At 41.1% G+C, this 125,319-nt stretch overlaps 1 protein-coding gene, 1 long non-coding RNA gene and 1 pseudogene across 2 annotated transcripts; 2 read left to right on the top strand and 1 right to left on the bottom strand.

Moving 5' to 3' along the window:
* The first annotated feature begins 10,702 nt into the window (after positions 1-10,702).
* GXYLT2 (glucoside xylosyltransferase 2) lies at positions 10,703-109,532 on the top strand. The gene is made up of 7 exons (XM_058726215.1): positions 10,703-11,111; positions 33,092-33,284; positions 41,974-42,105; positions 86,964-87,215; positions 88,326-88,449; positions 99,516-99,688; positions 104,965-109,532. The coding sequence occupies exons 1-7, from the start codon at positions 10,837-10,839 to the stop codon at positions 105,145-105,147; spliced, it is 1,332 nt and encodes a 443-aa protein (XP_058582198.1). The 5' UTR covers positions 10,703-10,836; the 3' UTR covers positions 105,148-109,532.
* LOC131509901 (ferritin light chain-like) lies at positions 42,801-51,360 on the top strand (annotated as a pseudogene).
* LOC131509905 (uncharacterized) lies at positions 103,687-111,182 on the bottom strand. Its single transcript, XR_009260770.1, has 2 exons — positions 110,958-111,182; positions 103,687-103,886 (listed from the first exon to the last, which is right to left on the bottom strand). It is a non-coding gene; the product is annotated as an uncharacterized LOC131509905 (long non-coding RNA).
* Positions 111,183-125,319: the final 14,137 nt, after the last annotated feature.

Below are 125,319 nucleotides of genomic sequence, written 5' to 3'. Positions count from 1 at the left end.
TGGATAACAGTCCATGATCTATTTTGTCTATTGCGATTATTTTCTTCCAGTCTGTAGTTTGTCTTCCAGTTCTCTTGAGATTGTCTTTCGCAGAGCAGAAGTTTTTTATTATAATGAAGTCTAGTTTATCAATTATTTCTTTCATGGATTGTGCCTTTGGTGTTCTCACATACAAGGTCATCTAGGTTTTCTCCTATGTTATGTTCTAGGAGTTTGATAGTTTGACATTTTACATTTAGGTCTAAGATCCATTTTGAGTTAACTTTTGTGAAGACTGTTAGGTTTAGGTATAGATTTTTTTTTTTTTTTTTTTTTTTTTTTTTTTTTTTTTGCATGTGGATGTCCTATTGTTCCAGCACATTTGTTGAAGGGACTATCCTTGCTTCATTGTATTGTCTTTGCTCCTTTGTCGAAGATCAGTTGACTATACTTATGGGGGTCTATTTCTGGGCTCTCTAGTCTGTTCCACTGGTCTATTGTCTATTCTTTTACCAATACCACAATGTCTTGATTACTGTAGCTTTATAGTAAGTCTTGAAGTCAGGTAGCACCAGTCTTCCAATTCGGTTCTTCTCCTTCAATGTTATACAAGTTATTTTAAGTCTTTTGCCTCTCCATATAAACTTTTGAATCAGTTTGTCAGTATCCACAAAATAACTTGCTGGTATTCTGATTGGAATTGCATTTAATCTATAGATCAAATTGGGAAGATCTGATATCTTGACAACATTGAGCCTTCCTACACATGAACATGGTATCTTTCCATTTATTTAGTTCTCTGAATTTTTTCATCAAATTCTGTAGCTTTCCTTATACAGATCTGACACATATTTTGTTAGATTTATACTTACGTATTTCACTTTGGAGGGTGCTATTTATTATACATGGTATTGTGTTTACAGATTTCAAATTCCACTTGTTCAACGCTAGTATGTAGGAAAGTGACTGACTTCTGTATGTTAACCTTGTATCTCACATTCCTGCTATAACTGCTTATTAATTTCAGGAGTTTTTGTCTATTCGTTTGAATTTCTTGCATAGACAATTATGTAATCTTTAAACAAAGTAGTTTCATTTCTTCTTTCCAAATCCGCATACCTGTATTTTCTTTTCTTGTTTTATTGAAATAGCTAGGACTTCCAGTATGATGTTGAAAAGAATGGTAAGAGGGAAAAACTTTGCCTTGTTCCTGATCTTAGTGGGAAAAGTTCTCATCATTAAGTACAATGTAACCTGTAGTTTACTGTTAATGTTCTTTATCAAGTTGAGGAAAGTCTCTTTATTTCTAGTTTTCTGAGAGTTTTTCTCAAGAATGGGTGTTGAATTTTTTCTGCACCCATTGACATTTGATGTGATTTTTTTCTTTAAATCCTGTTGACATGATGAATTAAATTAGTTGATTTTTTAATGTTGAACCCACCCTTTTATACCTGGAATAAATCTCACTTGTTCATAGTGTATAAATCTTCCTATACACTGTTGGATTCGATTTGCTAATTTTTTTGAGGATTTTTGTATCTATGTTCATGAGAGATACTGGACTATAGTTTTCTTGCATGTCTTTTTCTGATTCTGGTATTAGGTTAATGCTAGCCTGATAGAATAAGGAAGCATTCTCTCTGCTTCTATTTTCTGAAAGAATTTTAGAGACAACTGGCATACTTTCTTCCTTCAGTGTTTGTTAGAATTCATCCATGAATCCACCTGGGCCTTGTGTTTTCAATTTTGGAAGTTTACTAATTATCATTATTTTTTAATTTATATTTTACTTAGTTTATAGTGCAATATCGGGTTTAGGAGTGGGGAAGTTTATTAATTATTGATTCGATTTCTTTAGTAGCTATAGGCCTTTTCAGTTCATGTATTTCTTCTGGTGGTTGTTGTGTTAAATTGTTATTTACAAGGAATTGGTTTATCAAATTGCAGGCATAAAGTTGTTCACAGTATTCTTTCATTATCTTTTAAACCATCCATGGAAATTGTAGTGATACCTTATCTTTCATTTTTGATATGAGTCATCTATGTCTTTTCTTTTTCTTTTTTTTTTTCTTTTTTTTTTTTTAAATTTTTTTTTTCAACGTTTTTTATTTATTTTGGGGACAGAGAGAGACAGAGCATGAATGGGGGAGGGGCAGAGAGAGGGAGACACAGAATCGGAAACAGGCTCCAGGCTCCGAGCCATCGGCCCAGAGCCTGACGCGGGGCTCGAACTCACAGACCGCGAGATCGTGACCTGGCTGAAGTCGGACGCTTAACCGACTGCGCCACCCAGGCGCCCCTGTCTTTTCTTTTTCTTAGTCTGGTTAGCAGTTTATCTATTTTGTTGGTCTTTTCAAAGATACAGCTTTTGGTTTTATTTTCTCTGTTGATTTGCACCTTTTAATTTCATTGATTTTTGGTCCAATTTTTATTATTTCTTTTATCTTACTTTAGATATAATTTGTTCTTCTTTTTTTAGATTCCTAAGGTGGAATCTTAGGTTATTGGTTTTCCACCTTTCTCTTTTCTAATATATGCATCAAATGCTATAAATTTCCCTCGAAGCCCTGCTTTCCCTGAATCCCACAAATTTTGATAAGTTGTATTTCCATTTTCACTTAGTTCAAATATATATATGTATATATATACATATATATATTTGAACTATATATATTTATATATGTAAATATATATAGTTAGTTTTAATTTTAGAGAGTATTGTGAGCAGGGGAGATGGGCAGATGGGGAGAGAGAGACAGAATCTCAAGTAGGCTCCATGTTCAGTGCAGAACTGAATGTGGGGCTCAATCCCATGACACTGAGATCATGACTAAGCCAAACTCAAGAGTCAGATGTTCAAGTGACTGAGCCACCTACGTGCCCCTAGTTCAAAATATTTTAAAGTTTCTCTTGAGATTTCTACTTTCATCCGTGTGTTTTGGAAAAGTGTGGTTTAATTTCCATGTATTTTAGAGTTTTTCAGTTATCTCTTGTATTGATTTTTAGCTTAATTCCATTGTGTTCTGAGAACAGGCATTGAATAATTTATATTCTTTTAATTTTGTTAAGGTGCATTTGATAGTTCAGACTGTGGTCTATCTTGGTGAATCTTCCATGTGAGCTTGAAAACAGTGTGTATTCTGTTTTTGTTGGAGGAAGTAGTTTATAGATGTCAATTATAGATGGATCAAAAGTGCTATGTCTTTAATGATTTCTTGCCTGATGAATGTGTCCATATCTGACAGACTGCTGGTAAAGTCAAGTCTCTAACTATAGCAGCGGATTCACCTACTTGTGGCATTGCTATCAGTTTTTGCCTCAAGTATTTTGATGCTCTTTTCTTAGATGAATACACATTAAGGATTGTTATGTCTTCTTAAAAAATTGACCCGTATATCAATATGTAATTTCCTTCTTTACCCCTGATAATTTTCTTCCTCTGAAATCTGCTTCTTTTGAAATTAATGTAGCTACTCCAGCTTTCTTTTGATGAGTGTTAGCATGGTATAACTTTCTCCACCCCTTTGCTTTTCCATCCTTTAACTTTTAATCTTTATATGTCTTTGTATTTAAAGTGGGTTTCTTACATATAATATACAGTTGGGTCTTGTTTTTTGATTCACACTGAAAATCTCTTTTATTTAGTGTATTTAGACAATTGATATTTAGAGCAGTTATTGATATAGTTTGATTAAAATGTATTATATTTGTTACTGTTTTTGATTCATTGCACTTTTCATTTATTCCTGTTTTTTTCTCTTCCCTTTCTGCTTTTTGTGGTTTTAGTCAAGTGTATTACATAATTAAATTTTCCCTCCTCCCTTAGCATATCAATTATACTTCTTTCTAAAAATAGGATTTGCGATATACATTTACAACTAATCCAAGTCTGCTCTTAAACAGCACTATACTGCCTCACAAGTAGTGTAAGTACCTTACAGTAAAAAAATATTTCTAATGCCCTCCTTCCATTCCTTTTATTATCGCTGCCATTCATGTCACTTATACATACCTCTAAGCATCAGACACATTATTGCTATTATTATTTTAAACAAACTGGCCTTTTTAAGATCAATAAAGAATAAGAAAAAAAAAGTTTTTATTTTACCTTATTCCCTCTTTAAGCATCAAAGATGCTCTTCCTTTCTTTATGTAGATCTGATTTTTTTTCTTACCTACATCATTTTCCTTCTTTCTTTCTTTCTTCTTTATTTTTTAAAAAAATTTTTTTAACGTTTATTTATATTGAGAGACAGAGTGTGAACGGGGGAGGGGCAAAGAGAGAGGAAGACACAGAATCCCAAGCAGGCTCCAGGCTCTGAGCTGTCAGCACAGATCCAAACACGGAGCTGGAACTCACAAACCACAAGGTCATGACTTGAGTCAAAGTGAGAAGCTTAACTGACTGAGCTACCCAGGGACCCACATTTTCCTTCTTTCTGAAGAAACTCTTTTAACATTTCTTGTATGGCAGATCTGGCAACAAATTCTACCAATTATTGTTTTTCTGAGAAAGTCTGTTTCTCCTTCACCTTTGAAAGATAATTTATGAGGATACAGAATTCTAGGTTGGTAAATTTTTCTTATAAATCTTTATGTATTACACTTACTCTTTTCTTGCCTGCAAGGTTTTGGAGAAGCTGGACATAATTCTTATCTTTGCTCTTCTATAGTTAGAACATTTCTTTATATCTGGCCTCTTTCAAAATTTTTTCTTTATCTTTGATTTTACGCAGCTTGAATATGATATTCCTAGGTGTAGTCTTTCGGACCTTTATTTTGCTTGGTGTTCTCTGAGCTTCCTTGACCTGTGGTTTGCTTTATGACATGAATTTGGAGAAAATTCTCAGTCATTTTTGCTTATAAAATTTCTTCTGCTTCTTTCTTTCTTTTGTTCTCTTTCTGGTATTCCCACTACATGTGTGTTACACCTTTTATAGATATCCCACATGTCTTGGTTGTCTGTTCCTTCAGTCTTATTTTCAGTTTTAAGAGTCTCTATTGACATGTTTGTAAGCTCAGAGATGCTTTCCTCAGCTGCGTCTAGTCTGCTGATGGGCTCATCAAAGGCATTCTTCATTTCTGTTACAGTCTGTTCACCTGATTTATGAAAAGTTATTGGGAATGCACTGGGAGAGAAGGTGGGTTTTTCAACAAGCGGGCCAATTAAGTATCCATATAGAAAAATATAATCCTGATCTTTACCTTATACTTTACACAAACACACATACACAAAAATAACCCACAATGAGTTGTATACCTACTTGTGGAAACTAGAACAATAAAATGTCTAGAACTGTAGTATGCAATATAGCAGCCACTAGCCCAATATGACTATTTATATAAAATTATAAAAATTTCAGTTCCCCAATCATAGTAGCTACATTTTAAGTGTTCAATAGCCACATGAGGCCAATGGCTACCATATTAATATAGTGTAGATATACAACATTTAGTGTAGACATAAAACATTTCCATCATCAGAGAAAGTACTATCATACAACTATATACTAGAATGAAATAAAATAATTTCTTTGTGACTAAGGCAAACATTTGTTAGACAAAACACCAAGTATACCAAACATAAAAGAAAAGATTGAAAAATTGGACTTCACTAAATTGAGAACTTCTCTTTATCAAAAGATACCATTAAAAGAGGGAAAAGCCACATAGAGAGAAGTTATTTGCAAAATGTATATCTGACAAAAGTAATATAGTAATATAGTAATAATATGTAAAGGACTCCCACAAATTAATAAGAAAGAGACAAATGCCCTAACCCCCACCCCCAAATAAGCAAAAGACCCAAAGAGGCACTTCACAAAAGAAGATACCCAAATAGTCAATAAATATGTAAAAGGTGTTCAAGGGAAATGAGAATTCAAACTGTAACACAAGATTTTACACACTCACCAGCATGGCTAAAACTGGATTAGCACACAAGATCAAGTATAGGTGGGTATGTGGAGTAAATTGGAGTGCTATTGGGAGGGCAGATTGGTACAACCATTTTCAGAAACCATTTGGCGCATCTAAAACTAAATAAATGCCCACCGTATGACCCAGAAATTCCACTTTAGGACACATAATCAAAAGAGATGTGTGTTTATGTCCAGCAGTAGATTTGTACAAAATGTTCATAATAGCTGGAAATAATTTCTCAATAGTAAAAATGAATAAAATAAAAATAATAAAATGAATAAAAAATAATAAGTTATGGTATATTCATATAATGGAATATTACCCATCAAACAAACCAACATATATACAAGCAAACCAACTGATACATGGAAAAAATGAATTGACCTCACAGACAATATGTTGAATGAGCATACATATCATATAGTTCTATTTATATAATGTTTCAAAGAGAAGACAAAATTAATCTAGGATTATAGAAGCTAGAGTAATTATTATCCTTGAATGTAGCCCCTTGGGAGAGGGCATAAAGAGTCTTCCGAGATGTTAGAAAAGTTCTATATCTTGGTTTTTGTGGTATATCCAGTTATACAATTAAGAACTATATATGCTAGGGGTGCCTGGGTGGCTCAGTCAGTTGAGTGTTCAACTTTTGATTTCAGCTCAAGTCATGATGTGAGGGTAGTAGGATTGAGCCTTATGTTGGTCTCTGCATTGAGTGTGGAGCCTGCTTAAGATTCTCTCTCTCTCTCCCTCTCTCTCTCTCTCTCTCTCTCTCTCTCTCTCTCTTTCTCCCTCTGCCCCCTCCCCTGCTCAATCTCTCTCTCTCCTTCTCTTAAAATATATGCATGTATATATATACATATATATATATATATGTATATATATATACACATATATATTACTGTCCATAAATAATCACTTGAAAACATATAAACATATATATATGTATGTGTAATGTGTATCTGTGTGTGTTCATATATGTGTATGTGTGTGCGTCTATGTATGTATACACACACATACAATTGGTAGTAAGTGTTGTATAGGAAACAAAATGGGCAAATAGTAATAGGAGGAACACTATCTCCTTAAAAAAGGAAGTCCGCAATAGTCTTGCTAAGGAGGTGGCTTTGGGCCAAGATCTAAATATTGAAGTGCCTTCCAGAGTCTGGATTCAGCAAAAGGAACTGCAAGCACAAAGACACTGAAGCAAGGAAAAGCCAGGAATGGTAGAGGCCCTGATGGAAAGCCACTGGAGCTGAAAGGGGCCCCAGGATGGATGTAGTTGGAGCTGCAGTCAGGGGCCAGATCATGCTGGATTTAGATGCTATGGTAAGGAGTTCAGACTTATTCAAAGAACCATGAAGAATCACTGCAGAGTTTTAAACAGGGGACAAATAAGATTCAATTTATGTTTCTTAAAAAAAGTCGTCCTGTCTTAAAACTTGGAAGAAGGCATGGGAAGAAACAAGGAGAATAATTAGAAGGTAATTGCTATTGCATGTAGGCTGTAAAATAGCCACATCATGTAACAGGGGTGGAGACTGGGGGGGTGGGGAGTAGAGTTGTCACAATTTATATGGAATATGGTAGGAATGAGGCTATTAAGAATTTATCAACATTTGGTCTTGTCAGGCAATCATGATTGGCAATTCAGAAGGAGAGAGCTGGACAGATGGCAATCATATTTTAGAAGTAGCTTTGACAGAATTTGCTCGTTCTCTGGATATGGGAGGTGAGAAAGGCAGCCTTCTAAAATGACTCCCAATAATCCTGGCCTCCTGATATTCCAGCCCTTGTGTAATCTTCTCCTATTGAGTATGAATGAGATTTAATGACTTGCTTCTAGCAAGAAGAACAAGACAGAGTGACAGAATGTCACTTCTGAAATTAGGTTATAAAAGACTGTGACTTTTGTATTGCTGCATCCTTCCTCTGACTCTTCTTACAGGCTTAGGCTTTTGCTGATAGAGAGGGTCACCCAACAAGGAACAGAGAGCATCTTCTGGCCAAAAGATAGCAAGGAACAGAGACTCTCAGTTCATTGGCCAGAAAGAAACTGGATTCTTCCAGCAACCATGTACGGGAGCTTAGAAGTGGATCCTTCCCCAGTTGAACCTTCAGATGAGACCACAGTTCTGAGCCAACACTTTATTGCAGCCCTGTGAGAGCTTGTGAAGCAGAGGACCTACCTAAGGTGTTCTGGATTCTTCACACACAGAAATTATGAGATAGTATGTGCATTATCTTATGCTACCAAATGTGGGAGTAGTTTGTTATGAACAACAGATAATAATAACTAATAATAGATTATAGGTAACTAATGCAGGAGGTGAGGGAAACAGAGAAATCAAGGATGACTGCCACCTAATTTCTGGCTTGAGCAACTAAGTGTCTAGAGATATCAAAACTCCAGGAGGAGAAACAGATTTCAGGAGTGAGGGTGGGGGTCAAATAAACAAGCATTTTGTGCATTAAACATCCAAGCGAGAAGTTGTGTGAGCCATAGATAGATATGGAGTCTGGAACCCCTTTTTCATGATGTCAGAAGTTGTACTTCTCCGCCAATCAGAGCAGTGAAATCCAAAAGTTGAGTATGGATTTAGAAGAAGGAGGTAAGTCAGTAGAGTTTAAGAAAATTAAGTCCTCTGTTTGGTCAAGCCTAATTATCCCAAGTTCCATTTTGGTGTTTGAGGCTAAAACCCCAGGTGCTACTTCATTGTCCCTATGCCTAATTTTATCCTTGTTGTATGTGTCCTCCTTGAGGAAGAAGAGAGGCGGTAAGACAGAGTATGGGAGTTTTTGCTTCACTGGGCCACATAGCAACATGACGGTGGCCATTTCTAAATCTGAAAGGCCTATACACCAAGCTTTAGCATAGCTCAGCATTTCTCTGCAAGGCGTCCATGTCGGCACTTGGCCCAGGACAATTCTTGTTGTGCTATTGTGTCCTGAGCATTGTAAGAGGGTTAGCATATGACAGTAGAACCAGCCAATCATTGTGACAACCCAAAACATCCTTTTCACATTTCCAGATGCCTCCTATTGGAATGGTACCTCACCCTCATAGAGAACCAATGGTAGCCTACGCTTGACCTTGCACTCTGCCATTTCCGTGGTGCCTGCTTTGAAGAGTTTCCAGGTTAGTAAACATTCTCATTCCTAAAATTTTAAATACAGTGGGATCCCAAATAATTAAAATATAATGTTAATATAAGAATGATTCAGAATATAATTGAATTTAAGAAAAAAATGTTAATGTTTATTTTTGAGAGAGACAGAGAGTGAGTGGGGGAGGGGCAGAGAGTGAGAAGGAGACACAGAATCTGAAGCAGGCTCCAGGCTCTGAGTTGCCAGCAGAGTCCGATGCAGGGCTTGAACCCACAAACCGTGAGATCATGACCTGAGCTGAAGTGGGGAGTTAAACTAACTGAGCAACCCAGGCTACCCAGGAATATAATTGACTTTGAAATGATTTATGGGGTGCCTGAGTGGCTCAGTTGGTTGGGCGGCCGACTTCGGCTCGGGTCATGATCTCACAGCTCGTGAGCTCGAGCCTCATATAAGGCTCTGTGCTGACAGTTCGAAGCCTGGATCCTGATTCAGATTCTGTCTCTCCCCCTCTCTGTCCCTCCCCGACTCAGGCTCTGTCTCTGTCTCTCTCTCTCAAAAATAAATAAACGTTAAAATTTTTTTTTAAAAAATTAATGATCTATAAGTCAACATGGAATCTGGTAGAAACTCAGAGACATTGTTATAACTGATCTTCTTTGGCCATGCTGAAAAGAGAGTTAATAGAACATTGGCTGGCAGTTCATAGTGAATAACACTTTGTGTCCTAATGCTTCAGATTTGTGACTGGAGATGCCCTGAAAGAATAGTTGGAAAGTTCTAAAACTTAATCTGGTGACTATAGCTGTGAAGGTGTCACAAGACTCTATTTGTACGTTGGGGGTAAAGTTATTACTCTATCTCAAATCTGTGTCAGAGAGAAAAAATATTTGCATTTACATATTTATGATAAGCTACGTTTTATTGTAGTGATTATCACAGAGCTTTTATTGGGCACCTATTGTGAGCCAGGTACTGTGCTAGTTTCTTTGAATGTGTTTTTAAATTTAATGATAATACTGCCGCTGTGGAGAGCAGTATTATCATTCCCAGTTTGCATGCAAGGACATGAAGGTTCTAATTGTGCCACTTGCTCAGGATCACTAAGCCAGTAGGAGACTGAGTCAGATTTTAAACCCAGACTTTGAAATTTTTTCTATGACTTCTTTAGACTACGTGGACCTGGAGTGATTTGGTTCAACAGATATCCACCAAGTGCCAGGCCCTGCATTGGGCAAACAGAACAGAGATGCCCCTGCCTGAATGGAAGTGTATAAATAGGTGCACGGGTGTGTGGAAAGACGGATAAAAATAAATGATGGGGAGAATGCATACAATAATGAGATGCAACCGGAGGGTAAGTGAGTGAGTGACCAAATAAGGGAGGAAATGGAATGGTTAGGGAGGGAATGAATGGATGGATGGATGGACGAGTAGATGGAAGGATGAATTAAAGAATGAATGAATGAATGAATGAATGAATGAATGAATGAAGAGGTATTGAGGCTGCCCTACCTGAATCCGAAGCGCCAGTCTCCCGGCTGCTGCCGGGTGGGTGGACGGGCGGCTACTCCACACAGTACGGTAGACGCGGGCCGCTCCTCCTCGAGCCCCGCTCGCGCCTCCTCCTTCCCTCCCGCCCCCTCCTCGTCCTCCTCCTCCTTCGTCGCCCGCCCGCCGGCCGGCCGCCCGGACCCCAGTCCCCGGCGGGCGGGCAGAGGAGGCGGCCGCCCCGCTCTACTGCGCTGGCCCCGCCGCAGCCGCCCGGCGCGCAGCGATGCGCAGAGGGGCCGCGCCGCCCGGGGGCCGCCGCCACCGCGCCGCACCATGAAGCTCCGCAGCAAGGCGGCGGCGCTGCTCCTGCTCGCGCTGGCCGCGCTGCTGCTCGCGCTGCTGTCTCTGCGCGCCAGCCGCGCCGAGCCCCCCGCGCCGCCCGCGCGCCCCGCGTCCGCCCCGCAGCGCCACCCCGCGTCGGCCCCCGCGCGCCTCCCGGGCCCGGGCGCCTTCCCGGGGGCCGGTCCGCGCGCTCGGCGGCGCCGGCCCCCGCGTCCGCGCCCCCGAGCCGGCCGCCGGGGCGCCGCGAGCCTGGAGAAGTTGGCGAGGTGAGTCGTGTCAGCCCCAGAATCCCCTCTGGGACCCGTGTCTCACTCCCTCAGCCGGTGCCGAGTCCAGGGGAGGCTTTGGGCTGGAGGGACGGACTCCCAAGTTCACCCGCGGGCTGCCCACTTCTGTTTCTTGCTCCGCTGGAAAGTAAGAGCCACCTTCGTGGAGTCCTGTTGACAGCCCAGTGCTGTTGATCACGTACATTTTTGAAAGAGAAGTGTCAGGGAGGGTGGCTTATATATTACATTTCTTAACAGTCAGGGCAAGGCGTGTGTTTGCATTCTTGCAAACGTGCGCCCTTTGTTTAATCTTTCAACAGCCATCACGATGCAAGAATGCTTTATCTAATTCTCATGTTTCACTGGAGGATTTTTTTTTTTATATATATACCAAAAACTTAGATGTAACTGAGTTGGAAAAGTTAGATGTTTACCAAAGACTAGCTGCCTCTCATTGAACCTTGAATCGCCCTGTGCTTAGAACAGAAGAGGCACTCGACCTAAGTTTATTAAAAAGTTTTCTTCTTGGAAGGAGCGTGGCGTGGCACGGGCAAAATAGAGTGACGGTTTCCCTGTTCCTCGTTGTGTTTCAGACTTAAGTACGGTCCAAGTGTCTTACAAGCAAAACATCTTAACCTTTGACATTATGTTTGATATTCTCTTTCTCTGCGTGGAGTTTAACCCGCCACAGCTTTTCATCGGAGCGTTTTATCTTTGTCCTCAGGGTTGCTGGACCGCCCCCAGGTTAGGGATTTGCGTTCATTTCCTTTGTTGTGGAGAGCTTTTTAACAATCCCCTTGCAGCGAGTCTGTTTCCTCTGCCCTTTGGAAGCTGGTGATGTTTGTAACTGCTGTTGCTGCGTCTGCGTGTGCTGGGCTCCTTAATTACTTGAAATGAGTTGAAGAATTCTTTTTGGCTGTAATGACTAAATCTGTTTTGCCGCTTTTACTGTAAGAGAAAAGACACAAAACCTCAAGAAGTAGCTGTGTCAGCTTTTGTTTCTCTTCTGCCTCATAATAAATGTACAGATGGGTAGTGACAAGTTTTAGAGGGGGAAAAAAACCCCAATGATCTACAGAGTCGCTTTTAAGCCGTTAGAGCCATTTACGGCATTTTATGAATGTATGCATACTTTAAGGCTATATCTGTTAGGAACTGAGGTTTCTTAGAATGTATTATGTTAAGGTTCAACTGCAAGTTTACTATGATTTGTAGTGGATGGTACAACTTTTACATCAATAATAATTGACACCATTTAACATAGCTAATAACCTTTTGCCAGGTACAGTGCTCACAGGGGTATGTAAAGATAGTCATTGTTGACATATACCGTGCATATATTAACCATGTCAACTACACGGCAACCCTATGACAGTGGTTCTCAAAGTGCAGTCTGAACCAGCAGCAGCCGTGTCACCTGGAGCCTTGTTAGAAATGCAGATTCTCAGGCCCTACCCTAGCCCCATGAAATCAGAACCCCTTGGGATGAGGTCAGTAATCCGTGTTCTAACAAGCCCTCCTATTGTTTCTAATACACACTAGCGTTTGAGAGCCTGCTCTATGAAGTAGGCACTAATATCATCCCCATTTTACAGTTAAGGAAGGTAATGCACACAGTTTAGCTGCCTGTTCAAGGTTCATAGATCACGTGTGATAGATAAGGATGAAGATTCAGGCAGCCTGGGCCCCGTACATTCTTACCTGCTATGCTAATGTCCTATGCTAACTAGTCTTGCCTGTGTTTCGTAAGTTTTTCTGAGATTTTTCTAAAGAAACATCATAGATTTTTACAGCGGTCTCATTCTTCAAGGTATTGGGAACATGGGACAGCATCTTCTTGTCTCTATCTTGAACAAATTGGCTCTGACTAGGAAGAGATCATGAACAGAATCCAGATGGATGTTTTAGGAAAGGACTATTTCCATGAGCAGCAGTAGCTCCTGAAGCCATTTTTCTTTTTGAACATATCTCTTATATCATCATGGAAGTCATGGCCAACACCATAGGAATATAGAACAAAATTTAAAAACTCAGGGCAGAGTGGAAAACAAAAAAGCCACCAGAAGTCTCAAGCTCAAATGCATAAAGATGAAAGTCTCGTGTCCTCTGGAGAAGTTGACATTTTCTGGGACGTAATAACTTTTTTTTTTTTTTTTTTTTACTACCTGGACAGAAATGGCGACAGAAGATTCTGAGACACTGAGGGAGCAAAAGGAAAGATCTCTGCATGGGCTCCTTTATTGCTTTCCTAATCCTGCTTGGGTTAAATTTTTGTGGTTTAGAAGGAATTTCATTTTAGGGAGGGAAAAGAAAGCCTCGTGTTTTTAGAAATTGGGTGCTTTAATCTCGTTATGTGGCTAGAATCCAGAAGAGATGAAGGTTACGTGATCTCATTTCTCGGGCCTGGGGAGTAGTGAGAGCAAGCTTGCAGTTGGATGTGATACAGTCCACCACCTGCTGACCATCCGTGGACCCGGCTGCCTTGCCTCCCCCAGGGTACTGTTGGAAGTGAAGTTCTGCCACGTCAGCGCAGGAAACATAGCCCTCTCCTTCCACATCTTGTTTTCATTTCAGAGAAGTTTCCAGGGACTTGCCTAGTTAGCAGACAGACCCTACAATTTTATAACTAGTCATTTGTATGCAATCTGTCCTGCGGTGGCCTCTCCTCTCTATAAATATAAAGCCCGGAGGTAAGGTCTAAGCTTTTAGGTCAGGGGTGGGATCTGAAAATGGATACCACGATCTAAGTAGCAGTTCCAAGCACACAAACGAAATGAAATCTTCCTTTTGTTTTGGTTTATTCGTGATTTATACCTGGCTGACTTCCATAGAGAATTTGAGATGACTTTCAGTAAAAAAAAAACATATATAATAAGGCCATTGAAATCATCATAAAAAATGAAAAGTCATAAAAAGGAGGAGGAAATAAGCACTGTTTGTCAAAAACTGAGCCACCATTGTTATGAGGATTAAGTATTAAATTTAGCTTTAAGCTTCCTGGCAGCCATGTCAAAAAGAGAATCATGATGGGCTACCTTATTTTCACTGAATGATAAGAGGAAGAGTTGCTCATGAGGTATGATTTGGTTTTCATGGAAATGAATTCCAAAAAGAATTTTACTGGAGAGTAAACTTTAGCCGACTGTCTCTCCAGTTTGCTTCTGAAAACCTCCTCTGTGGGCCTACGTATGCTAAATGCAGTTGAATAGCACTGCTAATCAGTGCAATGAAGAAAAGAATTTGGCATCTCGAGGCCAGAAAATTGAGTTCTAGTCCCCAAGCCATTTCACCTTAATTTCCTCATCTATGAACTGAGCACATCAATCCAAAAGTTTTCCAAGATCTCTTCCAGCTCTGACATTTGATGATCCCGTGATGAGATCATCCAGTTTAGCTGTGAAATCCCAACAATGGCTATTGCTAGGCCCTGTGTGCCATCTCTTGCAAAATCAGTTTCTCATTTATTGGCTGTAGCCTAGAACCCTTACTGATTACTCAATCTCAAGCCTCTCCTGAACTTTATTCTTTTTATTCTTGCACTAGCCTGGATATTGCTGTTTTCTCTCTTAAAATATGGTTTCTACACTACTCTAAACTCTGCAGAGGTCCCCTGCCATTTTATTCTGCATTCAGCAAATGTTTATTGCACGTATATTCTGGACCAGGCACTCATTGTACAGTGGTGAAAGGAGTTGGTGCCCTCCCAGAATTTGGGAGGGATGGGGGCGGGGAGACAATAGAGAAACACGTTACACTTGGCAGCCGCCCCGGCTGCCCCAGTGAGAGGAAGCATGTTTACTCGCTCGTCAAGAGACACCATTTCCTGCGGTTCCCTTTGGTGTCTGAGATAAGTCTTCTCAGAGGGTTCAAGCCTGAATAAAGGTCTCACTTAAGCAGCATGGTGTTACAGAGCAAAATGCCAACACTGCGGCGATTCTATAATTGTCTGGTAGCCCCACGACACATTGAAGGTACTGTCTGTGATATTCTGTACTGCTGAGTCTTGATTCTGTTCACATTCATTTTTGTGGATTGGTCCATGATTCCACCTTGTATCGATCAGCAAGCCATTCTGGTTCAATCTCAAAATATATGCCCCCTCTTGGGGCACCTGGGTGGGCTCAGTCGTTAAGTGTCCAACTCTTGATTTGGGCTCAGGTCATGATCTCATGATTCGTGAGGTGGAACCCCATGTTGGGTTCTGTGCTGAAAGTGCAGAGCCTGCTTGGGATTCTCTCCCTCTCCTCCTCCCCTACTTGTGCACATGCATTCTTTCTCTCAAACTAAATAAACCCCCCCCTAAAAAAAAAGTAAAAAAAAAAAAATACCCCCACTCTCACCTTTTCTACTGCTGCCATGCTTACCACTGGCTTCTAACCACCATCTTTTACACGTGGACCTCCACAGCAGCCCAGGATCGGGTTGGCATCCCTCCACTCTAGCACCCTCTACAGTTTGTTTTCTGTACAGCTGCTGGGATAATGTTAAAGATGGCAGACCACATCAGGTCTTTTGCTGGTGAAAGCCCTTCGGTGACAGACTTCTTGTCACCGTGAGAAAATTCAGTTTCTTAGTCCGGCCTGCAAGCCCTTGTCTGATTTCAGCCCCATTTAGGTCTCTGACATCATTTTCTACCACTCTGCTTCAGCTACACTAGCCTTCAGACACCCTCAACTCATTCCTGCCTCAGCACTTTTTACTTGTTCTCTGTGCTGGAATATTCTTTGCTCACATCCTTGGGTTGCTAGCTCCCTTCTTTCAAACTATGCTTTCGTGTTTTCTTCTCAGACGGGTCTTCCCAGCTGCTCTAGAAAAAAGGACCCTTCCCACCATTCTCCACACCCTTACCCTGGTTCGTGTTGTTGTTGTTTTATAGCATGAGTTATTATATGAACATTCTATTTTATTTGCTCCTTTCCTACAATGTACACTTCATGTCTTATTAATCACTGCACCTTGTCACCTAGAACAGAGTGATCTCCTAGCAGGTACTCAATCTATATTTGTCAAATGACCTAATGAATGAATTCAGCACCCACCTTGTGCCAGCACTGTGCTAAGATTTTACTTATGAGTAAATTACATATTTAATAATGTTCAAAATAATCTCATAGTGAAGAACAATGAGAAGCATAGTGAGGATCTTTAATTATAAAGATCTTTAATTATAAAATCCTTAAAAGAGAGGGATTCTTTTTTCTTAAAAAAATTTTTGTTAAGTTTATTTATTTCTTTTTAATGTTTTTACTTATTTTTGAGACAGAGAGAGACAGAGCATGAGCAGGGGAGGGGCAGAGAGGGAGAGAGAAATCCCAAGCAGGCTCCATGCTGTCAGTGCAGAGCCCTATGCAGGGCTCAAACCCATGAACCCTGAGATCATGACCTGAGCAGAAATCAAGAGTTGGACATTTAACCAACTGAGCCACATGGGCTCTCCAATAGATGTTAATTGTTAGAGCAGTTTGGGATTTTTAGAAAAACTAAGAAAGTAGTACAGGGTTTCCCAATACCCTGCGCCCAGTTTCCTCCATCATTAAAACCTTACAGTAGTATATTTGTTATAATTAATGAATTAATAGTATACATTATTACTAGTATTTCGGTTTTTTTTACATTTCCTTAGTTTTTATAGAATGTCCCTTTTCTGTTCCAGGATCCCAGCCAGGATAGCACATGACATGTAGTTGTCATATGTCCTTAGGCTCCTCTTTATTGTGGCAGTTTCTCAGACTTTCCTTGTTTTTGGTGACCTTGAGAGTTTTGACGAGGTCAGATATTTTGTAGGATGCCCCACTATTGGAATGTGTCTAATGCTTTACTCATTATAGTACTAAGTTATGGGTTATTGGGAGGATAGCCGAGAGGTAAAGTACCATTTCCATCACATCATATCAAGTGTATACGCTATCGACATGATTTATGACTGCTATTATCGGCCTTCATCACCTGGGACAGGTCGTGTTTGTTTGTTCAGGTTTTTCTACTGGCAGCTTGCCCTTCCCCCCACTCCCTTTCCATACTGTGAAATTTAGAAGGAAGTTTCTGCACAGCCCACACACCTGAAGAGTGGGAAGTGATGCTCTCTCTCCCTCCTTGAAGGTAGAGTATCTATATAAATTATTTGAAATTGTCCTGCAGGGGAGATTTGATTCTTCTCCTCCATTTATTAATGTATTTAGTCATTATATCACTATGAGCCTGTGGATATTTATTTTATACTTTGAGTTACAAGCCAGTAGGACTATTTTGTTGCTGGAATTGTTTCTTTATTGGCCATCAGGAGCTCTTACAGTTGGCCTCTGTTCTTCTTTGACATAATGCCATCGGTGTGTTTTTGGTTTTTGTTTTCATTTCTAGTTTTTTGAGCATTTCCTTACTCTCTGGCCCTACAGGATGCCCCAGGCTCGTCTTGTATATTTTTCTGCTTCATTTTTTGAATCAGCCATTTCTTCAAAGGGCCCTGATTCCTCTTATTGGAGCCTGGTATTAGAAACCAAGATCTGGGTATGAGGCATGCTAGTTGCTACTGGGATACCATTTCTTTTAGACACTCACAGCTGACAGATCAAAACATGTATGTGTTAATACTAGCCTACTTATTTACACATATATATATTTCCATATGTAACCGTCTCTGTGTTAAGCTAAACATTACTACCTGGACCATTATAGCTTCCTTCCCTTACCTGTTGGGGAGAGAGAATTTTTTTGGTTCCCCAAGCCCAGTTTTTTCGCATCTCATTGACTTTGATTGGCTTAAATGCCTGTGGTATGGAGGAGGGACTGGAAAGGAGTGGAGGGGTAGGATAGGATTGACTACTTGACTGAAACCGAGCAAAACCCAACACCTGAGTTAGAGATGAGGCCATGACCACCCAAACCACCTGGGGAAGGTGATATGGTAGATCTTATGATTGGCTCCAACCTACATTCCTCCCACCCCTTGCAGTTTGTGGGTGGACCATACATACCTCCAGGAGATGGTCTACGCCAGGCCCCACCACTTTCATGGTATGAACTGCATGTATCTAGGACTGAAACATTCAATAAATTCATTTCTTGGCAATGGTTATTGGTCCACAGGTGTTACCTGACCCAAGTTGACCGAATCGACGGACATATTTTATATTATTAGATGAAAGACTCCATGTGCTAGATATGGACAAGGAAATGAATAGTCCTAGTTACTACCATAATTCTTGTAGCAGCACCTTTAGGATGAAGCCATCACTGTGAGCAGTAGAATAGAAAGGAGAATATGGATCCTTGAGGACATCGCTGAGTCCAAGAATCAGCGAATCCTGACTCCTGCCCTGTCTTGGGCCCTCTAGTTACATACTTTGGAGTTGAGGTTTCTGGCATTTTTATCCAAAGTCATCTTGCCCAAACCAGATGGTTCTTTAGATCAAAATCTGCTGCTGTTGATGGAGAGAAAGGGGAATGGTTGCACGGAGCACATAGGAAATGAATGTCCACCACACCATAGAGCAACCATTTTGTGCCTTCAACCTTGTCCCAGTTGGCAGGTGATTCAGAGATAGGTTCTTGGGCCAAATTAGACCCTTTCTTAGGGATTTAAAAAATTGGAGCAGAGACAGTATAATGGCAAACTGTTTCTAGTGGCTAAGACTAAGGTATGAAATTCAGGATTGACAGCCATGTTTCTGCCATGTGGAGAAAGCTAGTGTGCCCTGAGAGTACATGAACCCGAAGTGAGAAACTACACAGAGCAATGGGGGTGGGGGGGCGAGGCCTAATGTTGTTCCCAAGGCCAGCTTCTGCCCCTTGCTGGCCATGTTGTTTCATCCCTTTCCTAGAATCCATGGATTGAGTTTCTGTCACTTACCACCAAGGAGTTCTGACTAATTTCGATACGTAGCTACTGCTTTTAACACCTTCACTAAGTTCAGTAAATAGTAGCTATAGTGACTCTTATCCCCATACACATTCACAGATGAGATTCTTTGGAAGAAAATTTGACAACAGATTTTGTTTTTCCCTTTGGAGATAACTCCCTTCACATTATCTCACTGCAAGAAAATAAAAGAATTATATATGTTATATATTTTACTACCATTTAAAATATTTCTTAGAAAAGAGAAAATAAGAGATTTCTGTTGAAGAGGAAATTCCTTTTGTGTTCCTTTCCAAATCTTCCCCAGCACTTGATTTATTCCAGATCATGAAATTCTAAAAATTGCCCCTGGAAAGAGGAATTTCTTGATTTGATGCCTTTATTGGGACTCCTTGATTTTGTGCCAGCAAAGAGTGACTTTGATATATATGAAGGTGATGTTTTGATGTTTGCCCATGCCCCCCCCCCCCAACCTCTTTTGGCAACAGACAGACTGAAATGGTCTAGTAGAAATTCATCACGGTACAATTTAGAATCCAAGATTTACATTAAGTAAGAGACAATGGAGAACACGACCCCTTTTCACGGGGAAGGAAACTGAAGTCCAAAGAGGTAAAATGATAATAATAATGTACATAAAGTACCTAGCACAGGGCTAGCTCATGGTGGCTGCTCAACAAATGACTCATTGTTCCAAGTACTGTTATTATCCACTGTTGTTTATTAGTTAGGAACTGAATCTTAACTAGACCCAGCTAACTGGCAGTCTAACGTTGAATTATTCCTCCTTGGCAAATCATGGCTTTCTCCTAAGTTCAATAATGAAATGAACTATCACAGGTAGAATGCTGGCACAGTATGTAGCACGCAAGAAACTCTCAGCAAACGGGAGCTGGGGCTCAGATGCAGATTAGGGCAGGCTTTTCTTGGATTATGAATTGAGGAAATCAAGACTCAGCTTTCATATGTGATAAATAATACAGGGGCACCTGGGTGGCTCAATTGGTTAAGCATCTGCCTTCGGCTCAGGTCACGATCTTGTGGTTCGTGAGTTCGAGTCCCGGATCCTCTGTCCCCTTGTCTCTGCCTCTCCTCTGCTCATGTTCATTCATTCTCTCTCTCTCTCTCTCTCTCTCTCTCTCTCTCTCTCTCTCTATCATAAATAAACATTAAAAAAAAATAATACACCAACCCCAGTCTTCTGATCCTCAGTAGAAGCTGAAGGAGTAGATTAGGGAGGATCGTTTTGACTGCCTCTCGGGCAGTTGGACTGTTGATCTGGAGAGTGTCAAGCCTGGAATAGTGGCTCTCTGTAGCTTTGATGTCTCCTCAAGGGCAGGGAGCTATTGTTTGCCAGCTCAGAAAAGTGGAGGGTGAGTGAAGCGTTCACGTTCATGTGCATGGAAATTAGGAGGTTGTTCTCAGGGCACCCAAATGCAGAATTTTGTCCACTGTCGCTGCTATTCAAGGGGCCTGCCTCTCCAGTTGAGCTTGAAAAGGCTCTGCATTTTCCTCCCTCCAGTTTGGTGAGACTCACAAGGACCTCAGCTGTCTGGCTGCCAGCCTTAAAGTAACAAGCTCTGATGTTCGAGCATCAGATTTTACCCCTCAGGGAGAATGGGTTGTTAGGAATTCCTGCCTTATTTTATTTGATTTTATTTTTCCTTTTTAGAGAGAGAGGGACTCTCAAGCAGGCTCCATGCTTAGCTTGGAGCTTGACACAGGGCTCAATCCCACGACCTTGGGATCATGACCTGAGTGGAAATCAAGAGTCTGACTGAACTACCCACGGGCCCCCAAATTGCTGGCTTAGAAGAAACACAAGAGAAGTTGGAAATACATTGGAAATTGGCATTTTAGAAGAAACATTTAGAGTTTAAAAAGTGTACAAAAACTTCAAATCTGATCTGCAGTAAGAAAGAGTACTGATACTTGAAGTAATATGCTTTTTACTGCTCTGCCTAGCCTGTTTTTATCATGGATTTGAAATAGAGAAAAATAAAGGCTTCCTATACATTTCAAGTTATTTAATAATAACGATGATGGTAATAACTAATATTTAATGAAGACTTAAAATATGCCATGCTGCTGTATGAAGCACTTCCACGCATTATTTCATTTCACCTTCCTAAAAGCCTACGAGGTACTATTACTGGATAGGTCAGAACACTTTCTGTTGCAAGAGTTAGAGTCTCAGCTCATCAGCTTATACCACTTAGTCATAAAAGGGGGTTTACTGGATCAGTGCATGGGCACCTTGGATGGCTCAGTCACTTGAGCATCTGACTGTTGATTTCTGATCAGGTCATGGTCTTGGGGTCATGGGTTTGAGCCCCAAGTCATGCTCTGCACGGAGCTTGGAGCCTGCTTGAGATTCATTCATTCTCTCTCTCTCTCTCTCTCTCTCTCTCTCCCCCCCTCCCTCCCTCCGGCCAACCCTCCCCCACTCACATTCTTTCTCTCTCTGTCAAAAAAAATAAATAAACTCTCTTAAACTTAAAAAAAAAAAACAGCTGTAAAGTGCAAAGGTTACAGGTATATCCCAGATTTCTAGCCATCTTGCCTCTGTCTTCAATCTCTGCTGCCTTCTGTGTGGCCACACCCTCACGTGGGTTTCTCCATTGGAGAATTCCAGCAGGTCTGGGCTTACCTTTTCCTCCTTCAGTCACTGCCAAAGGAAAAACTTTGTCCAACGAGAGTCCCAGAGTTGCCTCTATTGACCTGATATGGATCCCATGCATATCTGATTGATGTCATTGCCTAGGGAGTGGATGAATCAGCCCCTCCAAACCTCATGGACTGAGAGCAGAAAAGGAATGGTTTCCCCAAAAGACAATTAAGGTTCTCTTATCAGAAAGAAACTCTTGGAAATGGATGCTAGTAAGAAACACCAAAACCAGAAGCAGATGTCCACTATAATCAGTATGCCCATTTTACAGATGTGGAAATTGAGGGTTAGAGGTGGTTAAAGCATTTGCCCGAGATGGAGCAGCCAAGAATTTGAAGCCAGGCCCATGTGCTTTTGAAGTCAAACTGCTTATCACCATGCTGTCCTTGGGAACAGATCTTGCAATTTGAACTACTCGATTGCTTTCTAGAATCCCTTTGAAGAAGATCCTTTGATAAAGTCTCTCTTTATTTTCAAAGATTTTTTGTATTTGTAAGGGAAAAATAGGCTATAAAAATTATCCCTTAAAAATGTCTTAATGTATTTACATAGTTATATATACACATTCACATATATTGAATGTAACTCTGGAAGGTTATTCCATTGTATGTTAACAGTGGTTATGGAATTGGAATTATGGTGCCCCCCCCCTTTGGCTTGTCTGTATTTAAAATTTTTTCTGTGATGAATGTTTGCATTCCTTTTATAACTTACAAAATAAGTTAAAATATATAAATTATAAAAATTAAAAATCCCTTATTGGCCTGAGGCCTAGGAGGATGGAAATTAAATGGAGAGACCATTTCTCCTCCCCTTAAGTTGGTGTTTCATGTTCTTTTTTCAGAAATGGGCTAGAAGTGTCCATTTGCAGAATATGTAATCCTCATTCTTTTCCCTCGTATGTCACCAGCCATTTATTTATCTCAAACTAGCACTGCTAGTTCATATTTTACCATCTCAATAACAGCTTAATTTGAAAAGAAGAGGGAGATGGAGAAATAGAATCTCTTGTGTGTCAGAAACAATCATAAGGGGAACAAATGAAATGAGAATTAGTCCAGGCAGTATCACAGATTTAGAGGGAGAGGAATATGTATAAATACGTTTGTGCATGATGTCAGGTAATGGCGGATGCATGGGTTACGAAGGCAGAGTTGGTAAAGGTGTGCATTGAGCATCCTGCCCGGGGGGGCTGTGCATGGATGGGGTCTAAAACCCTATCCAAGCTCAGATCACTGAGTGTCGAGCCCTGAGTACAGATAAAGTGTTTATTTGCCCGAAGCAGGCTCCTTTTCTAGATCACTGGTGTATAGCTCCAAATAGAGCATAATGATGAAATAATTTTTTGAGAGAATCTCAAAAAAAAAAAAAAAAAAAAAGCTCCAGCTTTTCAAAGTCCAGCTTCCTGAGTCTGAATCCTTGCACTGCCACTTACTCACCATAAAGGAGGTATATGTGTCTAAGAGTTTCTAAAAGCAGACACGCACACATATAGACATATAGATAAGATTGACAACTTCAGGCTTTGAACATCTCCTATGTATTGGACCTAGACTTTGTTTAGGAGCACAGCCATATTTTAGATATTGTGATCCAAACTAAAAATATGCTATTCGTAATCGAGCATACTTATCAAATAATTGTATTATGCACTGCCCCCCCCCAGCAGTTTTTTGGCACTGTGTACACACTATTCGTATAATAGCATGGCTTCAAGGCAAACGTCAGCTTCTCTGCCTATCGTGGAAGATTAATGATACTTGATTTAACTCCAAACCATGGGTCATTAAAAGTGATTTAACTGTTAGCACGGTCCTCAGCGTCATGTCTGGGTTTCTAAGTGAAGGCTGTACTCACAGCTCTAGCAGGGAAATTTTTTGTCAGGGGACGAACGTGTTCCCAGACCTGTGGTTTGCAGGGAACTTTATTAGTGCCTCTCACTGCCAACATGTAACGTGGATATAATTACCCATTACCAGACTCCTTCCAGGGGCTGAATCGAGGTGTTTCCACTTCTAAACTGCCACTCTGGCCTCATCTGCAGACCTTCTGCAGGTTCCAAATAGCTATGGTTTCATCTGGAAGGATTCCGCTTGGGAGGGAATCTATTCTTCCCCTACATGTGCTTTTCTTCAAATTCATCTTCTGCCCTTTTTCCCCCCAAAATATTTCTATATTTCCTTCCCTCTTAAAACAAGTTACCAACAGCACGGTTTTAGACTGTATTTAAAAATTTTTTTTCTTTCTAATGTTTATTTATTTACTTATTTTTGAGAGACACAGAGAGACAGAATGTCAGTGAGGGAGAGGCAGAGAGAGAGGGAGACACGGAATCCAAAGCAGGCTCCAGGTTCTGAGCTGTCAGCACCAAGCCCGACAAGAGACTCGAACCCACAAACCACGAGATCATGATGTGAGCAGAAGTTGGATGCCCAATCGATGAGGCACCCCTGTGCCCCAGACTGTATTTTGAAGAACTGGGATTTTCTGCGAAGCTTCCACTGCTTGTCTGTATCACAGCATCAGGTTTATCTGAGTTAATTTAGCTTGTCAGTTCAGGAGAAGCCCTGGTAAGAGAGGTAGCAAGAGACAGCAGGAAAGAGGGTCTGAGTGCAACCAATTACTTGCTTTAATAATTCAGTGTGTTTTGCAGTAATAGGCTACAAAGTAAATAGTGCTACACATAAGTGCCGTATTTCATTATTTATACACTCCAGAAATTGAAGTTTAATTAAGTCACACTCCTGAGACTTTTAACGATTAAGGAGACGCCTCGTGTCGGACAGTGTGGGGCTGGTGAGGCAGCTCTCCCTCTGAGCCTTCTCTGAATATCATTTTTCGTTTGTACAGGGAGGGGTTGAGCCAGGACAGTTGAGGCAGTGTTTTCCAAACTGCAGGCAATCCCGCATCAGAGCCATCATTCTTATAATATGGCTCTACTACCGTTGCTAACCTGAAACATTAAAAAAAAAAATTGTCATTAAACATCAGTGATTTATTTACTTAATTAATAGCTTGATAGCGATACAATCCAAATACCCTTTCGAGGTGTACAAGACAGTGGTTTTTTAGTTTTTTTGCAGAGTCGTGCAACCATGACCACATCTAATTTCAGAATATGTTCTTCACCCAAAGAAGAAACCCTGCACCCAGTAAGCAATCAGTCCACATTTGCCTCTTCCCCTAGTCCCTGGTAACCACTAATCTGCTTTATGTCTCTATGGATTTTCCTCTCGTGGACTTTTCCTGTGTATGGAATCATCAATATGCGGTCTGCTGTATTTCCGCAAGGTTCACACTTGTTTAAGGTTCATCCATGCTATAGTTACATCACCACTTCATTCCTTTAATTGGCAAATCATTTTCCATTTTATGGATATGCCACCTTCTGTTTGTCCATTCATCAGTTGGTGGACTTTTGGGTTAGACTCTTTGGCTATTATGAATAATGCTGCTGTGAACCCTTGTATACAAGTTTGCGTGTGGATGTATGTTCTCATTTCTCTAGGGTAGGTAACGTAGGACTGGAATTGTCAGGTCACATGGTGGCTCTGCGTATAGCCTTCTGCAGCACTGGGGAACTGTTTTCCAAAGTGGCTGCACCATTTTACAGCCCCACTAGCAGTGCGTGAGGGTTCTAATTTCTGCACATTCTAAATTTATTCATTTATTTTTGAGAGAGAGGTGGGGGAGAGGCAGAGAGAGAATCTTAAGCAGGCCCCGCCCTCAGGGCAGAAGCCAGTGTGAGGCTCACCATCGGTGAGATCATGACCTAAGCCAAAATCAAGAGTTGAGCGCTTAACTGACTGAACCGCCCAGGCACCCTCTTAGTGTATTTATTTTAGGGGAAACTTTTCTATCGCGGCCATGGATTGTTGGCAGTAATGTAAATAAGAAATAATCATCAAAGGAGACACTGAGAAGATGAAACAACGTTGCGCATTTCTAACTTGGCCGTTGAAGGTTCTGTATCTGAGTTCTGCTGTCTTTTTAGTTGAAAGGGAGGATTAGGCAACATTAGAAAGCTGTTCAAGACATGTTAGCACCAAGTTGAGACTCTCTCATTGACATTGTTGAAAAAGAGCCGGAAGTGGAATAGCTTTCTCACTCAGAGACTCAGAGTGATTTGATGCGGTGTCTTAATGATAATTGTAACTGACGCATCACCCTCTAGAACATGCGGAATTTGGAGGCACAGATGCCGTATGCAAACCCATCTCATCGTGTTTCCACAGTCGGCTCCATGATTATGTCATACAAATACTCAGAGGTGTAGGGGATCGTGTTTGTTACATTTGGGGGGGTTGTTTTTTCTCATGGTATGGTGTTTTCTAATAACTCTTGGGTAAATTTGAGAAACTGTCAAGGTTACTACATTCTTGATAGGATGATGACCCACTAATGTCATTTCTGGGAATGTGGTCAAAGGACATAATGAAAAGAAGAAAACAGTCTGTTGGCACACACATGTTTAGTGTCAGACTTTTTTTTTTTTTTTAATGTTTATTTATTTTTGAGACAGAGAGAGACAGAGCATGAATGAGGGAGGGTCAGAGAGAGAGGGAGACACAGAATCTGAAACAGGCTCCAGGCTCTGAGCTGTCAGCACAGAGCCCGACGCGGGGCTTGAACTCACAGACCGTGAGATCATGACCTGAGCTGAAGTCAGACGCTTAACCGACTGAGCCACCCAGGCGCCCCCAGACTTTTTTTTTTTTAAATACGACAGAACAGTTGGAAACACCCAACAAAAGGGAAATGCTGATAAGCTATGGTGTTTTAGTTGGAGGGAATAGTAGAGAGGCAGTGAAAATGATGGTTCTAAAGACTTAGAAAGTGACAAGAAGAATAAAAATCAGAAGAGAAACATAGAATATAAAATTGAAAACAAAAAAAGTTGAATCCATACTATTAATATAGCTGTGAAAATATGTATTCAGTGGAATAAAGACCAGGATATAACATGTAAAAAGTAGTCATATAGGGCAAGATCCTTTTTCATTTACCAACTTTAATATTTCAACACATCTGTTTTATATTTTTTAGTTGGAAGTGTACATTGTGTATTTTTTCTGATCTTTTTTATTTTTTTTATTATCAGTTTTTTTTTAATGTTTATTTTTGAGACAGAGGGAGACAGAGCATGAACGGGGGAGGGGCAGAGAGAGAGGGAGACACAGAATCGGAAGCAGGCTCCAGGCTCTGAGCCATCAGCCCAGAGCCCGACGTGGGGCTCGAACTCACGGACCGTGAGATCGTGACCTGAGCTGAAGTCGGACGCTTAACCGACTGAACCACCCAGGCGCCCCTGATCTTTTTTATTTTTTAAATTTTTATTTATTTTTGAGAGACACAGAGCACGAACAGGGGAGGGGCAGAGAGAGAGGGAGACACAGAGCTGGAAGCAAGCTCTAGGCTCTGAGCTGTCAGCACAGTGCCCGACGTGGGTCTCAAACCCATGAACTGCGAGATCATGACCTGAGCTGAATTCGGAGACTTAACAACTGACTGAGCCACTCAGGCATCCCTATTCTGATCATTTTTTTAAAGATAGAGATTTTTTGTTTACTTACATGGCCTTATTTTGATGGTATATAATGTGCCCTTGATATAAATTAAAAGGAAAGAATTTGTAACCACCAGCTGAAATAAGATTTTGGAAGAAAATAAGCAAAAACCGTGACAGAGAATAAAAGGGAGGGTGTTCCTTTGATGAGGTAGTCAGGGAAGCTCATCCTGCTGTTTAAAAGAAAAGGAGGATCTGAGCAAAGGGAAGAATATTCCAGGCGGAGGACACAGTTTGTTGTAAAGGTCCAGGATGTGAGCATAGCACTGGGTGTCTCAGGTAGAAAGAAGGAAAGGTGGTGGGTGCAGAGGTCACGAAACACAAGGGTCAGGAGGCTCAAGCATCTTCTGAACAGTGGGTGAAGTCCTTAAGAATGCTAGCAGGGATTGGTGGGGGGAGGAATTCTGTGAGTGAGGAGCTAAGTCTCAGGAAGCTGGGAGATGCCAGCAAGAAAGAGAAGGTAGAAGAGTTTTTATCCACAGACTTCACTCTGAAGACACGTGCCATGTCTGGGTGTAGCAGTGAGAAATAAGGAGGCCACCAGTCCTCTTATTGCCCCGGGGGCTCCCGGGGCAGGGGAGGAAGAGCAGCCTCCACTTGGAGGTTCTGCTGGGGGGGTGGCATCCTCACAAAGCAGCCATGTTTTCATTAAGTCAAGATGCGAAGAGAATTCCCTAAGGAAAAGCTGAGCATAGAGTGGGTTTTCCTGAGGGCCTGGAGGGAGAGTTTGGGAGAGAAAGGGGAGGTGACAGGTCAGCTCAGATTTTTAGTTCTTGGCTATAGCTGAACTATGGGTCGTTGTGGTACAACTGTGTTAATAAGCAAGCTCCAGGATCTCTCCCAAGCCCCACTGATTCGGAATCTCTGTGGTGTGAAGGTTTGCATATTAACAGGCACCTAGCATGACTATAATGTGCAGCTGGGTAGGGAATCCCCTGCGCTAGATGCTAATTGGTATCTCTTCCAGCTATAAAGCTGTAAGAAGGATGAGCCTTTGGATCAGGGCCCTAGCACTGAGCAACAAGGAAGAAATGGATTCAGTGAGCATTTCAAAAGCTGACTCAAGGTGAGAATATGAAAGAGGTGGCGCTAGTCAAAGGGGGTTGGAAACATTTTTAAGCCCCACATTAGGATTCTTCTGTGGTTGCTACACCGTAAGTTTGTTTCCATGTGGCTTAAGTAAAAGGAAATGTATTGGCTTAAGAATCGAACTGTATCCAGTTATGGTCAGGGGCACCTGGAGGCAAGTATTCAAGTAATGCCAGCAGACATGTGACCCCACCCCACCCCCATCACCTTTTGGCTCTGCTTTCTACTGTGTTGACTCCCATTCAGATTCTACCAGTGTGGTGGCCAAGATGGGTACCATCAGTTCCCACCTTAGCTGGAAGTTCCTCAAAATCCTGGACAGCAAGTGTCTACTCCAGTCTCCTTTTATAAAGTATAAATAAGAACATAGTTAGCCATCCGTCAGAACAGTGTTCCGTTCCCTATCACCCATTCCCTGCCCAAACTCTGTAATTCAAGGCGTTAAGGAGTTTTAGGTTCGTAGACTGGACTTGCTTGATCCTCAGAGGTCTCAAGTGACATCGGAGAGGTGCTGAGTGCGTCATTGGTAGGAGCTGGTGAAAGGCACACCATTTCAGTGCCCTTAAACTGGACTATTCATTGTGATCACATGACAGAAATGCTTACTACCTGAAGCCTGAGATTTTTAATGTAATGTGAGAAGTAAGAGAGTGGGGGCAGCAAAGGTCTCGTTAATCCCAACCACTGATACTTGACCTGCCACCAGGAGAGGCCTTTATTTTTCTTTTTTAATACCTGTCACCAGACACCAAGAAAGATTGCAGTCCCTAGCCCCTGCTTTTTGTACTGTGCAGTCCCAAATCATGGAAGTCTGCAGAGAGTAGCCTGTAGGCTGCAGAGGAGGGCAAGCTTTTTTTAATTAAAAAAAAAAATTGTCTGGACACCTGGTTCAGTTGGTTAAGTGTCTGACTTCGGCCTGGGTCATGATCTCACTGTTCGTGAGTTCGAGCCCTATGTCGGGCTCTGTGCTGACAGCTCAGAGCCTGGAGCCTGCTTTGGATTCTGTGTCTCCCTCTCTCTCTCTCTCTTTCTCTCTGTGCCCCTCCCCTGCTCGCGCTCTATCTCTCTCTGTCTCTCAAAAATAATAAACATTAAAAAAAATTGTCAAATAGTTTGGGCATACAAAATAATACAGATATTAACATAATGAATTTCTGTGTACCTAGCACTCATCTTAAGAAATAAAAATTTAGGGGCACCTGGGCAGCTCAGTCGGTAGAGCATCTGACTCTTGATATCTGCTGAAGTCATTGTATGATTGAGCCCCATGTTGGGCTCTGCACTGACAGCCTGGAGCCCGCTTGGCATTCTCACTCTCCCTCTCTCTGCTCCTGCCCTGCTCTTGCTTTCTCTCTCTCACTCTCAGAATGAAGAAATAAACTTAAAAAAATTTAAATCCCCAGAAATAACCACCATCCTGCATCTGATGTTTATCATCCTCCCGTATGTTTACTTTTACTACATGAGTCTGTGAACAACACAGAGTGCTACTTTGCTTGCTTTCAAGCTTCATCTAAGGTATTATTCTTTTGAAAGTTGCTTTTTTCCTCTTTGGATATGTGACATTCTGGTTTGTTCATTTTCACTGCTATGTAGTATTCCTCTTAAACACATTATAGGGGCGCCTGGGTGGCTCAGTTGGTTAAGCGTCCGACTTCAGCCAGGTCACGATCTCGCAGTCCGTGAGTTCGAGCGCCGCATCAGGCTCTGGGCTGATGGCTCAGAGCCTGGAGCCTGCTTCCGATTCTGTGTCTCCCTCTCTCTCTGCCCCTGCCCCGTTCATGCTCTGTCTCTCTCTGTCTCAAAAATAAATAAAAAAAAAACGTTAAAAAAAAAATTTTTTAAACCAAAAAACAAAAAACAAAAAAAACCCACATTACATATATTCATGTTCTCCTTTGCATGGACAGCAATGTTATTTTTAGTTCTTCACTATTACAAACCGGGCTGCTGTGAACATTGTTGCATGGGTCTTGTGTAAATGTAAAAGATTTCTTTAGGTTACATATGTAGGTGTAGGACTACAGGGCTGGAGGGTGTATGCGCAACTTCATTCCTCCTAGACATTCCCAAATGGTTGTCCAAAATGTTTGGGTCAATTTATACTGCCCCGGTTCTTTCTGAGCTGTCCCCCACACTCATATCCACTCTGAAGCTTGGATGATCCAACGTTTATTTTATTCCTTAATTTTTGCCAATCTGAAAATAAAATGGAATTGCTTTATTGTTTACATTTGTATTTCCCTGATTACTAATGTCAAAGCCTTTGTTCAAGCAGAAGCTCAATATGTAAAGCTAAACTGGACAGAGTTATTTGGAACGGGGCAGTATTTCATATTTAAGGTAGCTATGCTATTACATTGACTGTTTTCGAACCTTTGGATGATACCTGTGCTCCTAAATGGAGCATAATTTCAAGGAAACGAGTTTTCATTGAATCTTATCAGTAGCATATTTTGGCCAGTCTTTTGCATGATTTGTAACTGACTGTGATTTTAGCATTATCTGTGACACAGCCTTCTGATCCTTTTACATAAGTTATTGGGAGCTGCCTTCAATAGTAGGTATGAAAACCCACCCACAGGGCTCAGGAAGGGAAGACATCAGAGTCCTTATGGCAGGGGTCCTTGAATTTACCAGACATGCTCCTGATTGTGTACCTTTGCTCTCACTGTCTCCTCTGCCTGGAATGCTCCTCACCCAGAAATGCCCATGACTCATATCCTCACCTCCTTCAAGTTGTCGTCAGATCTCACCATCTTAGTGAGGACGTTCCCAACTTTGCACTGCATAAAAATATCTACCAGCCCATCGGCCACTCCTGTATCCCTCCCTGTTCAAGGGTATACCTCCTTCATAGTCCTTATCGCCGGATAACTTTCTATATAAGCTATTTAGTTACTATTTGCCTTGAGTGCTACTTCCTTCTTTGTCTTTCCCCTACCACCTTGACAGTGTAATTTCTTCAAGGGCAGGCATCTATGTCCGTTTTGTTCACTGCTGTCTTCCTGGTACCTAAAGCAGTGCCTGGCGCATGGTAGGTACTCAGTATAGATTTGTTGGTTAATAAATGGCCTGAAGTTAGCAAGAAAAAGAGCAGAGGGGAAAATTTCTGAGAGACACACACACAGAGAAAGAGAGAGAGAGAATACATGTGCCAAGACCTGGAGACAACTCAGCAGTCTGCTGACCAGAAGTGAAAATGGATGGAAAGTATGAATATGTGACTGTGGCCACAGTTATGAAGGGCTGTCCACCGAGGCTGGAGGTGCTGGAGGCAGTTGCTAGAGATGTAAATAGGAGCCATGATCATCACTTTGGACTCAATCTTGAGGGCAGTCAGGAGCCCTTACCTTATTGTAATCAAAAGAATAACACAATACTAATTGCATTTTAGAAGAACTTCACTCTGGTGCCAACAAGAAGAAATCAGAGGGTGGGAGTTAAGGATAAGACTGGAGGCAAGTGGACCATCTAGGGAGCTGACAGAGCAATCGAGGTGAGAGAAGATGGTGGCCTCATCAGGTAGCAGGAGGAGGACGAAGAGAAGAGGACAACATTGGAAGATGCTTAGGACATCTCGAGTGTCTTCCTGTGATCCCTGAAGTCAGTGGAATCTGAGTGTCTCTCGGCATCTGGACTTCGTTGAGCTTCCCCTGAGCATGCTCGTAAGTAACTGAATTGGAAAGCTGTCTGGAGTGCCCCACCCACATCTTCACCTCTCCTCTTGATGAAAGAAATCTGGAGCAAGACTTCCATTATTCAGCAGAGCAGTGGATAATGGAGCAGTGCACTGATTGGACTCGAAGCTTTTGGAAGGAAGGTAGCATTCCTCGTCCAAGTTTCCCTGGCCTCCAACTCTTTTGTGCAAGTAAATTAGTTTCATTTGTCTCAGGGCACCTTTTCCAGGCCAACTCCTTCCAACTTGCCTGCGAATGTCTCTCAGTGGTGTGTTTGAGGCTTGGCTGCGTCTCCTTGTCTGGAACAAACCTTTTATTACAAGGAAATAGCTGGATGATGATTCTGGACTCTTGGACCCTATTCCCCTCTCAGCTGTTGACTCAGTATCTGATACCTTGGTAATTTTCAGCTCAACCTGCCTCCTCTCCTGACTGTTTCTCATTAATACGACTTACATGCTGGAGGCTGAATTTCAAGTCTACCACCTCAGGAATCTTGAGCGAGACAGTTAGGATTAACACCTGTTTCTTCAAGACTTTCCGAGGATGTGATGGAGGCACATATGTTCTTTTCTTTGCTCACCTCCTGGACTCGCATGGTTTTCCTTTGGTGCGGTGGTCATGCATTCCACTGCAACCTAAAACCATCCAGATGATGGAAGTATCATGTTGCTCGTTTCACATGGGAAAGCCACGACCCACCCTTGTCTTGTTCATGTTGCGTTCAAATCTAATTTGCGTGGCCTCTCTGAGTGTGAGCACCACAACCCCTGTGTCAGCTGTTGAAGCTTAGCAATGCTATTTCCAAACATGGGCCATTCGGCAGGCAGCAGGCACTCGACAGCTGAGTGGGGCAGAAAAAGTCTCAGACACCTAAGGCAGGCCAAACAGTGACTCATGCTGCAATTGCCAGGATAAATATGGGAATAAATGGTATTTTTCTCTAAGCAGGAAGAATTGTCAAAATGCTTATCACTTTATAAAATATAACAGATTGTGCCTGTTCATGTTTTGAAATGTTCCAACTATTCACTAGCTGGGTTGTTTTGGGTTTTTTTGTTTTGTTTTGTTTTGTTTTTTATGAGTTTAGTAATAGCTTTAACTTGTTTTTCCTCTTCCTAGGAGGCCTGGAGAACTCAGGAGTTTCCAGGCTGTGCTGCCTCCAGAGCTCTGGATCCACTTGGCCGTGGTGGCCTGTGGCAATCGGCTGGAGGAGACACTGGTCATGCTCAAATCAGCTGTACTCTTTAGCCACAGGAAGATCCAGATCCACATCTTCACAGAAGACTCTCTGAAGCCCGAGTTTGAGAAGCAGGTGAATGTGTATAAATGGCAGCACCATGTTCCTGAGTGCAGACAGACTGCATTTTGGGAAATGCATATCCTGGTTGCTAATGTATTTCTGCTGTGGACTCAGCTGTGTGGCCATAAACTCTTGACTGTCAGTCTTACTGTTCTTACTTATAATGCAGGGATCATTACACTTGCCTTACAGAGATCGTAAGGGTTCTATGTGATGATGCCCTTGAAGCCCAGGGCTTGAGCCTCTGGTGTCGTTAACATTGTTCTTATTTGGGGGACAGGTAGCTTTTTAAAAAAATCTATTTATATATGTTTTTTGAATGACAAGTAATAGATGTTCATTAAAATAAATTCAAATGATACAGATGTTATGAATTAAAAGGTACGAGTCCTTGCTACCCTCAGTCTCACATAAGATACTATCAGAGTTAACGATTTTGAGTTATTTTTCCATGTTTTTTCATGTGCAGATGTGTGTGTGTGTATGTATGTATCTGTGTGAGTATATGTATATGTGTGTACATGTGTATTTGTATATATAAACATCTGCATGTTTGGGGAGCTATTCCTGCCCATGGGTCCTATCCCTGTGCTTTAATAAAGTCACCTTTTGGCACTGAAAAAAAATTAAACATCTACATGTTTAACACATGCAATTGTATGTGCCTGGATTCAAGTGTGTTTCTTTTACAAAATCAGAGTTATTCTCTATGTGTTGTTCTGGAACTTGCTTTTCCCCCCTTAAAACCATATTGTCAGCATCATTCCAGGTCAGGACTCAAACATTCTTACCTCTTCTCTTCTGGTGGCTGAACAGTATTTTGTTGTATATCTGGATCCTTGTTTATTTGACTTTTCCTACAGTGAGGAACAAGTAATGATTTTTTACCAGTACACAAGGAGAACTTTGGAACCACCTCTTGTCCTCAGTCTAGGTACATGTGTGACTTTGCAGACCAAACTTTGCTTTGTCTCGGAAGTTTTCTCTTGTGGTAAGGCCTCGAGTACTGGGAGAGTGAGACCCTGTTTTGCTCTGTGTCTATTGACTGGGATCAAAGCAGGGCGGCCTCCTGTCGCCAGGTTGGCGGTACTAATGAGAAATGCCAGAGAGGCATGTTGAGCAGAGAAAGGCTAATAACAGAAAGCTAGAAAACATGTTAGGTTTCCTAAAGAAAAATGTCATCTTGACATCCTCACCAAGGGAAGCCAAAGAACAAATAGTCTTGAAGCTTTGAAATTGATTGGAAACTGCCTTGAAAAAGATCTGAGTCAAAGGAAGGGAAAGGGGATGGAACACACGTGGTTAGCTGCTCTGAAGCTGTGGGGACAGGAGATGGTGATGATGGTGATGGTGATGGTGATTATCATCTATCAAGGGCTTCTGATTTGTTTCTTTTTTTTTTTTTTAATTTTTTTTAATGTTTATTTTTGAGACAGAGAGAGACAGAACATGAACGGGGGAGGGGCAGAGAGAGAGGGAGACACAGAATCGGAAGCAGGCTCCAGGCTCTGAGCCATCAGCCCAGAGCCCGATGCGGGGCTCGAACTCACGGACTGCAAGATCGTGACCTAAGCTGAAGTCGGACGCTTAACCGACTGAGCCACCCAGGCGCCCCAAGGGCTTCTGATTTGTGATGCACTCTTCTTTAACCCTTACGGGAAGGTAGCACTCCTGTTTCTGTTTTGCAAACAGATCATCGAGGCACAGAGAGTGTTAGTGGTTTGCTCATCAGGTGTCAGTTCAAGGTCACAGACTCAAAGCTCCGTTAGCCTAACCACTGTACCGTACTCCATCTCAAGCTAGTAGGCAGAAGACTCAAATGCAAACCTCACTTCCACTGTGCACCTTCTGCTTGATCTCCAGCAAGCCTGGTGGCCTTTTAGAGCTTCAGCTTCCCTGTTTGTAACTTGAAGCTAGTAGCATTGATCAAAAGATCTAAGGTATCTGGAATCAGGATAGGCTAGGTCAGGGTGCTGTAACACCTCCTGAAAAGCTCAGAGACTTGCCTTGTGCCTGCTACATGTTTCACACAGGCACTCAGGTCTGGGACTGAAGATGACAAAGACTGTTCATGCTCTTTTTTTTTTTTTTTAAGTTTATATATATATTTTTTAGTAATCTCTGTACCCAACGTGGGGCTCAAACTCACAACCCTGAGATCAAGAGTCTTACGCTCTTCTGACTGAGCCAGGCAGGTGCTCCAAGACTATTCATGCTTTGAGTTGCACCTGCTGGAACATTTGGCCTCTAATGTTCTTGGGATGCCATACAGGAAAGAGAGAGACAAGTGCTTCATGACTCTGCATTTCACTCCCTAAGCTTGACAGCGATGTGAGTCTTTTCTGCTCACATGTAACTGCCCAGAAGCAGTCACGAGGCTCACCCAGCGGCAAGGGGCTGAGAAGTGGTCAGAGTGCAGGAAGGGAGGATAAACTAGCTGTGGGCAAACTCTAGCAATGTCTTACACAATATCCATCTAACAAGTATTTCTTGAGTACCCACTGTGTGCTAGAGGCTGGGACATGAGACGGAGCAGAACAAACTAGACTTGAACTTAAAAAAGATGAGGGGAAGGAAGATGCGTGTATGTACAATTATGTATATGGGGCAGACCGTGTTTTCCAGAGAAGCCCCAGCACCCCACCTTGTGTTACTCGCATCCTCCTGTGCTTCCCTCCTTCACTGACCCAGGATTGGCCTCTGTGACCAGCAGCATAGGGAGGATGCGACGCAACATCAGTTCTGAAGTTAGGATTTATTTATTTATTTATTTATTTATTTATTTATTTATTTATATATTCATTTAATTTATTTTTTTAATAAATTTTTAATGTTTATTTATTTTTGAGACAGAGAGAGACAGAGCATCAGTGGGGGTGGGGCACAGAGCGAGGGAGACACAGAGTCCAAAGCAGGCTCCAGTCTCTGAGCGGTCAGCACAGAGCCTGATGCAGGGCTCAAACCCACAAACAGTGAGATCATGACCTGAGCCGAAGTCGGACACTTAACCAACTGAGCCACTCGGGGCCCCTGAAATTACGTTTTAAAAGGCACTGCGCTTTCTATCTTGGTCACATTCACTTTCCCCTTGGGTCACTTGCCGTGGGGTAAGCCACTTTCATGTCAGAGCAGCCGTTGTAGAGGTCGACATGATAAGGATTGAAAGCTGCTTGTAACACACGAGTGAGCTTGGAAATGGAAGGTCCCGCCCCATGAAGCCTTCAGATGACTGTAGCCCCAGTCACAACTTGGACTGCACTCTCATGAGCCACCCAAGCCAGAACAGCCCAGCTTACAGAATTTTGACTCTAAGAAACTACGTGAGAGAATACGTTTTTGTGGTTTTGAGCTACTAAGTTTTGGGGATAACTTGTTATAAGGTAATAGCTAATGCATACACATCTACTTATGTCTTACATATGTATGTATGTATAAAAGAGAGTATGCTAATGTAATATTCAGGTGACATTTGAGGCTAGGGCATGGAAAGGATACAGCTTCTGCCTCACTCTTTCTTGGGTTACCTGCCCCAGGAACCTGGCCAACATGTGAGGAAGCCCAAACTAGTCCATACAGAGGGCTCGTGTGGAGAGGCCTGCTCAGAGAGGAGCTGAGGTCCCCAGCACGTAGCTAGCCTCCACTGCCAGGCATGTGAGTGGACCAGATTTCAGATTCTAGCCTCCAGCCTTTCAAGTTCCTAGCCGAGGCCACAGACATCATACAGCAGTGTAAACCATCCTTCTGTGCCTTGTCCGAACACCTGAGCTGTGGAATCTGTGAACATAATAAATGGTTGTTTTACACTGCTAAGTTGGGGGGTAATTTGCCATGAGCCATAGTAATGGGCACATTATAAATTAGGAACTGACTTGCATGGGAAAATCATTGAATTTGAAAAATCATTTGAATTGCTCTGATGACTTTATTCCTTTGATGGCTCATTTCCTCAGGTCTTTGTCAGACCAGTGAAGCTCAACTAACAAAGGAAATTGTACTAGGGTGCTAAAAGACAGGCAGGGCATATGGCCTCATCCCTTTCTCTCCCATGCAAGGATTATGGTGCCAGTTTAGATAAAAAAAAAACCTTGTCTCCTATGTAAGTTACAGAACTTCTCTCAGTCACAATTTCTTCACCTGTATCGAAAGGCAAATGAATCTTACTGTAGAGCATACTTGTGAAGCTGACTCAGATCATCTATTTATTCTTTCATTCCACGAAGATTCTTTGGAGTATCTCCAGTATGTTGGGCACTTTGTTAGCTCCGAAGTAGTAGATTAGCAGCAGTTAGTTTGTGTGAAGCCACAGGAGATGCCAGTGTGCAGGGGCAAGTTGCGCCTCCCTCCTCGAAAGTGTCCCTTACAAAACCGAGGCATTGTGGGAATATCCAGTTTCTTGTGATAACTTCTGGCGAAGCTCAGGGCCATATATCTTAGGGCAAAACACAAAACAAAGTGCCAGTTGATATCATGACTCCTCTAGAAGCTGTTTTATGGGTGAATTCTACTATATTTAAGTAGACTTTAAAAAATAAATTTTTAAACTGTGTGAGTCCAGTATGTCTGGTGATATTTACCAAGTATAATATAGATACTTAATATTTTGGAGTTTCATTTGGTCTTGTCATCTCCAATATAGAAGCTGAAAATGCCAGCTGGTTGATTTCCTTGACTCTCTAGGCAACTCGCGAATCAGACGTGTGCTTTAGGCTTGGCTCATCTGTCAGGAAAAAGTGGGACCCGGAAGTGGGGATAACCACCGTTGCATTCTGGTGATAGGTAGGGCCAGTGGGATGGCAGCCTTCTTGGTGGGTGTGGTGTGTGGTTCTGCCACAGGAATAGGTGTCAGCAGGAACTTTCAGTGGCTGGAGTTCAAATACATGCATTGATTTAAATGTAAAAGGACTGAACAGTCCAGTTAAAAGACGTAGATTGGCAAAGGTAGATAAACCCTCCTAGAAGGTAGGATACTAAAGATCAAGGAATCAAGGGAAGCAACAGACCATGGGACCTTCCCATTCCCCTTCCAGGGCTGATTTTGGGCTGTTGTGCCGTCGCACAGTTGTACTGAGTGTTTGTGCCCGGTGTCCGTTCTGATGTGTCGGTGCAGTTGTGCTGGGTATTTGTGCCTGGTTGTGGCTTCTCATTGGTCAGTGGCCTTCATAAATCAGTTATTAAATCCTTTATCACTCTTCCTCTTTCTCATTCTGAGATTTCCCTCCCATATATCCATCTCAAAATTGCAAAGTTATTCACTTTTGAAGTTTATTTATTTATTTTGAGAGAGAGAGTGCATGCACAGTGTGTGCGAGCTGAGGAGGGGCAGAGAGAGAGAATCACAAGCAGGCTCTAGGGAGCCCAACATGGGCTCATGAACCATGAGATCATGACCTGAGCTGAAATCAGAAGTCAGATGCCTAGGGGCGCCTGGGTGGCGCAGTCGGTTAAGCGTCCGACTTCAGCCAGGTCATGATCTCGCGGTCTGTGAGTTCGAGCCCCGCGTCAGGCTCTGGGCTGATGGCTCAGAGCCTGGAGCCTGTTTCCGATTCTGTGTCTCCCTCTCTCTCTGCCCCTCCCCCGTTCATGCTCTGTCTCTCTCTGTCCCAAAAATAAATAAAAAACGTTGAAAAAAAAAAAAAAAAAAAAAGAAGTCAGATGCCTTATGGAAACCAATTTGACAGTAAATTTCATATATTAAAAAATAAATAAATAAATAAATAAAAAATAAAAAAAAATAATAATAAAAAAAAAAAAAAAAAAGAAGTCAGATGCCTAACCTATTGAGCCATCCAGGTGCCCCTCTTCAAACATTTTTATGTGACCATATAAGCATTATATGTACATTATTAAAAAATCATAAAACTATAAAGGAAAAAAATCTACCTTCCTATTAATGGTCAGGGAGAGCAATTTTTATGTATTTATTTATATTCTTTTTCTTTTCATGTAAACATCAGAAATGAGATTGTATCCTACATTCCCTTTTATACCACTGAGTCTTATATTATTGAATTTCTTCTAAAACTGGGGTTAACTACTTTCTTATGTAAAGTACCAGACGGTAACTTTTTTAGGCTTTGCATGCTGTGTGGTCTCGTAGCTACTCAGCTCTGATATTCATTGTAAAAGCAGCCATAGAAATATGTAAATAATTAGGTGTGGCAGTGTTCCAATAAAACTTTTATTTATGGACACCGAAATTCAAATCTCATGTCGTTTTCACATGTCTCAGAATATTACATTTGTTTTTATTTTTTTAACTATTTGAAAATATCAAATCATTCTTGGCTATGTGCTTGTGGTAGCAGGTTGGATTTGATCCTTGTACAACCAACAGCTTGCCAACGCTCATTGTACATTGTTGTCATTAGTTGCTGCATCATATTCTGTTCTGTAGACAAACCTCAGAGCTTATTTAACCAAATTGTTATTTAGGTTGTTTCCAACTTTTCACTGTCACAGACAACATTATGATAAACAACCTTGTAATAAATATGAATGTACTTTTGGAATTTTTCCTTAGAAAATTCTTAGAAGTAGAACTATGGTGTCAGTGGGGAAGCAGATAAGCATACGGAAGGATGCTCAACATCAAATGTCCTTGGGGAACTGCAGCTGAAGACAGCGAGATACCTACACGCCTATCAGAATGGCTAAAATCCACAACACTAAATGCTATCGAGGAGGTAGAGCAACAGAAAATCTCATTGCTGGTGGGAACACAAGACAGCACAGCAACTTTGGAAAGCAGTTTGACCATTTCTTAGAAAGCTACATGGAGACTGACCATACAATCCAGCAATCAGACTCTTTGACATTTTCCCTAGATGAATTGAAAAATTGTCCACACAGAAACCTGCACATGAATGTTTATAGCAGCTTTATTTGTAATCACCCCAAATTGGAAGCAAGCAAGATGTCTTTCTATGGGTAAATGTAGAAACAAACCATTGTATATCCATACAATGGAACGTTATTCTGCTCTAAAAAATAAATAAGCTATTGGGGCACCTGGATTTCTCAGTCGGTTAAGCGTCCGACTTCAGCTCAGGTCATGATCCCACAGTTTGTGAGTTCGAGCCCTGCGTCGGGCTCTGTGCTGACAGCTTAGAGGCTGGAGCCTGCCTCGGATTCTGTGTCTCTTCCTCTCTCTGCCCCTCCCATGCTCATGCTCTGTCTCTTGTCTCTCAATAATAAATAAATGTTTAAAAAATTAAAAAAAAATAAAATAAAAAATAAATAAGCTATCATTCTACAAAAAGACATAGGGAAAACTTAAATGCATACTGCTCTGTATAAGAAGCCAATCTGAACAGGCTATATACTGTATGATTCCAACTATATCCCATTCTGGAAAAGGCAAAACTAAGAGACAGTAAAATAATCAGTGGTTGTAGGGGTGCCTGGGTGGCTCAGTCGGTTGAGCGGCTGACTCTCAATTCTGGCTCAGGTCACTATCTTACGGTTTGTGAGTTAGAGGCCCACATTGGGGCTCCAAGCTGACAGCTCGGAGCCTGCTTGGAATTCTCTCTCTCTCTCTCTCTCTCTCTCTCTCTCTCTCTCTGCCCTTCCCCTGCTCCTCTCTCTCTCTCACTCTCTCTGTCTCACAAAATAAATAAACATTAAAAAAAAAATAATCAGTGGTTGTAGGAATTCAATGGGAGGGAACGGTGAAGGGATTTTTAGGGTGCTGAAACTATTCTGTAGTGGTACATACCTGCCATTATACATTTATCAAAATCCATAGAATGTACAACACAGAGTGAACCCTAAGATAAGCTATGGACTTTACTTGCTAACATATTGATACTAGTTCATCAATTGCAACAATATGCCACACTAATGCAAGATGTAGATAATAGAAATGGAAACTGGGGGGTAGAGAGGGAAAGGGGGAAGGGTAGATGGGAACTCTATGCTTCCTGCTTAGTTTTTCTATAAACATAAAACTGCTCTGAAAACTAAAGCCCATTAATGAAATAACATATGCAAAGAAAATAATATATACTCATTGTAAAAGTTCTAAAGAACACAGAAGTATAAACTTAAAAAATGAAATCACCACCACCACCTGCACAGGTGCCCACTTGTAACAATTCAGTGTCCATCTGTAGAGATTTTTCTCTCCATATAAAATATATATGCATATGTTTTCCAAGACAGAACTTATATTATGAAATTTCTTTTTTATTTTGCTTTTTCTAAAACCTAACTATCATAAACATTTTTCCATGCCAGAAAATATAGATCTACCTTATTTTAACTGTTAACAGTAGTCTATTGTATAGTTCTATCATAATTAATTTTCCCAGTTCGTACTTATTGGTCATTTAGTTTGTTCACAAGGATTTTTTTTTTTTTTTATTACAAAGTAGGTTGTGTTGAAAGTCTTGTGCCTTTATCTTTTGAAGTTGGTTATTGCCAGTTTCCAAAGTGCCCTCTTGGAAGTTTACTCAAATTTATACTCCCCTTGTGTTATTTATGTACCAGCCTCCTAACACCCTTGCCAACTCTGGATGTTATCATTATTATTTTTTTTAATTCTAGCCATGGTCTTTCATTCACTGAGCACTAATAGTGGTGGTGAAGTTAGATTTTCTGTGTAAGTTGCCTGAATAGTGTCCACTTGAACATCCAGAAGCTTCAGATGTTTTCCATATCTCTGGGGCCTAATCATCCTCTTCTTGTATTCCTTGTTTTTTAGTTACGACAGTGGCCTGACTCATATACAAAGAAGTTTGAGCACCGAATCTACCCCATCACATTTTCAGTTGGAAACCCTCAGGAATGGAAGAAATTATTCAAACCGTGTGCTGCTCAGAGACTCTTTCTTCCGGTAGGAACACGAGCCTTTAATAAGGTGTTCTCAGGAGACAATTGTTCTTGCAAACATGGTGAAATTAACTGGTGTTAAACATTTTACTTAAAGCTGAAAATGTGTTTCTCTTGGATTCTGTAGTTGATTTTCTTACTCTTCAAGATATAGAGAAAGGGTTCTTGTGTGCAAGAAGTTGTCTTTCCAGGGGCACCTGGGTGGCTCAGTTGGTTGAGTGTCCGACTCTTGATTCCGTTCAGGTCATGTTCTGACGGTTCGTGAGTTCAAGCTCCACATTGGGCTCTGTGCTAGCTGTGCAGAACCTGCTGGGGATTCTCTGTCTCCTCACTGTCTGCCTCTTTCTGTCTCTCTTTCTCTCTCTCTCCCTCAAAATAAATAAATAAACTTTAAAAAAAAGTTGTCTTTCCACAAGATTGAGGGACTGAGAGCATCCAAAGCATGTCTTGTATTATGAGTCTTTGTGATTATTATTATTTCTCTTATAACAATAACTATTGCCAGATGTAGCCATGCTAGGGAATAGTTCAAAAAAGGCCCAGAGTTCTGGATCAGGCTTTCAGTTTTTAATTTTTTAATTGAATGCTTTTGTTACCTTTTTAAAAATCCTAAATAGAAAAATCACTGAAGATATATCAAAAAATTTTTTAATGTTTATTTTTTTAATTTTTTTATTTTTTTAACGTTTTTATTTTTGAGACAGAGAGAGACAGAGCATGAACGGGGGAGGGGCAGAGAGAGAGGGAGACACAGAATCGGAAGCAGGCTCCAGGCTCTGAGCCATCAGCCCAGAGCCCGACGCGGGGCTCGAACTCACAGACCGCGAGATCGTGACCTGAGCTGAAGTCGGCCGCTTAACCGACTGAGCCACCCAGGCGCCCCTTAATGTTTATTTTTGAGAAAAAGATAGAGCGCAAGTCGGTTAGGAGAGAGGGAGACACAGAATTCAAAGCCGGCTCAGAGCTGTCAGCACAGAACCCAAGGTGGGGCTCAAACTTATGAACTATGAGATCATGACCTGAACTGAAGTCAGATGGTTAATCATCTGAGCCACCCAGACCCCTCACCGAAGATATATCAAAACTGATGTCTGTCATGGAGCAAAGATGGCAGCTTTGACTTATGAATTGCACTCTTGACATTTGTGACAGATTTGTGCTTTTGGCAAACATTTACTTGGTGCCCATTAAGTACTAGGCCTTGGGTTAGTGATGGCAATATGGTAATGAGCAAGTTAGTGATAGCCTTGCTCCCTTGGAGTTTGAGCCTAGCAGGGTACTGGACAGGTAATTGAAAGTATGATCTATGCTGAAGTCCCATGGATATATGTAACCTGGGCTTCCACACTGGTCAGAGAAAGGTCATAGAAGATTCTTTTGGGACGTTGCATTTATGCTGAGGCATGAACACCGGAGAAGTGGGGATCACTGGGTGGCAAGGGCCTGGTTGGCAATGAGAGAGAAGAGGGTATTAAGCAGATACAGTAATATGTTCAAAGGCCCTGAATTGGGAAGGAGCATGTTTGGGATAATAAAAGAAGGTAGAGTAACCAGAACATAGAGTGAATGAAGAGGCCAGTAGCAGTTGTATGGTCTGGTCTTTGTGTTAAGGACATTGAAAAGCCTTTGACTGATCTCTAGCTTGGAAGTGGCATGATCTGACTTGTGTTTTAAAGAGGACACACTAGTTCATTGCAGTGTGGACAGTGGCATCGCTAGACCAGTTGCTGATGAGGTAGGCTATGTTGGGTGCCCTAAAGATGGATTCAGAACCTCCCCCAAGAAGTAGTATTTACCAGTCCTTGTGATTGGCTAGTAGTAAGTGTTGAATTGGGAGAGTACGGTGATAAGTATTTCGCCCAGGTTTCTGACCTGAACAGATACTAAGGCTGATCTGTTTGAAATTGCCTATATTCAGCTATTAATGACCTTGTTATGGTTCATCCTACTAAGTGGATGGTGGTCTTCGGAGAGATGGAAAAGGCAAAAGGGTGACCAGTTTTCATAGGAGGGAGATGAGTTTAATTTGGGTCCTATTTTGACTCAGAGGTGCCTGGGAGATGGCCATGCAGAAAAATCTCACCGTGTGTCGGCTTGAAATCCTAAATGGCAAGTTGGTCCTTTTAGCATTTCTTACCCAGAACCTGTGAGAAGAAAAAGGCCTGGTGGTCCTCTTGGTGTCTGTGCACGCTCACTCACTCATGAAATGGCCTGTTTGTCACATGCCATGGACCTTCATGTGAGGTGGGATTAACCTTATAAAAGTGTGGGTAAGGAACAACTAATTTAAACTGGAACTAAAATCTGTGTGTTGGTAATATAATAACTAATTACCATGTCAGAAGATGAGAAAAAAATGTCAGGTTTCTTTTCCTTATCTCTGTTTTAGGGGGGAAAATGTATTCAAAACCCAGGTTCCTATTGGAAAATTGTCTCTCCCACCTATCCAAAAAATATAAGCAACCCAGTGGAGCCACATTTGAATTTTCCCTGACCTTGAGTTGTGCCTTTATTGCCACGATTAAAAAAACAAACCTACCACATGATGGTTTTCATTCATTCCCAGCTAAGTAAGCATTCCATTTTGAATGACAAATGAGTGCTGGTATTCCTTATCTGCTTTTGATAATGGAAACTAGCCCTCCTTAAAAATAATAAAGAGGGATTGTAGTTGACAGGACATTTACCTTCTCCAAGTCGTGTATCATAACAGCAGATTATGAGCCTGGCATTTTGGGGCATCAGTAGAATGTATTGAACCTCAGGGTAATTTGAAGTAAAGTCTAGGTGATGTTTTCCTTGAAATTCATCTCTGTAAAACCAAATCAAATGTATTACTGAGCCAGCAGAGTGAAGATGGAGATCCCAAAATACGAACATTCTAGCAAGTGGTAGGTCAGTCGATTGAGAACCACAGTCTCACCCATATTCTGAGGCAGTGTCATCTACCCCAAGCCTGTAGAAATAAAACCCCTTCTCACATAAGATCTCACTATCAGAATAAGATCAGAGTACAAGCCTGCAACCAAAGCCTATTAGTTTCTTAAGTACAATTAGTGGAATTCAGATCCCACCAATTCACGATTTATGAAGTCCCAGAAATGAGTGGACCTTTAATTTTCTATTTCTGTGAATAATGGTTCTAAGAGCAGGACCATTATTAGTGCAAAGTAAGCTCCAGCTGGCTTGTACTAGTAAGCTGTCTAAGATGCATACCACTTTCAGGTAACTCAGAAGCTGAAAGTATTTAAAACAATCTGTCAATTACAAATAAATCAAATCTGTTCATTCACATTTATCCTAGAGTACTTTTCCCTTTTCCTTTAGTGACAGCCGTAAAGCTTTCACTATGGTAAAAATAATGGAGTGTCATGAATTCATAATACCTTTCTCCCATTTAATTGGAATTACTGAGATTTTATAATGGCTCTATACATTTTGTTGCACACTCTGCCTCCTTGATTCCAACAATCTATGTCCTCACTAATTGTGGTCTTCTGGGGACCCTAGAGATATTTAAAACATGACAGGGATCATTGAATTGCAGAATCTTCAGAGACTTTATTGGCAAATGGCATCCATTGTGGAAATTCACATTAGGTTAAGGTGCTATGTAGTTCTCACTCAAGGAGAAAGGCCCCCTTTAACAAAGTTTTGATAAATTCCAAGATTACAATAATGTCTCATGTCATTCTTGCTCCCAACACTTGGCCACAACCATCCATCTCAGAGGAAGAAGTTAGTGAAGGATATTGTCATGAGAGGTAGGATAAAATTGCTTACAGCCTTGACCTGTAAATTCTTCCTGAATTTTCTGAACATTTCGATATTTCTAACAAAGTTGACTCATCCTTTAATATTTCAAAGGCATACCATGACAAATAAATAGAAATCTTAGATTACCTAGGTTTTCTACATCACATCTCAAGTAGCAATATGTATGTAATCTTTCCTTTTTCCACTTACAGTTTGTTAAAGAGGTTTGTAACTGGTTCCAATATTTGGAAAACTGTATACTTACAAGAAATATTTTGATGAGTCAGCTATAAGCTAATGGACAAGAGAGGTTACCTGACTTATAAGAACTTTCTATAATTAAGGTCAGGCCTCTGTGCTATTATTAATATTATAACTCAGCGTTAGCAGTTAACATTCAGGCTTCCTTGGAACCAGTGCTTTGGACGTCAACAAATACTGACAGATATATGAGAACATATTAAAAATCCTTAGTGAGAGGAACATCTATTAGAATCACTACAAATGATGTCTCTGTATTTCATTAAACATTAAGAAGCCATAAATTATTAGGATAAGATGAGCTATCAAAAAGATCCCTTGAAAATGACCCTCGATCCCAGTTTGGTTGAACAAGCTTTCCACACTCCTTATCATTTACTCACACACTATTAAAAGCTTGACATTCAGGATATTAGTTACAACTCTTGGTTACCTGTGAAAAAACTCAACTCCCAAGTAGCTAAAGAAAGAAGGAAATTTTTTGGCTTAACTGACAGTGAAATGCAGATGATCCCAAGCATAGGACTGATCTGGGGCTCACATATGTCACCCAGGCTCTGAGTGCCTCTCCCTCAGTCCTTCCAGGGCTCACTCCAGGAGTATAATGATTGCTTGAAGCAGCCTGAGATACAAATGCTAGAAGCTTAGCCTAGTAGAAAAAGCAGAAAAAGCAGAAAGGGTGGCTACTTCCAAAATGGTGGCAGAAGAACTCTGTGCAAATGTTCCCCAGAGAGATAGGCATAAGTGGTGAAAATTATTTTTAAAGCAACTATCTAGAATCTTTGGACATTATGATAAGGACCTAAACAAACAAAGAAACAGATTATTTAAGAAAATCTACTAATGTAACCAAATCCAAGCTTGCTTTGCTCGCTACATAACAGGCCCATAATCTAGAGGCAAGATGTTAGGGAAAGTAAAGTGACTTTATTTGGAAAGCCAGCAAACCAAGGGGATGCAGACCATTGTCGTAAAGAACCATCTCCCCTTGGCAGGAAATTTGAGCTTCTTTTATGTTGTTAGCAAAAGAGGGAACTGAGAGGGAATTGGAGTCCAAAGATGACTGATGTCTGTAGATATCTGAAGAAGGTTGTGTAACTTCTTTGTCCTTGGTCAGTGATCTTTGTGTACAGGAATCTGGTCATGTCATTCCTGTGAATGTTAAGCATATCATAGTCATTTCTGTATGTGCTTCCCTATCTCCTCAGGTAAAGTAGATTTTGGGTAGAAAGCAGTGTTTCCAAATCTTAGCCGTAAGCAAAATGTCTTCGCTGATTAACATGGCTACCTCTAGGGCTAAAGCAGAAGTTTCTAAGCTTCCGTCACACTAGCAAGGGAAATAGAAGCAACATGGAGTCAGACATCCTGGTTTTCTCCCTGTTACAGTAAAACTTGGTAAGAAAGAGGGAGAGTCTGTGACATTTGAACCTCCCTCTGGTCTCCCCTTCCAACTCAGCATGATGGAATGTCAACTCTGGGCAATTCAGTCAAGAATACAGGGATCCTTTCTCCCCAGCTCCTGGTTGAGAGATACGGTATTAGCTTAGGGAGGGCAGGCCATGAGGAGTTCTCATCTCTACAGCTATGTATCACAGAGCTTAAATTCCAGGCAAATGTAGCCAACATCCTGGGGCTTGCTTAATTAAGAGGAAGCTGGTACCTTCATGAGAGCAACAAACTAAACTATAAGCTAGTTAGTTTACCAGGGAGAACAGGGAAAGAGACAGATAAAAAGTGCCTTCTTGGTGCCAGAACAACGTTCAAAGTCTGGCCTCAATAACTATCCCTGCAAATAAGCCTAAATTGAATTGGATCAAATGGAGGAGCACTTAGTGCCTCAAAAACAATTAGCTGGCAGTTAGTGGAGGGTAATAACTGGGTGTAATACCATCAGAGGTAGACAGCTTAACAGAAAGATTAGAGAGTCAGTCAAAGAGAGGTGATAAAACCACTATCATTTCAGGATGGCTGTGTGCATGCCCCAGGCTGCACCCACTGAGGAACAATACCACAGGCTGCATAGAGTGGGTGAAGTGGACTTTCCTAAAATAGTCCAGGCAAGATTCTAAACAAATGAATAAATAAATAAACATCAAAGGGTGCCAGGGTGGCTCAGTCAGTTAAGCGTCTGACTTCAGCTCAGGTCATGATCTTGCGGTTCGTGAGTTCAAGCCCTGCATCGGACTCTTTGCTGACAGCTCAGAGCCTGGAGCCTGCTTCAGATTCTGTGTCTCCCTCTCTTTCTGCCCCTCCCCTGATTGCTTGCTCTCTCTCTCTCTCTCAAAAATAAATAAACATTAAAAAAATTTAAAAAAAAAAGAAATAAAAAACATCAATAAGCCCTGTAGGTTGGAGTTGCTAAAATATATTATCTAAAACATCCTATCATGCTATAATACATTAACATGCTAAATACATTATCCATATTTTTTCATCAAAAAAATTTGAGGCAAAGAAACGGAAAACTGTGACTCATTCACAGGAAAAAATGCAAGCAATAGAAAATGCCTGTGATAGGACCCAGATGTCAGATTTAATAGAAAAGACTTCACCCCTTGGGGGTCAGGCCTCGCTCTGGTCACTTGATGGGGTCTCATCCCTAGGGACATAGTACAACCCTGGGGCTCTGCTGGTGTGGGCTCAGGACCTGTGGGTACCAGCCTGATTCCTGAGGGTCTGACCAGGAGGTAGGGATATCACCACCACTTGGGACCCCAGCTCTCCCCAGCTGTCAGTAATTAAAAGCAATCTAACACGCATACACATGCACACACAAATAAACGACTTCAAAGCAGCCATTATATTTTCAAGCAACAAAAGGGAACCATACTTAAGTAAAGTAAGCTGTGATGACAATATTTCATAAAACTAAGAATATCGGTGAAAAGATGAAACTTATTTTTAAAAACAGCCAAATGGAACTTCTGGAGTTAACAGTTACAATGATTGAAATGAAAAGTCATTAAAGGAGCTCACCGTAGATTTGAAATTAAAGTAGAAAGAATTGGTAAATTTGCAGATAGATCAATAAAGGTCATGCAATCCAAGGAACAGAGAAAAATAATGATTAAAATTGACCAGAAACTGAGAGAAATGTGCAACACATAAAGCAAGTGAGCATATGCATGATGAGAGTGCCAGAAGGAGAGGGGAAGGAGAGAGAGGAATAGAAAAAAACTATTTGAAGAAATAATGGTTGAAAACTTGCCAATTTGATGAAAAACTATCTACCCATCAAAGTTCACAGAACTCTAAGTAAGATAAACTCAAGGAGGTCCACATGCAGACAAATCATAATGAAGATCCTGAAAGACAAGTCTTAAAAGTAACAAGAGAAAAACAACTTGTTACATACAAGGGAACTCCATTATGATTAACAGCAAATTTCTCATTAGAAACTGTGGAGGCCAGAAGGCCATGGGATGACATATTTGAAGTGCCAAGGGGTGGGGGGAAACTGTCAACCAAAAATCTTATATCTAGCAAAACTGTTTTAAAAATGAAGGTGAGATAGGCTGTGTGCCCAACAGTCCTCTGGATCTGTTTCTTGCTTCAACGGGGTTTGGATGGAATAGACCCAGGCATGCCTCTTCTACCAGCCTCCTACCACCCTCCAAATTTTTTTCAGTCTCAACCTTCAGAGCCATATTCTCAGCTACCCTCTGCCTCCGGGACCAGCCAGCACCCTGTATTGAGCTTAGCTCCTTATTAGCAATCAAATATGAACTCTCAAATTCATCAGAATTATTCCACAGAAGTGGATGCTGCTGTCAACCACCTGGTCAGCATGGATCTACCGGCCTCCTACACCTACCTCTTTCTGGGCTTCTATTTCTGCAAAGATGTAGCTCTGGAGGGCATGGGCCACTCTTTCCACAAGTTGGCTGAAGGAGAATGAGCCTACTGAGCTGTCTCTTAAAGATGCAAAACCAGCACCGCAGCCATGCCCAGGATGTGCAGAAGCCATCCCCAAATGAGTGGGGTAAAACCTTGGATGCCATGGAAGCAGCCCTCGTTCTGGAGAAGACCTGAACCAGACCCTTTTGGATCTGCATGCCCTGGGTTCTGCCCATGCAGACCCCTATCTCTGTGACTTCCTGGAGAACCACTTCCTAGATGAGGAGGTGAAACTCATCAAGGAGATGGGCGACAAGCTTTCTAACCTCCCCAGGATGGGCTGGGCAAGTATCTGTTTGAAAGGCTCACACTTAAGCATGACTACGAACTGCTCAAGCCCAGCAGCCTTTGAGGGGCCCTCTGGCATCCCTGTGGTGTGGGGGCTTATGCCTGAGCCTCTTCCTGAGGCCACAGGCAGCTTTTAAACCACCCTGGAGCCCTGGAGCCCTCTCCCAACCCTCTCCCAAGCCATGAACCAAATGGAAACAATAAGAATTTTCACAGAAAAAAAGAAGAAGAAGGAGAAGGAGAAGGTAAAATTGAGTCATTCCCAGATAAAGAAAACAGGTAGTTTGGTGCTAGCAGAACTGACTTATAAGCAATACTAAAGAAAGTTCTTCATGCTAAAAGCAAATGACTCCAGACAGTAATTCAAAATCACTTCATAAAAAAGACCCTTAGTAAAGGCAATTATATAGAAAACATTATAATGAATATTTCTTTTCTTAGTTCTTTTTAAAGTAATTTCTGCACCCAGTATGGAGCTTGAACTGATAACCCTGAAATCAGAAGTCACATGCGTTACTGACTGAACCAGCCAGGCACTCCTATAATGAGTATTTCTTATCATTTATTCTCTTAATTTATTTTGAAAACAATTGTATAATACAATATGTATGTAACTGTATTGTTGGGACTGTAACATAGAAATGTAATGTATTTAAAAATAATAACACAAAGGTGGTTGGAGTTGAGCAAAGTTGTCGGGGATAATAAAATGATACCAAAGAGTAACTCAAATCCACAGGAACAAATGAAGAAAATCAGAAATGGTAGAAGAAGGTTAATATAACAAACTCCATAAATATATCCTTGTTCTCCTTCCTCTCCCAGCTTCTTTAAAACATATACAATTAATATTTGCAAATGACATATCAGACAAAGGGTTAGTATCCAAAATCTATAAAGAGCTCACCAAACTCCACACCCAAAAAACAAATAATCCAGTGAAGAAATGGGCAGAAAACATGAATAGACACTTCTCTAAAGAAGACATCCAGATGGCCAACAGCACATGAAAAGATGCTCAACGTCGCTCCTCATCAGGGAAATACAAATCAAAACCACACTCATATATCACCTCACTCCAGTCAGAGTGGCCAAAATGAACAAATCAGGAGACTATAGATGCTGGCGAGGAGGTGGAGAAACGGGAACCCTCTTGCACTGTTTGTGGGAATGCAAATTGGTGCAGCCACTCTGGAAAACAGTGTGGAAGTTCCTCAAAAAATTAAAAATAGACCTACCCTATGACCCAGCAATAGCACTCCTAGGAATTTACCCAAGGGATACAGGAGTACTGATGCATAGGGGCAATTGTACCCCAATGTTTATACCAGCATTCTCAACAATAGCCAAATTATGGAAAGAACCTAAATGTCCATCAACTGATGAATGGATAAAGAAATTGTGGTTTATATACACAATGGAGTACTACATGGCAATGAGAAAGAATGAAATATGGCCCTTTGTAGTGACATGTTTGGAACTGGAGAGTGTTATGCTAAGTGAAATAAGCCATACAGAGAAAGACAGATACCATATGTGTTCACTCTTATGTGGATCCTGAGAAACTTAACAGAAACCCATGGGGGAGGGGGAGGAAAAAAAAAAAAAGAGGTTAGAGTGGAAGAGAGCCAAAGCATAAGAGACTCTTAAAAACTGAGAACAAACTGAGGGTTGATGGGGGGTGGGAGGGAGGGGAGAGTGGGGGATGGGTATTGAGGAGGGCACCTTTTGGGATGAGCACTGGGTGTTGTATGGAAACGAATTTGACAATAAACTTCATATATTGAAAAAAATAATAAAATAAAACACATACAATTACATGAAGTAGCAATTATAACAGTGTATTATTGGGTATGTGACAGGTATAGATGTAATACATACAACAAAGACATCACAAAATGGAGACAAGAGAATAGAGCTATATAGGACTGACATTAGTGTATCTTACTGGAATTAAGTTAATATAAATCTGAAGCATATTTTGATAAGATATATATGGTAAGCCCGGGAGCAATCACTGAAGAAAAATATGGTAAAAACAAATCACTATCTTAAAATGTTACATTAGAAAATATCCACTCAATGCAAAAGAAAGCAGTAAAGGAAGAGTACGGGAACAAAAGAGACATGAGACATATTGAGAACAAAAAGTAAAATGACAGACATAAATTCAACTATATCAATAACATTAAATGAGAGTGGATAAAACACTCCAATCAAAAGGCAGAAATTGCCAGAGATAGTTGATAAAAAAAAAAAAACATAATGTGCTATGTACAGGAAACATACCTTAGGTTCAAAGATACAAATAGGTTAGAAGCAAAATGATGGAAAAAGATGTCAATCAGACAGCAACCACAAGATAGCTGGAGTGGCTATACTAATATCAGACAGAACAGAACTGAAAAAAAATTGCTAGAGGAAAACAGGCACATTTTATAATGCTAAAAACATTAACCGACCAAGAAGATATAATAATTATAAATATACAACATGAAGCCCAAACTGACAGAATTGGAGGGAGAAATAGGCAGTCCACCAATAATAATGGGAGACTTTAATGCCCACATTCAATAATGGGTTACAATAGGTAGATCATCAACAAGGAAATAGACCTGAACAACACTTAAAAGCAATTGGACCAACAGATACCTATAGAGCCCTCCACCCAAGACTGGTAGAACACATGTTCTTCTGAGTGCATGTGGAACATTTCCATGGCAGACCACATGTTACACCACAAAACAAGCCTCAATGAATTAAAAAGGACTGAAATCACGTAAAGTATGTTCTCTGACCACGGTGGAATGAAATTAGAAGTCATTAAGAGAAAGAAATTTGGGAAAGTCACAAATAATGTGGAAATTAAACAACACACTCCTAGATAACCAATGGGCCAAAAAAGAAATTACAGAAAAAATTAGAAAATACTTTGAGATAAATGAAAATAAGCATACCAAAACTTATGAGAGCCGCTGAAGCAGTACTTAGATGGACATTTATAGTTGTAAACTGCTACATTACAAATGAGGAAAGATTTTAAATCAATATTTTAACCTTCTACCTGATACACTCAAAAAAGAACAAGCCAAATCCAAGCAAGAGCAAGGAAGGAAATAGTAAAGATTAGAGTAAAAAATAATGAAGTAGAGAATAGAAAAGTAATAGAGGATAACAACAGAACTGAAAGTTCGTTCTTTGAAAAGATCAACAAAATTGATAAACCTGTAGCTAGACTGAACAAGAGAGAAAAAGAAGACTCAAATTACTGAAGTCAGGAATGAAAGAGGGGAGATGAATACCAACATTAGTGATATAAAAAGAATTGTAAAGCAACAGTATAAAAAACTGTATGATAGTCAGTTAGATAACTTAGATGAAATGGACAACTTTGAAAATGACAACTCAGCACAGAGCCCGAGGTGGGGCTCAAACTCACAAACGGTGAGATCATGACCTGAGCCGAAACTGGACGCTCAACCGATTGAGCCACCCAGGTGCCTCTGGGAGAGGTCATTTCAGAGAATGAACCCCAAAGGCAAAAGTTACAGAGTAAAGACTGACCGTTCTGATCGTCTATTCTTTAATAATCTGTGCGAACAGTAAGAAAGTACTTTTGGGGCGCCTGGGTGGCTCAGTTGGTGAGCGTCCGACTTCAGCTCAGGACTAGATGGTTTCATCAGTGAGTTCTACCAAACCTTTAAATAATTAATACAAATTGTTTCCAATGTCTTTCAAAAAAAAAAAATAGAAAGAAAAGAAGTAAATATGTCCCAACTCACTCTATTAGGCCACATATTAACCTGTTACCAAAACCATGCAGTGACATCACAAGATGTCAGACCAATTACAGACCAATTACTCATGAATGTAAAAATTCATGAGATGGAAAAATCCTCAACAAATACTACCATAGAAAATCCAGCAACTCAAAAACGGATTATACACTATAGCTAAGTGGGATTATCCCCAGGGATACAAAGTTGGTTTAACATAGTAAAATCAATTAATGTAATATAATATGTAAACAGAATAAAGAACAAAAAGGTCATGAATATCTCAATAGATGCAGAAAAAAACTGACAAAATCTAGTAAAACTATCTCTATTGTCAAATGACTTCATATCGTATATAGAAAATCCTAAGGAATCAACTTAAAAAATAATTAGCATTAATACACAAATTCAGTGGGGTGCCTGGGTGGCTCAGTCGGTTAAGCATCCATCTTCAGCTCAGGTCATGATCTCATGGTTTGTGGGTTCGGGCCCCGCATCAGGCTCTGTGCTGACAGCTGGCTTCGGATTTTGTCTCCCTCTCTCTTTGCCCTTCCCCCACTCACACTCCAAGTGTCTTCCTCCAAAATAAATAAATATCAATACAAATTTAAAAAATAAACAAATTTAGTGAGGTTGCAAGATACAAAACCAAGACACAGAAATAAATTGTATTTCTAAACACTTCCAATGAGCAATCCCAAAATAAGATTAAGAAAACAATTCCATGTATAATGACAAAAATAATAAAATGCCTAAGAATAAATTTAACAAAATGAGTGTAAAATCTGTACTCTGAAAATTGTAAGAGTCGTTGAAAGAAATTGAAGAGTTAAATGGAAAGACAGCTCATGTTCATAGATCAAAAGACTTAATATTGTTAAGATGGCATTAGTCCTCAACATTGTCTACATAGTCAGTGCAGTCTTTAGCAAAATCCCACCTGACTTCAGTGCAGAAATTGACAAGCTGATCCTAAAATTCATACAGAAATCCAAGGAACTATAATGTGAGTAAACTTCTAGCCAGGCTAACTAAATAAAAAAGAGAAAGGACACAAATTGCTATTATTAGAAATGAAAAAGGGGACATCATTAGTACAGATTTATTTTGATGGACATTAAAAGTTTAATAAAAAAAATACTAACATTTCTATGACCACAAATTTGATAAGTTAAATGACATGGATTGATTCCTTGAAAGACACAAACTATCAAAACTCACACAAGAAGAAACAGATGATCTGAATAACCCTGTGCCTATTAAAGAAATTGAATCAATAATTAATATCTTAAAAACAGAAAGTACCAGGGCCAGATGGGTTTGCTGGTGAATTCTATCAAACATTTAAGGACGAAGTTATACCAGTTCTCTACAATCTCTTTCAGAGGATAGAAGAAGAGGGAATACTTCCTAGCTCATTATATGAGGCCACCATTGCTCTAATGCAAAACCAGACAAAACGATAATAAGGGAACTATAGACTAATTATCTCTCATTAACACAGATGCAAAAATCCTCAACAAATTATTAGCAAATCAAATCCAAAAAAGCATAGAAAATATTATACACCATAACCAAGTGGGATTTATCCCAGGTATGCGGGGCTGGTTCAGCATTAAAAAGTCAATTAACAAGGTGCCTGGGTGGCTCAGTCAGTTGGGCATCCAACTTCAGCTCAGGTCATGATCTCGCTGTCTGTGAGTTCAAGCCCTGCGTCAGGCTCTGTGCTGACGGCTGGGAGCCTGGAGCCTGTTTCAGATTCTGTGTCTCCCTCGCTCTCTGCCCCTCCCCCACTCATGCTCTGTCTCTGTCTCTGTCTCTCTCTCTCTCTGTCAAAAATAAATGAACATTTAAAAAAAATGTTTTAAAAAGTCAATTAGCGTAGCCCATCACATCAACAGGCTAAAAGAGGAAAAGTACATGATCTTATTAATAGATGCAGAAAAAACAGGGGCGCCTGTGTGGCTCAGTCGGTTGGGCGGCCGACTTCGGCTCCGGTCATGATCTCACGGTCCGTGAGTTCGAGCCCCACGTCGGGCTCTGTGCTGACAGCTTGGAGCCTGGAGCCTGTTTCGGATTCTGTGTCTCCCTCTCTCTCTAACCCTCCCCCGTTCATGCTCTGTCTCACCCTGTCTCAAAAATAAATAAACTGTTAAAAAAAATTTTTTTTAAATAAAAAAATAATAGATGCAGAAAAAACATTTGACAGACTTCAACATTTATTCATGATAAAAACTGTCAGTAAACTAGGAATTAAAGGTAACCTTATCAACTTGATAAAAAACTGTCTATAAAAATCCCTACAACTGGGACATCTGGGTGGCTCAGTTGGATGAGCATCCAGCTTCAGCTCAGGTCATGATCTCATGGTTTGTGAGTTTGAGCCCTGCATTGGGTTCTCTGCTGTTAGCACAGAGCCTGCTTCACATCCTCTGTCCCCTGCTGTCTACTCCTCCCCTACTCACACACTCTTTCTCAAAAATAAATAAATAAAGATTAAAAAGAAACCCAACAGCTAATTTTGTACTTAATGGATCTTACAAAGTAAGCTTTAGGACCTTAATAGGATAGGGAGACTCAATATTGTCAAGATGTCACTCCTTCCCAAGACAATTTATAGATTCACCTCAATTCCAGTCAAAATCCTACCAAGTTACTTTACAAATATAAACAATCTGTAAAGTTCTTATGGACAGGCAAAAGGCTCAGAATATCCAATACAGTGTTGAAAGAGAAGAACAAAGTTGCGTAACCAATGCTACGCAGCTTTAAGACTTACTCTAAAGCTATAGTCATCAAAACAGAGTTGTATAGGCAAAAGAATAGACAAATAGATCAATGGAACAGAATAGAGAGTCTATAAATAGACCCCCATAAATACAGTCAACTGATCTTTGACAGAGGAGCAATACAATGGAACAAAGATAGTGTCTTCAACGAATGGTGCTGGAACAACTGGATATCCATATACAAACTGATAAATATAGATGCAGACCTTACATACTTCACAAAAAGTAACTCAAAATGGGTCAGATACTGAAGTGTAAAATGCAAAACTATAAAACTCCTGGAAGATAACATAGGAGAAGACCTAGATGACCTTGGGTACCATGGTGGCTTTTTAGATATAATGCCAAAGACATGATCCATGAAAGAAATCATTGATAAGATGGACTTTGTTCAGTTTAAAAGCTTCTGCTCTGTGAAAGACAGTATCATGAGAATGGGAAGACCAGCTATAGGCTGGAAGAGAATACTTGCAAATTTCCGATAAAGGATTATTATCCAAAATATACCAAAAACTCTTTAAAACTCAACAATAAGAAGCAACCTAATTTTTTTTAATATATGAAATTTATTGTCAAATTGGTTTCCATACCACACCCAGTGCTCATCCCAAAAGATACCCTCTTCAATGCCCATCACCTACCCTCCCCTCCCTCCCACCGCCCATCAACCCTAAGTTTGTTCTCAGTTTTTAAGAGTCTCTTAAGAAGCAACCTAATTTAAAAGTGGGCCAAAGACTGGGGCGCTTGGGTAGCTCAGTCAGTTAAGCGTACGACTTTGGCTCAGGCCATGGTCTCACAGTTCATGGGTTTGAGCCCTGTGTTGGGCTCTGTGCTGGCAACTCGGAGTCTGGAGTCTGCTTTGGATTCTATCTCCCTCCCTCTCTCTCTCTGCCCCTCCGCTGCTTGCTCTCTCTCTCTCAAATATAAATAAACATTAAATTTAAAAAAATGGGCAAGGCTTTAATAGACACCTAATCAAGGAAGATGTACAGATGGCAAATAAGTATATGAAAAGATGCTTTATATAATATGTCATCAGAGAAGTGCAAATTAAACCAATAATGAGATACCACTACACATATGTTAGAATGGCCAGAAGGAACGCTGGTGTTACCAAATTCTGATGAGGGGGTGGACAAACAGGAATTCTCATGCCTTGCTGGTGGGAAAGAAAAATGAATGGCGTGCCTGGGTGGCTCAGTCAGTTAAGCATCCGACTTCGGTTCAAGTCACGATCTCATGGTTCGTGAGTTCAAGCCCCACATCTGGCTCTGTGCTGACAGCTAGCTCAAAGCCTGGAGCCTGTCTTCGGATTCTGTGTCTCCCCCTCTCTCTGTTCCTCCACTGCTCGTGCTGTGTCTGTCTGTCTCTCTCTCTCTCAAAAATAAATAAAAACATTGAAAAATTAAAAAAAAGAAATGAAAAATGGTACAGCCACTTTGGAAGATAGTTTGGTGGTTTCTTACAAAACTAAATGTACCTTTACCATGGGACCCAGCAGTTGCACTCTTGGTATTACCCAAAGTAGCTGAAAACATGCCCACACAGTAACCTGTACTTAGATGTTTTAGCAGCTTTATTCATAATTTTGAAAACTTGGAAGCAACCAAGATGTCCTATGGCAGGTAAATGGATAAATAAACTGGACACATCCAGATAATGGGATATTATTGAATGCATAAAAAGAATTGAGCTATCAAGCCCTGAAAAGTCATGGAGGAAACTTAAATGCATATTACTAAGTGTTAGAAGCCTATCTGAAAAAGCTACACATTTTTGATTCCAGCTATATGACTTTCTGTTAAAGGCAAAAAGCTATGGAGACAATGAAGACGTTTGCCTGGTTGGGGGGCAGCCAGGGTAATGAATGAACAGGCAATGCACTGAGGGTTTTTAGGGCAGTGATAATATTCTATATGGTATTACACTGGTATATATATGTAACTATACCTTTGTCCAAACCCAAGAATGTACAACACCAAAAGTTAACCATCATGTAAAGTATGTACTTGGGGTTATTATGATATGTCAATGTAGGTTCATACTTGGTAACAAATATACCATTCTGGTGAGCGATGTTGATAATAGAGGAGACTATGCACGTGTAGAGACAGGAGATATAGGAGAAATCTCTGTACTTTCTCTTAATTTTTTTGTGTACCTGAAACTGCTCTTAAAAATAATCTTTATTAGAAAGAAAGAATGAAAGAAAAAGAAAGAAAGAAAGAAAGAAAGAAAGAAAGAAAGAAAGAAAGAAAGAAAGAAAGAAAGATGGAGGGAGGGAGGAAGGAAGGAAGGAAGGAAGGAAGGAAGGAAGGAAGGAAGGAAGGAAAGAAGGAAGGAAGGAGAGCTCAAGGGACCCAAAATATCCAAAACCAACCTGGAAAAGGTGAGCAAGGTTGAAAGATTCTCACTTCCTGATTTTAAAATTTACTACTAAGGTACAGTAACCAAGCCAAAGCAGTACTGACATAAGGATAGACATATAGAGCAATGAAAGAGAATTGACTCCAGAAATGAATCCTCATAGTTACAGATTCATTCAATGGAGAAATAGTAATCTTTTCAACAAATGGTGCCAGGAAAACTGAACATCCACATGCAAAAGGATAAAGTTGTATTCCCTACCTCATGCCATATTAAAAAAATTAATTCAAGTGGATCAAAGACCCATATTGAAGAGCTAAAAATGGAAAAGTCTTAGAAGAAAATACAGGAGTAAATCTTCAGGACCTTCAATTAGACTGTGTTGTTTTTGGTTTTTTTTGTTTTGTTTTGTTTTAAGATATGATACCAAAAACCCATGGAACAAAAGAAAAACTGGATATTTGGACTACATCAGAATTGAAAACTTCTGTGCTTCAAATAAGACCATCAAGAAAATATAAAGAAAGACATCCACAGAATGGGAGAATATATTTGCATATCACATATCTGATAAGGAACTTGTTATAAATAATTCTTACAACTCAATAATAAAAAGATAAATAGCCCAATTAAAAAATGGGCAAAGGATCTGAATAGACATGCCTCCAGAGAAGATATAAAAAGAGGAAATATACATATAAAAGATGCTCAACATCATTAGTCATCAGGGGAATGAAATCAAAACCACACTGAGATGCCACTTCACCCCACTAGGATGGCTGTAATCAAAAAGACATTATAACAAATGTTGGCAAGGATGTGGATAAACTGGAAGCCCTGTGCACTGCTGGTAGGAATATAAAATGGTGCAGCTGCTTTGAAAAACAGTCTGCCATTTCCCCAAAAGATTAAACATAGAGTTACCCGATGACTCAACAATTCCACTTCTACATAATAAAGAGAAATGAAAACATATGTACACAAATATTCATAGCAGCATTGTTCCTAAGAGATAAAAGATGGATACAACCCAAAAAGATGGATACAATCCATCAACTGTTGACTGGATAAATAAAATGCATTATGCGTGTGAAATGGAATAGTACTTGGCAGGAAATAGAAATGAAGTAAGTATTATTGATACATGCTACAGTGTGGGTGTGCTTTGAAAGCATGCTAAATGAAAGGAGCCATTCAAAAACAACACATATTGTATGATTCCATTTATATGAAATGTACTGAATAGGCACATCTATTTATAAAGATAGTAGATTAGTGCTTGCCTAGGGCTAATCAGGATGTGGAAAATAGGGAGTGGCTGCTAATGTGTACAGAATTTCTTTTTGACATGCTGAAAATGTCCTAAAAGTAGATTGTGATGATGTTCAGCAATCAAAAAGAATGAAATCTTGCCATTTTCAGCAACAAGGATGGAACTAGAGTGTATTATGCTAAGCAAAATTAGTCAGAGAAAGACAAATATCATATGACTTCACCCATATGTGGAATTTAAGATACAAAACAGATGAGCATAAGGGAAGGGAAGCAAAAGTAATATAAAAATATAAAAACAGGGGCTCCTGGGTGGCTCATTCAGTTAAGCGTCTGACTTTGGCTGAGGTCATTATCTTGCAGTTTATGAGTTTGAGCCCTGTGTCGGGCTCTGTGCTGACACCTCAGGGCCTGGAGCCTGCTTCAGATTCTGTGTCTCCTCCTCTCTCTGCCCTTCCCATGCTCATGCTATGTCTCTCTCTCTCTCTCTGTCTCTCAATAACAAATAAACGTTAAAAAAAATTATATATATATAATATATATATATATACTTAATATATGTATATATATATATTATATATATATTATATATATATAATATATATATAGACAAGGAGGGGGACAAAACACAAGAGACTCTTAAATACAGAGAACAAACCGTATTGCTGGAGGAGTTGTAGGGGAGGGGATGGGCTAAGTGGGCAAGGGGCATTAAGGAGGACACTCACTGAGATGAACACTGAGCGTTATATGTATGGGATGAATCACTGGATTCCACTCCTGAAATCATTACTGCATTATATGCTAACTATTTGGATGTAAATTAAAAAAAAAAAAAAAAAGATTGGGATGATGTTGTACCACTCTGTGAATATATTAAAAACCATTGAATTGTTCACTTTAAATGGATGAATTGATATATAAATTATATTTCAGTAGAGCTGTTAGAAATCAAAAGCATGGTACTTAATAACTGTCATAAAAATTCTGGGGTAGGAGCAACGAGGTGGCTCAGTCAGCCAAGTGTCCGACTCTTGATCTGGGCTCAGGTCATGATCTCACAGTCATGAAGTTAGTCATGAGATCATGCCATACATCGGGCTCCGCCCTGAGCATGGGGCCTGCCTAAGATTCTCTCTTCCTCTCCATCTTACTCTGCACATCTCCTGCTTGCTCATGTTCTCTCTTTCTGTCTCTGTATTTCAAAAATAGAAAAAAATACTGTGGTATATTGTGATTGCCCCTGAATGGCTCATGTGCCATTATCCCTGAATAATCATTATGGCCAGAAAGGTAAGATACTCTGATTAGCCCAAGTTAACTCACATTATCATCCATGGGCAACAGGGGCCACCTACATGTGAACCACAGGTATTTGATTTTTTCACAGGAGAGAGGGTTGTTCTTCTCAGAAGATGAAGGAAGATATGCTGGAGAGGCCAAACAACAGATTATTATCTAAGTTAAAAATGACTAGTTCTTGGGGCGCCTGGGTGGCTCAGTCGGTTGAGCATCCGACTTCGGCTCAAGTCATGATCTCGCGGTCTGTGGGTTCGAGCCCCGCGTCGGGCTCTGTGCTGACAGCTCAGAGCCTGGAGCCTGCTTTGGATTCTGTGTCGCCCTCTCTCTCTGCCCCCTCCCACTCATGCTGTGTCTCTCTCTCTCTGTCAAAAATAAATAAACGTTAAAAAAAATTTTTTTTAAAAGAATGACTTGTTCTATAACATTTCTTCTCAAGCCTTCAGATAGGCCCTTTTACTTTGTTAGGATAAGGAATATATATATGGTGGGGCCTTTAAGAAACTTAATAGCCACAGTACTAGGAAGCATGTAATGGAGATAGAAATTAATTTGAGATATATCAAGGCAATATGGTGTGGTTGTTAAGGCTATAGACTCTAAAGCAGCCCAAATATGTTCAGATCTTGCTTATACCACTTACTGCTGTGTAACCTGAGGAAATTACTTTTCTTTGCCTGAATTTATTCATCTGCAAAATGGGAATAAGAATATTGCCAACTCACAACAATAAATTTGTAAATAAAATTGTAAAAATTTTAGTTAATACATTTAACATCCTCAAGAATTGTGCCTGGCACATAGTAAGTGTGAGCTTCTATTTTTATTATAGTTAATATCATTTTAAGGACTGATATGTGGCAGGAAGCTACTGAGATTATTAACTTTTTTCGCAAAGGGACCTTATCTTGGCTAATAGCAACAAAAAATTTTTTGGTCTATTTGGCCAAGCCATAACCAACACAGAACAATTAGAACATACCTCAGCAGAGAACACCACTGTTATAATATCAGACACACTGTAGAAAATTGTCTTTTTGTTCCCAACATGATTACCCTCCTAGTAGTTCTGGAATTATCATGTTTGTTATGAAGCATAAGAATCATAACTCATATTTGTTGAGTACCTACTATAATTCTCTGGTTGCAAGCAATCAAAATTGATTCAGACTGAATTAATAGAAACCCAGAGATCACGAGACATTTGAAGAAACTCTAACAGAAATGACAAAGGTCAAAACAAATAAAGAGAAACTATCAACTTAGAGAAAATAATATATGCAGGATAAATAAAACTTCTAAAGAAATTATCATTAGTATCCTCAGAGAAAGAAGATATTACATGAAGAAGCATAGGATTTTTTTGGGGGTGGAGAGAGCATGTAAGCAGGACAGGGGTAGAGGAACAGGAAGAGAGAGAATCTTGAGCAGGCTGCACGCTGGGTGTGGAGCCTGATGTGGGGCTCAGTCTCATAACTGTGATATCATGACCTGAGCAAAAATCAAGAGTTGGACACTTAACTGACTGAGCCCCAAGAAGCATAGGATTCTATAAAAAAGGAAACATTTAGAGACTAAAACCAAAATGTTTATAAATTCAAATGTGTAGGGGCACCTGGGTGGTTTAGTAGTTTAAGTGTCTGACTCTTGATTTTGGCTCAGGTCATGATCTCATGGTTTATGAGTTTGAGCCCCATGTTGGGCTCTGTGCTGACAGTGTGGAGCCTGCTTGGGATTCTCTCTCTCCCTCTCTCTCTCTCCCCTCCCCTGCTCACTCTCTTGCTCTCTCTCAAAATAAATAAAAATTTGATAGCAGACATGAGCAACTCAATACAAAAACTGCAGAAAAAGTTGAGGAAATTATTCCAAAAGTAGAGTGATAAACAATAAAAACCAATTAGATGGAGAATAGCAGTGAAATGAACAGAAAATTAGAGGAAAGATCCAATATATGAACAATAGTAGTTCTGAAAAGTGAGAATAGAGAGCACAAAGGATAGGAATCAACATTGAAATTAATTCCAAGAAAATTTCTTACAACAGCAAGACATAGATTTCCAGGTTGAGAAAACCACCAAAAGACTATTACATTAAATGAAAAAAAGTCATACATCACCAGGTAGATTGGCTTCAATTTTCAGGGTTCCAGTCCAAGATGGCAGCATAGGAGCCTCTTGAATTCACCTTCTCTCATGGACACCCTGAGCCTACAGCTACACATGGAATAATTCCCTCTGAAAGAAATTTAGGAACCAGCTGAGTGATTCCTACACATTTGGCAAGCAAGGAAATACCCTTTTTACCCACATTGAAATGGGTCTTGGCACTCTCAACTACTGGGAGCCACTAAGAACAAAGAAGATGGATTGAACCATCACAAATGTTTGAGAGACATCCTAGAGCTTGAGTGAGATGTATAGGAGACTGGAAGAGGCAGCTGTTTTATCTAATGCACAAAATCCAACACAGAGAGTCAAGGAAAATGAAGAAACAGAGGAATATGTTACAAATTAAAAAACAAGATAAAACTCCAGAGACAGACCTTAATAAAATGGAAATAAATGATTTACTTGATTAAAATGATAACAGTAATAAAGATGCTACCAAAGTCAGAGCACAATACATAGGCAAAGTGAGAATTTCAACAAAGAGATAGAAAGTATAAAAAAGTACCAAACAGAATCACAGAGCTGAAGAATACACTAACTGCACCAAAAAATTCAAAATTCAACTGCACCAAGGGATTCAACAGCAGACTGGATCAAATGGCAGAAAGGACTTGAACTTTGAGAACGATAGAGAGAAAACGTCATATTGTGTGTCAATAGTGAAGAAAGGGTCACATCCAAAGGATTAGAAATCAGAAGGGCTCCATATGTCTCAACAGCAATAGTGGAATTGCTAAAATATTGCAGCAATGCCTTTGAAATTCAGAGCGACATCATTTCCAACCTAGAATTCCATACCCAGCCAAACTACAAACCAAGCACATGGGTAGAACCAAGACATTTCCAGATGTGCACAGTTTTCAAATATTTACCTCCTCTGAGTCTTCTCTCAGGGAGCTACTGAGAATGCTGCACCGGAATGAAGGAGTAGATCAATAAAGGAGAGGACATGGGATCCTGGGAGCAAGGAATCCCACAAAAGAGATATAAAAGAGTTTTAGGGGAAAGAAAGTGAGAGCTGCACAACATTCTGATTAAAACATATCAGGAAGCTGTGGAATGAACTTTGCTAAATATGTGTAAAACTAAGCAACACAATAACAGCAAAAAAGGCAATTATTAATTCCAGGGAAAAAAGAATTGTGGTAAAGTATTGTGGTTCACTCCATGGCTTGATTGGAAATAGTGTTTACATGCCATCATAAGATAACAGTGTATATTGAGCTAAACAGTACTTTGGTATGCTGTATTAGGGGATGAGAAGTGTGTATTTGAGAAGTATGGTGGGGTTGGGAGTTTGTGTGAAAGGGAGTTAAATTATCTTCCAGGGTAGAAAGTCAATAGATAAGACATGTGTGATATAATAAGAAATACATATCTGGACTCTGCCCCTGGTTTTTGATACATAGCTCCTAAAACTCTTGTGATTTCCTGAGTGAGATGGGTGCTAGGAATACCTTTTGTTCTAGTATTTATTTGGTCTTTGACCCTCTTCATGACACAGAGGTCCTAAAAAAATCTTGTAATTTCCTGAATGATTAGGGTAATAGGAGCATCTTACACAGATATTCTAAATTCCTTGGAATTCCCTGGGTGATAGGAGTGTTTTTTGTTCCCCTGAGGTGACTCTTCTTGGGCTGGTCATCAGAAAGACGAAGTCATGATTAGAAGCTTGGGACTTTCAATCCTACTCCCCATCCTCCAGGAAGAGTAGAGGGAGATTAGAGATTGAGTTAAACTATCATGCCCCTGTGATGAAGCCTCCATAAAAACATGTAGACTTTGGAGTATAAAGAGATTCCTGGTTGGTAAATACATTCATGTGCCAGGATGGTGACTTGCTCCATGCTTTGTGCAGATGGAAGCTTCTGTGAGCGCAACCCCTCTGGACCTCACCCTGTGTACTTCTTCATGGGTATCCTTTATTATATCCTTTATAATAAATCCATGAAAACGTTTTCCTGAGTTTTCTGAGCTGTTACAGCAAGTCATCTAACTTGAGGAGTCGATCATGGGAACTCTCATGTACTTGTAGCCAAGTTAGACATAAGTGTGGGTACCTGGGAACCAAGTACTATGATTGGCATCTCAAGTGGGGTGCAGTCTTGACAGACTGGGCCCTTATCCATTGGCATCTGCACTAACTCAGGTGGTTAGTGTCATTGAATTGTAGGATACCCAGTAGATCCGCAGTGTTGGAGAATTGACACATTTGGTGTCAGAAGTGCTGTAGATTCAGAGAAATAGTTGTTATTTTAACATATTATTTAGTGACTTGAATGCACATATCCAAAACAATTTAAATTGTATTTTAAAAAATTTTTTGATGTTTGTTTTTGAGAGAGAGAGAAACAGAATGCAAGCAGGGGAGGGGTAGAGAGAGAGGGAAACACAGAATCCAAAGCAGGCTCCAGGCTCTGAGCTGTCAGCACAGAGCCCAACGCAGGGCTTGAACCCAAGAACTGTGAGATCATGACCTGAGCCGAAGTCAGATGCTTAACCTACTGAGCCACTCAGGTGCCCCTCAAAAACAGCATTTAAAGAATTGGAATTGATTGTTAGTTGTAAAAGTAGTAAATGCAGTGGGAGACGTGGAAATTTTATTTGTCCACTTGTCTCTCTATCTGTATTTAATTATTTACCAAGCCTTTGTTAACTTCAACCCTTGTATTTGTTAAATTGTGGAAAATTATCTACTGGTAACTCTTCAGATCAATTCAGTGGATTACGATCAGATTTCAAAAAAGTAAAATAAAGTAGAATACAATAGTGAGCATGCATTGCATAGAGCAAAGACAAATATTATTTTTGAATTTTTCGTTTCTGTTTCATATATTTATGCACATACTAGAATCATGATGTAAATGCATTTCTTACTGTGAGATGCAGTTGAAAGTAGTTTGAGAAATGGGCTTCAAGATGTGTCTTCAGGATGTCCCACTGAAAGCAAAGAATGTTCGGGACGTGGCCCAAGACCATGCAGTGTCTGTTGCACTTAACACTGGGAGGATCTTTAAGTTTATGGTTTTGTTAACTCTTCACAACTCTGATTTGTATCCTTTTTATAAATGAGGAAACTGAAATTAGCCCAAGTTTCTTCTATAATATAGGTATTCTGCCCTACTTCTTGCATTTTCAGAGGGCCCTGTTTTCTCCTGTACTTACAGAAAACGTTACCAAAGTGTTCCAGAATACCTCCCAAGCCTTCCATTTCTCCACTATGAAATGGGTGTAACGCAAGCACATATGTCTTTGCTTTGCTGTTTAGTGAGGCTGTTATATTTAAAATTGCTACACCCCTCGCTTTGCTTTTCCCCTATTCTGCTGTCTTCAGTTAGAAGACTGCATGATGTATTTATCTTTTCTTTTTTTATTTTTTTACTTTTCCCACTAGCATGTGAGTCCTGTCAGGAGAAAGATCTTTGATCTCCAGCACCTAATAACAGATGGCACTCTGTAAAAGTATTTCAATGCATGGACAGATGAGAGGGAGGGAGGGCAGGAGGGAAGGAAGGAGGAAGGAAGGAAGGAGGGAAAGCAGGAACAAAGGAGGGATAGAAGGAAGGAGGGAGGGAAGGCAGGAACAAAGGAGGGAAAGAAGGAAGGAAGGAGGGAAAGTAGGAACAAAGGAGGGAAAGAAGGAAGGAAGGAGGGAAAGTAGGAACAAAGGAGGGAAAGAAGGAAGGAAGGAGGGAAAGTAGGAACAAAGGAGGGAAAGAAGGAAGGAAGGAAGGAAGGAAGGAAGGAAGGAAGGAAGGAAGGAAGGAAGGAAGGAAGGAGGGAGGGAGGGAGGAAGGGAGGGAAGGAGAGATGGAGCATCGACTTACAATCAGGGCTTTAGCAAGTGCTTCAAAGAGCAGTAGAGAGGATTTGAAGGTATAACGCTCGTAAGAGTGTCCAGCCTTGCACACAGTAAATACTCAGTAAATGTTGGTTGGATTTGATTTTCAAATATATGGAAAGGGAAAACATTCTTAGAAAACTAGTCCAGTTTTAGGGAAGGCCTACAGTTCCTGAAGACCTACTGATCCTGTTTTCAGCAACTCCCTAGCAGAGAACACATCCTCTGGGGAGGCACCATCTGACCAAAAGACTAGACTGCTCTAAGTGACAGTTTCCCTGGCTACCAGATGTCTACAGTCAACAGGAAAAGATAGTGTGTACTTGCTGGCTGGGACTGCAACACCTGATAACAGGAGGAAGAAAGCCAAAAGGGATGGAAGCAGATGGAAGATCTGAGACAGCCATCATCTCAGAACGTACCGGAGAAACCAGACACCTTCAGTAATGCAAGGCCTGTGGAAAACGTCCTGCGTGCAGCTATGACAGTTGGCCACACAGCTGCGATGATGAAATCAAAGACCAAATACAAGTTTGATGAGCCAGAATTTTAGGAGAACCATCCCAAACAAAGCCATCATTTATTTGCCCAACTTGGAGGCAGTCTGATTGTGTTTGCATGGAGATCAAAGATTAAAGTGATCAGAGAAGTCTGTTAATGGGGAGCATGTGTGACTGCAGTCATGACATTGGTACATTCTGCTCTTTTTTAAAACTTCACAAAAATGAGTATGTAAGTTACATGTAATTCCACAAGAGGGCACAATGGAAGCAAAAATACAAATTGTTATACTTTAATTTTCTCCTGTGCCACCGTATTTTATGCTGGTAATTTAATGATCAACCTTAACATCTCAAAACAGTTAAATTGGTGGATCACTATTTAATAAAAAATGGGTATTTATTTTTGTACAGACTCCCAGTGTTTGTACAGGAAAGGGGAGCCTGGGTGGCTCAGTCGGTTGGTTAATCGTCTGACTTTGGCTCGAGTCATGATCTCACTGCTTGTGAGTTCAAGCCCCACGTCAGACTCTGTGCTGACAGCTCAGAGCAGCTGAGGAGCCTGCTTTGGATTCTGTGTCTCCCTCTCTCTCAGCCCTTCACCTACTCATGCTCTGTTTGTCTCTCTCTCAAAAATAAATACTACAAAAAAAATTTTTTTAAACCAGAAAAAAACAGTATATAGGAACAGTACTTTCCAAGTGTTCGTGATTCTATCCTATCTTAGGCTAATTTAACATTATCAAATAGGATGTTTGAGAATATTCAGCATGGAACAGAAAGTCCTTTGCTCTCTGCACATCCAAAGTGAAAGGAAAGTATCTCAAAGCAGACAATTAGCAAGTATGTATAGCATGATGCCACTACTATTTTTAAAAATCCAAATGCACATATGTGAGTGAGTGTATATATACACACAGCCATTCATTCAACAGTGTTTATTGAGCCCCAGCTATGTAGCTGTCCCTGGAAATACGGTTGTAAGCAAGGGAGCCAAATTTCCTGCTCTTAAAACTTACATCCAAACCATGAAAGAATGACCAAAAAAAAAAAAGTTTTACATTTTATTTTAGGTAGTTAAAAGAATTATGGGGAAAAAAACTTATGAGTTTAAAGAGTGACAGGGAGTAGAGATCTCTGAGGAGGTAATAAGTGAGTTAAGATCAGAATGCCTAGCCATCCTACAATCACACGTGTAGATAAATGTGTAGAAACAGTCAGGGTGCTGTTCACTGAAGTGTTTACTATGAGTTCGTTCTAATGAAAAGAGAGAGGATGTGGGGGCTTGGAGTAGTGGTGTGTAGGGAGGGGATAGACAGGAAAAGAGGAGCTTGAATTTCTGACACCACAGACTGCTGCCTTGGCTGTTTTGCTAACACACAAGCATGCATTTGTGTATTGTGTACTTTGGAGAATTTCTTAAAATGGCAAACCAATAAGAAAGAGAAGAAAACAAGAACATAAGAGCTTTTCATAATGTATGGAAGCTAGAAGACATATAGACACACCGTGAAAGTACAGGCCTCTTGGTGACCAGGTGTTCTGGGTCTGGCTGTATTTACATTAATACAAAAAAATAAACATGGCAGTGATAATAGAGAACAGGATGGTTGTACCACCCTGATTACTCATCTCCCTGCCAACTGTGTCCCTTCCCTCCTGCATACCACTCCTGGATTTTTGGATTTTGAATGCTACTCTTAGCCTGTGAATTCTGAGCTCAGAACCTTTTCAGAGTCTCTGTTCCCATATAGGATCCAGTCCAAACCCTTTTGTTCAGGGTTTTTGTTCAGGGCCAGCCTTTTGTTCAGGGCCCTTTGCATTTTGACTGAGTTCACCTGTTAATTATTCAGCATTATTCCAAATCATGATTTCCCTGTCCAGCCAGGCTGGTCTGCCATTGTCCTCCTGAGATGCTGAACATATTATCCTTCACCATACTGTTGCCTGGGGATGATGCCCTGGCCACTTCGCTCCTCCGCATCCAGCCTCACTTATTAAAATCATACCCAATTCTTTAAAACTCACCACGACACCCTAATAATCTGAGCTCAAATTTCTCATTACCTTCAATAAATTATTTCTCAGCATCACACAGTCATACAGGCTTCCAAGGTCAAACATCGATTTGGATCCATGTTTTTGATAGATAAGTAGATAGATAGATAGATAGATAGATAGATAGATAGATAGATGTTTTTGATAGATAAGTAGATAGATAGATAGATAGATAGATAGATAGATAGATAGATAGATAGACAGATAGATAGAAAGATAATTATAGATATATGTGTATGCATTGGTTAGTATACATAGGTGCACTTCCTAACTATCCACTGAAAGAGGCTAGAAGCAGAGTGTATTGTGGTGCTGGAAATTAATGATGTGTTAAAATATAAAATGAATGGACGGATGGATGGATGGATGGATGGAGCGATGGAGGGATGGATGGAGCGATGGAGGGAGGGATGGATGGAGTGATGGAGGGAGGGAGGGAGTCATACTGAAAGGGCATGGGAAGCAATCTGAAAGAGCCCCATATGTCCAGACTCGGAACAGCATGGGCAACAAAATAAGCAATGACAGTATGGACCTATAACCCCTGAAATAGAATAATTTTCCGTAAGTCCATACTAATATAAATAAATAACTGAATGGATAAATAAATGGGGAGAAGTGACAGCTCTTCCCTTCAGAAGAATTCGAATTAACATTTGTAGAAAGAATGTGGAAAATAGAAAATGACCATTAGAATGCCATAGTACTAATGGCTGTAGGTAAGATCTAAAATTAGGGGGTGAGGGGCGCCTGGGTGGCTCAGTCGGTTAAGCGTCCGACTTTGGCTCAGGTCATGGTCTCACAGTCTGTGAGTTCGAGCCCTGCGTGGGGTCATGTGCTGACAGTTCAGAGCCTGGAGCCTGCTTCAGATCCTGTGTCTCCCTCTCTCTCTTCCCCTCCCCTACTCATGCTCTGTCTCTCTCTCTCTCTCTGCCAAAAATAAATAAACATTAAAGAACATTTTTTTTCAAATAATCTATGCTCCTTTAAAAAAAATAAAATAAAATTAGGGGGTGAAACTTTAACCAGAAACGAGATGTTTGCATGTTTCAAAGCATTTCCTCCAGAATATTTGGCAATTATGAAGCGGGAAATATGTTTATTGCAGAGAATATTGGGAGACAGTACCTTAACCAAGTGATTAAGGTTCACATCACTAGTAATACATGTCAACATCATATATGCCCAGATATGATACACTGAGAAGGGCACTTCACCTCTGCTGTGTTCTTCCTAATGATGCATAATCTCAGTCTAATCATGAGAAAACACCAGACAGCAAATTGAGTGACTTTTACCAAGTGGTTGACCACTACTCTTCCAAGGTGTCAAGATCATGAAAAGACAAGGAAAGACTAAGGAAAAGACAAGGAAAGATTGGAGGAAATTAGGAAAATGTACCAACTCAATGTAAGGTGGGATCCTTGATTGAATTTTGAACCAGAAAAGGGACATTAGTGGAAAAGCTGCTAAAATCAGAGTCAATTCTATAGTTTTAAGTTAGTAGTGTTGTACAAGGTTAATTTCTTAGTTTTGACAAGTTCTCGGTGGTCATGTCACACGTCAACACAGCAGAAGCTCAGTGATGAGTACGTGGGAACTCTCTGGATTCCTTTTGAAACTCTTTGTGGAAGTCTAAAATGGTCACAAAATAAAACATTTAAAAACACACACATACATATACGCTGGTTCCAGGCGCCGACGCCAGACCTAATAATTCAGAATCTGGGGGTAGGGACCGGGGATCTGCATTTTAAACAAACTTCATCAATGATTCTCAGGTACACGGAGGTTCAAGAACAACTACTCTGTGACTATCCACATCCACCAGTCACGTTGTGAGCATGTACGGTTAGCATTAGGTGAAAATCAGCATGAGCCTTTGGTATCAAAGAACCCTGGTTTCACTCTACCATTTTTCAGCAGTGACCTTGGGTACGTTATTCAAGCTCATCTGTTAAATGCGGGTAATAATACCACCTTAGCAAGGTTTTTGAGGTACCATTGTATATGAAATGCCCAGAAGGATGCTTAACATGCAATGGGTATTGAGTAAACAAAGGGATTAGTTTATTTTTCCTTTACATTTGTAAATTAGTTTATTGACAAAAAAAAAAAATCTGTGGATTCATTATTTCATAGAGTTCTGTGACCTTGGGCAAGTAACTTGACCTCTCTGTGTCTCAGTTTCCTCATCTATAAATAGATAATACTATTATTATCTACTAATACTACTAATAATACTAATACTACTACCTATTAGGTTGAGCTGGTGGAACAGGGCTTCGCACATAGTGCTATATGAGTGTTTATAATTATTTTAATTATTTAGCCAGAATAGTATCTTACCTACCTAATTATTTTATGGGATTATTGTTTACATGGGCCTCAGGCTATTATTACCCCTTCTGATCAGTTTTCATTCTTCAGATTTTCACCTCTCTTTACTAGAGGACCTCCCATATTACCTAGACGTTGGTGGAAATGTTCATTTTTATTCAGCTTTCTCTCTTTCCTCAAAAGTTCTTGTCTCTGTAATAGCCTGTTTCAATATAGGTCCAGTGTGCATTTTTTTCAAAAGGAGTGTGACAGAATGGTGGAGGAAAATGGTACTTATTTTTACTTATTTTTATCAAGTTGCAGATTTATGTTGCTGTGTACTTTCCTTTTTTCTTTTCGTTTGGAGACTTTGGAATTTTGGTCCCAGCGCGGAAGGTCCAGAAAACCTTAGAAGCTCTGTTCCTTCCAGTTGATCTTTCTGTAGAATGAGAAGGGGCAGGAGTCACCAAACATTTTCCCAGAATCTGCTCACCCACCCCCCACCTCCCCCATCCCCACCCCCCACCCCCCCGCAGGGGAAGACTTTATGTTAAGAGAGCTGGAGGCAGGTAGCGGAGGGGTTGCTCTCTCTTGCTCCTTTCTTGCCCCGAGATGTCCTCTTGGTCAGCTTTGATAGACATCTTGCCTGGAGGAGAATGTGCTGTACGACTGATATTTCAAAACAAGAAGAGAAAAAAAGGACAGGGACCTGATTGAACTGTGGAAATGAAAGAATGAAAGAATACCTTGGAAAAATGCCTTGAGTATATTTGGCTTAGGGAAGTGAAAATTCACCAAGGTAGAAATAGGTTAAGTAACCCCACGGAGTACATTGTGTAAACCGCACTTTGATTGCAAAGGCGTGGTAACAGTGCCTGTGTTTCCCTTTCCCCTGTTTTTACTGTAAGATATATGCAATATAAAATGCTTTTAACCATTGGAACTGTGTTTAAGCCTCCAGTGCTGTGGCCCTGAGTACATGCAGGGCTGTGCACCTCCATCCGTCTCCAGAGCTGTTCCATCTTCCCACACTAAAATAGCGTCTGCCTGGGGCTCCTGGGTGGCTCAGTCGGTTGAGCATCCAGCTTCGGCTCAGGTCATGATCTCACAGTTTGTGGGTTCGAGCCCCGCGTTGGGCTCTGTGCAGACAGCTCACAGCCTGGAGCCTGCTTCCGATTCTGTGTCTCCCTCTCTCTCTGCTCCTCCCCGACTCATGCTCTGTCTCTCTCTTTCCTTTAAAAATAAATAAAAACATTAAAAAAAAAATTGAAATAGTGTCTGCCTTTCCTGTGCCTTTCCACGGGAGCACCATTTCTTCACTTATGATCTGATTTAGTAAATACAGGGTCTGTGCCTTGCTGATTCTGACTAGATGAATTGTGGCTATTTTAGTCATAAGCAGGTCTCTTATTTTTCATATGCATAGATGTCTTCTTCACCTGGCCAAAAATATTTCTTTTTTTCTACTTCTTGAAACCTTGTCCTTTCCTCCTCTCTGTTGCCTTCTCCTGCTCTAACCCTCTTTACATGTTTTTACCTTCTTCTGATTATCGTTGATGGCATTTTCCAAAGGCTCCCTCTCTAGAGTTTGGTTCTACTTGGATCTGAATGGCTCCTTTGTCTTTCCTTCTGTTCTGTCCTCCCCCCTCTGGTTCCTTTACCTTTCCTTCAGTTTTAAGGATGTTGTAGAGATGCTTGAGAGGTAAGGGAATGGAATTATATGCTTAGCCCCTAGCTGTCTTATATTATATGCTTAGACCCCTTGGGTCTTCGAGACTTCATTTGCTCAGAGACCATCTCATTTCTCAGGACCTGTCTTATCCACTGATCAGCCTTAAAGCATTTCAAGTTTTACAGTGGTTCTGATGCAGGTCAGCAGTTGAATTCCTTAGTTTCTGTAAATATTTATTGGATGCCTAATCTCTATACCAGGCATTGTGCTAGGTACATGGACTTCAGAAGTTAAGTAGACACAGAGGGTCTTGCCCTCACAGAGCTTCTATTCTAATCAGGGAAGCAAGCAGTAAATGAGAAATTCAACAAAGGCCACTGGTGTAAGAAGTGGTGGGAAAGAATTCTTAGGTGTTGTGATGAGGAGACTGGGAAGGGGGAAGGGTGGGTGTTCTCCAGGAAGCCTTACTGAGGAGGTACCATCTGAGCTCGGATCTGAAGGATAAGTCAGAACTGGGTGTTCTAGAACAGTGAGTGGAAAGCTCTGCTTCCCATGGGGGAAGGCTTCACTGACAGGCCAGGGAAGTTGCTTATTCCCAGTCACAGAAACTCAATGGAGCTTTATGGACAGGCTCCCAAGGAGGGGAGAAACATCAAATCATTGCTAACTTATTTACAGCAGCATGTATGATCTGGGAACGTCGTCCATTTTCACACTAATCATAGTTCTGATTTTTTAAGCAATTATCTAAAACAATAGCTCACAAACCTTGAAACTGACAAAAGCATCAGAGGCTGCACATGTATTTCATAGCCAATAAACATGCTCTTTTTTAAAGAATTTTTTAATGTTTTATTCATTTTTGAGAGAGAGAGCAAGCAGGGAAGGGACAGAGAGAAGGGGGACAGAGGATCCAAAGCAGGCTCTGTGCTGATAGCAGAGCGCCCAATGTGGGGCTCAAACTCATGAGCGGTGAGACTGTGACCTGAGCCAAATTCGGGTGCTCAGCTGACTGAGCCACCCAGGTGCCCAAATAAACATGCTCTTTTTAAGCATATTTGGAGACCTTATCTTCTTTACCTCAGATGTCAAGAACTTAGGGAATGTAGTGAGAGAACATTCCCAAAGCTGATTCCTTGGTAAATAAGAAGTCCCCAGTTTCCATTTATTTTCCTTCTGAAAGAAGAGATTTATGTGTTAGTGCCTGTCTCAGCAAAGACTTAAGACTCCAACAGAGGAGACCTTGGCCGTATGTAGGAAGAGAATCAAGAGCTTATTGGCTCTGTAGTAAGTTATTTCACTCCCCAGCCTCTGCTGACTTTGACAGTAACAGAGTGATAATGAAAAGTTTAAGACCCTGAAGCCAGAAAAACCTTAGGTTAGGCTAGGAGGTGAAAGAACACCACTGATAGAAGACGAGGTTGGAGGTGAGCAGAGCATGTCCATTCTCCAGGGCCTTTTATGGGCGATGGTATGTCTGTGACTACTTAAAGTTCAGTGACAAGTCTTAAGGGGGTTTAAGAAGGAAAGTGGTATCCTCTAAAGTAGATTTTTTGAAAAAGCCTCCCAAGCAGTTCATAATGGTATAAGGATCAAGCCATTGGGAAGATGTCACCCACCTAAATGAGTAACAGAACTTCCAAAGCTACAAAGCAAAAACATACTTAGACAAATAGACAAATCCACAGGCTGAGTTGGAGACTTCAACACTTCCCTTTTTATGATTGACTGATTAATGTGAAAATGAGTGATGGTCCCAAATCATAGCTGCATTCTTTTTTTTTTTTTTTTTTTGGTTTTTATTTAAATTCCAGTTAGCTAACATAGAGTGTAATATTAGTTTCAGGGGTACAATTTAGTAGTTTCACACTTACAACACTCAGTGCTCATCACGATAAGTGCCCTCTTTAATTCCCATCACCTATTTCACCCATCCCCCCAACCAACCCACGCCCCCTCTGGTAACCATCGCTTTGTTCATTGTAGTTAAGAGTCTGTTTATTGGTTTGCCTTTCTCTCTCTTTCTCCCCCCAAGGATCATTTGTTTTGTTTCTTAAATTCCACATATGAGTGAACTTCAAAATGGATTAAAGACCTCAATGTGGAGGCGCCTGGGTGGCTCAGTAGGTTGAGTGTCCGACTCTTGATCTCAGCTCGGGTCATTTTCTCAAGGTTGGTGAGTTCAAGCCCCACATCAGGCTCCACACTGATGGTATGGAGCCTGCTTGGGATTCTTTCTCTCTCCCTCTCTCTCTGCCCCTCTTGCATGCCCTCTCTCTCTCTCTTTCTCTGTCTCTCTCAAAATAAACATGGGGCTCCTGGGTGGCTCAGTCAGTTAAGCTTCTGACTCTTGGTTTTGGCTCAGGCCATGACCTCACAGTTTCATGAATTCAAGCCCTACATCGGGTTCTGTGCTGGCAGCATGGCACCTGCTTGAGATTCTGTATCCCTCTCTTTCTGCCCCTTCCCCATGCATGCTGTCTCTGTCTCTCTGAAATAAATTAATAAACTTTAAAAAATATATTTAAGAAATAAATACATAAATACATAAACTTAAAAAAGCGTTTTAAAAAGACATAAAGGTGAAGCAAGAAACCATTAAAATCCTAGAGGAGAACATAGGCAGTAACCTCTTCGACATCAGCCAAAGCAACTTTTTACTAGATATGTCTCCTGAGACAAGGGAAACAAAAGCAAAAATAAACTACTGGGACTTCATCATATCTGTTGATGTAAGTGAATTTGCAGTAATTTCACAATTCTCTACCCCTTCTTTAATGTCTGGAGGTAAAACTCCATGGAGCTCCTTTGGTTAGAATAAACAAACAGAAAATCAGTATGGGTATAGAAGTCCTTGACAACAGTATCAAACCAAGTTGACAGCTACAGAACTTATAGAATACTCCACCCAACAACTGCAAAATAAACCTACTTTTCACATGTATGGGGAACATTCACCAAGATCCACCATATGCTGGGCCATAAATTTGAGAGGACTGAAACCATGTAGACTCTGCTCTATGACTACACGATAATTAAGTTAGAAATAAATAACAAAAGATGGGGCGCCTGGGTGGCTCAGCTGGTTAAGTGTCCGACTTCAGCTCAGGTCATGATCTCACAGTTAGTGGGTTCCAGCCCTGTGTCAGGCTCTGTGCTGACAGCTCAGAGCCTGGAGCCTGCTTCGGATTCTGTGTCTCCCTCTCTCTCTGCCCCACCCCCACTTGTACTGTGTGTGTGTGTCTCTCTCTCAGAAATAAACATTGAAAAAATTTTTTTCTGATGAATAACAAAGAAATCTGGAAAATCCCAAATGTTTGGAAATCAAACCACACACTTGTAAATAACCCATGGGTCAAAGATTAAAAATCCCTCTGGATACTCTGTGAAGAATACATTCCGGGGGGATAAGTGTGGACACAGACTAGCAAACAGACCTTTCCAGACTTCTGGGGGAGATGTAATCATGCCTTGGAGAGGAGAGTAAAGGGTAGATTCACATGTTCTTCGAGGAAAAGCTGATGGAACTCTCTAGGGTTTGGTGTGGGCAATGTGAGTAGAAGGGGAAGCATCTGACCTTGGGTTTTCTGTCACATCTTTTTTTTTTTTTTAATGTTTATTTCTGAGAGAGAGAGAGAGAGAGTGCGAACAGGGGAAGAGCAGAGAGAGAGGGAGACAGTATCTGAAGCAGGCTCCGGGCTCTGAGCTGTCAGCAGAGTCCAATGTGGGGCTCGAACTCAGGAACTGTGAGATCATGATCCAAGCCGAAGTCGGACGCTTAATGGACTGAGCGGCCCAGGCGCCCCCATGGTTCACATCATTTGACATCTCCCCTTTGGTCTCAGGATCCAGTCAGCATAGCTTCTGTTGGGGCCCTGCTCACTCTGCTAGTCTAATTGCTCACCAGCCTGGCTTTCCTGCTTTCAGCTTCAGCCCCACCCGGCACCTTGCCATCCCATTCTGCATCATGCTCTCTCTCTCTCTCTCTCTCTCGGTTGTGGACCTTTTCACATGCTGTTCCACTTACCTTTAGAACTCTTTGCCCTGCTGTTCACTTATTGCTCAGCAGAGATGTTGCTTCTTCTGGGAAGTCTTCCCTGCTTTCACCGGAGACTGGTTTAGGGGCCCTGCTGTGTGCTTCCGTGCTACCCCTGTCCTCCCCCACACCTCACTTTGCTCTGCCTTTTACCTGCCTCCCCCATTAGACCTCCTTGAGAACAGAGGATATGCCTCGTTCTTTCGATACTACTTCTACAACTGCCACTACTGCAATAGCCAGGTACTTGTACCCCACACTGTGAACCAAGGATCTTAGCCCTTGAGCAGAGCATGGACTGCCAACATTGACCGAGTGCCTGCTATGTGTTTGCCGCACACTTCGCATGCCCCGTCTCATTTCATCATCCCAGCAGTGCTATGAAGTGGGCTACCTATGCCCCTCACAGGATGAGAAACTGAGGCTTAGGAGGCGTCAGTGGCTTGCCCAAGACCACACACTTAGTAGCAGACACGGGATTTGAATTGTTTTCAAATACAGTAATCCTGTCTCATCCGCGTTTTGCTCTTTGCAGTTTCGGTTACCTTTGTTCAGCCTCAGTTCAGAAGCAGGTGGTCCTCCTTCTCACATAGGGCCAGAGGTCCTCGGTAGCCTGACAGTTCGTCACAGTGCCCGCGTCACTCACTTCCCGTCATGTCATCTCATAGGCGTTTTATCATCTCACATTGTCATAGAAGGGTGAGGAGAGTACAATAAGATATTTTGATGCTTATTTTTATTTTTGAGGGGGGGAGGGGCAGAGAGAGACGGAGACACAGAATCCGAAGCAGGCTCCAGGCTCCACGCTGTCAGTACAGAGCCCGGCACGGGGCTCGAACCCACAAGCCATGAGATCATGACCTGAGCCGAGGTCGGACACTTAACGGACTGAGCCACCCAGGCGCCCCTAAGAGAGACAACAGTCACGTAACTTATTACAGTATATCGTAATAATTGTTCCATTTTATTATTAGTTATTGTTAGCCTCTTACTGTGCCTAATTTATAAATTAAACTTTATCATAGATATATACACAGAGGAGAAAACACAATATAAATAGGGGACTCAGTATTATCCACCGTTTCGGGCACCCACCAGGGGTCTGGGAATGTATCCCTCCTGGACTGGGCGGGGGGTTGCTACTGTAATTAGACTTCAAACCCAAAGCTTTTAACCGCCAAATTGTACTGTCAAAGTCAGAACAGGACTGGAGCAAAACAAACTTGAAGGTAAGCTGTTGAGCCCTTGAGAATTTTGTTGCCTGTGGCCAGCCTCTTGTCCTCACAAAGCACAAGGAGCCAGCAGGTTGAGGCGGTGAATGGAGCAGGTTCAGGAGTGCCCATTACACCCGCAGGATCGTGTACAAATAGCTATTGTGTGCTCCCTATCTGCCCCGCTTTCCTAAGAAAACAAAGGCCTCATTTCTAGCACTGACTGATTTCCATAAGGGAATTAGAATGGCTAGTTTTACATCCTTTCGGTAAATATTCCTCTTCCCATTATATCATGGCCAAATGATCTTCTTCAAATTAATACCCGCAATCATTGCTGCAGAATTAGCCTCCAGAGACACACTGTTACAGAAAGAGTGAGGTTTTTTTTTTTTTCCTTTTCTCCTGGTGTTTTGTTGTTTTTTTCAGATAAAGAGTAAAAAGGCCTTCTGGACTTGTTTTCCCTCAAGGTAATAAGTAGATTATGATATTAGAAATTTCAAAAACTTCGTTTCTTCTCTGCCTGACTCTGCGTAAGAGGTTTTTTGTGGTTGACGTGGTTTTTTTTTTTTGGTTTTTTTTTTTTGGTGTTTTTTTTTTTTTTTTTTTGGTTGACGTATTTTGAAGGGCTGTGGGCATTGCTAGGAATGGTGGCTAATTACACTTGACGCCTGACGAGGGAGAACAAGAGCCTTCTTACAGTAACAGCACTGTTAGTTATGGAGTACTTACTGTCCACCAGCCATTGTACCACGTACTTTGTGTGTGTTATTTCTCTGGGTCGTGAGGACAACCTGGGGACAAGGGTGGTGGTGGTGATACTGCTTTACAGTTTTTACAGATGGGGAACTGAGGCCTGGAAAGCCTGAGGGTCTTGTCCAAAGTCACAGGGCTAGGAGGTCATCCTGCCAGGAACTGAACTCACAAATACCAGACTGGAGATTTTTTTTTTTTTAATTTTTTTTTTTTTTCCAACGTTTATTTATTTTTGGGACAGAGAGAGACAGAGCATGAACGGGGGAGGGACAGAGAGAGAGGGAGACACAGAATCGGAAACAGGCTCCAGGCTCTGAGCCGTCAGCCCAGAGCCTGACAAGGGCCTCGAACTCACGGACCGTGAGATCGTGACCTGGCTGAAGTCGGACGCTTAACCGACTGCGCCACCCAGGCACCCCCAGACTGGAGATTTTAAGGATTGTCCCTTCTCCGAAGTGTATCATTAGGGCTGCTTCTGTGTGTCTGTTTGGAAATAGGGCCTACCTACCAAAACTCTAAATGCTTAGTTTAATAAGCTCATGCCCTTGTAACCACCACTGTGGTCAAGCACTAGATGATTTGACCATTGCCCCAGACACCCCCCATCCATGTATCCCCTCCCAAGAGCACCCATGGGCTTCTTTACATTTCAAGGAGCGCTGATGCAGAGGAGGGAGTGAAGGAACTAGGCTTCAACGGTCACAAATGGGCCGTTGCCCTGCGAGGGCCAGACAGGTAACTCGGGAATGACACATATCAAGTGGCATCTCAGTTAAAGGTGACTCTGTGGTACCTTTTGTTCAGGTTAAAATCCTTGGACTTGCACATGACTTTTCCCTTGTCTCACATGACATGTAGAGTCCATCAGGAAATCCTGTTGGCCCTGTCTTTAAACTACATGGAGGATTCAACCACTACTTCCTTGCTGGGTTGCCACTACGCCGTCACATCTCAACTGAATTATTAAAATGGTGTCCTGGGGCGCCTGGGTGGCTCGGTCGGTTAAGCGTCCGACTTCGGCTCAGATCATGATCTTGAGGTCTGTGGGTTCGAGCCCCGCGTCGGGCTCTGTGCTGACAGCTCAGAGCCTGGAGCCTGCTTCCGATTCTGTGTCTCCCTCTCTCTCTGCGCCTCCCCTGTTCATGCTCTGTCTCTCTGTGTCTCAAAAATAAACGTTAAAAAAAAATTAAAAAAATAAATAAATAAAAATAAAAAAAAATAAAATGGTGTTCTAACTGGTCTCCCTGCTTCCCCTGCATACCGCAGTCATCTGTTCTCAGTGCAACATCCACAGTGACCATTTCTCTGAGTCAGATCGTGTCACCCTTCTGTTGAATCTCGTCAGTGGCTTCCATGTCATTCAGGGTAAAAGCCAAAGTTCTTCCCAGGGCCAACAAAGCCCTAAGTGGCCCACGTACCTCTCTTTCTCCTTCCCTGACTCTTCTTCCGTGTGTTGGCCCTGGTCCAAGCACACTGGTCCCCAGCTGTTCTGGAAGTGTGCCAGCCTGCTTTATTCCCATTTGCTCACCCCTTCTGAGCAACACTTTCTCTCCAACCCGATTCGAAATTGCAAACTCCCTGTGTCCCTGGTACCCCTGGTCCCTTTCCCTGCTTTATTCTTCTCCTGCTTACATACTATATCATCAGATAATATATCTTATTTATTATCGGACTCCCTCATGAAGGCAAAGATTTTTGTCTGTCTTGGTCACTGCTGGTCACCCCTGGCACCTAGTGGACCCTCCATCAATGTTTATTGTATAAATGAGCAGAAAATGCAAGGAGTGCCTGTAAACCAGCACCAGCAGATTTTTCCCTTGTAGGATGCAGGCTGTTCTTGCTGGGGCCATCAATTTCTTTTAAGACAGAAATGCAGATATTTCTGAGAAACCTTCAGTTTTTAAAAAATGTTGGCAACTAATTCAATTTTTTCAAAAGGCTATGTATGAAATTTTCTTAAAAATCCATTCACTGGCTGAATTTGACCCACAGGCCTTAGTTTGCAATCTGTAGCATAGGTTGAACTGGCTTTGCCTTTTGTAAAAAAATTTGTTTTAATGCTTTATTTATTTTTGACAGAGAGAAAGAGAGGGAGAGAGAGAGAGAGAGAGAGAGAGAGAGAGAGAGAGAGAGAGAGAACAAGCAGGGGAGGGGCAGAGAGAGAGGGAGACAAAGAAACTCAAGCAGGCTCCAGGCTCTGAGCTGTCAGCACAGAGCCCGACGCAGCTCACAAACCACGAGATCATGACCTGAGCAGAAGTCAGATGCTTAACCGACTGAGCCACCCAGGCGCCCCTGGCTTTGCCTTCTTAACTGAAGACTTGCAAGTTTTCCAGAATTAGCAGCTAGAAAATGTATTCCTAAATTTTTCTTCCATGTCCCTTGGTCCTAGTCCAGGAAGCACATCTCCAGAATCACACATCACCAGAGGAGGGGTTAGATATGGCTTGGAGAAGGTTTGTAGAGGGTTTCCACCTATGAAGCATTCGGATCTGGGGCCTGTGTGGGTGCCATCTGGTGGTGCCAGCACTGGAATCCAAGTGTCCTTAAATGTTTCTCATTGGTCTTCCAGATACGCATCACTTCTTGCCATAGTGCACGATCCCAGGCAGTCCTCCAGGGCAAGACTTGCAAGAAAATATGAACTAAAATGAATTGCAAGGCTGAAACCCTGAGGTGTGCTCCGTGTAGGCCCAGACCCTGAAGTGTGATCAAAAAGGCACCCTCTTACCTTGCTGGTTGAAGTCCAAAGGGGTCCACTTCTAGAGAAGTAGTTTGGCAATATGTATCACGCGTACAAATGCATGTACTCTTTGACTAAGGAATTTACCCTACAGAGAAACTCATGTATGTTGGAAATGGGTTAAGATGAGGAGGTTTCTCACTGTGACACTTTTTTTTCATAACAAAAGCTTGAAAACGACCTAAATGTTCTATAACATGTAAGTAGATAATAATAAGTAAAAAACAATAAACAAAATCTTTGTGTGCCGATACATCAAGTCCTCCTGCACGACTGTTTTATTTATTTATTTTTATAGCAGGCCGATAACATTGTGTATGCTCTGCTACCATTTGTAGCATGAAAGGGGATTGTACATGCATAGCTCTATACATGCATAAAATATCTCCGGCACAGCAAAGGGCAGTCCATTATCAGCGGTTACCTCTAAGAAAGGGAGTTGGTGACAGAATCACAAGGAAGAATAAACTGTCAATAAATTTACTTCAGGATATTTTTATTTTGAACTGCGTAAATATTTGCTACATTAAAAAGAAATGCCAGGGTACCTGGGTGGCTCAGTTGGTTAAACAGCCAAGTCTCTGTTTCGGCTCAGGTTATGATGTCACAGATTCATGAGCTCAAGCCCCACCTGGGGCTCTGCGCTGACAGCGTGGAGCCTGCTTGGGATTCTCTCTCTCCCCTCTCTCTCTTTGCCCCTCCCACACTCATGCTCATTCTGCGCCCCCCCCCCCAATAAATAAATAAATAAACCAACAAACTTGAAAAAATTAAATTAAAAAAAGGAGAAAAAGAAATGCCTTATTATGTGCTTAGAAATTTCCCTAGAAAGGCACCTATTGTAGTGTTGTTTCTAATAATAAAAAATGGGAGCAGTCTTTCATATCAAATAATTGGATATGGGTTAAATAAAAATTTTACCCTATGTAAGTGAGTTTATTCTCATTTTATAAATGTCTGATACAACTTTTATTGCCTTTTTCTCTCTTGATTAAAGATATTGCCTGTAACTTCATGTTGGAATATCTCCATTCTTCAGATCTTTTTAGTTTTTTTTTTTTTTCCAGACCTTCTTCAGAAGAGTCTTTTTGTTTTCTTCTTTTTTGTTTTGATGAGGAGTGGTAACATTTTGAAGAAGAAAGTAATGATAACTTTAATAAAAATGATTGAGGCCAAGAAAAAAATTAGGGTGATCAAGTCAGCAAGCTTATCACTTCTTAGCCTTTTGGCTAAGATCAAGTGCAAATCACCAAGCTTGATTCTTTTGGGCAGATGACTGCATAACCCTTAATTTATTAAAACATTACATTGTGAGCTTTTATTCAGGCCTTATTAGATAATCAGCCATAAAGAGAAATTTGTACTATTTCACATGGGTTTAAATAGGTTTCTCTTCCTCTCGAATTCTGTAATTCTAAGTTAGCTTTATATTGGAACACCATACAGTCTCTTTTCCCTGAAAACACATTCTAGAAAGTGACTTAATCTTGTTATAACCTTATTAGCCAAAATGCAGCCATCATTAGCATTATTTGACATATGAACTTGGGCAGAGCCCTTTATTTTGCTTTAGTTTTTCTTCCCAGTAAAATAAATTGGCAGAATGTTGAGCCCTTGGGATTGTGTTGGACATGCAAGACATCATAATTGTATTTACATGTAGTTCATAATTTTTATCATAACATGCATTTACTAATACTTTTGTAGAGAGTTTGCCCTTGCTCCACTGTACTCTGGAACTGTAATTAAAAAAAAAAATATCAAACAGAGGCTAATCTGTGGCAAATTTTTTTACTTTTCCATGGGAAAATAAGAAAAAATAAGGATAAGGTAGGGGAGTTTTTAAGTTTGTGTGTTCAATTCGAAGGATTCATCTTGATTCTAAAATCGAGATTGTCTGGGGCGCCTGGGTGGCGCAGTCGGTTAAGCGTCCGACTTCAGCCAGGTCACGATCTCACGGTCCGTGAGTTCGAGCCCCGCGTCAGGCTCTGGGCTGATGGCTCAGAGCCTGGAGCCTGTTTCCGATTCTGTGTCTCCCTCTCTCTCTGTCCCTCCCCCGTTCATGCTCTGTCTCTCTCTGTCCCAAAAATAAAAAAAATAAAAAAATAAAAAAAAATGTTTAAAATCGAGATTGTCAAGTGGTTAAGATGGATGTCAAGATAATCTTTTAAGAAATGATAGGTGATCATTATTATTATTAATTTTTTTTGTGATCGTTATTCTTAATTTCATTTTATTGGTTTGTAAAATATATTCCTCTACTAGATGAGAAAGAAAGCTGAATCCTGTGGCTGATAACGTAAGCTCTGAAATCATTCAAATCTGAAATCTGCATGATACCTACATCATATAGTGCACATACATGTTCATCAGTTTTAAATATTGGAGATTCCAATGGAATATTGTCTTAGTCGGCTTGCCGTAACAAAATACCATAGATTGGGTGGCTTAAACCACAGAAATTTCTTTTCTCATAGGTCTGGCGGCTGGAAGTCAAAGATCAGGGTGCCAGCATGGTCGGGTTTTAAGTACCTCTTCCTGGCTTGAGACACTGCTTCTCATTATTTTCTTTCATGATAGATGGAGACCAAGGTGTCTGGCCTCTCTTCTTATAAGGGCACTCATCCCTTCATGAAGACCCCACTCTCATGACCTAATTGAACCTTAATTTCCTCCCATAGGCCCCATCTACAAATACCATCACGTTGGGGGTTAGAGCTTTAGCATGTGAATTTTGAAGATACAGACATTCACCCCATTGCAAGTGTCACTATGGTAGTAGGTGTTGTGGTGCTGTTTGGATAACATTAGGCCAGGGATACAGGAATATTCAAATCCTTCCTTAATTAAGCTACCACTAAATTTGGGGAATAATGGCAAAACAAGGCAAATAACACTATTACTAACTAAGGCTTTGAAATCTCTAACTCCAAGGCAAAACTCTGGTAAGCAAAGCAGTTAGGACAGGAGAATTCATTTGCTTTATTAGATGGCTGGCTTGAAAGAACAGCAATAGAGGTTGAAATCCACAGCCCATGAGCCAAGAATGGCTTTTACATTTCAAATGGTTAAAAAAAAAAATCAAAAGATTTTGTAGCATCTGAAAATTCTATAAAATACAAATTTTAGTGTCCGCAAATAAAGTTTCATTGGAACACAGCCGTGCCCGTTCCTTTATGCATTGTTATAACTTTCATGCTACCATGGCAGACTTGTATTGTTGCCATGAAAAGAGACTGAAAGAGACTGAAAGATTTATTATCTGACCCTTTAGAGAAAAAGTTTGCCAATCCCTGATCTACAAACCAAGCTTGCCAATGATTTGTTTCGCCTGTTCCCGAGACTAAATCTTAGCTGAAAATGTTTATTCAAAAAGGTGCAGTTATACCCATCGGCACTAGAAGAAATGGATCCAGAGACAGAGAGTATTTACCCCAAAGCCTGGCATGAGCTAGTCTAGGGATTGTCCACTTCAGGCTGTCCAATGCCAGACCCTCATTCTAAGAAAAACTGAGAAAGACAGATGGCTTCACTGAAGGATGAAAGTACACAAGAGACCCTCAGTCCATATGCTGATGGACTGAAAGTTCAACCCTTCCCAAATACAGTCTAGGGTCCTAGAATTGAAGCAAACTAAATGAAGGTTTATCTTCCGTTGAGTCTCTACCCTTCAATTAATATGTATCCTTGGAGTCAAAGGAGGAATGGAAGCTAAGAGTGGTACCACCCTTTGTGCAATTCAGCCTTGACCAGTGAAATTGATGGCACTGTTGACATATCAGGCTACTTCCTCTGTTTCTGATTTGTTTTTGTTTTGGTTTCTCTCCCCTCCCTGCCCCCCCAACACACAAAGGTGATTTTAAAGGATGTGGATTCACTTCTCTATGTGGACACCGACGTTCTCTTTCTGAGACCTGTCGATGACATATGGAAGCTTCTGAGGCAGTTTAATGCCACCCAGCTTGCAGCCATGGCCCCTGAGCATGAAATCCCCAAGATTGGCTGGTACAGCCGCTTTGCTCGGCACCCTTTCTATGGCTCTGCGGGAGTTAATTCAGGAGTCATGCTGATGAATTTAACTCGTATAAGAAGTACCCAGTTTAAGGTAAGGAAATACTTTATATTTCATGTTTAAAATTCAGGATTTTGTCATTTCAACAGTGATGTTCCTAGATTGTCAATGTACTGCTTTTGGAAGTAAGGGGCTTGTAGGTGAGGAAGGAAGGAGCCAGGGAAGAGGAAAATATTTGCAAAGTTATGAAATGTTTGTTCAGGAAGAGCCCAGGTGTTTATGGTATTTAAAGCTACAGCACAGTTACTGTTCAAGAATGTTATGTTGCATTTCTGAATTCTATAATGTTTGAATTCTGTGTTTACCCAAAGCTTCAAAAACCATGGAAAATTTTGTGAAATTATCCTAGGGATATATTTACATATGTATACAGAGATATTTGTACAAGGCTGCTCATGGCCTCATCTTTTATCCTAGTAGAGAACTGGAAAGAACTTAAATGAACCTCAGTAGAGAGCTAGTCAATTAAAAAAAATCATCCTCTAATTAAGAAGTAGATCAATCTGTAGGTAAGATACATAAGATCTCTAAAAAGATATTAAGGGAAAAAAGTTAAAATGCAACAAAGCATGGTACCATAAGTATGATCTCTTTTATGGCTTAGAAATTTCCAGAAGAAATACCTAAGAGAATACCTGATTGTTAACCATGGATATTTCTGGGAAGAGTGGGGGTGGAAATGGTAGGAGGATGGGGGAAGAATACTTTTACTTTTTAATTTTATCTTTGTGTGCTATTTGAATATTTAGTCTATAAATGTGTTGCTTTTATTTTAAAAGTAAATTATGTTAAGACAAGGAGAAGGTGTTTTCCCTTAGATACCTTAACTCTGCCATCTGTATTTTGTTCCTTCCCCTCTGAGGCAGGAATTAAGCATAAGAAAGAGAGTTTCAATTTGGGCATAGTTGGAACCACCCAACTAGTGGTTCCTGGCCCATCTAGTATCTATGTGCTACCCCATCTGGCAAAACTCTACAGTTTCCAGCCCTAGTTTTGCTTTGTCCTATGTCTTGAGGCCAGCAGGGCCCCTCCTATTTGCTTCCTAGGGGGGCTTGGAGGCTTTGGGGTCCTCTGCACTGTTTCTCAGTGGACAAAAATGTATTTGCTTTGCCTCAGCCACTCTAATGATTGTCTCTTTTCCAGAACAGCATGATTCCAACAGGCTTGGCTTGGGAGGACATGTTGTACCCTCTGTACCAGAAGTACAAGAATGCCATCACATGGGGAGACCAGGATTTATTAAATATTATTTTTTATTTCAATCCAGGTAGGCTCTCTTGCGAGAATGCCCTTTGTGTAGGAGTCCGCCCACCTCGCCCCTCAGAGCGCATTCCAGCCTGGTCTGCTATTGACTGAGCCTGAATTGTGCCTGTGTCCCCTGTGAAGTGCGTCCTTTCATTCACCCCCTGGGCTTCTCCCAGAGGCGGCCCACACACTTCTGACACAAAAGGCCAAATGTTGAAACCTCCAACACTGGACTCCGTTTTTTGAGAATATCTTTTCGATTTTTGCCACACCATTCTTCTAAGAAGTGTGGTCCAAACTAATGGCAGGGCACAGAACTGAATGACAACATTATAAGCTAGGCACGAGGCCTTCCACAGCTGAACAATGGCTAGATTGAGGGGAATTGATTTCTTGAGATCCCTACAGTTAAGTGACTTGTCTGGGAGTTAAATGAGCCTAAAATAAGGACTTAGATTCCCCAGTTCCTTTTTCTTTTCACGGGAGGCAAAAGATGTTCTTAGATTGTTACATCAGTGATTTGGCGGAGTTGGGGGACGGAGGGAGAAGAACATTTCTGATCTATGTTTCTTGGCTGTTGTCGACACCTAAAACTAATAAAATTTCCCTCTTTCTTCTTTGCTAAAACCATTATTTATGTTGTTAAAAATCAAAACCATGTTTTCTTCTTGAGAAAGACCTTTGGGGGAGAAAAAGGGCACTCCTCACATGGACCTATTCCATCCATTTCTTTGAAAAAATCCTGAAGTAGAGACTCCTGTTTATAAAGACTTCTTTCTGTCTGTCATGTCACCTTGGAAGCGCCTACTTTGTACTTGCAATTTTTTTTAAACAAAACTCTGAACTAAAATCTAATGTCGTATGTCGTTGGATCTAAATGGAGCAAATCCTGGAAAAGAAAAAAAAGCAGATTGAAACCGAGTTTCTGGGGAAAATTACCACTACTAATTCATTGATAAAGGGAATGTCTTGGCCATTCACTGGTGGCCTGTTTTAATCCATTTCCCTCTGACAGTAACAGGGAATTTAAGGTCTGTATCTCCTCCTTTTCTTCATAAGCAGATTTCATCTTTTTTTCTAGGTGTTGATGTATTAGTTAGGACTCTTGGTTGCATATAAAAGATCCCCCAAGTTAGCCCAAGCACAAAGGATACTTTTTTATAAGCAAACTGATGTCTGCTAGAAACCAGGGCGGGAAGGCCAGCAGACTCAGCCCGGAACATGAAGCAGGACGGGGAAATTGATGAGGATCCCAGGTTGGACTTGCTTTCTCCCACTGAGGTTGTTTATTCTTCTCGTTGTGGACCTCATTCTCTGCTCCTCAGGCCTCAAAGTAGAGTACCAAGGCTTCATACTCCAGGTGCAGTCACATGGAAGGATTAACCCCCAATTCCATCCCAATTCCAAATTCCCAGGGGGAGAAAGCAGACGGTTCCAGCTAGGCCAGGAGCATGGAGCTGAGAAATCATGGCTGACATTTATTATTTACTAAATGCCAGGTGCTGTTCTAAGCATTATCTTCTCTAATCCTCAAAACCACCCGAGAATATAATCCCCATTATACAGACAAAGATACCAAGGGACAGAGAGTTTGTTCGATAATTTGCAGCACTGCTAATGAGAGACGGAGGAGGGGTACAAACCCACGCCACTCCCAACTTCAGCCCTATGGGTTTGGGAGAGAGGGGAAATTCTAAACAAGGGGAATCCTACAGAGCTGGGCAGACATCCCAAAATGTATCTCTCCACTGAATTATTTGTCCTTTAAATATTGCAATTTTCCCTCTGTAATGTGGCTAAAACTATCTTTTACAAGCCCATCTGTACATACTCCCAAATAGGAATTCAAAAGATTCGCACAATTTCCTCCCCAGAAATCCTCTTAGCCTGTTGCAGATTATTTGAGGACGTGATCAGTGAGTAAATAATACTTGAAGGCAGTTGTAAGCAGCTTTACAATTAGACAGGAGCCCTTGTCTTTAATTGGAGCTGAAAACCAGCTGGTTTTCTCTGTGCTCCCCATCGTAAATCCATTGAGTACTTGAACATTATAAAATAATTTTTCAAGTTGTTCTAAACCCTGGTTCTGAGCAGGACCAATAACCAAGTTTTCTAGCTTTAGATCAGCAAATTACTAGGTAACTCCTTGATTATTCTTTGTGTCACCTGCATTGGATCTTCCTTTTTCATACCTTTTTCAGGTGCTTTATTAAACATGAGATCTTTGAACTGAAATCCATTGGTATCTTTCACATTATAAGCCTTTTCTTTGTTTATATGGGTTGCGATCACTCTCTCTAAACCCGAAAACTATTTTGAAAAAAGTTGTGTCACCTTTATCCCTAGAAAGGAGAGAGGGAGAGGAGATTGGCCCCAACACAGGATATAAACATATTTGCTATTATGGTTCTGTAAGTTGCCATGGACAAAGAAGCAATGCACAAAAAACCTGAACACATGTCTGGAACATTACTCATAGCCTCCTGTGGTCAATAACACCACTTTTTAAAAATGTGTGGTTTTTTTTAATGTTTATCTATTTATTTTGAAAGAGAGAATGGGAGGAGGGGCAGAGAGAGAAAGAATCCCAAGCAGGGCTCCATGCCATCAGCATAGAGCCCGACGCAGGGCTCAAACCCATGAACCGTGAAATCATAACCTGAGCTGAAATCGAGAGTCAGACGCTTAACCAACTGAGCCACCCAGGTGCCCTTTAAAATGTGTTATAGTCAGGCCAGCTAAGGAAGGGACCAGGGGGCGGTCCTGGGAACACATGGGGCAGATTGTGCTAGGCCTCTTGGGAATCTGCTAAGGACCAAAGCTGATTTCTCTATCCCTCAGAGGCCCCAGGATCTCTGCTGTCCTTGTTTCTCTCCACGCCTACCTGATTCCATTCTGTTTCTCAGCATTCTCTTTATATGTGGCCCAGCCTAACAAGCCCATAGCCAATGATGATGCATATTTGGTAACAGCCCCCTATGTTTCCTAATTCACATTCTTGAAGAGAGAGAGAGACCAAGGAGAAAGAGAAAGAGAGAGAAATTTGCCCAGCCCAGCCTATAACTGATTTCCAGCCCAGCTGGAACTTAGTTCTCTTTGGATAGGGAGACCACCCACAATCTGGTCATCAGGAGCCAGAAGAGCAAGGCCTTGTGGCATTTTCCTTTCTCAGACATGAGCCCCTAGGTCTCTCCTTTCTTCGGGAATAATTTTCATAAAGGTGGGCTGTGCGCAGGGAAGGAAGGAAATGAAACCAGCCAAGTATAGACGACGAGGCAAGGCACTCAGCCAGAGAGTAACAGTAGGATGCTGCCCACTGGGAGAGGGAAGAGCTGAAATACCCCTGGAATATACCCAGGTTGTCATGGGCTAGAATCTACATAGGGTAGTTGAGTGAGGGGTTTGGTGGGGCCACAGGGAGCAGGACACCTACTCACATGGCACAGGTCTCTTCAGTGGCCCCATTAGGGCCTTGTTCTCACACTGCCAGGGTCACTGGAGCCCTGCACTTGAGTGTGCAGCCACCCTGGACCCTCCCCCACCCCAAGAGCTCCCAGCATCTGACAGCAATGAGTGTGTTGTCGGAGTTGACAGCCCCCACTATCTGGTGTTAGGACTGTTCTGGGAGACTGGAAACACCTTATTGTTTGGGGAATCTGGGGGTTTCATGAGCTCTGATACAAAGCACAAGAATGAAGATTGTAGGGTCCTTGTGGTAAGGGATTGTATCTACTTTTTGTCTTTCACGTGTAAGACTTCACGCCTGAAGCAGGGTTGGTCTTCAGAAGTGTTGGCTGGTTGAACACATGGATTTAAGAGAATGAAGTGAAAAAGGGAAGTGAACAGAGGAGAAAGTCCACAGGAGGGAAAGCGAGGAGAGGAAGGAGAAAGAGAAAGTAATAGAAAGCCGAAGAACACATGTGGTAAAGGAACGTATAAGATTCCATGCACTCATTCATTCAGCAGGTATTTTTGAGCGCCTACTATGTGCCAGCCACCATGGTGGGCACTGGGGATATGGCAGCAGACAGAATGGACAAGTTCCTCTTTTCATGATACCCACCTTTTAATTGGAAGAGGTAGACTTCCAAAGAACAGCAACTAGTTCCAAATCACATGTTGTGATAAATGCTATCAAGGGAACAGATGAGAGATTGAGAGAAAGAGCCTGTCTGGAGGGAGAGGATTGCTTCTTTAGATTGTGCGATTAGGGAGGCCTTCTTGGAAGAATTAATTGCCCTTCTCTGGAACAGGGCACATTCTGGAAGAAGGAAGAAGAGGATGCTAGGAAAGCCTAGTTCCAGAATGAGACAGTAAAGAAACAAAACTAAAAAATGAAAATAACTGTTAATGATGCAATCCAACAGCCTCCATTCTGTTGGTAATATAGCAAATGAGGAGTAAGCCTGTTTCACCATGAAGTGAAGATGACCAGGCATTGAGCTCTTCCATAATCTTAGAGATCTCAAGAGTTCGAAATAATCAGAAACGTAAGGAACAATCAATTCACACAGTACTTTGCAAATAGTTAGGGGGCTCTGGAAAAAAATGTAGACTCCTGAAGGGATCACTAACGGACTCCAGAGCCATAGATAATCAGTTAATGAGCTTCTTTATCTATGTAAAATGAGAGGAAAATAGCAAAGACTCAGGGCTTAAACAGGGCTTGGCTTGGAAAAATATTTTAAAATAAATTGCAGTGGTTTAAGGCTCTGGGGATTTGGAATTTTAAAACCACTCACCGTATTATTTCCCGAGCAGCGGAAAGTAACCTGGACATTTCCCCATGCTATCATTTTTAACCATCAGATTTTGACAGCCCTGATAATCGTGCTTAAAATAGATCCATTTTAGAATGGTTATTGATCACATGCCAAATAACCATCATGAGTCCACTCTGCATGTTCATCAACTGATCTCCATAGGGGTTGCCTCTTCAGTCCACCCCTCTTCTCCTTCCCCCCTTAAAAAATGGAGATTGCAAAGTGTAACCCATGCAAAATTTGTGAATAAAGAGACACGTCTGTTACTTTTTAACTGCCCACTCTTGATTTTCCTTTCTTTGGGTAACAGGGCTCCAGTTTTCTCAGGGGAATTACTCTTCCCTCTCTCTCTCCCTCTCTCTCTCTTTCTGTCTCTTCACCCCTCCCTCTCCCCCTCCCTCCCCATACCCCATTCGCTCTTGCAAGCAATCTTAGAGCCTAGTCTGCTCCTGACTCCCACTCGCCCAGTCAGACCATGTCCTCCCAACCTGACTGGGGATCCAGGAGTAGAAAGTAGCCAAGGTTGTGGAACTGGCAGCAGTCGTGAAAAGCTGACATTAATTAGTGCCCACCTCTCAGAGCCCAGGAGCTGTCCCACTTCTTGACCCAGTTCAACTTTACCTCTGATTTTATGAGCCACCCGCTCTTTCCAAAGGCAAATTCCTTTCTCTTACTCATTTTCTCCTTCAAACTAGAATCAAAGTTAGTTACTTGCAATCCACTATAGACTGATATTTCTTGAATGTTTTAGGTCAGAGCATTCTATATATGACAAGTTTGTTACCATTATCTTACCCTTGGAAGAGACTGAATTTATCCTAGCGAAATTGAACGGCTCATCTTTTGTAAAGCACACTCTGATTTCCAGACTCTTCACCATGATCCAGCCATTTTCTCCTCGAATGCTCTTCCAGGCCTGCATTTCTGACTGTCAAAGTCCCATCCTTAGTCTGTAAGCCTGAGTTCAAATGGAACTTTACTTAAATGTCCTCCTTTCTATGAAACCTGATAAAACCATGTTCTCTTACTATATACTCTATGCTGTCTCCTGTACAAGAGTATAAATTCTCTGAGAGCAGGAGCAGAACCTTATCATCCAATGACACCACTGCCTTGCAGTGTGTGAATAAATGCTTGTTTCAATGTATATGCTCCATGTGTTTTGTGTTTCTTCCTCTGAAAAATTCTGAAAAGGATTGTAAAAGATGTGAATTGAATTCTATCTAGAAACCAGTTGCATACTCAGAGTTCAACCACTGGGTTCTTAGCTGGTCTTTGGGAGACCGGTAAGCCCCTAAACTTATGAGCAAATGTTCTTAGATATATCCAGTTGTACTTTTCCAACGATGGGGTCTAAAGCTTTTGTTAGATTCTTTTTTTACAATTTTTTAAAAGTTTATTTATTTATTTTGAGAGAGACAGAGGCAGTGCAAGTCGGGGAAGGGCAGACAGAGAAGGAGACAGAGAATCCCAAGCAGGCTCCGCACTGTCAGCTTGGAGCCAGATGTGGGGCTCAAACTTACAAAACCGTGAGATCACGACCTGAGTTGAAACCAAGAGTTGGACACTTAACCGACTGAGCCCCCCAGGCATTCCAAGCTTTCATTGCATTCCGAGAGAGATGCGTGGATCCATAAAAGTTTAAGAATTACTGGCCACCTGCATAGCTACAAACAGTTGGAGTAAAACATTTATTACCAATGTACTATGTGTTGGGAACTATGCTAGACTCATTCCCTTGATTTTGTTTTATCCTACCAGTGACCTAATGCAATAGTTCTTAACAGTAACATTGGTGATAATTATTACAGCTTACAGTTATTGTATGCTTTCTAATGTGCTAGGTACTCTTCCAAATACTTATTTTATTCTTTTTTAAAATTTACATCCAAGTTAGTTAGTATATAGTGCAACAATGATTTCAGGAGTAGATTCCTTAGTGCCCCTTACCCATTTAGCCCATCCCCCCTCCCACAACCCCTCCAGTAACCCTCTGTTTGTTCTCTGTATTTAATAGCATCTTATGTTTTGTCCCCCCTCCCTATTTTTATATTATTTTTCCTTCGCTTCCCTTGTGTTCATCTGTTCTGTGTCTTAAAGTCCTCATATGAGTGAAGTCCTATGATATATGTCTTTCTCTGACTGACTAATTTCGCTTAGCATAACACCTTCTGGTTCCATCCATGTAGTCGCAAATCGCAAGATTTCATTCTTTTTGATTGCCGAGTCATACTCCATTGTGTGTGTGTGTGTATATATATATATATATATATATATATATATATACACACACACCACATCTTCTTTATCCATTCATCCATCGATGGACATGGACATTTGGGCTCTTTCCATATTTGGCTATTGTTAATAGTGCTGCTATAAACACGGGGGTGCATGTGTCCCTTCGAAACAGCATTCCTGTATCCCTTGGATAAATGCCTAGTAGTGCAATTGCTGGGTCATAGGGTAGTTCTATTTTTAGTTTTTTGAGCAACCTCCATAATGTTTTCCAGAGTGGCTGCCCCAGTTTGCATTCCCACCAGCAGTACAAAAGAGATCCTCTCTCTCCGCATCCTCGCCAACACCTGTTATTGCCTGAGTTGTTAATGTTAGCCATTCTGACAGGTGTGAGGTAGTATCTCATCATGGTTTTGATTTGTATTTCCCTGATGCTGAGTAATGTTGAGCAGTTTTTCATGTGTCGGTTGGCCATCTGGATGTCTTCTTTGGAGAGGTGTCTATTCATGTCTTTTGCCCATTTCTTCACTAGATTATTTGTTTTTTGGGTGCTGAGTTTGATAAGTTCTTTATAGGTTTTGGATACTAACTCTTTATCTGCTATGCCACTTGCAAATATCTTCTCCCATTCTGTCAGTTGCCTTTTAGTTTTGCTGATGGTTTCTTTCACTGTGCAGAAGCTTTTCATTTGGAGGGGGTCCCAATAGTTCATTTTTGCTTTTGTTTCCCTTGCCTCCGGAGATGTGTTGAGTAAGAAGTTGCTGCGGCCGAAGTCAAAGAGGTTTTTGCCTGCTTTCTCCTCGAGGATTTTGATGATTTCCTATCTTACATTTAGGTCTTTCATCCGTTTTGAGTTTATTTTTGTGTATGGTGTAAGAAAGTGGTCCAGGTTCATTTTTCTGCATGTCGCTGTCCAGTTTTCCCAGCACCACTTGCTGAAGAGACTGTCTTTATTCCATTGGATATTCTTTCCTGCTTTGTCAAAAATTAGTTGGCCATACATTTGTGGGCCCATTTCTGGGTTCTCTATTCTGTTCCATTAACCTGAGTGTCTGTTTTTGTGCCAGCATGTTCCAAATACTTATAAGCTCAGTTAGTACTCCCCAGAATCCTTCTGGACAAGTGATATTTACAGTCCTCCTCCTTTTACAGATGATGAAACTCGGGCCCACAAAAATTATGTAATTTGCCTGAATGCATGCAAGTAGTGGTAATCCTGTATTCAAACCCAATGGGTTGACTTCAGAGCTTGCCTCCTTAGCCATTACACTGTACCGTCACAGCCAGCACATGATAAAGCTGGAATTCAGCCCCAGATAATTTAGCTTCCTTTTACTGCTTCTAAATTGGGGTCCAGATAACTCGCCAACGTCATAGAACCAGGAGGTGATAGAAGCCAACTTCGAACATAGCCTTTGTTTGATTCCACAGCCTTTCTATTCATCCTCTGCCTTAGAGTGCCCTCACTGGACTAGGTCCTCTACGGAGGCTGCAAAGAGGCAGAAGGTTTCCTTTTTTAGTGGGTCCTGCATTACCTGGGAAGAGGCAAAAACCTCCATCACCAGTCTCAAACAACACAAAGGCAGGAACCAGACTTTCCTTTGTCCACTGAATACATAGCAGGCACTCAATAAATATTTGTTGATTCAATCAGCATATTTACAGAAACAGAGATGGCTTCTAGGGTGATTCACTCAGCAGGGAACATTAGCAAGTGCTTAAGCAGGAATTGCAATTGCAGATGCAGGCAGGTATCAGAAATGAGTGATGGGATTCATGGGGTTACAAAAGGCCACAATTGGGCTGAGGTCAGACACCGTTTAAAAGCACACAGGCAGGGGCGCCTGGGTGGCTCAGTCGGTTAAGCGTCTGACTTCAGCCAGGTCACGATCTCGCGGTCCGTGAGTTCGAGCCCCGCGTCAGGCTCTGGGCTGATGGCTCGGAGCCTGGAGCCTGTTTCCGATTCTGTGTCTCCTTCTCTCTCTGCCCCTCCCCCGTTCATGCTCTGTCTCTCTCTGTCCCAAAAATAAAAATAAAAAACGTTGAAAAAAAAAAAATTAAAAGCACACAGGCAGGGGCACCTGGATGGCTCGGTTGGTTAAGCACCAACTCTTGGTTTCAGCTCAGGTCGTGATCTCACAGTTCATGAGTTCGAGCCCCGCGTTCACCTCTGTGCTGACAGCATGGAGCCTGCTTGGGATCCTGTCTCTCTGCCCCTCTTCTGCTCACTTGTGCTCTCTCTCTCTTTCAAAACTAAATAAACTTTAAAAAATAATAATAAAAAATAAAAGCAAAAAGCATTTTTAGATATTTTCCCTCATGGAACCCTTATGCCCCCCTCTGTACTATTGGGCAGAAAAGTCACACAACTAAAAGAGGAGTTTAAATCTAGATAATGTGACTTCAGGATGAACACTACTCTCTCCCAGCTATGGATTAAAAGTGTGGAAGTGAGGGGCACCTGGGTGGCTCAGTCGGTTAAGCGTCTGACTTCAGCTCAGGTCACGATCTCACGGTTCGTGAGTTCGAGCCCCGAGTCAGGCTCTGGGCTGACGGCTCGGAGCCTGGAGCCTGCTTCCGATTCTGTGTCTCCCTCTCTCTCTGCCCCTCCCCCGTTCATGCTCTGTCTCTCTCTGTCTCAAAAATAAATAAACGTTAAAAAAAAAAAATTAAAAAAAAAAAAAGTGTGGAAGTGAATGTAAGAGCAACGTCATGGCGGAAAGGGGTCCTCCAGAGAAAAGGAAAAGCTCACAGGGTGTTGGGAATGCTTAGGAATTGGAGGGTGCCTGGATGTCAGCATGGCCTGTAAAAACTGAGTGGTAGAATTATTATACACAGTCTGCCAGAGAGGATGTGTGCTTTCCATCTTGAAGTTCTCTGTAATTCTCTAAACTGTGGTCCTTTCCATGAGAAGGGAGAGCTCTCAGCCCAACAAAGGAGCACAGCTTTATGTTGCTCTTCTGACAATGGTAATTGATTTGCTCTAATGCTTCTGTGTTCTCACTGGGGGCCTTTCTCATAAACAGTGACAAACATTTGCAGAGAGCTTTGATCCATACTTCTCCAGCCCCAGCCCTGAAAGGCATCAAGCTACAGAGCCAGGAAGCTCAGTGGTCATGACTTTATTGCTGATTTTACAACCCTAGCTACCAGGAGGAAATTTTCTGAGTCCAACAGAATTCGAGCCGAGTTTTTCAACCTTGGCACTGTTACTTTTATGGGGGCTGTCCTGTTCGTTGTGGAATGTTTCGAGTATCCCAGGTCTCTACCTGCTAGATACCAGTAGTGGCCTCCTCCATATCTCCCTCCAGACATCACCCAAAGGCCCCAGGGGAGCCCTGGCAAAGAACCACCAGCTTAGAGACGCACACACAAATATACAAGTGTGCACATGATTGCTCACAGTGTATATAGTCACCTTGACACAGGGACTTTTTTTTTCCCTTTGGTCTTTTGGGGGGATTCCCCCCCTTTACCCTTGTAGGGTTTTTTTTGTTTGTTTTTCCTTCCTGTTGATTTTGTTTGTTGTTTGGTTTTTAATCCAAAGAGGAATCTTTGCTTCGATCTTGATTCCCATTCAAGTCTGTCTATTTCATAAAACCTTTACAAAGAGGGGATTACAAGCGCTAGCATTGTTGACCACCACTGTGTGCTTGGCATTCTGCTGAGTGTTTTTTAAATTTAATCCTCACAGTAAGAGGGAGGTCCTGTTGTACCCATCTTACAGATGAGGAAAATGAAGCACAGAGAGGTTGACTCACTGGCTCTAGGTTGCACTGTTTTTGAGTGAAGACAGTTGGGATTTGGACCCAGGCTGTCTGCTGACCTTGTCTGCCTCCTTGTCCGTGATAACATTGCCCTTCTTTTTTGGGTGAAACCTACAGCCTCATTAGCATGTGCCCCTTCAATTCCCTACCTCAAAATAAGGACAAAAATGGAGTGACATCAGGGCTGTGGGTCACGGTCACATTCCCATGCACTGAAATCCCGTGTAGTGTGCAGATTATGGAAACACTGGTTTAAGCACTAGTCATGCAGAGGAGAGCCGGCACTGACTGTGGACACGTCTTTATCTTGTCACCGCCAGAGTGTCTCTATGTGTTCCCGTGCCAGTGGAACTACCGTCCCGATCACTGCATGTATGGAAGCAACTGCAAAGAGGCTGAGCGGGAAGGCGTGTCTGTTCTGCACGGGAACCGAGGCGTCTACCATGATGAAAAGCAGCCAACTTTCAAAGCACTCTATGAAGCAATACGGGATGTAAGTGTGTTCTTGCCGCTGTTCAGCAGACACATGCTTATTCAGCACGAGACGGTACAGGCGCTTTGGTCACCAGTGCCTTTGAAGGCCAGAGAATCCCCCAGAAGCAGTGAGTGATATCCCTTTCCCCAATCCCATTCACTATTTCATTATATCTACTTGCCCCCTCACACTATATCCACTCAGTATTTACAACAAAGTCCTCACACTATATCCACTCAGTATTTACAACTAAGTTCACTTAAGGAGGAAATTAAATATCATCAGAAAGAAACCCAGTGCCATTTGCCATAATAGAGGGGAATGTGTTAGGGTAACGATAACATAATAAGAACAAAATGATATTATGCAGCTCGAGCTTAGCCTGTTGCCTGGTTGCCAGCATCCTGTTGAACAAGTGGGCGTGGAGGTGGTTGATTAGGACAAGGGGTCCGACTGTAAGTAAGAATCAAGTGTTTATTTACATATTGCAACAGTGTACTCAAGAGGCAAAAAGAGGCACTAGCCCCCGTGTTGCATTTTTACCCGGCAAAGGGTACTGATCAGCAGAATGCAGCCTAGAGGCAAAAGTCATCTCAAGGCCTCTGCATCCTTAGTACCCTGACCTTAGGCCAGGGGAGGAGGAAGGAGAAGGGAAAGAGGGAGGAGTGGAAAGATACCACCCTCCCAAACCATCCCCCGCCTCCCGTGTCCATCCTCCCCATCCCTTGTCCCTGGGAGGCCTCAAAATGGGGTGCCTGGGATGGAAATGCAGATATGCATCTGAGCGTGGCTGGCCCAGGGCAGGGACCTGAGTTTTTGACCCCAATTCCTTCAAATAAACTACAGGGCGTTGCCTGTGCACCAAGTCAGGTGTCACAAGGGTAGCTCCCAGCCCCTCCAGAGCCAGCCAGCAGTATTGTCATTACCTGTGATTGAGTTTGAAAGATCACACAGTAGAATTTAGGCCTGGAGCTGGACTTCTCACTGCCTGAGGTCCCCTCTTACAACCTTGAAGGGATTGATTAGCAAGTGCTGGTGAATTAAAGATACCTGGGAACTATTTTCTTGCAGTAAATGGGAAAGTTGATAAAAACCTCACTTTGGGGTTCACTACCTAAAATCTCAAATACTGCCTGCTTTTGCCTTGCATCCCACACTGTGGGAAACGCTGCATTCGATGTTGCTTTTTATCTGGAGATTGCTAGGAGTGGCAGAGATTCAGGGATGTCCCTTTTGAAACCGTAATTCCAAGACGTAGAGTAGGGGTCAGCAAACTCAGGCCAGATCTGCCTTGCTGCCTGTGTTTGCAAGACATGTGGGCTATGAATGGTTTTGTAAATCACTGGGGAAAAAGGAAAAGACGAATATTTCGTAATGTGAGACAGTGATATGAAATTCCAATCTCAGCATTCATAAATACAGTCTTATTGGGACACAGTGACACCCATTCATTTATGTGTTTGGCTGTAGTTGGTTGGAAGCCATCATGACAGAGACGAGTATTTATAACAAACTGTGTAGCCCACAAAGTCTAAAATATTTACTATCTGGTCCTTTATAGGAAACATTTGCTGGCCCCAGACATCAAGTATGTAGATTTAGAGGATTTTTTTCTTAAGAATTTAGAAACCCTCACGGTGTCACAAGTGGGCTTTGGTGGGAGTGAATCCTGAGACACAGGCATATATTTTTGTGTGTGTGAATACTGTGCCTCTTGCTAAGGAGAGTCTCTGGAATTTCCAGAATTTTCTCTGCAGGGAATGAGTTTAGCCTGCATGTAAGCTAAGCTAACACTGCTTTCTTCTCCTGCATTTCCTGCTGGTGGTTTTCAAAGACCAGGTGATTTAATTACACAGAAAATTTGCTCTGTACTTAGTGCTACCATCACGTTAGATATTCAAACATGGCTCCAGGGGCAAAGCCATTGAGGAGTACAAATAGAAGTTCAATGAGTATGCAGCAGGTATATGTACCTCAGAGCTGTTCTTGGGTTCTTTTGTGATCTGTCAACCCCAGTCTGGAATTGAGCAACTGTGGCTCGAGTTACAATACATCTTGTTTGCTTTCTGGAGGAGCAGAAAGAAAACAAATAACTGTGTCATAAATGATCCTGCCAAATACCCTCAATGATGATCCTCCCATGGGCCTAAAGGGACCATTTTCACTGAATCATTTCAGACAGGAATGCTCACTAACCCCATCCTGAAACCTGATTAGAAGTAGACTCCCTCTTGGAAGACATGTTTCCCCGCTGTCCCCAGCGCTGGGCACCGTCATGTGGTGGGGTCAGGGCTTGGGGTAGGGGTCAACGGACCTTGGTTCAAGGCCCAATTTTTGCCCCTTTCTGGTGATTAGTCGTTAACTCTTTGCTCTTACCTTACTGGGCCTCAGTTTCCTCATCTGTGAAATGGAGATGATAATATTACCTGCCTCATAAAAGTGTTGCAAGAATGCAACAAACTGACGGTTTTTAAACTTGTAGTATGGCACATGACCTATGGTTGTGCTCAATAATTAGAAGTTATTAACAGTTTCACACTTGCCTCCTTTTCTACCTTGTCCACATAGTCTCACTTGCTCTCTCTCTCTCTCTTCCTAAGTATTTTCTCTCTCTCTCACTGTATTTCTTTCTCCCTTCATCCCTCTCTGAAAATATTCTTCTTGTCCCTCTCCCCTTTCCCCCTTTCCTTCTGTCCCTCTTTCCTGCTTCCTTTCCTTTCCATCTCCTGTCTCTCTCACACACACATCCTAAGCCTGTGTGTCTGTGTTTGGCAAAGGGGACATGCAGTCTCCTCCCATTGTGACCCAAGGAAGTCATCTATCAGGTACACGTTCTGTCAGTAGTTCTTCCAACAATCATCTATTGCAGGAACAATTCTAGCTTATAGAAACTCAGAAGTTAACAAGACTGACAAAGCCTGGTCCCCAGGACGCATATATTGTGGGTAGAGGAAGCCAGACTATACTCACATAAACAAAGAAAGACGAAAAATCGTACCAGGTAGTGAGAGGTGTTAAAAGGGAACCTGAGCAGGGCGATGGGCTGAGAGTCAGGGGTAGGGAGGAGCGTTACTGAGCTGGGGTCCTCAGGGGGCCTCCGCTAGCCTGGTAGTGTGATTAGTGGGGGCAGCCCTGGGGCAGTTTAGGGGGAGATACTGCTAAGGAGAAGGAATAAGCCAGGGAAAGCCCCTGAGGCAAGGGTGAGTTTGGTGAGCCCAAAGGACAGGGAAGAATTCAGTGTGGCCAGAAGGACAGAGACACCAATGACAATTCCAGGTCACATGGAGCCTTGAGGACAAGAGAGGAATTGGAATCTTACTTTAATTGCAGCGTGAAGCCCTTTCAGGAAAGTGATACGGTCTGATCTTTGCTTTAAAAGTATCACCTCAGTAACTCAGTGCAAGGAGGCAAGAGTGAAAACACAAGGGCTATTGATGAGAGTTACTGGAGACATCCAGGAGCAACATGGGGATGGCATGTACTTGTGTGGCACCGGGAAGGTTGGCAGTGGTGGCCACATGTAGGATTCGTTGGAAAGACAGATTTTACAGCATTTGTGGATTAATGAAAAGAGGGACGTGGGGGGGAAGAAAGAATCAAGGATGACTTCCAGGTTTTGACCTATTTTCCTATCACTAGGGACACCGTGATGAAAAAGGAGTTGATCAGTAGTCTAAATTGTGCTGCGGAAGAAAACAGTTGTCCCAAACATGGTCCTTCTTGCGTTACATAATGCATAATCTCCTTCTGGGAAGAAATTCGCATTTCTGATAAACACGCTTATGCAATATTTCTGATGAACTTTAAAGGGATTAAGGCTTGTTCTAGGAAACCAGACACCCACCCACTCTGCTGCCAGGCAAGCATTTACTGACCTTTTCACTCTTCTTCCTTTTTTTTTTTTCTACTCTCTTTGTATAAAATTTCCTCGCCAACAATGAATCTTTAACTTCATTTACTAGAGGCCTTTTCCATTTCAACCAGATTGTAATAAAAATTTGACACATGCTCATAACTACATGATCTTCAGGATCTATTTTCGAAAATTCTGTTTATAGACACCTTCCATGGGAAGACAAGAGAATGTTTTTTTAAAAATGGGGCACCGGGGTGGCTCAGTCAATTAAGCATCTGACTCTTGATCTCAGCTCAGGTCTTGATCTCAGGGTCGTGAGTTCAGGTCCTGCGGCGTTGGGCTCCACACCCCACAGGGAGCCTGCTTGAAAAGAGAAGAAAAGAAAAGCACAGGATTACATGGGAAAAAAACCAACAAGCAGTGTTTGGTACCTGAATTATTAAAATGAATTTCACTGATGTTAGATTTCACTAGTAATTGCCAAACTGTGGACTTCATCAGATTACTATAGACATACCCTAGAGTTTCTTCATTTAAGATTGAGACAAACACAGGGGCACCTGGGTGGCTCTGTCCCTTCTGCATCTGACTCTTGGTTTCAACTCAGGCCATGATCTCATGGCTCATGGGATGGAGCCCCACATCAGTCTCTGCAGTGGCAGTGCACAGACCCTGCTTAGGATTCTCTCTCTCTCTGCCCTTCTGTCTGTCTGTCTCTCTCTGTCTCTCAAAATAAATTAAAAAATTGGAAAAGAAGAGATTGAGACAAACAAAATATATGAGGAATTCAGTGTCTTATTGCAGGTGGTGTCACATCTCTACTTGAGCCTTGCTTCTCTTCAGCAAGAGCATCCTATGTAGAGAATATCCTGTCCTTGAAGATACATGTTGGTCTTAGCTTTTGAGAGTTTTAAGGACCCAAATAAACCATCTTTAAAAAAAAAAAGAAAGAAAGAAAGAAAGTGAAGCCCAAATCGGGTAAAGTCATTGCCTCAGGTTGCACAGGATTGAACAGGTTTTGAATTTCTATCCTCAGAGTTCCCTCCCTTCCACTATGTCTAAGAACATCCAAACCGAAGCACCTGGGTGGCTCAGTCGGTTAAGCGTCCGACTTAGGCTCAGGTCATGATCTCACAGCTCGTGAGTTTGAGTCCCGCATCAGGTTCTGTGGTGACAGATCGGAGCCTGGAGCCTGTTTCAGATTCTGTGTCTCCCTCTCTTTCTGCCCCTCCCCCACTCATGCTCGCACGCTCTCTCCCAAAAATAAATATTTTTTAAAAATTAAAAAAAAAAAAAAAAAAAAAAAGAACTTCCAAACCTATGCTTGCATGCTTAATTCCCTGCTTCATTTTTTGGTAAATGTTGTTTGCGTTTTAAATGGCATTTCAGTAACTAAAATAAACATTTTCTTTCATTTTTTTTTTAAACCATTTTTCAGTTTCCCTTTCAAGACAATCTCTTTCAATCCATGTATTACCCTCTCCAGCTGAAGTTTTTGGAGACTGTGCACACTTTATGTGGACGAATCCCACAAGTGTTTTTGAAGCAAATCGAGAAAACAATGAAAAGGGCTTACGAGAAACACGTCATCATCCATGTGGGCCCCAACCAGATGCACTGAATATTTTTCATATTGTCGCAAGCGGATTGGGCATCTCAAGAACAAGGACATGTCCATCTTTAAGCTGCCTGTGTCTCTTTCGTGTGAATATTTAATGGTGCTCTGTGACAATTGCGTTTTAAAAGCTTCGTTAAATGTTGCTGAATTAGTCGCCCCTAAAAGGAAATGTGCTTTAATTTTTTCTAAAATGGTATTTATCTCTCTCTTTAAAAAAAAAAAAAATATTATTACACACTTAGCATTGTTCAAGCAGGTTGAGCTAGCTGTGAAGAGGAACTTTTGTGAGCCTTCCATTTCCTGTTCAGTGTCTGAGACGATGTCAGAGGCATCTCATGTTGTATATTTATCTAGTATTCTTGAGACTCTTTCTATGTAAATGACTCCCCCATACCCTTCTTGTAAAAGTAATACATGCTTGTTGTAAAACAGAAAAATGTTCAAAGGTTGTAGAGGAGAGGGGCGCCTGGGTGGCTCAGTTGGTTAAGTGTGCAACTCTTGATTTTAGCTCGGGTCATGATCTCACGTTTGGTGAGTTTAAGCCCCGCATTGGGCTCTGCTCTGACAGCGTGGAGCCTGCTTGGGATTCTGTCTCCCTCTCTCTGTCTCTGCCCCTCCCCTGCTTGCTGTCTATCTCTCTCTCAAAATAAATAAAAATAAACCTTAAAAAAAAAAAGTTTGTAGAGGATGTAGGCCAGTGGACCAAAATCAAGATTAGATTAGCCATAATCCTACCAACCAATTATTTTAAAGGTAGTTACTTCCAGCCTTTTTTTTCCTACTCATATATTTATTTGTTGGTTGTCTTTTCCATTGTAATACATATCTGAAACAGGTAGTTTGAGTAAAAGCTGGCCCCTATGCTGAGATTTTTATGTTGAAACAAAAATTTAGACAAAATGATTGTATTTACAGAGCTGGAAGAAGTATTCAAATTTCAACTAATTGGGCAGTGTTAAAGGATGAAGCATATCTGGGGGTATTTTTTAAGAAAAAGTGTTTAGATTAGTGGAAGGTTAAATCATAAGAAATATTTATGCAACCATACCTTCTGAAAGGAAATTCAGTCATTGTGTTAAACGCAAGGGATCAGTTTAACAGAGATGTGTTTTTGTGTTTAACTACAGACAAAAACATTTTATCTCTTACTTCCATAGGTGTGACCTTCTCTCTTCTTTAAACTCTTGGGCAACGGTTGGAAATTGAAGGCCAACTTCAAACTTAACGTGTACAGAATAGATAGTTCAGCTGATTCCATTGGCAAGAAAATTCAACTTCCTACCAGCCTTGGAAAGGTCTCTTTAAATGTTTTTTCTTCTCTAGGCTGACCCATCCATTAGCCAAGGAACTGGGCAGGTCTTATCACCTAGCTACAGTAGAGGAAATTCTATATTCCCCAGAGGGATCTGACTTAATCCCTTGTTGCTCCTGTAGCTGGTAACAGGGTAAGAACATTTTTTATAATGCTTTATTTATCTCAAAAACCTTGTGCCTAAATGATCTTGATGTTTGCAACAGCCTAATGAACTTAGTAGGGGCCTCTATCATTGGACAAAGAAGGAAATTGTAACCCAAAGAAACAAGCATACCCAATATAATTGCTGTTCTGTAACACATACAGGTATGTATAAGATGCATCCTCTTTTACAGAGGAAGTTTGGAGACAAAAATATTAAATACTTTTCATCACATATAGATAGTAATCTAAAAGTGTAAAATGAAAAATAATATTTTGTTAATGCAAATATGGTATGCTATATATTGGAACCTGGTAGGATATCATAGGTACTATATCCACAGAAGAAGTCTTAACCGTGCAAAAATATATGAAAACCTCAGCACTACAAAGAAATATGTAGATGCCAATTAATATTGGGATCTAGTACCATTATGGTAGTAGCAAATTTTAAAATGTTAAAGTATTAGCCCATACCCTCCTTTTGATCAGTTGGGTATCAGGTGATTTATTTTTGTTAAGGAAATTACCATTAAGATGTGGAACTCTTCACTGTTATATTTTATGTTTCCTCATTTCACCATTAAAGGTGATGTCATTTGTTAGTTTATATCTAAAGTCTGTGGAGGAATTTTTGGATTGTCTTTCGGATGGAGGAAAAGTACCCTACATACCCACAAATATGGTTTTACTGAAAGAGCCAGGATGTGAACATGATTGCCTGACTTCCATTCCAGTTTTGCTACATGTTCAGCATGGCCACCAAACCCTACAAACGTCATTCACATTTTTGGTGGTTTATAAACCTAAAAAAGTTCTATTCCTCCTCTGGTGAGTCCTACAAAAAATGTGCTATAAAGACTTTGAATATAGAAACGCCTTTTCTTTTATGAGAATCTTACCCGCAACTCTTAACTATTGGTTCTGGTCTGAATACATAGAATCAGATTTCCAGCAAAGGTCCATGGTACAATTCTAGAACATTCTAGAATGATGCATGATGAGAATGTGAAACCTTAGAATTTAGTGTGGTTTTCTGCCTTGGAATTTCTTCATGGTATCCTGAAATTTTGAGGTGAGTCTGGTGGAGAATCTGCAGTTAATTTTCTCTCGCAATCGCTACTACCTGAAAATGCTAATTGTTTTCCATCTAGTATATTACCATGAGGCGGTGTTTCCTCTGCCTTTGATAATTCCCAGACAACTACTACATTAATGCCTTTGAAATCTGGGAACCACAGATTTTAATTTGGTGGACTCCTAAAACATGTACCCTGTGATCTGAAGTTTGCCAAAGGTTGGGTTGTTCCATATGGCACGTAGAATCTATACAGGAAGAGCATGACACTGGTTCTGTCATCCCCTCTTCTTGTTTCCTTCATAATTCTACTCAAACACATGTGACTACAGAGTTCCACTGGAAAAATGAAAGAACAGGGTCTAAGAGCAAAATGTAACAGTATTGTTGTATGCATTGAGACTGAGACGTTCAGTAGTAGGGTCACTAGAAATGCTTACAATATTTTTCTTGCTGAGTTTTTCTTTTCTAATATAAACCTCAGAAATTGTGACTTACATTGAAAATTTCAACATTAGAAAAAATTAACTGGCTAGAAAATATGTTCAAGTTTTCCTTCAACTTCCTGAATGACAGTTTAGCATTTCAGGGTATAACACTCCAGCTTTGCTATTTATTTGAAATGTCTAATACATATTCAGGACTTCCATTGCAAATTGTGACTATGGGTGGATTTATTATTGAAATGGGTATTTACATGGACTCATCCAGGGTGGAGAGTATTTATCTTATTACAATTATGGTGTTGATAAAACAAGCATGCCATACAAAAACTTATTCACGGTCACAAAATAGGGATCCGGTGATAGAGTAATTACTCCAACCCACCTGGAGGACAGGACAACATTTGTACAAATTTAAGTTTATGTATAAATTTTGCCTGTTATTTATACAAACAAAAAAATAGGTTGCATGTATTGGATAAGCTAACATGAACAGGATTTTATGACTGAATTTAGAAACACACTGAGTTCAGAATTATGTTGGATGTCATGGGGGTACAAATTATTATATCATCAATTAGTATTATGGTAAGCAAGCTTTCTTAGGTTTTTCTGTTTCTTGGGTCCTATGTTTTCATCTCCCTTTCACTTCTGCTTTTCCCTTCCTGTCTTTGATGCAGGCTTCTAAGCATTACCAAGAGGCTTGGTGTTAGTAGCAGAGTGACAGAACTTGGGGAACCCTGTGCAGGCAGAAGGAAGTTCTAATCCTTAGATGGAATCTTTATGATAAGAAATTTTCAAAAAAATTTAAAAACCATGCAACACATACATAGACATATACACGTACGCACTGCACATGCCTTTTACAGAAGGAGCTCTGTGAATCCGTTGTGCTCTGTGAATTGAATTATAGAGAGTGACACCTTAAGTCAACTCATTTCACAGTGACAGTGCTGGTATTTGAAGCCTATGAGATTTCTCTGCCAAACAGAGAAAGTTATCCTAGTTTTTGTTCTTCCCAGGTCAAAACTGGAAATAGTCTCGTGAGTCCTCAAGATAAAGCACTGGTGTTTGTGTCACCGTATGCCCGAGTGTGTAAGAATCTGGTGCGGTTTCTGCGTCATTAGTTTCACGTTTGTGTTGTCCCTGAAAAGCGCGCCCATTGTTTATAGCTCCCAAGGAAACCCTGAGTAGATTTTTTATGTTGGAAAACTTATTTCTTAGTGATTTTTCTTTGGGAAGAAATGCACATTAAAAAACCAACACTCCAAAGAAAATTAATTGTTACAGCAAATTAAAAGAAACAGAAATATTATGATTTAATTACTTGTCCTTTTGAATGCCATCTCCTGTTTTATCGATTCTTGTTGTTTTTGTTTTTGTTTTTTTAAATTAAAAGCTTTAAAAAAGACATGTCTTTTTTGGTGTTATTTTGGAAGCGTGTTTCTTTTCTTTCATAAGATTTCAAGTTTACAGGGCGGCTGGGTGGCTCAGTTGGTTAAGCGTCCAACGTTGGCTCAGGTCATGATCTCACAGTTTGTGGGTTCGAGCCCTGCCTTGCGCTCTGTGCTGACACCTCAGAGCCTGGAGCCTGTTTCAGATTCTGTGTCTCCTTCTCTCTCTGCCCCTCCCCTGCTTGTGCTCTGTCTCTCTCTGTGTCAAAAATAAACAAACATTTAAAAAAAATTTTTTTTAAGATTTCAAGCTTAAAATTTTATATTAAATAGTAATATTTAATTCCTTCCTTTTAAGGATGGGTAAAGTAATATTTGGTTTGGTAAACAGCTTAGCCTATTTTTAAAAATCATTAAAACTTTGCTTCATTTTAAAAAATGCCGTATTATAGGGGTGCCTGCTGGATTGGTCCACAGAGCATGTGACTCCTGGTCTCAGGGTTGTGAGTTTGAGCCCCATAAAATTAAAAAAAAGTATTTTTCGAATGCCATACTATAAATTATATGCTGTTTGGTTTTAATGGTGTTTTGTGTTTGAGATACAAAGAGGAGAATTTGGAGGATGTAAAAATCAGTTGTCCCCATTCCCACATTTTATTTAGCAAAGTTGAAACTTACTTGTAAAGCTAGTAACGTATCAAAAATAACTGAACTGTACCATGAGTTTTTGAGTCTTTATAAAGGTTTCCCCCAATCCCTAATCTCTTTTTTAAAATCAGCACAAAGTACCCCATGCATCTACTGAGTTCCCTCCTTATATTTTAAAACATTTAAAAAGCTAAGATATTTGAATATGTTTTTCTGGAACGAGTGGGAACCCACAACCAATTATTATGTGACATATAAGCTTCAGGAACTACATGCAGTTTACATTGAGTTTAAATCCTAGCCCCACCATTCTCAGCCTGACCCTCTTTCCACTTCATACTTCCCACCTACTAGGACAGGGCTGAGGATGACTCTCCTTCTGGATTGTGGTGAGAAATAAACACAGAAACACAAAATCTCAAAATTTTTAAAATTCCTTGTTTGTGGAACTCTACCTCCACTAAGTAAATGGCTAATAGATTTAAAAAAATTTTTTTTAAAGTCTATTTATTTATTTTGGGAGAGAGCCTGTGTGCACAAGCATGAGCGAGCAGAGGAGGGGCAAAGAGGGGGGAGAAAGAGAGAATCCCAAGCAGGCCGTGCACTGCCAGCATAGAGCCTGATGCAGGGCTCAAACTCGAAAAACGTGAGGTCATGGCCTGAGCCAAAATCAAGTGTTGGAGGCTTAACCAACTGAGCCACCCAGGTACCCCTGGCTAATGGATTTTTAAAGGATATCAGATTGAAGGGATGCCAGCTGAATCGTCTGCCATGATGTCAGAGATTTTACTTACCGGAACATCGACATGCTGAAGTTCTGCTTTACAGGAACATAGGTGGAAATGTTGGAGACTCTCTGGCTTCAGTAGTTTTTACCCTTCCCAAAGCAATCCTATTTTAGTTGGCTTTCTTATCAAGTCCTTAAGCTGGAACACAGTTCAAAAGTAGCTCTCTGGTATGCCATCATGATCCTATGGTATTCCCCTTCCTTCTCCTCCTTTGTTTTATAAGCTGGTAAACGTCACCAGCATCCATCCCCTCGCTGCCTCATTCCAGAAACCTGGCTGTTATTCTTTACTCTCATCTGCTTTCTCTCCCTCCTTGCACACCACCCTCCTCGTTGAATCATCATTTCCCCACTAAAACACCCCGCCCCTGATACCAGTTTCTGCGGTAGCAAAAACCCTTCAAATTGTAAGTGACCACACACAACTTCAACCAGTACAGGAAAGCCAGAGAATACCTCCAGAATATTAAGAGTCCACTTCCTGTATTTATCCTCACTTTTGCCTCCATTGAAACTAGTACTGTCTGCGGTCTTTTGATCTTTGGCCTGGATTGTTGTTCTCATGCCTGTCTTATCTCTGCATTCGTTCTGGCCCCCTCCAAACCACAACCCACCCCACCGTGTGTGAAGAGTGGTTCCTTTGCTCCTATGATAATGTCCAAACTTCTTTCCAAACTGCCCAGAAGTCCCTGTGTGATCTTACCTTCTGCCTATCTTCCTGGCCTTGTTTGAGTTATTCTTCTCCACTCTACTAATCATCACTTATGCTGGCTTGTTTTCTCTTTCTTTAAGAAGCCAAACTCTTACCCATCAAGAGGCTCTGCATGTGCCTGGAATCCTCCAACCTGCAAATTCACCTGGCAAATTTCTAGTATCCTTCAGGTCTTGACTTAAATACCATTTTCTCAGAAACCTTCTTGGATTCCCCAACCCTCCCCCCTTCCCCCCACCACACCACCATAGGGGCAGATCCTCCTCCTACATTCATTCATGTCAACCTTTTCCTTTGCAGTGTATATTATAATAGCAACAATACTTATTTGCGTAGAACTTTTAGTTTATTGACTGCCTTCCCCACTAGACACAATGTTCCTTGAAGGTATGTATATTCCTTGCTGATCTTGTTCCCTGTTCTATGCCCATCACCTAACTCAATGACTAATACATTTCTGATGCTCAAAATATATTTATTGAGAATAAATGAGGTGATTGTGCTGCATCATGAATTGGGACCAATTCCTATCCACAAAACTTCATGACACTCTGTATTGACTTTTGAGTGTTGTTCTCAAAAACGATTTTTTTTCCTGTAAATGTTCAGGGTTCTAGGTTATAATACCCTATCCTCTAAAGTCTCATTCATTGAAAGTATATTGATTCATTGAATTTCTTGGAGATTTACTAACTTGTCCTAAAAGTGACATGGTTGGGTTAGATAATGTTTAAATTCCTTTCTACTTAAATGCCCTGTGTTTCCATAATCTGTTTTTTGTGGCTCTCTTGTGGACATTTGTAGGATTTTGGCTGCCTGGAAACCACACCACGCATGGTCCAATTTCTGAATTAGTTAAAACTCTTTCAATTGCAAGTGACAGCAAATACAATTCAAATTAATACACAGGAAAAGACACAGAGAGAGGGAGACAGAGAGGGAGAGAATGTATTGCCTCATGTGAGTGAAAAGTCCAGAAATAGCTCTGAATTCAAGGCTTAAGTGATGCCAAGGGAAATGTATCATTTTAACAATGCTTTTTTTCATTAATATTTTATTGAAAACCACACATCCTTCTAGGATTCCAGCCATAAAACTTTCATGTCATTTCAATAGAATCAGTCCATCTTTGGAAAAATACATTGTCTCCGTGTCCAGCTGAAAAATTGTGTTGTCAACCTGGGTCAAGACATCAAGAAAAGTGTTCTCCTGGTGTATGTTTTAAAATTAATATATCTTTTTCCCTTCATTGAGAACTACCATTGACCAAATAAGGCTCTCATACCAGAAATGACTCACCAACTAATATGAATGGGTGATGCGGTGCGGGGGTGCATTCTCATAAACTATTGGACAAGAGTAATTTATTACCATCCCCCCAGTCCACAGTCCCATAGACTCTGAGAGGTGAGAGTCAAAATCATGAGCATAGATGTGTCTTCTCAGGCTAGAACTATAAAGAGACTCTTGGGAATGACTTTGCCTGTTTATTGAGCATTTAGATCTTGTCAGAATAATAGCACTTCTTGATTCATAGGGACACATGTACCCCAATGTTTGTAGCAGCAGTTTCAACAATAACCAAATTATGGAAAGAGCCTAAATGCCCATCAACTGATGAATGGATAAAGAAGATGTGGTTTATGTATATGATGGAATACTACTTGGCAATGGGAAAGAATGAAATCATGCCAATTGCAGGAATATGGATAGAACTGGAAGGTATTATTCTGAGTGAAATAAGTCAGCGAGAGGACAGATACCATATATTTTTGCTCATATGTGGATCTTGAGAAACTTAACAGAAGACCATGGGGGAAAGGAAAGGAAAAAAATAGTTACAAACAGAGGGAGGGAGGCAAACCATAAGAGACTCTTAAATACAAAGAACAAATGAAAGGTGGATGATGGCGTGGGGGAGAGGAGAAAATGGGTGATGGGCATTGAGGAGGGCACTTGTTGGGATGAACACTGGGTGTTGTATTGTAAGTGATGAACCACGGGAATCTACCCCAAATACCAAGAGCACACTTTACACGGTGTATGTTAGCCAATTTGACAATAAATTATATTTAAAAGAATAATAAATTTTTAAAAATATTTTTTTTTTAAGGATTGCTACTCTGTGCTTTGGGTCTAGTGACAGAGCAAGTCTAAATACCATATTAGGAAATTGAGTTCTCCTGCATCTAAATTATTGTTATTAGATATGATTGCAAGCAGACAGAATTAAAGGAAAAATAAAAGAGCTGGTACCAGCTTTGGCACATTTAAATCTTGATAGTTGTTTATAAGCGTTCCCCTGATACTCTGCTATTGTCTGCATGTGCATGGTTGTGTAGGAGAGAGCTAACATCAAACTAAGAAGCTGTGTTCAAGTGAGAGGAAATTTAAACTTCTTAAGGTTGCTATTGGTCTGTTTAGTTGTTACAGTATCTGGCATGTAATTGATGACCAATACAGAATGCCCTCCCTTGTTTCCTTAACACACATTATTTCCATGCATGTCAGCTTGAAATCTAATTTCCAGCCCCTGGGACTCTGCCTGAAGGTTCTATTTCCACTGCATCCTGCTCCTGCTCATCTATGGACAGCCTGGAAGTGTTGGAAAATTAACACATCTGAGAGTAGCCCTCAACCATTGATTGACAGGGCTTGGTAGATACATACCCCAGCTCTCTCTCCTCTCAGGTTGAGTGACACTTGGTTTTCTGTCCCAGAATTCTCCACTCTTGAGGGAGAACTCAAACTACTCACACAGAATTCTTCACAGAAAAAGTGCTCAAACTCCCCACACAGTAATTTCCTTGATAATATATTATTTTTTAATATATAATGAAATTCAGATTGCATTTATTTATTTATCTTTAATATAATTTTTTGTCATGTTTGCTAACATGTTCACTTCCTTCCCTTCCCTGTCTCACTTTCTCCTCTTCTACTGGTGTTTCCTTGGATTTGGCCCCAAATAAACCACTTGTACTCAAATCTTTGTTTCATCATCTGCAACTGATAAATTTTTCATGCCAATAAAAAATCAAAATTAATACTTATGATCTTATTTTACTTATTATGAATTTAATTCTTCTCCTTCCCCCAGTGTGTCTCCCCCTCCCACTTTCTCTCCCCTTTTCCCTGTTCCTCCTCTTCCTTTTTTTTCCTCCTTCTGTCTCTTCTTTTTCTTCTTCTTCCCTTTTGCCTTCTTCTTCATCTCTGCTTGCATTTGGGAAGATTTTAATTAAGCCCCCACACAAAATATTTGGAAATTAGAATTCTTATACATCCTCCTATTGAGTTTTCTCCCATCACAGGATTTTATTAGCTATTATTATTGTACATATTCAAGCTGTATAACATTTAAACTCTGAGCTGTAGCATGGTTATTACTTCCATTATATTATAAATAAGCTTAGTTGGATGTTTTTATTGATCTTCAAAGATTCCCAAATGCTTTGAGTTCCATTATCCTTTATTTCCTTTTTAAGGTATGCATTTAAAATACATTATATTTTGGACTTGGGTTTTTCTTTTGTTTGTTAGGTTTATGAGTTATATTTAGCTAGTCATTAATAGTTTTGTATAACTTTGTCATGGGTAATAACTGAAATACCATAAACTACTCATACTTAAAAGGTATAGTTAGATTGGTTGTACCTTATCTATGCTCACTTGAAACTATCTTCACAAGGTAACAAATATTTCATCACCTCTAATAGTCTCTAATCTAATAGTCTCTTCATACCCCTTTCAATCTATCTCATTTCCCATCTGTGTCCCTGGCTAACTGTTGATCTACTTCCCGTTACTGTACATGAGTTTGCAGGGTCTAGGATTATATATAAATGAAGTCACACAATATGTGCTCTTTGCTTGACTTCTTTCACTCAGCATAATTGAGATTAGCCCACATTGTTGCATGTATCAATAGTTCATTCCTTTTTACTATTGAGTAATATTTCTTTCTATGGATTAACCATAATATGTTTGCTCATTCTCCTGTTGACAGATTTGCTTGTCTCCAGTTTGGGGATTTACAAATAAAGCTGTTATGGACATTCATGAACATTTGGTTTGGACATTTTTTTGGTTTGGACATTTTTTTTCCTCTCGGTCAAAAACTAGGAGTGAAGTAGGTGAGGGGCACCTGGGTGGCTCAGTCTGTTAAGGGTCCTACTTCAGCTCAGGTCATGATCTCACAGCTCATGGGTTTGAGCCCTGTGTTGGACTCTGTGCTGACAGCTTGGAGCCAGGAGCCTGTTTCGGATTCTGTCTGCCCCTCCCTTGCTTGCTCTCTCTCTCTCTCTCTCTCTCTCTCTCTCTGTCTGTCTCTCAAATATAAAATAAAACATAACAAAAATTTAAAAAAAAATGAAATAGGTGAGTAGTACAGTAGTATAGTAAGTGTATGTGTAATTTTTCAAGGAACTGCTAAACTGTCTCCCAAAGTGGTTGCACCATTTACATTCCCGCTAGTACTTCCAGCTGCCCCACGTTTTTGCCAAGATTGTGTGGACAATCTTTTTAATTTTAGCCAATTTAAATGAGTATGACGTTATGCCTTATTGTGTTGTTTTTAATGTTTGTTTATTTATTTATTTTGAGAGGTGTGGAGGGGCAGACAGAGGGAGAAAGAATCCAATGCAGGCTCCAAATTCAGTGTGGGGCCTGACATGGGCTTGAACTCTCGAACCATGAGATCATGACCTGAGCCAAAATCAAAAGTTGAACACTAACCGATTAAACCACCCAGGCGTCCCTCCTATTGTGGTCTTAAGTTGCGTTTTCCTAGTGACTAATGATATTGAGCATCCTCTCATGTGTTCATCTGACATTCATATATCTTTATAGACAAAATATTTAAAATATCTTTTCCATTTTTTAAAAAAATCAGGTTGTTAATATCGTATTGAATTTTGGGAGTCTTTACATAGTCTGGATATAAATTCTTTAATATATGTGCTGTAAATATTTTTTCTTAATCTATGGTTTGCCTTTTCATTTTCTTAATGGTGCTCCATTAATGCATTTTCTTTTTTTTTTTAATTTTTTCTAACGTTTATTTGTTTTTGAGACAGAGAGAGACAGAGCATGAATGGGGGAGGGTCAGAGAGAGGGAGGCACAGAATCCGAAACAGGCTCCAGGCTCCGAGCTGTCAGCACAGAGCCTGACGCGGGGCTCGAACTCACAGACCGCGAGATCATGACCTAAGCTGAAGTCGGCCACTTAACCGACTGAGCCACCCAGGCGCCCCATTAATGCATTTTCTAAGAGCAAAAGTTTTTATATTGGTAAAGTCCAGTTTGTCAATTTTTTCTGTTTTATGCTTTGTGTTTTAAGAAGTGATTGCCTATCCCAGGTTACAAAAATAATCTCCTGGTTTTGTATTCAAATATTGTAGTTTTATGTTTTATACTGCAGGGACTGAATGTGTCCCTCCAAAATTCTTCTGTTAGAATCCTAACCTCCATGTGATGGTATTAGAAGGTGTGTCCTTTGAAAGGTAATTAAGTCATGAGGGTAGTTTAATGCTCTTACAAAAAGAAACATAAGAGACATTTCTCTCTCAGCCATGTGAGGATACATGATCCATTTTTAGTTAATTTTTATGTATATGGCAAGAGATAAGGGTTGACATTCATTGATTTCCGTATGATATTCAGTTGATTCCGCAATCGACCCTACTGACTTGTGTTTAGCTAGACATTAATGATTAGATCAACATTGAATAAGGAGAATCAAAGGCAATAGGCCCTGTATTCATTCATTCATTCAATTACTATTTATTGAGTGTCTATTAAGTGCTAAAGTCACTAGTATGCTTTGGAGATCCATGATAAATAAGCTACAATCCCAAATTTCAAATAGAATACATTTTAATTGAGGAAATAAATATAAAATTACAATGTGATAGGAGAAAAGTGTACTGGAGCTGTGTGTTCATTTCAAGGTCAATTTAAAAAGTCATAAATTGGGGGGCACCTGGGTGACTCAGTTGTTTGGGCGTCTGACTTCGGCTCGGGTCATGATCTCACGGTTTGTGAGTTCCAGCCCCACGTTGGGCTCTGTGCTGACAGCTCAGAGCCTGGAGCCCGCTTCGGATTCTGTGTCTCCTTCTATCTCTGCCCCTGCCCCGCTTGTGCTTTGTCTCTCTCTGTCTCTCAAAAATAAATAAATGTAAAAAAAAAAAAATTTTTTTTAAAAAGTCACAGCTTGGGGCACCTGGGTAACTCAATCGTTAAGTGTCCAACTCTTGATTTCCACTCAGGTCATGATCTTACAGTTGTGGGATCAAGCCCCGCATCAAACTCCAAGCTGAGCATGAAGCCTGCTTAAGATTCTCTCTCCCTCTCTCTCTGACCCTCTCCACTGCTCATGCATGCTTTCTCTGTCTGTTAAAATAAATAAGTAAACGTTTAAAAAATAAAAATAGGGGTGCCTGGGTGGCTCAGTCAGTTAAGCGTCCTTCTCTTGATTTCAGCTTATGTAATGATCTCACAGTTCATGAGTTCGAGCCCCACATCAAGCTCTGCACTGAGAGTGCGGAGCCCGCTTGGGATTCTGTGTGTGTCTCTCTCTCTGCCCCTCCCCCTCAAAAATAAATAAAGAAAGTTAAAAAAAAATTTTAAGTAAAAATAGGGGCACCTGGCTGGCTCAGTCGGTTGAGCGTCCAACTTCAGCCCAGGTCAAGATCTCATCATTAGTGACTTTGGGCCCCATCAGACTCACTGCTGTCAGTGCAGAGCCTGCTTTGGATCCTCTGTCCCCCTCGCTCTCTCTCTGTCCCCCCTACCTGTCTCTCTCTCTCTCTCTCCCTCTCTCAAAAATAAAGAACCATTTAAAAAATAATAAAAATAAAAAGTCATAGATAGCTAGTATTTAAAAAAATGAAATAGAATATCAGTGCATATTAATATTGTTTTACAAAATCACATTTTAATTTCTTATATCTTTCATATATTTCTTATATGCGTATTCGGTTTCAATATAAAATGAATTTTTTACTTCCATTCTTGGTCAAAAATGTTTTGGAGTCTCTATGTTAGAGATGTATACAAAGTGTTAGGCAAGCCAATGAAAGAAGCAATAAATATCTAGCACAGCGTTGGGGGACACTCAACAAAGAAGGGACAACATTTGAGCAGAGTCTTAAGGGAATGATTAGGTGAAGGGCATGGCAAAGAGAAAGGGTAGCATGTGCAAAGGCCTAGAAGTGGGCACAGTAACAGCAAATGTCAGGAATTGTTGGAATTCTGTGGCAGAAGGAAAGAATGCCAGCAGGTGTCCCAGGGCAGAGAATGGGTGTAACAAGATGAGACCAAAAAGATAGTCTGGGGAGATACTACAAAGGATCTTTATGACATACTGGTAAGATTAGCTTTAGTCCCTGGGCTTGTGTTTCTCAAAGTGTGGTCCCAGAGATCACTTTTATTAGACTCAACTTGGGCAGTAGTTCTGAAAATGTTGTTTCTGAACCAATATCGGTAGCATTGGTATTACCTGGGAAGTTGTTAGAAATACAGATCTTGGGCCTCACTCCAGATCTGCATCAGAAATTTTGGGGGTGAGGCCCAGACATCTTCGATTTTTTGTTTTATGTTTGTTTCGAGAGAGAGAGAAAGAGAACGCCTGCACATGTGAGTAGGGGGGAGGGGGAGGGAGGGAGGGGGGGGGGGAAAGAATCTTAAGCAGGCTCCATGCTCAGCACAGAGTCCGGCACGAGGACTGATCCCACGACCCTGGGATCGTGACCTGAGCCAAAATCAAGAGTGGAATGTTCAACTGAGCCATTCATGGGACCCAGACAGCTGTATTTTAATAAGCCCTCCAGGTAGTTCTGATCAGCCTGAAATTTGAGCACCACTGATGTAGGAGTTTGCTAAAATGGGGATTCCTGGCTCCCCTGCTCCAGGCCTGCTAAATCACATTCTCTGGGGTAAGGACCCAGAATACCTATTTTTATCAAGCTCTCCTAGTGATTCTAATGTACTCTAAATTTTGAGAATAACAGGTCTAGGTGGAATGTCATCCGTTGGAGATTTTAGGATGCCAGAGGAAATGACAGGAACTAGGACATCACTAAAAGAATGTGCCGCTCTGGGCTCCTGGAAGAGAAGACTGGACAAGACACCATGGTGATTTTGACAAACATAAATTGAATCATGCCATTCCTTGCTTGAAACTTTCCGCTATCACCTTTTTTTTTTTTTAAGTTTATTTTCAGAGAGAAAGAGAGAGAGAGTGAGCTTAAGTGGAGGAGGGGCAGAGAGGGAGAAATAGAGAGAGAGAATCCCAAGCAGGCTCCATGTTGTCGGCACAGAGTCCCACACAGGGCCCTAAGCCACCAACTGTGACATCATGACCTGAGCTGAAATCATGAGTCGGACGCTGAACCACCTGAGCCACCCAGGTGCCCCATCCACTATCTATCACCTTAAGATGACAACCAAACTGCTGAGGATGTCTTAGGAGGACCCACAGTGTCTGGCTTACCCCTCGCTGCCCTTGCTCTGTTCTCCAGTCACCCATGGTGCTCCAGCCATCTTCCAGGTTCCTAGAGCACACCATGTCCTTTCCTTTCTCAAAGCCTTTGTCCCTTGTTTCCCCAGCTCTTCCCCAACATGGCTTAGGTCTCAACCCCAATGTCACCTCTCCAGAGACAACTTCCTCGATCATTCATCCAGACTGGCTTGCCCACATGGCCCTCATATCATATTATCCTGTTTATTTCCTTCACAGTGCTTACTACAGTCTACAATACCTGGGCTTTTATGTAATTGTCTATTTCCTTTACATTTCTCTGTCCTACTAGAATGTAAGATCCGTGACAACAAGGATCCTGTCTGCCTTGTTCACCACTGTCTCCACAGATCAGTGCCTAGTATAAAGTACACACTCAGGAAATATTCAGGCCCTACTTACTCCACCCCCTTGCGCGTGGTAACACTATAAAATCCACATGCAATAAGGCAATTGCAAATGAGACATACCTGGTGACAAGCCACAAAACAGCCAGATCCAAGCAAGGGCAAGGTCATCATCCTAAGTGGGGAGTGTTCCCACAGGCTGAGGGTGCCTCATGGAGACCAGCAAGGTTGGAGCAGCTTGAAGAAGGGCTTGAAAGCAGTGGTAGGAGATGAGGTCGGAGGGGTCAGGAGTGGCAGTGTGGCCCGCTGGAGAACTGTGGTTTTTACTCTAAGGGAAATGAGGAGTAACTGAAGGGCTACTTGCAGAGTGGTGGGACATGATCTGATCTTATTAAAACGATCCTGGCTGTTGTGTTGAAAGCAAGGCCAGAAGGCAGGAGGGCTGGTGGAGGCTGGTGTCATAATACAGGTGAGACACATGTAAGCACCTAATACATATCTGGAAAGACTTGCAGCAAACTCATCATGCTTCCTATAGTTGTGGTAGGTATTGGGTGGGGCAGAGGGTCCTACGAGACTTTTACTTGCCCTGTATTTTTTGAATTGTTTGATGAAACACTATTTACCTGCTATTCGAGGAATTAAAATTTACTGTTATTATTTTTATTATAAATACTAATATTTTTTACCACCCCTTCCATGAGAATTCAGTCTCAAGCCAGTTAAATGTGTCCAAGGAAAGAAGGAATCTGCAAGAGCATGGGGGGAGGTAGCCTGGGGCATGGTGTCAGGGCCCAAGAGAGGTAAGATGGGCCACTCTTAAAGGGATTGGCAATGGTAACAGGTTGGTCACATACCAGGAGGACTTCTCCAATAAAAAAATATTTTGAGGACAGTGGCAGCAGGTTTTTACCGTTGGAGACTTGTACATATGGAAAGGGAGAAAACTAGAATGAGTCTCCAGTGTTGGGTTGGAATTGGAAGCTGTGAACTCTTGGTTCCAAATATATGCTGTTATAGATAGATACAGAAATAAATGTGGATGTGTGTGTATATGAATATATGTGTATATTCTCTAGCTCTGTCTGCTAATAGGGTCCAGGAGCAATAACTTATCAATGGCAACAAATATGCTAGCAGTCTTGTTTAGATTCCTAAATAGCACTAAAAGGAATCAGGATTTCTTAGAGAAATGACCAATTCCAGGTCTGAGGAAGGGAAGAGACTCACGATGAGCCCGGAATAGTGTTGTACCAGAAAATGAAGATGTCCTCCAAGAATGATGGGAACATGTTAGAAGGACACAGAAGCCAGCTGGATGAAGGTCCTACTGGCCAAGTCTAGACCAATTGAGGTATCAAAATAAATAGTTATAGTAATGAATTACGACCCATTAAATAGGAATCCATGAGTCCAAACTACTATAAGTTAAAAAAACAAATGCGAGGAGATGATGCTTCCCTTATGTTATATTGCCAACTAATAAATGTAAAGTGAATGATGGGATTAGAAACCCCCCATTTGGCAACTCTCATAATAATACTTAATTCAACCCAGAATGATCAATGGATATGAAAACTGAAGAGTGAAAGCTTAATGAGAAATGGGATATTTACAAAGCTTCAAAGTCCCTTGCCACAAAGCACGCTTAATTACTATAGTTAGCTGAACAGTAGCCCCCTAAATAATATGTCCATGTCCTAATCCCTGGAACCTGTGATTGTTACCTTACTGGGAAAAAGGGTCTTTGCAGATGTAATTTAAGTATCTTGAGCTGAGGAGACCACCCTGGCTTATCTAGGTGGGCCTTAACTCCAAAAACCAATGTCCTTTTAAGAGTAAGGTCAAGGGAGATTTGACAGACCGATGAAGAGGCAAGTGACCACGGAGGCAAAAATTAGACTGATGCAGGCAGCTACGTGTCAGGGAATGCCAACAGTCAGCAGAGGAAGAGGTAAAGAATGGATTCACCCCTAGAGCCTCCAGGGGGTGTAGCCCTACTGACACCTTGGTCTCACATTCCTGGCCTCCGGAAATGTGAGAAAATACATTTCTGCTGGTATAAGCTACCCAGTTTGTGGTAACTTATTATAGCAGCTACAGTAAACTCACCCAATTCCAACGGGGAAAGGGCAATCTTAAAGAGGAGAAATCTGGCAAATACTACCTTAATCACATGATCCAAGTGAATGTTACATCATCAGTAATGAGACAAATTGAAATTGTGGGTCACCCACTAGGATGGAATGAGAAGACCACAGTATCCCTTCTACGACATTCCTGACAGAGATGCATCACCTGAATCTAATCATGAAGAAATGTCACACAGACCCAAAATGAGAGACAGTCTGCAATTGTAATCTTCAACGGGGTCAAGGCAATGGAAGTCTCCTCAGTCTGAAGGAGACAAAAGAGACCTCACAACTGAATGCAACAGGTGCTCCAGGACTAGATATTTCTCTTAGAAATGGACACACTGAGTCAACTGGTGTAACTTAAATAGGTTATGAGGATCAGACTGAGATAATCTATGACTGCTAACTTCCCGATCTTGATAGTATTGTGGTTATGAGCAGATGGCCTTGTAGGACTTGCATACTAAGGGGAATGTCATTTCAGGAGGCTTGGGGGAATGTGTTTGGCCACTTACACTCAAGGGCTTTTTAAAAACACGGCCTTTGTGTTATACTTGCAACTTTTTTATGAGTCTGACTTTTTTTTCTTAACAAAAGGAAACAAAATCGCAAATGTTGTAATTCTTAATCTAAGTAACAATAGCTAACGTTGATTGAATCAGATCATTTGCTGGATTCTCACAGCAAACCTATGAGCGAGGTACTACTACTGTCTCCAATTTGCAGATGAGGAAGTTGGGGCATTTTGATATTAATCATTTACCAGAGTTCACACAGCTAGGACGTGATAAGCCAGGAATTGAACCCAGATCTATTTGATGTTAGACCCTTTTCTTTTAACCAGTACACCATTCAATTTTATCATATTCAATTATTGAATGTTTTATGTGTATAGATATTAAGAAGGGTTCTGTGGAGAAACAGAACCAAAAGGGTGTGTGTGTGTGTGTGTGTGGGTGGGTGGGTGTGTGTGTGTTTATTATAAGGAATTGGTTTACAATAATTTGTTATTATGGAGGCTGGAAAGCCGCAAGATCAGCAGGGTCAGTCTGCAGGCTGGAGACTCAGGAGAGCCAGTAGTTTAATTCCAGTTTGAGTCGGAAGGTCCGTGAGAGCCAATGGTGTAGTTCTAGTCCAAAGGCCAATAGACCTGAGACCCAGGAAAAGTCAGTGTTTCAGCTTGAATCTAAAGGCAGGAACAAAGCCAACAACCCAGTTACAGAGTCATTGGGCAGGAAGAATTTTCTCATACTTGGTGAGGTGGGCAGGAGGGAGGTATTAGCTTTAATTGGTTTATTAAGGCTTTCAAAGGATTGGATAAGACCCCCTCAAATTAGGGAGGGCAGTTTGCTTTAGTCTACTGATTTAAACGTGACTCTCATCCAAAAACACCTCGAATCATGTTTGACTGAGTATCTGGGCACTCTGTAACCCAGAGAAGTTGACATGCAAAATTAACCATCACAGTATATATACATATAATATATGAGAGACAGAGAAAGACAGAAAGAGAGAGAGAGAGGGAGAGAGAGAGAGAGAAAAGACAGACACTAGGCTAAAAAGTGGACTTTGATAGCAAGAATTGATTAGCACCTATCCAGCCCCGCCTGAGGGAGACAGCAAGGTGTGGTTTCTTGCACACGCTGGAAGACTGTACTCTCACATAGGATGGGATGGTGTTTCTAAACAACGTGCACAGTCAGCATGAACTTTCTCTCAGATTACTCATTGGCTCAGGCTCTTGTGTGAGTTTGGTTAGGGTCAATCAGGCCCCTTGTTGTAGTCATTTCTTGTGGTCTCTGATCACTACTCCCCTCACCTCTCTGAATTCTTCATTGCCTGGCCCTGTTGCCCCACATTCATGGACAAAGCAATCAGGTTTACACCAGGAGACCCTGCTTTCCAGGCCACAGTTGAGAGGGCACTTGGCCCATGTTAGGTTGTGATTGAGAGACACTGGTTAGTTATCTTAGCAAGTCCTTGGAAATGAGAACACCTTTTTGTGAGCTTTCCTTGAAAAGCTTACAGACAAGAGAAGGTAGTAGAAATGAACACACTGGCTGGGAGCCAGATGTTTTGGGTTCTGATGCTGTTTTGCCAGACTAGCTTTCAACTAGAAAGCCTCAACTTTCCCATTTGTAAAATGTCAGGGTTGGAGAGGCCTTCTGAGATCCCGCCCTCTCTAACTTCCTGGGTGCTTATGTAAGACAATCCCAATCATGATGATAATAAAAATAGAAGTCACGTTAAGTGAGTGCTTACAAGTTCTTGGCACCGTGCTACATGTTTGATATTCACCATTTCACTCAAATCTTGGGGTGGGGGGGAGTTTACAAACCCCCATTTTATAGGTGAAGCTCTGAGAGTTTAAATCACTAGCCCAAACCCCACTCAAATCTTGGGGTGGGGGGGAGTTTACAAACCCCCATTTTATAGGTGAAGCTCTGAGAGTTTAAATCACTAGCCCACTACTACAGGAAGTAGTCGAGTTGGACTTTGAATCCAGATGGCTACAATCCCGAAATTTTCATCTCTTTTTTGTGTGCATTGCTTCTTTTTAAGATGGGTCAAGGACGAGCCTTGGGTTCAGGCAGGGAGGTATTTTTGTTATGATTATTAATAACACAGAGTGTGTTGGGTTTTTTGTTTTTTATGCG

Source organism: Neofelis nebulosa, chromosome 4, assembly GCF_028018385.1.
Source record: "Neofelis nebulosa isolate mNeoNeb1 chromosome 4, mNeoNeb1.pri, whole genome shotgun sequence".
NCBI classification, from domain to species: Eukaryota; Metazoa; Chordata; class Mammalia; order Carnivora; family Felidae; genus Neofelis; species Neofelis nebulosa.
This window is presented reverse-complemented; position numbering and strand designations above follow the sequence as displayed.

Bases quoted from the DNA above. Each gene is read 5' to 3' on its own strand.
- GXYLT2 (XM_058726215.1), top strand. From the start codon at position 10,837: ATGAAGCTCCGCAGCAAGGCGGCGGCGCTGCTCCTGCTCGCGCTGGCC. The intron at 42,106-86,963 runs GTAGGAACACGA...CAACACACAAAG, and splicing joins CTCAGAGACTCTTTCTTCCG to GTGATTTTAAAGGATGTGGA. The intron at 88,450-99,515 runs GTAGGCTCTCTT...TGTCACCGCCAG, and splicing joins TATTTTTTATTTCAATCCAG to AGTGTCTCTATGTGTTCCCG.